We start from the raw sequence: 142,399 nt of genomic DNA on the forward strand, positions 1-142,399 counted from the left end.
TTTGCATGTTCCACCTGGGCGTGTAGTGGTTTTCTCCTGGTGTTCTGTTCAAAGGCATTCAACGAATGGTTGCAGGTTCGGTCTCTCCTCTGCCCATATCTTGGAGTGTCCTTGAGCAAGACTCAACTGAATTGATTAACGTGACAACTATTGTAAAGCACGTTGGATGGCTGCTAAATCAGTGGAAAAATGCTATCAAAGTGAAATCCATTCACCATTCCAGGTTGATTGTGTAAACGTGAGAGTGTTTATCTCTCTGTTTGGCCGATGACAGGCCGTCACACAGACCCCAGACAGCAATAAGGTATGAAATGAAGAGGCCTACCTGTCTCATCCGCCCTGCTGGGGAGGTGGAGCTTCAGCGCTTGTGATGAATGATGATGAATTATGACTGGCAAGTTTGAAGTGAGAAGAAACTGTGATGTTCCTGATGTGCAAATCCGTCATTCGACTCTATAATAGGTACAGAAATCCAATCGCCCAACGCCTTCGCCCATTGTCAGCTGGGGTTTACTGCAGCGCCCTGAAACAGAAAGAGACAGAGAACATTAATGTTAAAGGACACTGCTGCTTAAGATTGGCTGTGATAATAATGTATTTGAAGTGGCAAAGCCTATTTCACGCTATATATATTCATTTACAACTATAGTTAAGTCCATTGTCGTGTAAACGGACACCAAAAAACAACGTAAGTTTTGCGTTTTCACTTGAAAACTGACTGGAAAATTATTGACAAACCACTTTATGCACAACAGGATCTTGATTATTCCATTAAAAATGAATCCATTTTATGAACTTGTAAAAGTCTGTGCAAAAAGAAAAACATGAATGAAAGCACGACAGTGGCATATATTCTGGATCTTATTCATTTCACTATTAAATACAGTCTTTGAGCCACGACTGACATAAAGTCTGTTCTCAAAGATTTCATGTCTTTCTTTCTCTTTTATAGTCTGTAGACTCAGAGTTGCTTCGAGGCATCAGGACAGCAGCACTGCAACTGTTCGATTGAAAATGACCACATAACAAAACAAAAAAAAGCCCTGCTCCCTTGTCTGCAGTGAGCTGTGGCAGATCCCCATTACACCAGAGCCACTCCAGTTCACCACAGCAGCGGCGTGGGGCCCCCGGGGGCCGCTGCACTTCAGATGAAACTTCACACTGATGTCCCAGCAGGCTGATTCAGACGTGGCTGTCAGCGAGAGATCCCACGTCCTGCTGAGCCTCATTTCTGAGACGAGGGGGGAAAAAATGTGGGATTCATTTGGCCCTCAGGAGAAGCCGCCCCCCCCCCCCCCCCCCCACGGTGCAGAAAGTACGTGGGAGTAGGTACGGGGGACGCTGAGGAAGAAGACAGCTACGATTGAAAAAAAAAAAAAAAATAGAAGCACAATGGAGAGAATTCTGCCAAGTTTCTACTGTTGTGTGGTAATTAAACGCCAACACGCAGGACCAGGGGAAAGTTCTTCCCTCCCACTGTGCTGATCTCGGTCACCGCTGCAACATTCGCCTCTTTGTTTTCCACCAGGATCACTGGTTCACATAATTACACAATGAAATCACATCACAGAAATGCTTTCAACTGCTGCTTTTCTGATCATCAAACTCAAAAATGGACCGGCGCTTCAATTACTCAAGCAAACCACGAAAACTACAGACGAAATTAGCATTAGAACTACGAGTGCTTATTTATTCTGGATGTAATCGCCTCATCTTCATACTAAACAAGTGTTTTTCTTATAGCAAAAGCAACTTAAACAAGATTTGTTTCCTGTTTTGTGGAATGTTCTGTATCAAACTTAAAAAACACCTAAGTTGAAAATAGTCTACAGGTGGTTTTAGTTCGCAGTTGTCTTTATAAAATTTAACAAACAGTTTTAATACATCAAGAACCTTTATATGAATAAATACCAATGGAATTTGTGCAGCTATTCTTCTTTTCGTAATGCTGAGAGGTGTTTATCTACTGCTGCGGAAAGTGGTTAATAGTGGCAATTCAAGCCTTGATTTTTATTCTGCTTTTAAGGTAAAAGAGTTCAATCATCAGGAATTTAACAGCATCATGGTGAAGTTCAGCAATATTTCCTTCATTAATGGAATCCTTTTGGTTACTGAAGTCAAGAAAAATGTTTTAAAGAGTCTAAATAGTAATTAAAATTAATTAATTCACATTAATAGTATTATTGTTGCTGATGTGTTGTATTGTAAATTCTGTTTTCCCACTATCTGCCAACTCACTTTAAAGCAACACTAAGGAACTTTCAGTTTCCGTTGATTTTGGCGGCGCCAGTGGACAAAAGCGGTAGTGTTTTGCCTGAACAAATACTACAGTTCCCATGAGGACTAGTGCGTGGCGTCATAAAATGCTGCTCCGGTTGGCGCGCTGTAGGACTGAACTCGCCTGCATTTGTTTCCAGTGGCTGTGTGAAGGACGGATAGCGACGAGGTAATAGATCTAATGGTGGCTAAACGATGTTATATCATAATGTGACGCATGCCGTGTGCAGGGTTCCTACCACCCTCCTCACAGTTTCTTAGTCCAAGTGAAAGCAATACTGACGCCCTCAGCCCGTGACAGAGGGGTCATTCAACTCGTTGTAAGTCGATGTATCATCACAAAAGATATTAAAATGTTTTATTAAGGTTGAAAAGTTCCTTCGTGTCGCTTTAAGAACAGATACAAGCTCACATTTTTCTACCATACAAACAATTTAATTCTCATAGCTTTAAACATTCATGGTTTCAACATTCAATAAGTTCAGCTACTTCATGGAAATCACTTGAACATCAGGTTTGTCAAAACAAGAGGATCCTAAGACAAATAAATGCACCATTACACTTTTTTCCTGGACTATTCATTTTAAAATGTACTTATTTGCTGCTATGTTACCTATAAGAAAGCTTACAGTTAAAATAATTAGATATCTTCTCTTTCACATTTGAAGTAACAGTGTCTACATTTTTCCAGTTAAAAAAATCACCATAATTCAGTAAAGTAAGAAAATAAAGAATCAAATCATTTCAATGCATTTTGGAAAATGTCAACATGTGAAGATTAACACTGAGCTGAACGTCAAAATGGAGAAATATGACTTTTAAGATCAATCCTCATTACCTACATTTGACCCGGATATCCTGAAGTCACAAACATTTCTACAGCAGTTTTGATTCATTTCTCTTTCCGTCTCGAGGATAAAGATGTTTCAAAGAGTTTTAAGACTTGTTTGAGCGGATCAGCAGCTTGGATACACTGATACAGGTCATTATGTGCACTGATCAGAAAGCACAATGCTTAATCGACTTCTACAGATATATGTTTATTTTCTAATACCACTCCAGCATGACCAGAAATATTTCAAGTTAAAACTGGTCTCTAAGAGCGATCTGAAGGTCATTTAAATCCATTTTTCAAGCAGAAAAACATGAATTTCCACCATTTGAAAACCCACTTTAACATCAGTTCCCTGCAGGCTGATCGTCTCGCTCAGTGCTCCTCACAGTCTGGACTTCATCACACTTTCCTCTGGATCCATCATCGTAATGTGAGAATCTGTAAACTCGCACACAGTTGCTTGCATTCGGATTTTGGTTGTAAACCGAGAAATTCAAGCGTAATCTCCACCAGATGGCACTGTTGTCCACAGCTGCTCCCGCCTCAGTTTGGAAGCTTCAATCTGAAGCGACTTGAAAATGCTGTGTAAATTTGTGTAAATTTTGCATAGATGTGACCGGCGGGGCTCGGCGGACAGCTGCGGTGTGATTTTTCACTATAGCAACACAAACAGAGGCTGAACCCAAACAGATCAGAGCGGGCCTTCGCTCAGGAGGATCCCCGTCATTAGAGCCGCGCGGGGTCACATTCCTGCACACCTTCCCTGGTGGATTCATGTCTGCATTGTTATGCTTGGCATGCTCCACCTCGTGCAGCTTCCTGACCGCTCCGCACGCCTCGTATTCTTAGTCTGTTTGTTTTCTGGTCTCCAGGAAGGAGAACTTTCTTGTGGGTTGTCTTCATCGCGCCCTGCAGGAACGGATCCGACACCCTTGTTGTGATCCACATTAGGAGTAATTTACTCGCCGGACACCTGAAACCTGAATGCAGGACTGTCGAATGAATGTAAAAAAAAATAAAAAATCTGATGGCGAAGACAAGCGCAAGGAACAGGATGAGCTTAATGGAAGACAGAGCTGCGGTTGGCTGCAGGTTTGCCGACCATCAGACTGTGGGAGCTGGCTTCAGTCTCTCTCTCAGCAGTGGTGCTACCTAAACACACCCAGCCAATGTTTGTGGCTCTGCTCAGCATTAAAATAATTGGGCTCAGGCAGGAGACATGACAGGCGCTACGCTGACCAGGACCCAGCCATCTGGCTGCACCGCATTAGAGCAGATCCACAGACAGGGGAAAGCACAGATGTGCATATTTATTCTGGAAGCGTGAGGCGATTAGGAATAGATGATGATGAAAAGTGAAGGGGAGCGATCTCAGACCATCAAGGTTTGTTCTTTTAGGCGTCTATCAGAGATGCAACAGGATAGAAAAAGAGGGAAAGAACGTTTTTAAATACAATGAGGTTAAAAAGAATAAATGAAATTAACTTCTACACATATCTTAGTTTCTATTTCATAACATTTTTATATTACAGGATCAGTTTGATCCTCTCTGTTCACACCACCTCTACAGTGAAGATAGTACTTCTGAACTCAATCTGAGTGACGTTTTGATTTCAGGATGTCTTCATGCCACAGCAGCATCTCTGCTGGTCTGAATCAGACTGAAAGGCTCCCCCTGCAGTCCGTCTACCAGCTCACACAGAAACACTCCTGTCTGACCACTTCATTGTCCTGCAGGTACATTCTAATGTTTCCCTTGGATTTGGTTTGGTAGACTCCTCAAATGGTACAATGTGCTGTATAAAGTAAGTAAAATGGTTTCTTTTAAGGAAATCATGTGCCAGGGGGATCCATGAAGAAAACTGATTAAGTTACAGATAAGAGAGAGTTACTACTTTCAGAATGCAGACAAAAAGTCCTCCATCATGTAAAACAACGACTGCAGAGCAGATGCAGAATGTCTGCAATGTTATAAGATTAAAGTGTACTTTAGTGCAATATGTTGAGTGTTAATGGCTTTTTAAAGTCTGCTTGTGTCTGATTCAGAGTGCAGTAGGGAATGAGTTCTACTCCATGAGGTTTAATGTCCATCAGGCAGGAACAAGCCCCACACCTATCACTACATACTACAAATACTCTGATGACACTGCAATCTTGGCTCTCCTCAATAAACACCATCACTGCCTATCGCAGCTCAGTCACCCACTTCACACAATGCATGTACAATCATCTTTACATTAACTCTGATAAAACAAAGGAAATGGTCTTTAATCCCCCTACTCCCAGCCTGAACCATATCTCCATCAACGGCAAGGTGAACACATTTAAATATCTTGGAATCACCCTGGACAATAACTTCACCTTGGAGCACCACATCATGGACATTCATAAACGTTCACAACAAAGAGTTCCTGTTCTCTGTACACTCAGTGCTCTCCATGCTGCTCCTCATCTTCTGCTGCTGCTGTATAAGAGGATCATTCAGTCCATTCTGCTGTATTGTTCTTCCTGTGTTTACACGATGCTGTCAGTCTCCAATAGAAACAAACTCCTTAAAATCACTCACACAGCATCTAAAATACTCTGCTCTCCCACACCAAACATTTCAGAACTGAATGACAGAGCAACAGCCTGGCTGGCCAAATCAATAGTTTCAGACACAGATCACCCTCTTCATAACTTCTTCCAGCTCCTCCCCTCCGGGTGCAGATATCGAACTCTTAAATGTAGACGGGCCGTTTTAACAAGAGTTTTGTTCCATCTGCTATTGCTGTACTGAACAAGGTACCTCGCTGACTTACTTGTCAGTCTATGTTAAATGCTGTTTGTTGTTCTTTGTTATATATTCTCTGTTTTTTTAAATTGCCTTACTGTCTTACTTGTGGTGTATCTGATGGTGTCCATAACATCTTGAACTGCCATGAAAGGCTGTGGAAACAAATTTCCCTTCACGGGATAATAAAGATCTATCTATCTATCAATCAATCAATCAATCAAACTCCTGTGAAGCTTGCATTACTCTCCAAAGTCTCTGCTGCTGAGTTTCAGTGAACAAGGTTGAGACTATATTCACTTTTAAGTTATAAAAAAAAAAAAAAACAAAAAAGAAAAGTTTGTACTGATAAGTGGTACCTTATTTGTCCAGGAGACAGCAGCACAGATGAGGACACTGAGAAATCTTTAGAACGTCCACACGCACACGGTTTTTTCTTATCAAAACTTCCCTTTTTTCCCATTTGATCGTAAAGGGTCAATCTTGGAGATACAATGATTAACTTCAGCATTTGTACCCTCCTCTGTTTATCAGTTAACAAGATAACAGTTTTGTTTTCATGGGAAATCAGCAAATTCAGATGAAATGTAAAAGTTTACAAATACCTGCTGGTGTGGAGGCGGTGGATGTGTGAAGAACGATCTGTGAGGTGATTATTGTGCATGACTGGCTTAATTGGTTGATTGATTGATTGAAGTCTTCACATTGAAGAATATAGCTGCTGAGATATTATGTTGTGTTATTGTGTTAACTTCAGGACAATATTTGAATCCAGGTTGTAGGAAAACCATCTTGTGCAAAACGACAACAGTCAAATAGGTTTAATAGACTACTGGAAGGAATTAAGTTACCTGAGTTTTGTTTTTTTTTCTTCTTTTTGTATTTATTTAGCCCTTATTTTAATGTTTCTTTTGAGATTCTTCATACTAAACGAAGTCTCATGCATTAATCCCTGCTTGATTGGCATCAAAAAAAGATTTATTTTTAATAATTTTAATGAATGATGATTACAAAATTGACTAATTCTCATTATTCACTTCTCTTGTCACCCTTTTCCACTTAAATCTTCATTAGAAAACACATTTGTGATGTACAAACATAAAAACAAAACAACAACTGATGCCACTTGGGCTATGCCTTCATGCCTCAAAGACAGATTTTTCCATTGTTCATTATTCATAATCCACTTTTGTTATTTTCAGAAAATTTCCTGGATTTTTTTTTTTCCTCAGTTGTAATTCTAGAGTATGAGTGTGTGCATTACCTTTTCCCATCAGGAAAATTTCAGTTTGTTTTCAATAATCCGGTAACACTTTCTAGGGAGCCCTTTCTGCATTCGGGTTCAGTTATATCCATGTCCACCAGGGGGAGCCGCACGCTAACATGTACATTATCTACACACCTGAGCTTCAGTCACTGGAGGAAATTAAAAGTGCTGGAGCCCAACTCTTCTGAAACAATCTCCCCCTAAAAAAAACAAAACAAAAAAAACATAATTAGATATAATTTGTGGAATATGCCTGTATGTCACCTAAAATAATAACTTTCATGCCACTTTTATATAAGTGATGCTTTTTAAAGCTATAAAACTGTATCTACCAAATCCTCTCAGTCCAGATCAGGTTTAATGTTCCCAAAACAGAATAGATTTACTCAGTACTTTGTACTTTATACCATGTCAATGTTCATCGTTTTTATTTCAAGATTTATATTCTTTCTTCTTGTGTTGCTGCCTTTCAAAAATTGCTTTCATTTTTGTGTGATGCAATGTACTTTAAAGTGTCATTTATGTAGGAAGAGCTTGATTATGACAAAAAAATAACATAAAACCAGCCAGAATGAGGGAAGACGTACAGATAGTAGAGAAATCCATACATATGTCGCACAGATGCCTAAACTTGAAAGCAAAATGTTTTAAATTCGAGCGCAGATCTTAATGACGGCAGTTTTCACTGCATGTGCATGAAATGTACGTAAAAGGAGGCATGAGCCATCAACTGTTCAATATTTGCATTTGATGACAAGTTAATGAAAAACACAACATTGTGGAGACCCTGTGTTCAACTCAAAAACAAAAGATAATAATCCAAGAAAAAAAAAAAAGGCATGTTGACTTATGGCTTTAATCAGAGGTTGGATCAAGATGATGAATGATTATAATAACAACCATAAAGCCACCTCAAGTTCAATAAAGGGGCAAAACTACCTGCACATCTTCACATCTTCTTCCAATATTAATAATGCTACTCAATACGGCTGATCAAACTTACAGCTTAAACTAATATTTGAGTTTTGGCTTGAAGAGCCACCGTCTATAAACCAGCTGTAAATTCAATGGTTGACCTTTTGTTTTGCTTTTCCCACCCCCACCCGCTGGTACCGCGAAGCCCTCATCACATGTCACTGTGCGTTAGGGTCTCCGCAGAAGTCCCTGAAATCTAAGTATATGTTTGGAAGGAGTTGATTCCAGGAGTGAGGAGGTGAGGACGGAGCGGCTCGGGCCTCGGGGGTCTCTCTATCATCGGCCGGCTGCTCAGACGCAGGAAACTGGAGAAGAAGTGCGAGAGGAGCGCGCCAAGCGGCCACGTCTCAGGAATGCTCCGGCATCAACACTTTTTAACGCTCTTTGATGTGCAAGGCTGCTTTTTTTTCTTTCCTCTTGTGTGACACACCTGAGCCTACAGGAGGCTGTATCTAAAGACTCGGATCGAAGGTTTGACCTCTGATGCACGTCTGATTCTCCAAGTAATGATTTAACACTTAACATGATGGCGACACAACATTTAGAGTTACTCCTTCACCTTAAACATGCAAGAACATGGAAACAACACAAAAAATGTCACCCAGCCACACATATACTTGATGTTTTGACACAATAAATGATTATTTTAATGAAACATTGGTTTTAGCTGCTGTTCAGTCATGTTAATTGCCCCTCTGGGACAAATAAAGTCCAAACCGCTACACCACTGAGCAGCAAATACAAATCATTTCCATTAATGCTGGAAAAAACAGTCTGAATTCTTCCATAAATTTGGACTGATCATCACAATATTTATAAAGAAATCTGCACAAAATACATGAAGAAGCAGCTCAATGTAAACCAGGGATGAAATACCTTTTTTGGACAGTTATTTAGGAACTAATTTCAGTTCTGCTGCATCTTCTGTGCTTCTTTCTAATGGACTTTTGGAACAATTTTCATAGTTTTACTTGTTTTGTGCAAGATTAAACTGGGTCAATAGTAGAGGGATATTAAAATTCAAATGTGCAGAACATTACTGATGGAAGTAACACATGGTTCGGAGTCGGTTACAGGATGGAAAAATGACTTCAATATGAAATGATTCATTCGATTTTAATTTGTAGATTCAATGATGAATAAATTAATGGATTAATAAGTGTTCAAATAAAGCGACAAAACTGACTTTAGCCATAAAATCACTAAAACAGAAATACTTAAACAAAAAGCAAAAGATTACTGAAGTATCGCAGCTTTTTGAGATTTTAAATGTAAAGTGCATTAAAAACTAAATGTACTATTATTATTATACTATCAGGAATTATAACAATAAAATCCAACAAAGTCCAAAAACATGAATTTATGGTTATTTAGACACTCTAAACTGCAAATATGAGTGAATGTCAGCCTGTTGGACTGAAGCAGGATGAAGATGGATCGATGGAAGAGTTCGTTGTAATATCGCCCCCTTGTGGTTGATGTAAAAGTGACAAGAGAAAAAGAAAGCCACAGAGCCACACAGTTAACTGTTAGTTCAAATAAGAACAAGGACAGCGGAATATGGAAAAGAAAATATCTTTATTCTGTTGAGTTCATTCTTTAAGCGGCGTACATAAAGTATAAAACATACAGTCTTGCTCTATATTCCCGTTTCACACGTCTTCCAGCGGTGGGGCTGCAGTGGTTTTGACGCCCTGTGTCCTTCTGGCACGCTCACTTCAGTTCAACTTTCCACAGTCATACATCAGCGAGATGTGGAGTGTTGAAGCCGGTCTGTGATGACCGCAGCAGTAATCACTCTCACGACGGTCAGAGATGAAGAGACGAGAACCAGCATTAAACTGCTTCGGCTAATAGGAGTGTGTGTGAGGCCAAAACTGAGGCCATCCGATTGGCCGGCGACTCAGAGCGTCGACGACGTCCAGGAGCTATTAAGAAGCCATCAGACAACATGTTCACACACACACAGACAGAGACACACACACCGGCTGTCTCATTCATACACACACACTTTCAATCTGTCTTCTACACACTTAATTTATCTTTAATCTGCCTCTCACACACTTCATCTCCATTCTTTATCACACACAACCTTCACTTTCACTTAGAAGATGTTTTTAACTCATTTTAGCGACATTTTCCAGTGAAACCAACCAACTTTCGTTGCGTCTTTTGTGTTGTTCAGTCTTTGAAACGTTGTTCCTGAAATGTATGTTTCTGACCTTTCTTTCCGTCTCCGGCTCCGTTTCCACGTTCACCCGTTTCTCTTTCAGAAGAGTTTCACGTTCAGACGGCGGCGTTTCGAAAACGACTCGCAAACGCCAGCAACCATGAAAACGCTGCAGTTTGCATGTCACGCCACTAGGGGGTGTCAGACACACCGTACGCACACAGAGAGGAGCTCAGCAGAACAGCTTCACACTCTTTCAAACTGTCTTTCTTCTCAGTGTTAGCCTACTCAGTATGTGCTGGGTGGAAGAGATGTGCAACTTCTTCACCATCATCTGGATCACATTCAGAAAAAACTTTCCTATATCCATCAGATACTGTGGAATCTTATTTTGTTGTGCTTGAAAGACAGTTTAAAGGAGCCTAAGTGTTTATATCTTACCGTCCTCTACAACCACCAGCGGCCTGGCAGGCCGTCGACAGCGTCTATCTACCGACTGCCATCTTTTTCAAAATGTTGCCGCCTGAATGTGAAAGTTCTCGGGAATAAAACTGGAAAAACAATGCGCTTTCCAGTCGATGGTTGTGTAAACATGGCCCAGTTCTGCGTGTTGGCCTGGTGCGAGAATGGAGAGCATCCAGGAAGCACCATGTACTCAACGTGATGATGTGAGAGTAAACTAAAACTCAATCTCAAGCTAAATCTTCCCTCTTTTGTCAGCGAGCGTCAGCCCCAGCTTTCTGCAGCCTTCGGTTAAATAAAGCAGTTACAGACGACAGACGGATTGACAAACCCAATCTGTTTCAGATTAAAACTCATTCAAGATGTATAAAACACTGCGGATAAGCAGCCACTCCTGCAGCCCTCCACGGACTGCGATGTCAAAGAGATTTAGGAGGAGGAAAAGGGAAGAGGCTGCGCCGTCCCCGCGGCGTTGGTGAGTGACGGTGTGGGAACCTGGTGACGCTGCCGGTTCTCCTCACGCCTGCAGAAGCTGTCCCACCAGCGCCGGGCTCCTCTCCCGGATCAAGGCCGACGCGATCTCGGCGACCTTCAACACCGACCTCTCCCAGAGATCGCCATCCTGTGGGAGAGACACACGCAAACACACTCGGTGAGATCATTTGTTCGTGAAATTACGCAGAGGCACGACAGCAAAACGCAGCTTTTGTGAGCGAAAACTCAAGAGTTTTTGTTCACTTTCATGTCTCCTCTCACGACTTCATGCCAAAGCTGCTCTCCCGGCGTCGTCAGCCAGTTCAAACACAGTCAAATCATCCCCATGCTGTTCCACTTGGAATAATGGAGAGTAGAAACCAGGATGGTGGGTTAGGAGGGAGTTACAACATCCACCAACGCCACTGACAAATTCCAGTGTTTTGAATTTACATTCACACATCCCACAAAGAGGAGCGGAGGAAGAGAAAAAAAAAACCCCAGCTTGAGTCAGCTGGAAGCTGAGATAAACACGGCACGAGATGAATGCTAATCCAGAATCACCACGTTTAACTGGATTGCAAGAATCACACGTTCCGGAGGAATTTCCCAACTTCCTTGTTATTTTTTTTTATGGATTCTTTAATCAACGGATGGAAGGCAATTTTCTGAGCGAGGAGAAGAGAAATGGCGCAGGATTAGAGCATGCTAACTCCTCTTTTTTTCCACATTGAAAAGTTAATTTGGAGTCCTCCGAAGCACGTGAACCAATAAAGCCCGCTTGGAGATTGATCGTGCGTGACGCTGGACAGATGGAGAGAAGAGGCCGCTCCATCAGCGTGTCTGAGCCACTGTTGTGGTCGTTTTGGATTTCGTGATTCCTCTCCTCTGTATCTCTTTATTCTTCTCTCTCTCTCTCTCTCTCAGCAGACTCTCCACACAATTCACTTTTAATGGTTTTCACTCCCCTGACTTCATTCCTCGGGCTGCAGAGACTCCCCACTTTGATTTAGCTTCTCGCCGAGGCCTAAAAGTGACCTGTTTTCCATCTTTTTTTTTTTTCCCCGGCTTGGTTCCTCGCAGATTTATGTGTCATGCTCTACCTGCACTTCTTCATAAATGAACGGTGGACTTTAATAAGGCTTTTGATGTAGCAGCGAGCATGAAAGGAAGAAAATATGAAACAAGACGCAGTGCGCGCCACTGAACACGACATAGAGGAGCAAAAGAGGAACGTCTGGGATAAATTTGACTTCATGCAATGAAACTCACTGATTTGAATTAAAAGATTTTTTTTTTCTTCTTCTTTCTGTCTGGTGCCGCAGACATACTGTAACTCATTTATTGACTTTTTCTGCATTGAGAAAACATCAAAACCAAAAATAAAAACTATTTGTGAGATTTATTTTTGCGGACAGAAAACTATCCTGACATTTAAAAGCAGCTCTTCCTTCAAGCCTTAATTATGCTTACTTCATGGATGTACATGACGACGTGTCTTTCGGACATTATCATTTCTTTTAGAAAGTTTATCATCCAAAACATCCATGAAACAGATTCAAAATTGATCAAATAAAAAAATCACTATACTGCAGCTCTCTAATGCAGCAAACTAAACGTCATACGAAGAAAACCGGGAAATATAAACCGGTTCAAGCTGTGATCGGGACTCTTCAAAACCAGGAGCAACGTGTTGGAAGACACAAAAACTACGTCCATCATGTGAATTTCATGTGAAAGCACTTCACTTCTGCATACTCTGTTTTTAAAATGACCCCTGAGGTGGAACTTTTTGAAAACACACCCATTCCCGTGTAAACGGACACTGTTTTTAAAACTCTGCCGTATAAATGTAAAATCTTTCTGAAATGCAAAATTGATCCATTTTCCCTTGAATCGTCATGTAAACGAAGCCTCAGTGGCATTTTTTTTTCCTCTGAGAAGTGGAGTCTTTTCAGTTCCTTCCAAATTCAGAGCAACTTGCCAGCACACTGTATTAGTAATATTGCTTAAATGTAAAAGTTTCTTACTTGAGACCGAGGTCATTAAAAAACACTGAATTACAATTTTATTAAAACACTGTTTAACATTTCATTTCCTCCTTTTCGTTGGTTTTGAGAAAGAATTCGATAAAATGAAACTTACAGAAACGTCAGAATTCAGAATTGTGTTTGACAACAGATTTGCTTGGACCTGAAAACCCATCTAACATTTTCCACTCCTGGCCTGCAAACAATTTTAGCCGCCGGTTCTGGAAAGGCTGGTTTTCTTAGCGAAGAATTAAATAATATGAAGAGGGTTTTACGGAGATTTGAATCTTCTAAAATCCACCAAGTTAAAAACAAAGAATAAATCCCCAAAAAATGACAAAATATTGATGATTTGTGATCCAGAACATTCTTTTTAGCACTTCTCTGGTTCTGGCTTCCAAATGCAGCCTGTTGTCAACAGTGGAATACATCTGGAGCTGAAGAACTCGGCGGCGGCTGTCCTTTCTTGACCTGGTGGCCCGACTCCACGGGACGGCTCGAAGCCCTCCCAGCTCGAGCGGCGATCGGACTGCAGGGCGACGAGGTGTAAGAGCGACGAGCGTGGAATCGGGCCTGACCGTGGTGAATGGGAGCGAGCGCGCCGAGATCCGGAGCTCCTGGAGCACTCGCTCCTAATCAGAACCAGCACAGGGAGAATCGGATGACACTGATTTTCCACACCAACGGACTGAAGGAGGAACCGAGGCTCTGGGGCACAGATCAGCCACTGCAGCCTCACTGATTGTAGCAAACGAGGGGGAATATTAAAAAAAGAGAGAGAGAGAGAGAGAGAGAGAGAGAGAGAGATGGAACTCAAATTTGATAGCTTTGAATGTGTTCCAGGGGCATTCAGATTATTCTTTTTCGGGATGCCTTAAAATAAACAGTTGATTCAACCTTTCCAGAATCAAGTAAGAAAATGGAAATAAAAACAGGTATAGTTTTTGAGTTTCATCTTCGGCGCGTTTCCTCAGTCGCCGTTCTGCGGCTCATTCCGGTACATCTGCAAGCATTCTGACGGCGCAGAGTCGACACGCACATCCTCGGGAACGTGCGTCAGTCCGTTGGTGATCGCTCAGGAAAACTCGGAGCGGGAAAACGTTCTGGTCGATCTGATTGCATCTTTTGGTTGTTTATCAGATGAAAGCATTCCGTTTTATTGTTATCTTAAAGCAATTACCAGCTCACACGGAAAGTATCTGAGACGTTACATGTGTTTGGAGGAGCAAGGAGGCCGCCGGGGTGATTAAGGCAACGTGCACGAGCATCGACTGATTGCCACCCACGAGGATTCGCAGGGATTGTGGGAAAGTCACAAAATCTTTGCGTCTCGGGCATATTAAAGACAGCTACAGCCATCAAGCCACAGCTAATGGCCCGATAATATATCAGTTTTCCTAAAGCCAGAGCATAAAAAAGAAAAAAGCTACCCTGCATGCAGAAAATGCGAAAAAGAATCAGTCAAGATCACCAAGGAGGATCAAAGTTTCAGGCCTGTGTAAGCTCCAGCGTCAAATTATTTCCACCCCGATATGCAGCCTTTGAAATATGAATCATGCTTCATAAAACAGCGTTATTGAATCAAGTCGTCGCTCGCATGGTGGAACACAAACACGAGCTTCAGGTCTTCACTGGCTCGTGTCACGACTGCCGCTCAGGCTTCAAATGTGGTGGAGAAGAGAGCGGGAGGAGAGGGTCGAGTTACTCCCCGACAACAAGCTGCGAGGCCTCGCAGATATCTGCACGTTGAACCGCGGTCAGGCGGAAATCAATACGACTCCAGAGACGTGCAAACCGACTGAGGAGGAGCCGCCGTTGACTCCGGTGAGCAGACGACGCTCGACGGACGAGCTCTGGTACCCGTCCCGACCCGGGCTGGGTGAGAAAAGCACCTGTCTTCAGTGTCTTTAACCAGTTTGCCGCCTCAGCATCCATGGAAGGGATTACATGTCGGGACGCGCACGCCTCAACTGTGCGTTCACCCAGACGCAACCAAAGAAGTGGAGCGTGATCCAGGAGGATTTGCATGTCTCCAGGTCTTCATCATCCTCCAGCGTCAACAGAGACGGTTTTCCGCTGTCTCGGTCCCAGCGTCTCTTCCACATGAGTACGAATATGGAGAAACCAGTCGGCTCGAGGCGGAATGTTTCTCACTGCGGCGGCAATTAGACAAGCACGGCGCGGCGTTCGGAAAGACACGAGAGAGAAAAAAAAAACCTGAAGTGAAGACACCAGCGAACCTTTGATGGAGGGAGTTAGTCTGATTGATGGTCCCATTTCAGTTAATGGCCGCCGCTCACCTGTTTACAATGTGGAGTTACTCTTCAAATGTTCCAGAGACACGAAATTTCGTGCGGGCCGAGAGCCTAAGTGCAGTCCAGAGGAGGGTATTTCATTTTATTTTAAAAGCACGGTCTTTTATGAGATTCACTTCACTATTATTAGACGTGAGGGAGCCTCACTTTCCACTTCATGATGATTAACTGCCACAAATCCTCACTTATAGGATCCCGGCGCCAAAAGTATCATCATTTATTCACATTAGTGGAAGGACTATCATCACCAGCGTACGCCATTGTAAATGGGATTGTGACACATTTACATTTTGAAAGGCAGCACTTGTTTCCACTGGCAGCAGGGTCTGCTCCATCCATTACTGACGCATCCAATCCCTTGGTGGCCTCCATGGCATTCATGTAGACAGATTTTATATTTAAAAATGTAGACTGTCAGCAAACAATATATGAACCGGTATCGAGGGGAAAATACCACTGGATACGAATCACAGATGGAGCTGTGGAGGCTTTTAGGGGTGTAACTTCGATTTTTTTTTTTTCTTTTTCTTTTTTTACTTTGTAAAACAAAACCCCGATTCCACTCCAGGAGAGAAAATCACATCATAAAACTAGAAATGCACTCGGAGAGCGCAGAGCCTGGCCGAGGCCAACTGTCCCCTCTCAACAGCGAGCGCTCCAGTTTAAAACGACTGATGATTTCACTGCAACGCATGATAAGTTAATACGGGAGGTAATAAGGTGATTCTCGTGATTTGTAACTGTCCAGATGCAGATCTTTACAGCATTCTGGGAGTTTAGCTGAAGCATTGTGAGAAGCTGCAGCTGTTTGTTGCTTACAGTTGTTTGTGCATCATCAAACATCAGCAGGATCTGCATGTGCATCTTCCAACATGACAGTGATAACTTCTGACCGCGCCAGAGGATATGAATATAACACAAGAATTTTCATGCTCTTCTTGACTTTACACAAGTAAGCTGCGCACATGTGCACAAAAAGTCGTATTTTTGTTTTGCTTTGTTTTATTTGGGCAATTGCATTTTATTTACACCGCTCTTTTGTAAGCAAAATCAACTGACCAAAGTTGTGTTCAATACGAGATGAAAACATCAATAACATCTTTTAAAAAAAAAAAAAAAGCCATATTTAGTTTTTTCCAAAACTGCACTAATGGGATTTATTACAGGAAGGAATTGCAGGAACAGCCAAAAAATGCAAATCATGGGAGGATAAAACCTTTTATTATACTGCTGCCTAAAAGTCAATCATGTAATAATTTGCTACACAGTAATTTTCTGGGACTCTTTAGATCTTTTTTTTAAGTCAACGCTATAATCAAATCTGCTGCAATATGGCTACATTTAAAGTGATGCGTGTCTCATGCCTTCAGTTGTGTTAGAATAATTTGCAATCAAATCGAACACATCTGGAATATTCATTGATTTTGTGTGAATTGCTAAGACAACATGATGAGTGTTTTCCACCCAAAACACACTTTTAAGTCAGACGAGCGTGAATGAATATTTCATTTATTGATTTTTTTTTTTAATCTAATGTATTAGACTGTCTTGGGGTTAATCAAGGTGAAAAATAATCTATTTTGGATCTATTTTGTGAGTTGGATCTGCTCTGAAATGCGACGGCTTCGGTCCACGTTACACCCTCCTGCCAAGCTTAATAAAAATCGAACTGATAGCCGTTCTCCTGGAACGCTGCGCACAAAATGACAAACAAACCACAGTGAAAACATCATCTCCATGGCGAAGGTAATTCAGTAACGGCATTGTTTTAATGCATAAACACTGCTTTGCGTAATCCTGTGACTGACTGGCCAGTAAGTTAAAGCAAAGTCTCCTCGATCATTCCCATGTGCATAAAAGCACAAACACATGCAGCCGCCTTGTTATTCCAGAGCTGCGACCACAAGTTTATGGAATGGAACTTCAATCATTAGCGTCTATTTTTGCTTACTGTTTAAAGGCTGGATGGTGACAAGTCGTGAGGCGACAGGTCTTTGAAACGCTGAGCGGAGGAGAATGGGGAAGAACGGGGGGAGGAGGGTGGAGCGGACCACACAAAAAGCGATCCTCCAGCTCTGTGTTTTTTTTTTTTGTTTTTTTTTTTATAAATGCCACTGATGCAGGCGACCTTTCCATGTGAGAGGAGCGCACAGCGGCACCTCCGCCACACAAGAAGGGCCGGCTTTGAAGCCCAAAGGTTTCAGGTAATTAGGACCTTTAAGCTGTGGCAATTTGCACGCTGCTGTCACTCTCCTGAGCCGCGAGGACGACGACGGCTGCTGCTGCTGCTGACGGTTCCCACTCTGTTCCCTTCATGAAACGCCAGGCACCGGGTCCGAATAGAAAAACAGCTTATGGAAAGGCCTGGCAGGCGACTGGAGCCAAGAGCACTGGAAAGAGTTGTCAGAGTCACACCAGCTACCATAACTAAAGAGGCCAAGAACATTTAGAAAGTTTTTATCACCTCTTTTCATCATCCTAACATTTTACCATCCCTGTATTTTTCCCTGTGACATGCCGGAGCTGCTGCACTAATGGCTGTAGCATCCACTTGAGGGCAGTATCTTTACTAGCACTCGAGCCAGCCGGTGTTCTCAGAGCTCAAACTACCACCTAATGTGAGCTCCCCTTCGCATTAACCTCACTTCTGCTCCTTAATATATGAAGTTTCCCTGAAAAATTCTCCCCGAATGACCTGCGCTCCGAATCCCAGAGAGACAATACTGCAAAAACCATCCAGCGCTTCGGTCTGAGAGAGGATAGTGTTTCGGGGCTTCTGACAGCTCGTCCCTGAGTGGGTATTGTGGTCCTCCTGCCCTCCCGTCCCCCTCCCCTCCCCACCGTGCATCACTGCAGACAGGCAGTAGCCCGGGGCTAAAGTGACAGCAGAGGAGAGGACAGCGGGTTCAATTACTGGTCAGTCCAAAAAGTCTGATTAAAGCTCTGAATTTTACACCACTGCGGCCTTGAAGAGCGCCGGTGACAATCAAGTGGTGGACTGCAACCTAAAAAAAAAAGCAGGCAGGCTTTCAGAGGGTCGCGACCTCGTTCCGGGAAGAAAGCACAACGTTAATATTAAAATCAGTGGAGCGTCTTCTGTTCAAACTGTTTTACAAGAGATGGAAAGTCAGTTGAGTGCGTTTGTTTTCATACGCTGATTAAACCGATAAAAACACAGTGAACCATCCAGAACATGACAATATTCTGAGAAAGTCTTGTGAAGGATGAACTCATTGGAAATGAAGTGACATTTACACCTACGTCTGAGCAAAGGTCCATTTAATTTCATATCTGAGCTGAGCAAATACAGCTGAAGTGACTGAAATGAAGAATTTTGCATCCAGTCAAGTATATGAGTAAATTTTTTTTCCAGACCCTTCCCATTTACTGATCAGTTCATCACTGAACTTTAGTTTTGTGTTTGCGTATGGTCACTCAACCTATTATTGAGGACTGATTTGAGACATTGAAGGCCCAGTGAAAGTAAGATATTAAAATAAATCCACATATCTATCTTTAACTCCTTCACATGAGTTATCCTTTCATTTAATCGAAGTTAGAAAAGCCATGTTTCCTCACTGCAGATGTCTCTTTGTGGCCATGTAGTAGCAGAGAGGGTTTGTCTGGGAACCTCAGTTTCCTGCCACACTGGAAAAACATGCAGTTGAGGTTAATTTGGAGACTATAAATTGCTCATAGGTGAGATTGTGGGTGTGTGTGACTGTCTGTAGATCTGTGTTTGGTCTGTGATGGACAGGCGAACGAGTCAGGTTCCTGTCATCGACCGTGGTCAGTTTGAAGAGGTTCAGGATGTATGGTAGATACTTTAAAAGGTGCTGTATATGTAACTTTTAACAGAGCAATATTCCAGATGTCTTTGTCAGAATTTGTTTGCATATGTACCAAAGTAAGCAAGTTTTTCACCCTTCACCACCTCATTCGGTCCTGCTATATATGTTTTTTCCCACAAGATGGCATACGACTACATAACAGTTAACATAACCCTAAAGCTGGGTTACGCAATAGTTTATCAGGTTTATGTCATTTATTCAATCTGGACTATGGCAACTACTAATCAAAAACAATATCCAAAGCTGATTTCCATGAGAAGACCGATGTGACTAAACACCAGACAAGTCCCTGGTGGGCAATTTCTCTGCTGACAAAAAGAAAAATTTGGAATTGAGATTAAATGACTCGTCTGAAGAAAATAAAAATGTATGCTTGTAAAAGCAATTTGGAGTCTTTCATCACAAGCTTTTAAAAATGTTTTGTTGTTTAGTTGGGTTTTTTTTTTTTCTGAGCCGAGCAGAATGAGAGCTTAAACCAGGGGTGTCAAACATAAGGCCTGTGGGCCAAAATTGGCCAGCAAGAGGCTGCAATCCCATCCGCCACACTACCAAGCAAATTGTAAAAATAGCAAAGGAACCATTGACTTTTCGGCTCATTTCTTAAGAATCGTAGACAAAACACAACACTGAGACCTGAGTTGAGATGTCACTGATGCTGCTGTGAACGCTAACAAGCTCACTGCAAAACACAATCCAGCCACGCTGTCAGGATGAGGGTTGTTTTCACATTTCATTCCATTTTGCAGCAGAAAGTATTAAAATTGGCTTTATGTTGAGACTAGTCATGTTTTTGGACTAATTGCAAAACATTTCACGAAAAATACTTTTTTTTTTAAAAAAAACCCTCAATATTACAACAAAGAAAATCCTTAAAGTCTACATTTAAATGTTATTGTGGTACTACTTTTTTCTATGTCCTACTTCAAGATGACACTGGGCTGTGTGTGGTCCCTCAACTAAAATGACATTGACACCCCTGACCTAAAGCCAAGTCTGAGCGAGTTGAATCTGAGGTACTGCTGCAAGGAGAAAGGACAGCACGGTGCTGAAGAACCATGACAGTAAAGTGACACCTTGTACACGGATAAAACACAAACTGATTAACATTTCTTGTGGTGACAGGTGAGGGGGCAGACGTTTCAACATTGAGCCAAGTGGCTGAGCACATCCATACTCACCACCACCCAATGTGAGCTTCAATAAGTGGGACAGTGAACTGAGAAAACCTCAAGACTAATGAATGGAAAACATTGGTGACCTCCTAAAAACGAACAGCTCAATAATGACGAGGAAGTGCATAAAACTCCAGCCAGTGATTTTTGAGACATTAAAAACCACAGAGAGGACATTTAACCATCTGACACTTCAATCCAAACAGTTTTAATATTAACAGCTGCGCGTCGGGTCATGGCAACTTCAAGGCACAAATCAGATTCACACAGACACTTATGAAAGCCTGAGTCCGCAAATATGACTGCGACATTAATACTATTTTTGTACGTCCTACAGATGAGACATCTCTTTGGACTGTGTCTTTATTGAACATTACAAAGGTATTCAGGATTGTTGCCTGGATGTCTGTAAGTTCAGATGCCCGTGTCGTTCCCACTCTGCCTCACTTCTTCTGAAAGGGACTTTAATGAAGGAAAAAGAATAAGTCTCTTCTTCATCCCACTTTTGTGCGACTTCCTCAGAATTTCCAAAAGTTGCTCACAGACTTGAGAGAAAGAAAAAAAAAAAAGAAACCTTTTGTATTGATAACTGCTTTTCAGACCCTATTCAGAGAACACAACTCTTTCACGGTACATTGGTAAAGCTCTCTCAACACGGGTTTCCAAAATATCCTGTGTAGGGGCGTCCATCAGGCAAACAAAGCAGTTTGTTAGTCAAGTCTAATGTACGACTTCTTTCTTCAGACAAGGCGAGCCCTGCTCGGGACGGGACTCTGAGGGGGTCTGTACTTCCAGTGGATGCCTTCAGTGAAAACTTTTTCCAACAAGCTCTGGTGAGAGATGACTTTGTTTGAATTCGACTCAGCGAAAGACATAGCTCAAAACAGCAGGCGGAACAATGGCTCCTCAGATGAGGAGGTATGAAAGCATGACGGCATGGGTGGGATTTATGGACTGGGACATACCAATTCCTACGTGCGGTTGGGAGAGACCCACAAGCACACCGACTCTCTGCAGATGCCTCATTTACTTATCACACTGTATCACTTACAGAAACCCGGGGGTGCCAAACCCATGAAATACTGTGGGGCATTTAAGGTCAGCTGCAGGTGCAGGAATAGCTTACAAAACAGCACATTCCTTACTATCTGGGCTCTTGAGCTGCACGCATGCTGGCTAATGCTTGGTGCTCTCACTTCCATCCAATACAGGCAGAGATTGTAATCTCAGCAGCCTGAAAACCAAACATACAAACAGAAGTGCAAGAGTGTTTTTGTAATGCTGTCAAAAAGCCGGTCTGCTGCAGACTCAACAGTCGTCCATGTGGCCTGACAGATGAAGTGAAACAACAAGCCTCTACATCGAAATATGAAGGATGATCATCTTTTCTTGTTGCTGTAAGATTTGAGTTCTTCAAGCCTACTACTAAAATTGGATTATTTTTTTTTTACTAAAACTTACATTTCCAACAACACAGAGAATTTAGTTTAAATAGTAGTCATGATACAATCAGCTCTTTTTACTAAATTACAGGGCTGTCAGCATTTCATCTGGTGCAGAATATATTTCTAAAGAAGCTGTCTGTTGTAATCACTGCAGAGACAGAAAAATTTAGCTTTACTGTCAGTAAATATCAAACTTACAATTTTGATGTACTTTATATTGACAAAATTGAGTCACTTTCACTTTCGCTGGATTTTCATCCATTTTATGATGCCAACTTTATTGAAACCATTCAAATAGTGTCAAGAGTAGGCATGTAAGTAATGATTTCAATTTAGACTCTGGTTACACCACATCTCAAGTAAAAATGCATCGTTTCTACAGTTTCATTTCAGAAAAGTTTCATGCTTATATGGAAAATACATACGTTGACATGACAATTGCAGAAACACTGAAAACAATGTAACTAGTGGGTGCAGAGTTGCAAAGTTTTCAAAAAGTTGGATTTTCAGTCAAAGCGTTCTCAAAAAGTTCCACCTTGAAGACCTGAAAAAGTTGAGTTTTCATTGGCTCCCTGCCTCAAAACACGACAAAACTTTTGCTTTTTCACTTGAAAACATCTATCCACCTTCCACTGCTTATCTGAGACCGGGTCGCGGTGGAAGCAGTCTAAGCAGAGATGCCCAGACATCCTGTCCCCAGACACTTCCTCCAGCTCTTCCGGGAGAATCCCAAGGCATTTCCAGGCCAGCCGAGAGACATAGTCTCTCCAGTGTGTCCTGGGCCTTCTCCGGGGTGTCCTCCTGGTGGAACATGCCCGGAACACCTCCCCAGGGAGGCGTCCAGGAGGCATCCCAAACAGATGCCCGAGCCACCTCAGCTGGCCCCTCTCGATGTGGAGGAGTAGCGGCTCTACTCCGAGCTCCTCCCTGGTGACTGAGCTCCTCACCCTATCTCTAAGGGAGCGCCCAGCCACTCTACGGAGGAAACTCATTTCAGCTGCTTTTATCCAGGATCTTGTCCTTTCGGTCATGACCCAAAGTTCATGACCATAGATGAGGGTGGGAACGTAGATTGACCGGTAAATCAAGAGCTTCGCCTTTTGGCTCAGCTCCCTCTGCACAACGTACCGATACGACCACATCACTGCAGACGCTGCACTGATCCGCCTGTCAATCTCACGCTCCATCCGTCCCCCACTCGCGAACATGACCCCAAGATACATAAACTCCTCCACTTGAGCCAGATTTGGAGGTGCTGAACCTCATCCCTGTTGTTTCACACTCGGCTGCGAACCGCCCCAGTGCATGATGGTCCAGGTTCGATGGAGCCAACAGGACATCATCTGCAAAAAGCAAAGATGAAATCCCGTGGTCCTCAAACCGGACCACCTCCGGTCACCGGCTGAACCTAGAAATTCTATCTATAAAGATTATGAACAGAACCGGTGACAAAGGGCAGCCCTGCTGGAGTCCAACAGGCACCTGGAACAGGTCCGACTCACTGCCGGCAATGTGGACCAGACTCCTACTCTGGTCATACAGAGACCGGACGGCCCTTAACAAGGAGCCCCGAACTCCGTATTCCCGAAGCACCTCCCACAAGACACCCCCCACACTTAAAAACATTGCCATAGAAATGTGACCTGAGACATGTGAAGCTTGTTCATGTAAGAACTGCTTCACAAGGTTTGTGGTAATATGTACCGTCTGAATGGTTATACTTCTCAGGGCAAAATACCAGAACTTTTGCCCAATACCACCATAGGAAGTGAAGTAATTGAAACGGCTGAACAGAACCGAGGGCCGAGGTATGACATGAATTGGAACAAAACAAACAAACACTGCTAAGCATTATTGGCTCATGGCAAGACAAAGCAGGTTTTCATTTAGCTTTTTTCTCTGTGCAGACGCAGATTACATCCAGGTGCTCTTGCATATTCTAACAGACAAAAACATGTTTGGTAAATTGGTGACTCATCTGTTAATGTGTGTGTGAGATGGGTGCGATGGTTTGTCTGACTGTCCAAACCCCTGTAATAAACTGGTGATGTGTCCAGGATGTGGCCTGCCTTTCAACCGATCAACAATGTGCCAGAGTTCAGCCAACTCAAACCTTATTCTGGATAAAACGGGTACAGGGGACTGATGGATTCATGGACCAGCTCACGATGGGTAAAAGCAGGGGTTTTCAGTTTGGTGGCCCAATTTCATCTTGATGGGCAGGACAGGTAAAATACTGCCATAATAACCTTTAACCTTTTCTTTAATGTTGTGGGGTGTATATGTGATGAAAATCTCTGTATTTAAACAAAACCAAAGAAAAATCACCGCATGAATTCGAAGGTTTCAATTGTCATGAAACCTTCTGGTGCAAAATACAGTGAAATGCCCAAAATGCCCAAGCCACTTTGAGACTAGTTTGCTGGCAACAAACTAGCTATTTTTCATTCACTCACATACCAGCTAAGCCCCCAGTGTTGTGTTGTTTCTGCTACTTTCAAGAAATTTGTTTAAAAAGCAATGTTTCTTCGAAATTTTTGGAATTTGTTAGGTGGTTTGGCGAGCTATATTGGAGCCTCTAGTGGGCCAGTTTTGGCCCACAGGCCTTATGCTTAACACCCCTGGGCTAAGGCAATATCAGCTAAATATTTGTTAGTTTGCCAAACTAATCACAGTTTGTTCACATTTGAAATCAAAGTTATAGTAACAGAGGAAGATGACATCGGTGGCTTCAACACTCACATAGTCGTAAGTGGACAAACTCAAATTTGAAAATTCATCTTTGCTCAGATGTGAACATGTGGATACAACATGGAAATTACGATTTAAGAAATAAATATTTGAAAAATCTGCCAGTGGAGAATCCAAATTGGTTATTTATCAAAGACAGGCCTTCAAGAGCAGAGAACTTACCAGCCTTAACTCGGCTTTTGCCAGGATTTGTATGGTATCTGCTGGTACTTACCCTGGTCTTAACTCACCGAATACTATTACGCAGCTATTTTCCACCCAACCCAACAAGATAAGCATGCGTACCGAGAGGCCCTTGTAAATAAAAGCACAAGCAGAACAGGAAGGTGATTGGCACAATGACAAACTTTGATGATGACTTGTTAATAGAAACCATAATCCCTGTTGAGCCATGCTCCCCTGCAACACAAAACGAAGGAAACTCAAACCAGAACTACTGTGGGTGGTCAGATATAGCTCGAAACCAAGTGGCAAAACAAACAGACATGTATGTTCTGCCCTTACTCTGTGTGATTGACTGTTTACCAACTAGCTGTGAACTGGCTTACATTAGTCTTCAGTGAGAAATAAGTGTTTCAAACACAAACTGTCTCTTGGAATGCCATTTTCTCAATTGTCTCCCGGAGTCGCATGAAGCCAAACAGAATGCTTGTGGGTCTTTTTAATCTAAGAAATCAAAGCTGAGTAAACACTGCTTTGGTATGTCTAATTCGTACAGCCAAACTCCGGCGGTCAAGTTTCACACATACCGACACACATCTGGAGCCCTCTCGGTATGGAAGATCAAGCTTGATATCCTGCACATGTCAAGGCAGCAAGAGTCCCTCCCAAGGCTCTGACCCTAACACTCTACAAATACATCACTAAGGAGGGGAGTGATCCCTGCGCTTCTGTCTGCATGGAGATGTCAGCATTCCACTCCGGGAGCCAAGTGCTTCAATCCACTTTTCCAGCGGGATCTTAAATAATGCTTAAAGACATCATTGTCAGAATAAAGAGGAGTATTTAGGCTAACGACAGGGGAAAACTTTGTATGAAGGGGCAGGGTGGATGTTGAACTTTTACTCCGATGTTTGGTGCATTTGACCCACAGAAAGTGCCAAATCCGCCTCAGATGCATCATTTTCCAAACCAAAAGCCACGTCATTTGTAATCTGTGCTGTTTGCTGCAGTGTTTTGATGAACTCATCTCGTGTTTGTTCGTTTGAGTGTTTTTGGCCTGGTAAAAATGTTTCCAGTTTTTACTCAATAAGAAAAGAATAACCAAAGAAACGCTGACACGCAACTGGTTTTATAATGAAGACAGCACCTCCATTTCTGCAGTTCATCTGAGTAAAACCCATGAATTTGCCAAGAGAAGCAGAAAGGAGTCACCCCTGATCCCTCTTGACCCTGCCAGGATGTAAATACACGAGTGTCACAGCAAGAGCTTCAGATGCTTGTGTAGGGTTTCAACAGCCTGCCTTGTAGTATCTAAACAGGATTAGTCACGTATATCGCCTGACATTAAGAGAGAATGTTTTCAGAAATAATTATCCCTTGGCGCCTGCTTTCGGGACCAGGAATAATAAAGTTCTCCTTGACACATAAGGCAAAGCTTTTCAACAAGTCCTGATGAGTAAACCCAAGGCAAGGTTTGGGCATGGCAGCTCTCAGGATGCATTAGGCATCCCTCCTAATAATCTCAGATTTCACTACAAAATTCATATAAACTGTGCAGAAAGGACGATGAAAGAGCATGTCTTTAATTTAGTTTATCCAAAAACTTAACATTTTAGCATCCATTCACCCTCAACATGGTTTTTTTGCTACCTTCAAGATGTTTGAAAACCAGGTGGTCTGTAGTGATTCTGCCTAACATTGGTAGGAAGAAACAATAGATGATTGCTAATATACTAACAGGTAAAACACACTGGGGTTGAGACCATCACACAGCAAGTTAGTTGACAAACTCCAGCAATAGTAATCCTATTTTGCGACATGATATCTGGACGTGGGTTAGTTTCCTCAGTTTTTTTTTCTTTTTTTTCTCTCATTTGGACCAAATGATGTGAATGAACCGCACGCTCAACAAGCTTTTTTCACGAAATAAGTATCATAACAACCACAGCAATATTGTGTGGTGAACTAAATTCAGCATCAATATTGTAGGCTTATAGTTGTCAGAGGAGAACTCACCTACACCTTAAAGGAACATTTAAAGGAGTCAAAACAGCAGCAGGAATTTTGGCCTTCCACACACAGCGCCAACAAAGAGGGACTGATGCAGTGATACAGCACTTCTGAAGCCTGTCATAGCAGGAGTTTGATCCCTTTACAATGTTTGGGTCTGCGTTGTGCTTAGATTTCGATCAAACCGCACTAGAGTAAATTTAGAAGCACACCAAGACAGCTACTTACAAACATTCTTACAACACTCATTCAATTCACACCGAGGTTTGGATAAGGGTGGTCAGGAATGACATTGAAACTAAAGAAATGGCATTACTATTGGTTTTAAATGAGTCAAACCTGATGCCATTGTTGGTGATATTGTTTGAAGAAATCAAATTTGTCCTTGGAAGGGGTTTTAAGGCCCAAAGTTATATTTATGTTAGGGTATGTTTATGAGTTCTGAACCGGCCCAAGTCATTCAAAAACACAGTTTTATTTTTTCTGCACCTCAATAAAGAGGGAGATCTATGGAGGTAATCAAAGAGAGTTACAGGGACCTTCTGAGAATGAAGTTATGGCACATGGCTGACACAGAGGATCGACTTTCCATCACAGCTTTTTGAGCAACTCTACTGTTGCTTCTGGCCTCTTGTGTGAATTCCCCTCATCCCTATGAACCACCTCTCATTTATTCAGCGGAGGACAACTTAACCGACGGATTTATCTTGAGAGAAGCCGGGAGTGTGCTCAAACCACAGCTATGACAGCCTCTCCCCATCTCCCTTGACCTCGGCGAGGGTCCGACTCCACGGGTGTCACAGCAAGATCTTCACCGGGTCGTGTACAGTTTCACCTGTCTGCCTTTCAGACCTACATCTGAACAGCAAAAGGAGAAGAGAATAGGCCTATAGAGTCCTCTCCTTTTCCTCCTCCCTCCCCTCCCCCTTTCTTTTCTTTCCCTCTCTTTTCTTCCCGGCCGGCTAATCTCTTCTCAGGTTTAGGATTCCCAGTCCGGGCTCTTTGAGGAGGAGGAAATATGGGGTTGGGTAAACATCAGGGCTCTCACTGCAGGGATTACAACACCCATATATCACTGTGACAACTCTCTTTTCAGCGGATGACAAGTCGCCAGGACCCTGTGTGAGAGGGGATCCAATGACACTTCCTATCGCCACTACAGATACTGATAGCGTATACCGTCACCGTTTTCACAACATCATGTCAGTTTACGGGGATCCAGTGTCAGAATATCCTCAGCCAACATCCTTGGATTGGTCTGAGGTTTTTCACACTTTGTCGCACCTGATGTTTGGCTTGTAGGCATCTTCAGAGAGGTAACAACACAAACGGAAAATGACTCTGAGGAAGCGCTTTGATCTTTACTTCTTTTCAGAGAGGCTGCTCCTCGTTGGCCGCGACTCCATTTCACTCTCTCTGCTTTAACGAAGTGCATGCTCCTGGGTGCAATGCGCCTCAGCGGCTGGGTGTTTCTCAGAAAAATGTGCAGCCGCCGCCATGCTTCATTTAGAAAAACCTACATTTTAGCCAGACAGACACCACTAAAGGGCAATGAGGTGGATCATTTTCCCAATTACTTTGAGATGAACATAGTTCCATGTGTTCATGCCTTTAAACTATTAAAAGATTCAAGTTAAATTATGCCACTGGCTCTTCATGTGTAAAGGAATGGGTGCGTCCCACAATTCCTCACAGTGAGACATAATCTAAAGAGACCTCTTCAAGGGTCTCCCCAGTTGTCTCTTCCACTGGTGTGCCGCTGATAACATCCAGTCATGTCAGAGCAGAAGATGAAATCATTCAGGGTGGAGCAGAAGGCAGCAATAATTTATGAAGCACTATCTTAAACAACGATCTGTGTGAAAATTTGGAAAATACATGTAATGTTGATGTCATGACATGCCCATTTTTAAAATCAATGGAAACTATAAGGCATCAAAAGTTTGGTCCTGTTTTCTTCTCCTGCAGTTTATACATTGTGTAAACAGTTTCCACATAAGAAATGAAGCCAGAATATGAAGCTTGTATACTGGCAACAGATGAGGGTCAATAGTTCTTTGAAATTCACAGCTGAATCCTGCAAAGCAAACTTCTCTGACTTAACAAATATTGTTTTTCAGGTTCCCATGACGGGCTGGCAAAAATCTATTGATACCAAGTTACCTCTGAACAAATTTCTCATAATATTTACTCAGTTTAGGTTTTTAACCTCACACTTTTAGTGTGTGTTTTTTCCTTTTTTTTTTTTTTGAATAAATGCTGTTGAAGCACCAACAGACTGACCAGTTTAATAGCTGTCTAAATGTATTATCTGGTGCACTGCAGCTTGGATTTTAAACACTTCAACAAGACAATAAGTTTGACAGGTGTGATGGACTTCAATACTCACGAACAAAGAATTCTGTGCATCAGTACATACACCACCTTCCGTAAAGAAATAGAATCAACAAAGAATCAAAAAATTGTTCCAGTAGCATTTACAGTATATTCAGGAAAAAAAAGATCTGGATGGAGGTCGATCCATATTCTTATTCTTCCAGGTAGGAGCCATTTCAAAGCAAACTGAATCAGGGTGAACTGGGCTTCATCCCATCCATATGTCCTGGAAGATACTCTGATCATCATCCAAGGTGACTATAAACTGATGAAACAAGAAGCAGAAAGTCTTCCAAGTCATGACAAACTCCAGTTGATCTAAGTCAACTTGAATGAAAGTGTAAGTGGACGAGCAATAACATACAAGAAGAAGATGGATGGATGGATGGACGGATGGATGGATGGATGGATGGATGGATGGATGGATGGATGGATCATGAAGTCATCCACCACTGTCTTACTGTGTCTAATGCTTTCCCTAATCCCAATATGAAACAGCCACATTTTATACCCCTTACATGATTCATGTCACACACATGTAATTAAGATATTGCGGTTGTGGTCACCTTCACATACTACACTAAAGTAAATATACATTTCAAAATCTTTGCCAACTTTAGGTGGACTTCGATTCAGCACATGAACCTTGTTGTGCAGTTTCTGACCTCATGTTGGTTTTCTTCCAGATTAAAGTCCTTTGTACTTTAATCTTTCTTTTCTTTCCCACTGAACTGCAGCTTCCTTTTGCTTTGCAATCTGCATTGCTGAGCAGGTGCCAATGAGCTTGTTCATCCTGAACGCACACTGTAGTGTGTTTTTATCATGTAAGAAATCTCCAAGAAGTGAAAAAGTAATCACTAAAAAGTCAAAACATCTGCGGGAATTCATCCACTGCACACACTGATGGCGAGTCTGTGTTTGGCCTGTTTAAAGACTTTGATCTGTGCTGTATTAATACTTCAATCAGAGTTGATTAAAACAACACCAAGGTTTGTTTGGAGGTGAACTGAGACCTGCTTTTGAAACAGTCCCGGTCCACTTGCTTGGTGCACATCAGAGTTCGGACGGCAAACTTGACACGTGTGAACACGTCTTGAAACAGGCCGAGCAGCGTGCTGCAGGTCCGGGAAACATCAGGCTCTTCGAAAGAGCATTAAACATTAAAAAAAAAATTCATGATGAACAAGCTATAGTATTCAATTGCAGAACATTGTAACATGATGGAAGTATTGTGTATTTTTTTCCATTATGACTACGGACAGAATTATTTTCCTAAACCTGGCAAAAGGTTCCAATTATTTCACCTTGAAAGATTTACGCAACATCAATGGGGAGATTAGAGGGTTCTAGTGAAAATAAAGCTTGTAACATCGTGTAGTTGTTTTTAGATTTTAGTTGGATTATAGCTTAAATAAACAGCCCACGCTGTGGTATTCAGCTGTCTCACCTTTCGAGCTGGCGTTCGACATTGTTGAACTTTCAGAGCTTGAGGTACGGTATGTTTTCCCATTTAACTGAAACAAGTCCCACTTGGCTCGGCTTTCACGTTTAATGCACAAACATGAACGTCTCATAGAAATGTTGCTGAGAATTTTTTTGGGCTGCTCACAGTCACAATATGGTCATGATGGTCAAGGCTGAAGTGACGAATACCAGTACATTTAATATGTAGTGGTTCAATCTAGGGCTGCGTCTTTATTCATAGGTTTTTCTCTCACAGGTCAAATGATGTATGTGGTCAGTTGATGACTCCAAAATAATTCCCAGTAATTAGCTGGGAGCTGGTTCCAGGTCCCAAACACAAGTGAGAAAAAAAACACCATAGCATAGAAGATGAATGGATGAGCTTAAATCAGAGCATTAAAATTAAAGTATTTAAAGCTTTATCACTGTCAATATCATCAATACTGGACAGTCAAATGAATAAACACCCAAAATGCTACGAAGGGTTTGCATTTTCACTGAGAAAGGTTGTTGACCTAACAGATCACTAATCAATCACTGGCCCGACAGGCGATCAGACACGTTCATACCCCAAGACACTGCTCTCAGTATAGAGTTACAAAATGCAAACTCCACAGATAAAAGATCTCCAGAGTCTTCTCACTTCAACACTCCAGCACCTTTTGTTCCCACTTTACCAAACACATGACGCTCTGCACGGCAGCATATCAAACATTTTCAGTCCGCATTGGCGCCTTCTGCAAACACATTCTGAAACCTCCAAAGAGGAAGCATTCACCTTTTCTTTTTTTTTAAGCAGAGAACAGAAAATATAATCCAGACTGTTGTTGTCATGGGTGGAAAAACCATCTATGATGCAGCCAAAGTGAAAAAAAAAAAAAAAGAACTCAGTTCTGTGGATAACAAAGTCAGTTTAACGGCAAAGACGTACAACCTGGGTCTGGTCTTTAGGCAAAATATCTATCAATGTTAACATGGCTTTTTTTTTTAACTAAACTTTGATTCATTAAAAAAAAATTGGACTTTATCAAAGTGTACACTGCTTTCAGATGTATTAAAGAAAGGAAACGGGTTTGTAAAAAATGAATGACTTTATAAAATGAGGCTGACGGAGGAAGTGCTGGCAAGAAACTCAACTAGTATGAATGAAGCCATCTGGGGAGAATGAACTTCATTAAAAGAAAAAGCAAACAGTGATTGATACGATGCTGTGTACTGCTGTTCCACTATCTCATAACAATAAGCGTTTTCGATCACTCCTCGTGCTCCTTCCCCTTTTCTCCCGCTCTCCCAGAGGAGTTCAACAGGATGACTAATTAACTGCATTATTCTCCATATTTCTGAGGGAAACCACGACGTCCAACATCCGATAGCAGAATCAAACTCACATGTGGGACGGCGGTGCGTTGCATGCCTCTCCGTCCAGAAAACAAAACATCCCGTCTGAATTAGACGGAGCTGTGACGTCAAGCGCCGACACGCCGCGCCGTCTCGCCGACCGCAGAAGACACAGGCGGATCTCCTTCAGCTCATTATTCACATTTCATTTCACGGGGCTAAACAAACCTGACCTGCACAAGCATCCCCTCGCCCGGGGCGCGCAGGCTTCTCCCACTGATTTGTGAAGTGATGCCGCTGCCAAGAGCCCCCATTTGTCACACTGCTGGAGTCACAGCTCAGCATTAATCACAGCAGATGTCACACTTAAGGCCGACGGCAGAGTCAATGTTCAGCATTTCTCTGAGGTTCCTCCTCTGCATCGGGCCTCAGAGAGCGTGATTTGATTCGACGGCTTCGGTAGCATGAATCCTGACATTACTCCTCACTTTATTTAATCCTGTAATTACACAGCAGGCAGCCGTGGATCCCAGGTCGTCTACAGCTACGTTAAAGACTCCAGGACACACTGGGCAGGTCGATCAGAAGGAACCAAGGATAACAACAATGATCAGGTTTACTCGGTCTGCAACCTCTACAACCATAAAAACAATTCTTTCCTCCTTTTTCACAAACTAAAAATTGTCTGGATCTCCCACACACATTTGGCCTTCACAGTAAAGACAAGACAGGTAAAACACTTTTAATACACCTTTTCTATTAGACGCTAAAGGAATTTCTGATGCATTTGTAAAATGAAACAATAGGAAACAAGGTAAACTGGCATTTATAAAGACTGAATAGAGTGCTAACAAATAAATAACAAATAAATAGAGGATGATATTGAGGTAATAATATACATATGATACAACACCTCAGAAAATTGATCTCTTTTGGTCTGGCAGCTGACTTTTTAAGCAATCTCCAGATGCTTGCTGCAGAAATGTCTATTATCCACAATTCACACTATTTTATTACATTTTTAAAGTCTCGATAGTGGCCGCCTGTTTTTTTTTACATTTGAACTTCAGATTTTATTCAGGCAAGGCAAAATTATTTCTGTTGCACCATTCAGACACATGACAATTCACAGTGCTTTACAAAAGAATAGGAAATATTAAAAACTATTTCAACAAAAAAGAATGGCAATGTTAACCTCTACTGGGCCACCACTGCGCCAGTGGGAATCTGCAAACTGTCTCAAAGTGTTGGTGTCGCTTTGATCAACATCTGATTTTCTGCTGTGTTTCCATTTTGTGCTAAGAGCAGCAGTCAGAAGAGTCCATTCAAAAGATTTTCCAATCTGAATTCATTCAAGCCTGTTGTAAGTGAACTGTTTACTAAACCCCAGGAAGACAAGTTGTCACCATTGTGGAAACAATAAAACGTGTAATCTCATGAAAGGCTGCACGCGGCCTCCCTGTGGTGCAGGTCGTGCCCTCCTGCACGGGCTGCTCAGTACCTTAAGCACCTTTTCATCCGTTTCATTCCTCTGGCAGCAACATCAAACTGCACAACACATGTGGTGGAAGTTTAGAAGTTGACATTCTGTCTTCTTTATCGCACAAGCGTGTCCAAATTTACTCCCAAATGCCAACAAACCGGTGGGTGTGCACAACCTAACACATGAAGATGGGTGATAAAAGACAGCAACCTTGCCTGAAGCAACTGAAAAAAAAAGGCCTGACAAGACAGTGGAACAAGACATTTCCCATTCTGTTTGGCTTGGCATTCCTTGAATTTACATTCCTCAGCAGCTCAGAGTTTAGCTGTGGAAGAAATAAAAGAAAAAAAAAATACTATAAGAAGACAAGACAAAGCTCTTACCTTTGACTGATGGAGCTGGATGCCATATAGAAGAATATTTTGGAGCTTAGCCTTTGAAGCCAGGTCCATGATTGCCGCTGGTTGTGCCACCCTCTGACTGATGGATAGCTCCTCTGAGCAGCTTAAATGCACCTATGAAAATAAAATCCACCTTGTGAATCAGACAGCAATTGCCAATAGCAAGGATCCGTTACACAAGTAGGCAATTACAGCCGGATTCTGCAAATGCAATTAAGGTATACTGTACAACGAGATGATCAAACATGTTGGTTGTTTCTTTAAGGTTTAGGAAAGACGAGAAAAGCCTGACTCGGCTATGCTGAAGCTGAACAGAGATTGGTTGATGCACAGCCTTGTCTAAGGATTTAATGACTTTATAATTGTCTTATAAATCTTTAAGGTCTTTGGGATTCCATCTCGTTAATTAGATCAGGCCGATCCAGATGCACAGCTTGTGGTTACCGTGTCATCGTGTTGTAGTGGAGACCACCTAGTCCGAGACCGGGTCAAAGAGCAAGACCAGCGTATCCCAAGAAAAAGACAAGACCAAAATCCTAAGTGAGATATCATGTATGCCTTATATATCGTCTGCAACCATTAAAACCATACTAAAGTGATAGTTTCACTCTTCACTTATTTCTGTTCATCATGGTTTCCTTCTGAAAACTCATGCTGGGAAAGGCGTCCCTCAACCCCCAAATTCTGAGTATAAGTACACCCCTGTGGTCCCCCAGAGAAGACCCATCTCACACTTTGAAAACAACTGTTCTGCTTATATCGCAAGATTTAACCGATTTCCAGAAGTGCAGCACTGACAGGGGCTCAAATTGAGATTTATTTATCACAATTATTTTGTCATATATCCTTCAAAACTGTGGCAGTGAGACGTAATAGTCAGGAAAACCAGCCCAGCGCTTGTCAAGACATCTGGTGTAAATGCACAATTACTGCATTTCACACAAGTATCAATCAAGTGTTTGCTGTCGTCAGCTGAGGTTCAACTTGAAGACGGATTATTCAGCACATTAGCAGGTGTTAAACCACTTTGAATACTTCAGCACAAGCTTTTCTCAGCCAAACTGCATGAGAATGAACAACAATGTAAAGACTGAATCCACGGGGATATTTGTTTGAAGAAATATGAAATGGGCTGGAAAACTGTCAGTATGTCAAATGAATAATTGCATCTCTAATTTATGAACCATGCAATGTGACTTTCCAATTATTTATACAAGCAGAAAGGTATTTTTGCAGACTGCGGGTTGAAAACTGTGAAAATACCAGGACTGTTGCATGTGTAGAATCTCAAGAAGTTCCAAATGTACCAGATTTCAAAGAAGACAGAAGAGAACAATGAGCATGAACTGCAACTAAACCATTTAACAGCAATGTGAAACAGTTCCGTGTGCTTGGCTTACTGTTCATACTGGTTATGCAACATGAAACACATTTTTTGAGGCAATAGCATATTTTCAATAATAACTGGATTATAATTTACAATATTTCTCTTTAATCCTGGAAGCCACGATTTTACCTTTTTCCAAAGAAAATTTGTAATGTAATTGGACTTTTTATAAAAAGCTTCAAAAGGTTCACATTATGTAAAGAAACAGTTGTTCTTTCAACACTTAACTGCCTCCATATTCTCAGGAGGTGATGTTGTTAATCAATCCATCCAGTAGGGGGCAGTGCACAGTTTCATGAGGTACAATATTTCAAATATCAATGAAACTGTTATAATAACTACTCATGTCCCCAGTATTAAGTTGGTCTTGGGGGATAAACTATTGCTTTATCGTTTCAACTTTGCTACTGAAGACGTTTATTAACTGTTCACACAGGTAATCTGAAGCTTCTTTGTCCCGATGTTCAGGTGCAGCAATGTCATAGACATAACTATAGCCCCTCAACATTAAAATTATCTTTCTTTAACAGAATCAGGATCGCCGTTTCTGTTTTCTTTTTCGTTCCTTTTGCTGGTCACACATGAGATTCCCTGCCCCTACAGGTCACCAGTGGTATTCTGCACATGCAGAACAGAGAGGCCTCTGCCCTTATCCATGTCTGTATTTAATGCTGAGAATATTTGTCCCTTAAGGGTCTCAAGGCTGATATATACCTCTGCATTTATAGAAAGCATTGGGCAGTCCATGGCCTCTAAGCAGTCCCTTCGCCCCTGGAAGTCCTGTGTCGATGTCGTGTTATGTGCTATGATATAGTTCACCACCATAGCGCAAGGTAAGGAGTGATACTGCGCAAAACTCGTGTAATACGTTTTTGGAAGGGCGCATTAGACGCAGACACAGAGACTCTCCATGGTCTGTGGCTATGCAAAGTCTGTGCATATCCTTTTCATAGGCACTATAAATTAGGCTTCAGGCTCGCTAGAGTGTTCCAATCAGAACTTGGAATTCCCAGTTGTTACTAGAACAGAAATAAAGCTTGGATTTCAACATCCGCACAGTGCTTTCTAATTCATGCTAGGAATAAATTGGAAATGTACAGCTTTCAGCTGTAACATGATAATCGTTACACTATTTAATGTAACTACAAATGCAGCATCGGTTAAACGAAGAATCAAATGGCACCATGATTCGGAGCAGTGCTTCCCAATTTTAGGAGAGGCTGTGGACCCCCGTTAAGGCATCTGAACTTTCCGAATGCTAAAAGGAATGGGCAGCTTCACAGGTCTGCTTTAGATTATAAGAAAGTGTCATATTCTGTTTTCATTTGATATGTGCACATCCAATTTTGACAAGCGCAGAGCAGGCGAAACCTCGGACCGCCTCCGTGCTCTCTGGCTCACCCCGAAGCGGGTCCAGGACCCCACGCTGGGAACCACCGACTGAAGCAGCGGTGTTGCGGTGACTGTCACTGACACTTCACGCCTCATTTAAAAATACCGAGAAGTTGTAAACTGTTGGATGGAAAAAAAAAAAATAATGTAGATTTCAAGATGAGTGATCTTAACCAGACAGTCACGTGGAAAAAAAGGCATCACTGAGGTGGAACCTCTCATGAGGAACCACCTCGACTCCGGCCTCACTGCAGACACCAATTTGGCACCATTTTACTTGTGGCTTGGTGGAGACACTCTCCCAAACCTGGCTCATTTCAAGAGTAGTCACGACATCTGGCATAAACATGCAATTAGAACATTTTCAGTTGAAAATCAATCAAGTATTTGCTGCCATTGGTAAAAGTTCAACTAAAGGACGGATTCTTCAGCACATCAGCAGGTTTTAAGTCTCAGAATAGTCCATAAGAATGAAAAGCTACATAAATTCACTTCAAAACCTGGCATAACAGAGATGATAGTTCTTTTCTTTGATATAAAAAAGTCTAGAAACAGTTTTTCCCGCTTTGCCACCTTTTATATGTGGCTTATATGACAACATTTTCAAGTGAAAATGTAAACGTTTCATTGCATTTTGGATGTTCGTTTACTCAACAACTGTTCAAAAACACTGTCCTCGTCCTCGTCTTACTGGAACTTGGCAGTTTTATAGGTGAGAATCACCATTATTAGAAATCCAACTTGGTCACCTGTCCATGCGAATGGCCGTGTTCATTACATAAAAAAACTGACGGCACCAACTGGCATGGCATGCTTATAATATCGTTTCTACCATTTCTGTGTAAACAGACATTTTGAAACAAAAGCGCAAAAATGATGTGATTTCACTTGAAATGTTACCATTTAAATGGGGCCAAAATCACAAACTCTATGATTACCTATTACATTTAGTTAAAAGAATACTGGAAGCAGCGAGGCAGTGGCAATTATTTACTTATTTAACTGAAAAAAAAATCTTTAACAGAATTCAATCATATGTAGGTGAAACGTTCTAATGTGTGACAAAAGTTGGTAAAGTCAACAAAGCTGGATCTCTCAAATACCTTCCCCAAGGTTAAAACACCTAAGAGCGTATTTAAAAAGCAACCTTCATCATCCGGTCTTGTTGTTCACCCTCGAGGCTTCCACAGCCACAACATCACCTCCTACACTTCACGGATCATCGCCATGTGATCCTGTTTGGGATGCGCGGCAGAACGCATGTTCAAACAGAGACACGGGCGACAGGCGCTGTGCTGCTCAACCAAACCAAATTCGTCAAGGGCTGCTTCACATTTCTCGTAGTCACAACTTCCCAGATTGAGTTCACGCACATTTAAACGCGGGCGTGAAATCATGTTAGACACGGATGGGAAATCCAGCTCAGTCAGATCTACTGATACGACGTCACTGTCGTTTCCTGATAGGACGCTTTGCTTCATCAACTGATTCACTAACAAAAAGTTTCTGCCAATTTTTTTTTTCCTCATGTGTGGTCCGAATACTCTTCCAGAATAGAACAGAATAAAGGGGGCCTTTGACAAATGTTTAAATGTTTCTCAGGTCAGGTTTGATGGTTTAGTTTTGGTTCCACTGTCTGTGGACTCTCGGGTCACTCTCACTGCAGCAGTAGCACCGGTGTTTGAAGCGGTGAGCGAGGTAGAGCTGCTGGGTTCTCCGCGGAGGTGTAGGGTTTCCAAACAGCTACAGAGCTCCTCCAGGGACCCGGCGTGGACTACAGGTGACGTTTTTACAGGCAGAAAAAGGGAGAACAGGGCTGGCTCACAGCGCAGTACATGTAGCTTGATGAAACTCAATCTGCGCTGCACCAGATGTCTGTATTTGTGAAGAAAAGTTCAGTCAGAGTGTGGGAAATGATACCGAGTCGCTGTTTGTGTGCTGGCCGTCCTGCCCGTTCTCTCTTCTTCACCTCTGTTTCACACTTTCCACTGCTTCGGATGGTTGGTCCAGGTATTTAAACTACTCTTACTATAAATCAGAACGTCTTCCACAAACGTTGCAGTCCACAGAGACTCCTGCAAACCAGAAAGAACTCAGAGCTGGTCCTTAGAGTAACCCTACCTCCTCTGTCACAACAACCACACACCTTACAGCTGTCAGATATCCCTCATACACATCCTGTGCCACTCTGCTCTGCCTTCTCCAAATCCACTCTGCAGCTCCTTCTGGCCTTCTCTGTACTCCTGCATCTGCAGGATGGGATCCGTCTTGTAACAATACAAAAAAAAAAAAAAGGGAAAAAATAAAAATAAAAACCAGACCTGGTCTCTTTATTGAGACCAGTGTTTATTTGTCAGAACATCCATCCAGTAAAAGAAATCAGCTTTTAATAGGTTCCAAGTTTTAATTTAAAGTGTTGTGGTTCTTATTTGCATCCTTTCAAGGTAAGATCAACAGAATCCAGGACGGCCCGGAAGACAGCCATATTTTTGTTGGTTTGTCAACCTTCTGACAAACTGGGGAAAAAAAAACAGTCATAAAAGCACTGAACCAAAAGAACTGAGAAACACAAACTGACAGTGAGCTGGACACTCACCGCTGTGTCTTTAAAGTGAACAACAGAAAAATGAGGAGGGGATTTGGGCAGATGCTTTTAGTTCTGCTGTGACAGAGACAACTTGACTTGAGCCTGAGCTGTGTGTGGACTCACAGGTTTATCGTCAGACAGGCAGAACGTGGCGGCACTTTAATGAAGCAATGCTCCGTGACATTTGCACTTATTAAAACAGAGCTGTTGGATTTCTGCTGAGGTGAAACACACACGTCACAGGGCAGGTTTTCCAGGTCCCGTTGACCTCATTACTGAACTGTGTGTTGGAACTGCTGCAAGGTCTGAATTAGAGAAGGTAAGAGGTTGAATTTGGCTTTTATAGATTCAAGAACTTGTGTTTTCAGTCTGTAACTACACGCCACAGCTGCTGAGCTGCTCCCAGAACTGCCAACATCTACGGGCTCCTCTCTCTTCACTGCTTCACACATCTGTTTTTCACATGACAACAAGAAGAACACACCGAGCCGCAGCGGAGAATGGAAACAGGCAGAGGTCTGGAGAACGTGGGCGAGAGGCGAATTTGGGAAATCTCAGGTTGCATTTTCAGGAACGGAGATGGATCAAAGCTCTAAAGATCACCGTGAGTCAGGCTTCACCAAAATATGTACATAAGTATTTAATGAAGTGGAATGATGTGTATTTACAGCAATTCAAGCCACTTTCATTCCACCAGAACAGATAATTTTCTAAAAAAAAAAAAAAAAAAACTATTATCATAAAATAAGTTTTATGATCATAGTTTTGGATAGTTTATAATTTTGGAATCCAGCAGGGCTGCCCTTTGTCACCGGCTCTGTTCATAATTTTTATGGACAGAATTTTCTAGGTGCAGCCAGGGGCTGGAGGGGTCCGGTTAGGTACCACAGGATTTCATCTCTGCTTTTTGCAGATGATGTTGTCCTGCTGATTTCATTGAACCTGGACCCACAGCATGCACGGGGGGGGGGGGGGGGGGGGGGGGGGGGGGGGGGGGTTGCAGCCGAGTGTAAAACGATGGGGATGAGGATCAGCACCTCCAAATCTGAGGTCATGGTCCTTGATCAGAAGAAAGTGGCCTGTCCTCTCCAGGTCGGCGGAGAGAACTTGGGCCAGATGGAGGAGTTCAAGTATCATGGGGGGTTTTGTTCACAAGTGGAGGACAGATGGAGCATGAGGTTGGCAGGTAGATCGGTGCAGCGGCTGATGTGATGCAGGGTGAAAAGCTCACGATTTACTGTTAAATCTTCACTCCTACTCTCACCTATGGTTATGAGCTTTGGGTCATGACCAAAACGACAAGATGCCGGACACAAGCGGCTGAGATGAGCTTCCTCCATTGGGTGGCTGGGCGCTCCCTGAGAGATAGGGTGAGGAGCTCAGTCACCAGGGAGGAGCTCGGAGTAGAGCCACTACTACTCCGCATCGAGAGGAGCCAGCTGAGGTGGCTCGGGCACCTGGTTAGGATGCCTCCTGGACGCCTCCCTGGGGAGGTGTTCCGGGCATGTTCCACCGGGAGGAGGCCCCAGAGAAGACCCAGGACACACTGAAGAGAGCTGGCCCAGGAACGCCTTGGGATCCTCCTGGAAGAGCTGGAGGAAGTGTCTGGAGACAGGGAAGTCTGAGCATCCCTGCTTAGACTGCTGCCCCCGCGACCCGGTCCCAAATAGTAGTTGAAAATGGATGGATGGATAGATGATTGACGAACAAATGAATGACAATCATATTGATATATGTACTGTATGTCCAAGAAATGCCTGAGACCAATCTCGAGTTTCACAAGCAAACACATTTATCTATTTAGTCATTTGTTTTATTTTTCTGTGGCATCAGTCTCTGGGTATTTTCTCCTCCTCAGCTTATTGTTATTCAGAATTATTGATGCGTCTGTGGTGTAAAGATTCACATGCTCCCACTGCAGTGTTGTGAATGTTTAATATGTTTTGTAAAGACATGAAAAACTCTGTGTGGTGTGAGATGTTATGCACATCTTTGGTGATTTCAACCTGGATCGGCTGTTAATGCCCGAAAATGCATTGCTTGTTTTGTTGGAAAAGATTTCCTGGAAACTCAATCTCCCTCAACTTGTATGAGTTAGACTTCAAATGCCAACAAATAAATTTAAGCTGTTGTCAAAACTTTCAACTTTACAGCTGAAAGTGCATCTAAAGCAGCAGATTCAAAATATTATTTCTTTGCACATTTCTTTTCAAATGAAGTTTATGAATAAAAATAAACATTTTTTACTTCTCGCTCATGCTTGAACATTTTAAACTGGAAGATAGATATGAAATACAAAACGAATGTGATTTCCCCACTATGACTTACAATTAACAGTTGAACTTACCAAAATAACAACCAGCGGGTGCAGGAGAGCTCGATTCTCCGCCTGTAAAGCCAAAAGCAGGGTCTCCACTTCAGACAGGTCATCACGGCTCACCTGAAGACCAACATAACCAAACAGATCAGGCCCGAGCCGCAGCTGCATGTTTACACTGAAGTGTTACCGTCATTCCAGAGAGAAAAAAAGAGGGGGTTTAAAACAGACACTTACAGAAACCTGGATGAAGTTCCACGCTCCGAACAGATACCTGACGTGGTCTCCCTGCAGATCTGGGATGACATCCAGCTCCTGTGAGAGTGACAGATACCTTTGATGTGAATCCGCAGCTGATAATATTCTGCCTGAGTGATGCCGTTTTCGGCAGCGCCGCGGTCCCGATGCATTCGAGGCCGAGTGACTGATTGACTCCAGCGCTGAAAGGTCAAAAGCCTTCTGGTTTCTGTTTCAGTCACTTCTTCAATCATTTAGTGTGAGAGTACACCCACCTGCATCCCTGCTATGAATCACTCTATGATTAGAGAAAAGGAAAAAAAAAGAGGCTTTTTTTTCATGAGTGAGTGGCTTATTTCCATCAACTATACTCAGAATCTCATTAGAACAAATGAGAGAGAATAAATACACACAAAAAAAAAAGAGCGAGAGAAACAATTTCTGTTCCCCTTTATACATTTGAACTGGCAGAAAAATCCTGCCATGTGCAAAAGAGAGGAACAGCAATCGCACATGAGCCAAGTTAAATTTCATTACGCTGCAAATTGAGTCGGAGGCCGATGTGCAGCCAAGAATTGTAGGAGCATTTTTTTTTGCTCAAAGAAACGGGACATTTAGGTTCTGATCTTTCCATTTAGTTCGGCCTTGGCATACAAGAGACATGAGGCAACCCAATAGCACCCCGTGTCCACAGCTCTCATTTCACATTTCCCATCTCGGTTGGTGGACGTCTAATTGCAGCCTGGTACTACAATATCACACATGCAGGAAATAAACACGGATGTAAACATCCAGTGTCTGTGTTTGGCAATGAAATGCAGTTGTTCTACCCATTAAAATAACAGGGTAATTTGAAATGTGAAATGCTTATGGAAAACACATGCGGGAGAGTTAATTAATCTTGAAAGATAACTGCCCATGGCATCAAGGAGGGAAAAATCATTTTGCTCCAATGCGATTCGCCGAGTTTGAAAAGTTTAGACGTGATCTAAACCAGGTTGGCCATGAAATCCCAGAGTGCCCGTGTTTATTTAAGTTTAGTCAAGGTCTCGAAAGTGAGGGAACCACAGAGCCTCCTCGACCGAGCGACTGCGGACAGAGGAGAGGCATTTCCCAGATCGGCACAGCAGGTTTGAATGTGTCGAAAAAAAAAACAAAATTTAATTCTGGTAACAATATTTTTTTCTTTTTTTAATAAAGCTAATATGGAAAAACAGAGTAAATAGATCTTCTTCTTCTGCACATGCATAAATAAATGGAATAATAACAACAATAGCGGCCTCCAGAGTGTCATGACTCCCATTCTATATTCTCCTGGGAGTTGGTAGTTTTGTAGTTGAGATTCGGCTAGAATAGCAATCTAACTTGGTTGTCCATCCATGAGAATGTCTGTGTACTCGCCATTGTTTATGTTTAGAGTGTATTGTTCTCTACATGCATGTGTTTGTGGTTTCATTACAAAAACAACCAACAGCACCTACCAGTGGCCAAACATGCTAACGACATCATTCTAAATGTCTTTTCCATTTTAGTGGAAACATGTTTCCACAAAATGTTTCTGAAATGCAAAAACACTTAAAGGGATACTTCAACATTTTGGCAAATTGGCCCATTCCTTAGTCATTTCGAACAGCATACTTACTTCTTTTGTGAGGGCGAGCTATTGTTTATTCAGAGGTGAGTCGGGGAAGGTTTTCGGGACGGACACAATGGAAGTGAATGGTATTTTTGTTCCCCCTCGTCAAACTCATCAAATATAAAATCCAACAACCAAAAAAAAAACCTCTGGGTGGACATGTTATAATTCCCACATTCACTACGCTGTGGACGCGTTACAACATTGAAGCAAATACTGGGAACTGCTTTTTCTTTTGAAATCACTCCGCCCAGACGCCATATTTAGTAAGTAGTTCCGTCTTAGCAATCTTCGCATAAACAACTCAATCTCGTAATTTTGCATTAATATTTCACAGCGTAGTGAATATGCGGATTATAACGTGTCCACCAAAGTGTTTTGGGGTTGTTGGATTTTGTATTTGATGAGTTTGATGAGGGGAAGCAAAAATACCATTCACTTCCATTGTGTCCGTCCCGAAAATCTTCTCATCTCTGAATAAACAATAGCTCGCCCTCACAAAAAAAGTAAGTATGTTGTTCGAAATGACTAAGGAATTGCACTAAATGGGCCAATTTGCCAAAATGTTGAAGTATCCCTTTAAAATGATGTTGTGTAAATGGGCCCAAAGAGAAGCTACGGACGTCCTCATATATTTCTGATTTGACAAAACATCACAGTGAGGGTGAACACTAAGAAGGAACTTCAAATTAAATGCAAAGGACATCCAGGTCAGACAAAACCCCCCATTCAAAGAAAACTCATCCACTAGTATGAAGAGACATTTAGTTTGTAAATTGCTATCTAAGCTCATTATTCATCACTATCAGTGGCTGAAAGCCAAAACAAAGTTCATTTTTTTCTGTTTAAGTGAAAAATCCTCGTGTTGGCTGAGAACGGTTATTAAAAACCTTCACTTTGTTGATGTACGTGTCTGTGGATCGCCTTTGATGTGAAGTTCATTCAAAAAATCCCATCATGCATCAAAGATAAAAGGATTAGTGGTGTGGGAGAGCACGCAGAGGAGGTGATTTGACTCTAATATTCTGCACTTTGTGTCCATAAAGCACGCCTGTGTTTGTTCTGAACTCAGTGAAGCAAAAAGATAAATATTTGATGCCTCCCAATTACGCAAGAACACATCTGGGGAAAAGAGCAAAGTGTGGCAGTATGCAGCAGCAAAACTGCTCAGTTTGAAGGAATTTGCATGAAAATAAAGTTTTCAGCTTCATCCTCAATGTTGCACACAAAGATTCCTCTGCAAAAACTAAACAACTGGTGGGTTTTTTTTGGGGGGTTTTTTTGGTTGTTTGACGTGTTTTATATTATTTGAGAGAAAAAAAATGCATGCTGGGAAAGATCGCAACGTAAAGTTTGCGTCAGCGCTCACAGCTGTGACCTGTGCTCCCGGAGGAGAACTAACAAGGTGTCTCTGAGAAAGAGCTTGGGTTCAGTTTGAGACTGTGCCACGCAGTCCTCCTGCAGGAAGGTGTTTCCAGGATTTGACACGACACATTCATTTCTGGATCAGTTTTGGATCGGCTTCCCCTTTCTCTCTGTAAGCCCGGATTGAAAGTGGATCAAATGCATCATTCAGGTAACATCCCACCGAAAGAATACCTGATCCTATTCTTATTCAGTGCGTCTTTGTGGGCGGCCGCTGCCAAATCCTCCACCTGCACACACGCTCACATGCACGCTTTATCCCTGTATTAGATTCAAGGAATGGCAGCGGGACAAAGCTTCATCTTCCGCCTTCTCCACTCGCCTTTCATCTCCCTCATTTTCCTCCCCGCCTCGCAAACTACCCCCGAAAGGATGTATCTGGTTCCGAACGCGCGCGCCGGAAAAAACACGGCCTCCGCCGGCCACCTGAGCGCATACGGGAACGGCTCCAACCGGCCGCTCCAAAGAGGCCGACGGCGACCCCAATCCGTCTCTGGGGCCCGGTCCAGGGCCAGACAGCAAGATCCGCTCGCTTTGACGCCGGCTGACGAAGGACTTGGAGCCACTTTAAAGGAGGACGAACTGTTTGGATTACTGTGGAACATGGAAACATGAAAAGTGGCGTGCCCTGCAGCAGCCCTCCTGCAGCCCTCCACTGTCAGCAGCTACAACGGGAGAATATACATACGTCAGTCCGATCTGGGAAATGTGTTTCCAGGCACAAAACCATGTGTGGGCGATTTGTTCGCCTCGACTCCGGCAGTGTTGAATAATCGGTTCGATAAAACATCCATCACAAAAATCCTCAAGCTGATAATGGTTATTAAGCATATGTTAGAAAGGTGTTGATTTGACTCTATTTTCCACTGTTGACCGAAAAATACATTTGATTAACAGTGATTATCCTACAAAATAATAAACAAACTGCAGGAAATGAAACAGTATTACAACTTACAGACTGACAAAATAATCTGCCTAATTCATTAAGCAATATTACTAAAATATGGACAACCTTTATACAGAGAAAAGTATTTACAGAGCTCTCATCATTTAAAAAAAAATGAAATAAACTCAAAAAAGGTCACATAAAATTTAAACTAAATCAATTTAGTGAGGACCAAATAAGAAAAAAATTGCATTTAAGTGAATCAATGTAGTCTTGAGTAAAGAAGAAAAGTAATTCAGGTCTTTATAAAGTCAACTGAAGTCTAAAATAAATGTAAAATGTGACGTGACATGATTCATAAACTGAATAAAGCAAAGAAGTTCAGAAAAACGTAACGTTATCACTGGAACAGATAGTCTGCCATGAGTGAAAAGTTTATGTTCAGCAAAGTCGGTATTAAATCAATGAAATCAAAATTAAGTTCAGTAGAAAAGATAAAACATTCAGTAAACTTGAGAAGACCTTTAAGGTATTTTGAAATGAATGAAAAGTATCAAGTATTCTAGAATAATTAAAAGAAATACAACATCTGCAGGCCTCTAATCATGACTGATTTTAACTGGTTGTTTTAGATCATTTTGTAATGAAGCCTTCATAACTTGTCAATATCTGTTGAGAACTCATTTTAATCAACTTCAACGATAAAAAAAAAAAAATCCGGACAAATTTAGAAAGAAGAGTGGCATCTAACTTGTTGTTTGAGTTCATTGCTACGTGGCTAACTGCAGCGAAGACGAACATTTCACATGTGGCAGCTTTATGGCGGAGCGTGGCGTCAGGTTCAATCTCTCCGTCTGTCACTCTCCCCCGTTTCGCATGTGGACGCTGTTTTCCTCCGTCTGCGAGGAACAATCCTACAGATCAAACGGAGGATGTTTGCAACATGTGCCGGAGGCAACGAGGGAATCAGACGTGTCCGAAGGATGATTAGTATTGAAAGGAAGGCATATGAAGGGCGGAGGAAGTAGAGAGCTTGTCAAGTCTGACTGAGGCGAGGTGGGAGGAGGAGGAGGAGGAGGAGGAGGAGGAGGAGGAAGAGGAGGAGGCAAGAACTCAACGCCATGCACTCAATTAATCAAGTAAACTTTCACAGTTCAGGAAATTTGACTGCCATCTGCTCTCCTGCATGCAGGGGAGTGAGAGGTGGAGGTCGGGGATGGATGGATGGAGGGAGGGAGAAAATTATGAGGAGGAGGAGGAGGAGGAGGAAGGCTTCAGAGTGTGGACGTCCCAGACAAACTCCATTAAGAGGTCTGGCTGCAGATGGCGAATCTCACCAGCGGGCCACCCAAGTGGAGCTCGCCCGGAGTTTTCAGGGGAATTTTCAGTCCAGCGGGAGAGAGAGAGAGAGACAGTGACGAGGGAGACGGAGGAAACGTTTAATGAGAAACTTCTGAGATTCCTCTCGGAATGCGGCCATCAGCAACATAAGGATTTTAATTAGCCGTGATTAATTAACAAGAATTCATTTGTCCAGTTACAGTCCGACGGGTCTTTCTGTTTGGAGAGTACATGTTCTGCCTGTGCATGGGGGTGAATCAGTGCCAATCTGTTTTGATTACAGGTGGAATGGGTTTGAGAGCTCATTTCAACACGTACCATTTCCAGAGCCGCGGCAGCTTTTTGGAGAGCTTCGGCCAGAGCTACAGCTTGTGTCAGTCCGCCGGTGAGGACGCAGGCCGATCGCGACAGAGTCTCTGAGGGAGATAAAAACATCACGTCGGGTGATGGAGGCACTGGCCTGGACAGCATGAGGATATAAGAGCTAAAGGAGGCATTAATACTTATCTTAAAACACATCTTTTTAGCCAGAGTTTCATGAAAAAAAGCTATATTCATTTCTTTTGTTGGGCCTGACCCACTGAGTGTGATGATGCACAGAAACACACAAATCAATCCGATCACTTCATGGAAATGAAACAAGTCATCAAAAAGAGTGTAACCCCGCTAAGAAAAGCAAACCCAGGCTTGTAAGAAAGAGCGTGTTGTGTATTGACATGAGAACAATGCAGAAAAGAGTCTATTGTTGAAATTACTTTTCTCTTTTTATAATAAACATTAGTACAGACCAAAGAATCACACAACAAACATGAAGACTATCTTAATACAATAATTCAGTATGGCATAATATGATTACACAATGTTGCTGTCGGGGCTTCAGCCACCATTTTTCTCGAGTCGCAGTTGGAGTGAATTCATCTGGGATGATTACGCTGTGGGAGCACATTTGTCCAAACTGGCTGGAGAACCTGAAAATGATCTCATTTGGTCTGAGTCGAGCTAGAATATTTCCATCATTTAACTGTCTTTTCTGCGTGTTGATGATGATTTTGAAAGTATTTTATAATCTGACGGGAAAATCTTGATTTCAAAAGTAATATGTCAGACAGTTGTAATTTAATCTGCAGAGTTAAATTATGTAAGAGATTGAAAATAGAGCTGAAACAGCGCTCATAAAGTCATTCAGAGTGTTTTTCTTCGAGAGCCTCATGGCGGGGAAGGGTTTAACACTCATGCTGAAGCAAGAGTTGAGGTCATCGGTTCAATTCTGTGGTGAATTCTTTGGCATGTTCTGACTGTGCGTGCATGAGTTTTCTCCCATAAACCAAAAGCTTGTTGAACTTTATTTAACACCGGAGTGTACATGTTGCACATGGAGGGCATTCACAGTCTGGGTGTCGTCCTCGACAGCACGGGCTCCTTCACATCACACCTTAATAAGAGAAACCGGCCATAATTCTTCCATCTCTGCATCATCAGCTGTCAATACCGGGGTTTTTAGAAACATGCATATAGGAGAAGTTTCCTGGATATTTCACTGTATTTTACACCAGGACGTATGATTAAAATCGCCTTTATGTTGAGTTTGAAGTCATTTTCTACAGTAAATGTTTTGGTTTTGCAAACACATAGACATTAGTTATCAAGACAAGGCCTCATCTACCAATGTAAACAACAAACAATTACACACAATAAATCAGAAATCAGAAATCATTTACAGCTAGTCAGGTTTGAAGCCAAGGTTGATATCTGGCTCATTAACAGGGAAGTGTTGTTACACTGAGACGGTGTTGCTGATAAAACACTACAGTCTCACAACATGACCTTCTTTTGCTTGGTGGGGGGTGATTAACACTTTCACCTCACAGTGAAGGGGGTCAAGATTCAAGTCTGCTCTTGGGCAGGTGGAGCTTCATGTTCTCCCTGTGCATGCATGAGTTTCACTCTTCACACTGAACTGAACTCCTGGAAACGGACACACCATCCCCGAACGCTCAGGTCCTGCTGTTAATTCATCCTGACCATCGTTCCTCCATGAAACTGAGCTGTCAGCTGCTCTGGAACACACTTTCTGAGAACATCCAGACTCCAACGTCTCTGCTCGTCTTTCCCGTCCTTCATTAGAACTCATCCTCAGATTTTATTGCACTTTAATGAATCCTGGGTGTGTTTGGTCTTACCTTGACCTCTCCAGGATGTACCCTGGCTTCACCCACATTGGGATTGGCTCCAGCACCCCGAGATCCTGAGGTGGAATTAAAGATTTCGCCTTCTTTCCGTCTCTGTTTTAGTCCTGTTATATTTCATGAGCTGTTTCAATGTCAGGTGACGTCAAGAGCCTTAAAGGACACCGACAATTTAAATGCTCTAAAACTGTCTCTAAAAACAACTCTTTTAAGTTAAATTTAGATTCTATGGCTCATGTGATCATAACCACCCAAAATTCAGATATGTATTGATTCACAGTTTGCACACCACAAACAACTCCAGCATTCACTGAAAAACATCTGTGAACATATTGCCTTATTGCACGATTCTTGCACTTTAGTGTCAATATGTTTATTTGCAGCTCTTCAATTCCATTGTTCTTTGATTAATAAGAATAAAGGTACAGAATATGGATATTTTGGTTTCCAAAGCTCTCTGTGAGCGGAGGCTCAGCCTCCAACATTGTGAAATACCCTGAATTTGACACATCAATTGCAAAAATTAAAGTTTATCTAAAAAATAAATAAATAAATAATAATAATATTACCAGACAATCAGTTCATCACACAGTGCTGTCAGATGATATCAAACTTCCTGATTCTAGACGGATGCTCTCAAAAACACAGAAACACTTGTGTCTATCGTTCTACAGTGAGATACAGAGACACCGTTTCTCAAAGTGACAGATCTGAGAACTTTCTGGCACATTTTTTCTGACAATCAAACAATGAATTCATTCACTTCTGACGTGGGGGAAATCACCACTGAGCACCTGATGTCTTCATCAAACAGACACTTGTTGGTCCAGGTGCCGGCGGGGTGAAATCTCGGGCTGTGTTTATTTCCACCTCTCTGATTGTGATAGGCTCCCCTGTCCTGACTTGCTCTCCGTAGTGTTCAGACTCTTCAAACCCGTGCTATTCATACCAGGCTGAACAAAGCTACAAAGAGTTTTCCCTCTCAGAACAGTGATGGGCTACACTCATCCATTCACTTCTAAACTCCGGACCACACAAAGAGACAAAACTCTCTTGTGTGGCACATTTCTGACCATTAAACCGGTCTGAGTCACTCACAGGGAACGGCCATTCGCTTAAACACGTCTGCATACATACGTTATAATGTGAGACCATTAAAAAGTCATCCGTCTTCTCTTATGTACTGAACATACAGGAAGTTTGGTGAAGACAATACAATATAAGGTAACTCACCTTTGACAATGGACTCCGCAGCAGCCAAATCCCGTTTGTAGGTCACCTGGAGGAAGAAATATTCGAAATTCACATGATTACCAGACTCCAGTAAAATAAAACTGCTTTACTTTTTGGCAGATCCAAGCAAGTGGTGTCACCTTGAGGAGATCTGATTTGTTTATATTATATATATTATGTTTATATTATATATATATTACTCAACTGTCTTGTGAGATTCACAAACCAGCATTTGTTCAGACTAGAGTGACATTTAAAAGTCTGTTAAATTCACCCACAAAACAAATGTCCCATTTTGTTACCTTTATGTAAAATACACACACGAATCTTGAGGCTTTACATGAGAAGGCTTAAATCACCAAATTCACTAAAGTTCACCCTCATAGAACAACTAATATCTGTATTCACAGCAATTTATTCACCAGTCACTCACATTAGTCTGTTTTTTCTCTAAACGAAATCTGCTTACAGGTTGGAGCATCATGTTTCCAAAAAGTAATGTTATAATGGAGTGACTACAGGAGGATTCTGAGCTCAAACTCCTGGCATTTGATCACCAGTCTACAGCGGCTGCTTTGACACCATCAAGTCACTGCTCACTTTGTCAGCAGCCGCTCAGAGGTCACAGAGGTGCTTCAGTACAGCACAAATTTCAGTCTTTCTTTCACATCGGCACAACCGTACTGCACTCGGATCAAAAACCCAATAATGACATCCGAATGTGGGTGATCAGCCTGACGGGTGATATGGGTTTTAAAGTCGTGTGTTAGTGTTAGAAAGCCAACCAGCTCGTCTGAAAACACGACTTTAACCACCACACCGCTTTTGCAGAAGGCGTCAAACTAATCAAAAAACCAGGAAGGACGTGTAGGACAGAGTTCCGGAGTATGTTGGAGGGAATTGAGCTGATGTGCGACAGAACGATGGTGGCAGGAGTCAAGAGGAAGGTTTAGGAAGCAGAGGGACCGGGCTGGGTGTTTGTTGTCGAGACAGAAGCACCATCTAAAACACAGGAGGCAGACCGAGAGACGGAAAGATGGCGATGCTGAGATGTGTAAACAGGAATGAGGGACAAAAACGAATAGAGGGACTTCTTGAGAAGTAAAGGCAGAGAGGCCAGGCTGAGATAGATGGATTCTGTTGGACGAAGGATGAAGCTGTGAGATCGACAAATTATACAATTGAATCCAGTGCAAACTTGAGAAGATGAAATAGAAATTATCTTCAGAAAATCTGGAACTGATTACTTGTGCAACATAATTACATCTACGATTCAACCCCCCCACAAAAAAAGAAAAAAAAAATGTGATCATGGATGTTATATTTAATGTATTCCTGCTTCATCCGCTGCAGGCAGTTCTCAGACGATTTGAAGCATCTTCTAGGTGCCCAGATGACAAATCAGCGATGAGAAAATACAGCTGCTGAAGCCAAAATGTCATCAGACCTGTCATCCCGAACCCCAATCAGTCCCCTGGCGCGCTCACCTTCCACAGCGTTGGCGGCCCCTCGATGAGTTTGGCGTTGGTGCCACAGTACTGCAAAGCCAGATGGAGGCACTCGGTGCCAAACTCGAAGTCTGACTCGGTGCACTGGAGAGGAGACACGACAGACAAAGCAGGTGTCCGTCACCATTAGTGGTCTGCTGGGGCCCATCCAACGCAGCGACAGATCTCCTGGAAGCTTCAGTCTCAGAGGAAAGGTTTTACTGCATGTGCTCTCCGCTCTGACATTTTCAGAGCTTTATGATCGTCGCGCATCAAATTCATCACATCTAGTAAAAAAAACAGCTCATAGTCCTGAAATGCTTTGAAAAGTCTTAAAGACAGTCAATGGAAAGACATTTAGCGTTCATGCTGCAGCCATGACGTGAATTTACGTCGTGTTTTATCATGGTGAAACAAAGTCTAAATTGCAAGTGTCGGGATCCTGCAATAGATATTAAACTTTTGAGAATATGCTCCTGACAACAACAACGTCTCTGTGTATTCATCTCCAACTACTACTAAACATTCATGTTGTAGTTTGCCCCAGAGGTAAAATAAGAACTCATTCAGGTTTGTAATTATTTGTTTGCTGGAAGGCATTTTTCACCTAAGGGAAAAGAAACTAATATGAACCCTGTTTTAATGCATTTCCTACTAAAATTCAGCACAGAAATACAACATTTTCTCCTGTTTTTAATACGTCACATTTCTAAAATAATAGATTCCATTCAGGGAAGAGCTGTATGTCTGAATAGTTTATGATCTCAGGCCTAAGTGAAAAACTTTTAGCAAGACTGTGCATCTTTAAAGCACTTACTTAAAAAAAAAAAGGAATATACAAGCTACACATTTTACACTCCAGTAATTCCATTGTAATTATTCAAAGCATTAAGTGTTTGAAGGAGGGTCCATGGTGGAAAAGCTTCATCCTCTGAGGAATGTCAAGAATGCATGTACTCAGTAAACGTCTCTACAATCTGCAATCAGGATTCTGAGATTGCCGTGTTCCTTCACTGAATCGTGGAAATATGCTCATTAGTGCCTCTAATGTGTCTTTATTAACCGAAAGGAGGAAATGGGAGTCACTCCGATCTTTATGCGGACCACCTGAAAACCCGGCACCAGTCAGATTCACAGCAGTGGTGAGAACTGGAATGTGGCTCTCAGCCGTTCCGTCTGTCCGCTCTCTCCTCAGATCATCTGGCTCTGTGTAATAAAACTTCGACTTTTTGCAGACACTTCAAAAATCTTTCTCCTTATCGTGAGCGCTTTATGTTTTTCCTGTTCATACTGAGACCAGTGACAGTGTTGACTTAGTGTGTGGCTCGTAACGTGAAGCTGCCGTCACCACATTTTTCAGCGGACGCTGTTTTCTTTGGCGATACACTGTTGGCCCTTTAGCGTTTTTATCTTCTTCACTTAAGATATAGAAGGTGCGGTCTTGGTGTCACAGGGTACTGCAGACGTTTTCCCACATTATTCTGCAAAAAAATATGTTTTTTGGATTGGTCTTTGGTTTCTATCTGTTATCTCCTGAGGGGACAAGCTTTTCTTTAAAATTGTTACTGGATAGGAGAGGAACTGTTAAGCTCCCTTTACAATTCATCTGTTTCAAATGTTAATAAGACCACCACCCTTTTTCAAAGAAAAACAGATAAATAAAGACATTCCTTAAAACTTAGGGCAATAAAGTGTTATGATCGTGGTTCTAGAGTCTGAAGTCATATTTTTTATACTAGATAAAACATGGGCCAAAAGCGGCCTGAAAGAGGCTACAATCTCGCCCAGTCCGGCCCACTCAAGATGAAAATGATCTAAAATGTGTTTAATAACCCCTGAGATAAAACAATAATGTCATGGCAGTGCTGAACAAAGTTTTCAAGTAAATGCTTCAATTGACACTGTGAAACGGGAGAAGTGCTGTTTAAAAGTACATTGTTAGTTGGAATTATTGGTAAACCCAGTAGCATTAAACCTGCTGTATATGTTGCAGTGATTTTAGAACAAAAAAGCACAATATAATATTTGTGAATTCATTGTAGTACAGAAAACAAACTCAAAATGTGTTGCCTGGCATGCTAACGACATGGCTTTTGTGGAATTTCTGCTGTTTCTGTAGAAAATCACATCATTTTCATTTCATTTTCAACATTTTCTCGAACAGAAAAGGCAAAAACCATACGTTTGTACCTGAAACACTGTTGGACCTTTATTCCAACATTTGTCAACATCTCCACCTCCAACATTCTGATTATTATGACTAATAAGTTATTGTTATAGCACTGAGATCAATAGCAAAACTACGTAACAGTGTTTTGATGAGGCTGTGGAAATGTGGGTGGGACAGATAAACAGATGTGATGAATCGATGCCGTTCGATGCGAGTTCAGTCTCCTACGTCAAGTTGTCATCGGCCGAGGATGAAAGAAACGGCGAGGCGGATTCTTGTGTTGAAATCAAAGTGCGGAGAGCAAAAAAGGAGATCCAGTCACCACAGCCGAAACACTCCTGACCTCTGCGTGTCAGCTCCTGCTGGGAAAGTGCTGCTCCTCCAGATCACATGGAGCGTTTGGATTGAGGCGATGAACCAACTCTTGTCTGGACTACAAAGATGAACTCAGGCTACCTGAGATTATACCTGGGTAATATTTTATTGAGGTATAAAGGAGAGGGGTCTTTTATTCTGGAGGCCAGGGTATTGAAGAAAGAAATTACAGGAGAAATGTGCTCAGGGTCTTGAGGTAATTTAACCTTTAGCATTTTCTCCTGGTACAAAAGCCCTCGCCGGGGACTGGATAAAGTGTCCTCCCTTTTGTCTTTTCAGCCCTAAGTTCTTCTACCCTCAATGCATGTCAGGCTACAAACGTGTAGCTCTCAGAGATTTTTCATGAGCATGTCCTACAGTCCTAACATGACAGACACCTTACACTTTCCCTTCTTTTCAACATCTGAAAAGGAGGAGAGGGGGACACACTCTTAATCGGCCGCCTGCTTCTCCGGCGACCTCCCCGGTCTGTCTTTAAGCAACTTGACCGCTCTTGAAAAACGAGCCCATTTTCTCAGAGAGCCAAAGCTAACAGGACTCTCGAAGCGGTCTGAAGATACGAGCCAAGAGCGAGAATAACGGGAGAAAACCGGCGCACTCCGACGACAAATAAATAAACCGAAGCTCTGCAAGTGTTCCGCCACGTTTTAGAAATCAAGACGCCGCTTTCCCAGACACACGCGCACATTTGCGGCTTACGTCAGAGGAAAATTCTTTCCATTTTTCAGGTGCGCGTATTAAACTGCTCTCGACTGCTGAGGCTATTAATCCGAATCCACCTAAATGTGCCATGTAATTTCAGAACTCCTCTGCTGTTTTTCCAACTGAGCTTTTGTTCCCTCCTGTTCCACAGACTAATCATCCTGAGTGTGGCAGAATATATTAACATGTCATTTCTTTCCCAGACGCCGCGGAGGCCAGGGGGGGAAGGTAATGGCAGCCGTGCCACAGCCCTGCAGGTACTGGCACATCAGCAGAGCAGTCACAGCCTGTGAAAAACCTCCTATGATGGAGGAGACTCATAAAGTCCTTTGTCATCTGAGTCCTATAATTTTAAGAGCATAAATCTCTACTATCATTTTATAAATTGCCAGAGAGTCATATAAGAGGTATTTGGCGCCGGGAGAGAGCAGCGCACACCTGCAGGTCTTGATGTGACCATTTTAAGACGCAAGGAGGAATTCTTAAACTCTGGTTGAGAGTCACCCAGAGGAGCGATCCATCGTCCGTCCGTACGAACGTCCAGGCGCTCACCACTGTGTGGCCCGATTACAAAAACAATCCTGTGTGAACGAGAAAGGTTTCTGAAACGAATATGCAAAAACCATGCGTTTTTCCTAGAATCGTTGTGTAAACGGGCCCTAAAGGTGAGTCAAAGCGCAGGCCCTACCCTCTCATAGGCCTGGCGGATGACTTCGTAGGTGAATCCCTGCGGCATCTCGCTGGCTCTGAACTTGGCTCGCTCCAGGGAGTGGTCCAGGTAGCCCTCCGATGTGGTGGCGATCACCGTGGAGACAAGGGGTCGGATCGCTCCAGCTGCCTGCGCACAAAAAAAAAACAAAAAGAGCAAAATTTCATTTTGGAATATGAATCATGTTTAGGGAAAAAAAAAATCAGAGAGAGATAAGACAAAAGATGCATAAATATTGGAGTTCGTCTCAAAGCAACTTTAAACAGATCAAAATGTGACACATAAATATACAACCGCTTCAGTTTGCTCCCAGTTTGATTTACAGGAAGAGGCCTGCAGTTTTCATGTCCTTGGTGTTTTCAGCCAAGTTCGACTGTGACAGCGGAAAACTCCTTCTTATAGCCAATTTATGGGTTTCTGATCCAGGGATTTGCAAAAGCCCATATGAATCCATGCAAGGTCAATTTCCTCATCTGCACAAATCCACACGGACCGACATCGGACTCGGTTCAGAATGTTTGTGTGCACACAACAGCTTCAGGTCATGTAAAGGGTCTGCGCAGCAAACAGACGAAAACAGTTACTCTGGGTGTTTATTTAGTGCAGCATGATGTATGTGTTGGCCTCCTTAACCCATAATCCTGTGCGAGCTGTTGCGCACACACACACAATTCTCTTTTATTGAACTTTTTGATTTGGTATAAGCCAAAAACAGTAAAGTAAGCAGCTGCTGTCACAAGACGCCGCACATGTCGCCTTCCACCTGTGGCTCACGTCTGCATAAAGCCAAATACAGGATGCGTCGAAGTTCATGCAAGAAAACCGCGTCCAAGCAGTCCAAAGCAATTCTGGGGTAAGATCAGGGTTTATGAGATCAGCTAACACTCTGCAGTGTCCAGAAGCACCGACACACTGAGGGTTTTTCCTTTTATGGACAGTCAACATACATCACTAGTACAAAAAAAACAAAAATTCTGCAACAAAACTATATTTTTACAATCCAATGTTCGCAGTAAATACATCAAATTTCTACATAAAGTTAGCTGGAGATGTTTTTGCTATCGCCCCGTTCGACAACTTGCACTTTGAATCCTCACATAGGATAAAATGGTCCAATTTTTAGAGAAAGATTGTTGTATTTTTGGTTTGGAACGATGTTCATGGTGATAAATCAGTTAACCTCGAGTTTTTTTTTTTAAGTCTTGATAACTGTTCAGCCAAACTAGTAAATTTCAGCAAATCCATCATACGATGAGTGGGCAGCTGAGCATTCGCTGTAACAATAAATCCATCTTGACCGGCACAGCTGGAGCGAGCACTGCCAGTACTTCCTCTGCTGGAAATGTAAAACAATCAACAATTTTGAGATAATATTTTCATCTTACTGCCGCACGACTGGGGAGAGCTTCCAGGAGCCGGCGGCCCGCGATCGTGTGTGGGCGAAGCGAAATGAAAGAAAAGCAAACACGTGTACTGCGAGTTCGAATCTAAATAAATCGGTTGCTTTTCATTGAAGACAGGTTTTCGGTCATGAGCGCGGACCCTGGCAAGATAATGCAGACCAGGCCGCCTGCTGTGGACTCCCATCGCAGAGCGTGCACACACCGTCCCAGAAACACAACAGAAATGTCGGGAATGTGTCGTTGGGCTGATTCAACAACCTGTGTGACCCGCAGCAAAGGGTTCTCTCAGCACATCAACCTGAACCATAAATCAATATGAAACCGATCGGAGGGTTCCTTCATTGAAGCAACCTCGGGTTGAGCTCAAATGTTTCCCGTCTCTCACTGCCGACATAAACACCACGTTCAGGAGCGATGGAGCCGTCAGTCTCATAAGAGTTCGGAAAAAGATCGATGTTGTTCGCAGAGATTTAAAGGTGCTGTCACAGAACTTGTTAGTTTTCTTTGGTATGAAAAAACTTTGCTGTATGTCAGAGTTTAGTTTGTTTACGTTTGTGCCGCACTGTGAGAAATCAACCACAGGACGCTGAAAAGTTCCCACCAGGTGAGCCACTGGAGTCCAGCTGCTATAATACTCCTCGGATTTGTTTATCCTGAGCTCCAACTGACCTTCTCTAGTTTTCAAAAGCACACAAACGACCGAAACACAAGCCACAGCAGAGATTTGATTTAACTATGCTGGGCGTTCCAAATGTGGTTTTCTAGGTTGGTTCCTCAATTTGTTGGGGGATTAGGGTTGTTCCCCGACAGGCTTGTCTCCTGGAAATAGACAGTTCCTGCTCTCTGAAGCGACCACGCTTTTCCATGTAGTGACATTTGCTTGAGGTCTGAACACTAAACAATAGAAGGTCTGCAAAGTGAACACTTTTAGTGAGTGATGGCCAGATTTCCATTTGTTTGTACTGCTCAGTGTCACAATCACAGCATGGCAAGTGAAATCACTTTGGTTTATGGTTTCAGGTAATGTTAAAAAGACACAAAAAAATATCTAGATTTAAGAAACTAGTAACTTCTAAGAAAAGTATTGACTTTACACATTAAATAAGTAATTTGTGGACTACTTTTAATGAACATCCTAAATGAGATCTGTCCAGCTGCATCAGTGAAGTGTGTCTGTGACATTAGATGAGCTGTCTGCAAACTCTCATGATGAATTTAGTAATAATGTTCAGGTAAAAAACATTAGTAAGAGGAGGATACTTGGATGTTTGTAGTTCTTGGAATCAATTAATTCATGAAAACATATATACTGTTCCCATTTAAATGCAGTTTGAAAAATTGTGCTGCGTAAACGCTAAATTTTTCTGAAACAAAAACACAAAAACGATGCATTTTGACTTGAAACGTCATGAAAGTGGGGCCCAAGAGGCTAAAAGCTATGAACAGCTTCATCAAAACACACAATTTTATAAATAAATGTGCTGTAAGTGTGATGGAGATTAATTAAAATGATACAATAACAACAGTAGCTGTTTATATGTATATAAGGACTTCCCACGTATTCCAAAATGAAAGTTTCCAAAAAGCGCCACAAATTTCTTGTGGATCTCAGTTAGTAATCAGTAGTCAGTCCAATGTTAAACTTCCCAGCTGCCTCTCGGGGGGAGATTTGGGTGGGCTAGGGGAGCACAGTGTGATTCCAGCTTCCTCATTCAAAAGTTTCCATCACAAATACTGCAGATACACGATAATAAGTTCCTTACAGACAGAAGTCTCTCACACTGCTGTCATGAGATTTGGTTTAGTTTGGGACAATTTCAGAGCTTCTCCTCCACAAAATTATTTCTATCAGTCAGTCAGAGCAAAGAGAGACAGCGGCTCTGCAACAGTTTATTTTCATCTATGACAAAAGCTGCAATGATTAGATCTGCGCCAAAGGCAAAGACCATCGATGGGTTAAAAGCAAAAAGATGTGAAAAATGGAGGATTATATTACCGAGTAAATGACTGCTCCAGTAAAAGATTCAGATTTAGGACGATGCACTGTAATCCAGAGGGAGTAAGAGTGAAACCGATCTAAAACATTTTAAAATCAGGCAATGCGCCAGATGGACAGAAGAGAAACAGGTAGCCGTGTTTCTCCAGTACACTTCTAAAGATGGACAAAAGAAAATTTGGCTTCACTTGAGATTATTTAATGGAAAATGGCTTCAGAGACAACCATTTAAAAGTTTTATGGACTAAACTCTAACTTGAGATGTTAACTGATGGATGGTGAGAATGATGAATAGGCGAAACTGCAGCCAGAGCATGTTCACTGTTTTTGTTCACAAAAACGTTTGAATGATTAGCAAAATAAAAATATTGATAAATAGTATGACTCGGTTGTTTTAAATTCCTCCTCATGTAAATTATCCGATCTAAACATAAAAACTGTGGAGGAAAAGCTGCAGATGGAACTTGTTAGATGGACTGAGTTTGAAAAAATTCGCTCTCCCTCCAAATATGCAGCTTTTTAAATTAAATTAGCTTTTTATTGTACTGACCCCTTGTTCTTTGGCAGCAATTGCTATCTTGTGCAGAAAGTCCTCCTCCACAAAAGGCCTCACTGCATCATGTATGATGACCACCTTCGGCCTGCCAGCTGACGACCTCTCCTCCACCTCCTCCTCTTCACCCAGAGCCAGCACGCCGTTGCATATCGACCTGTGACGCGTCGAGCCGCCTGGCACCACTCGAACCTTCCTGTGCTGGAAGCGCTGCACGATGTCCATCATCAGGTCCATGTTTTCTTTGGCAACAGCAACCACGATGGTCTGAATCCACGACACCCTGTAAGAACACGGAGGAGCTCACTGAGGGAAGGATTCTGGAATTTTACTCAAGGTGATCTCCAAGTAAGACCCTTTGAAAAATGTTTTAGTTTTCTCAAATTTTTCATTTGAGAAAAGGACAGCACAAGAATTCACAATTCTTCCTCACAATTCTAAACAGCAACAGACAAATTCAGCTATGTGCTCCTGACCTTTTCGATACAGCTGGTTTATTTTAATAGAATTATTTCTATGAAGATATGAGGCAATATTCCAAAAAAAATAACTTAAGTGTTTTTAAAGTTTGTGGAGGCAAAACAGAAGTTTAAAACAGAAACAGATTACATTTTCAGTGCATGCTGCATGTTCAGCGACTCCAGGCACCGTTTTCGTGTGTAGACAACTAACATGCAACAAAAGATTTCTGTTTTCAATTGAAAACATTTTAGTGTGAACAGGACTTTAGTTGAAGCTTTTGTCTTATTGGACGATGGAGCTCCTCATTCATAGAACTTGTTTTCTCCAACTTTCTCCTTATGACGGAAAATATTAGATGAAAAACCTTGATATGGCGGATTTTGCATATGTCAGCCACACCCTGTTATTTTTTTGTTTTTGGTGGGGGGGGGTCTGAAAATAATTAATTTGGCCAAGTAAATCAGCACACACAGGTCCAAATACAAAATAGAAAGTAACCTGTGACAAAAAATTTAACTGAATTCAAATTTTAATGTTTTCTTGACAGTGTTTTTCATGTAATCAGAGGTCAAAAACAATGTAGGTTCTTCATAAAGACTCAATTTTCAGGAATTAGGTTGGCATTATATTGAAGCTTTTACTGTACTTCATATTAACGGAGAAGTTTGGCGCTGAGCTCCCTGGATGTGCGCTGGGGGGGTCACACCACAGCTTTCTGCCCAGGGCCCCTGAAGAGAGTGAATGCGGCCCTGGAGGGACTGATGCTGCTTCTCCAGTTTGCAAAACACAAACTCCATCTAATTTCACTTTTTTAAAACTCTTCCTACCTCTCAAAAGCCTGGATAGTGTAGCTTATGAGCGGCCTGCCCAGAAACGAACAGAATTGTTTCGGTGTCTGCAGCCCGGTTCTCTCTCCGGTGCCGCCGGCAGGAAGAACCACAGACACCGGGAAGTCCACGCAGCGCTCCCCGGGAAGCTGGGCGCTCACGTCGGCCTCGCGGCTTGGGAAAGTCCCAGGCTGAGCGGGCCTGTCCGGTTCGCGCTCGTCACAGGGCATGTTGATGGGACTGAGCTCCATCAGTTCAACGGGGAGTCAGAGCGGGGCTCCGCCGAGGCTAGAGATCCATTCCCGATAAATGGGCGGGGAGCACCGCGACAACGTGCACGGAGCCAGGTCTGGAGCAAACTGTGAAGGTACAGCCACAGTAGAGTACATCCGGTGAATCCTTTCAAAATTAAAGCACTCAAAGTGATCCTGCTTTAAAAAAAAATCAATGCAACTTCATTGCGTGAGCAATAAATCTAGCGCTGTCAGTTTAAATCGCGTTGATTGCAATTATTCGTGATGAATTCATGGAGAGCTGTCAAAAATTAACTATTTTAAAGTTGGGATTAATCGCAATGAAGAATCTAATCCTCATAAATCAGTCCCAATGTCAGGAAAAAGACTATTATCCTCTAGTTCTTTTCTTTGACCCAATTGGCAGACCTCAATGGATTAATCTTGATTAAAACTGACAGCACTAAATAAATCATCAACAAAACTACATTTTCTGATTTATTTTATTCATGCCAATAAATTATTTTTTTTTTATCTGCTATAAATGCGCATGTTGATTTTTACAAATTTGAATAAATGTATTCTAGTCTTTTTTTTTTACAGTCAATCTTTTGTAAACTGTTTATCCCACGAAATGTACTGTTTACTATAAATGTACTGGCATTAATGTATTCAGTATCCATCTTTAAGTCAAGCTGTGCATGCTGTGATCGGAGTGACTTTGTATCAGGGGTATCGAACATAAGGCACTTGGGCCAAAATCATCTTGTAATTCAGTCCGCCAAACCACCAAGCAAATGGTGCTCATCAAGTGGTTTTATTTTGTGTTTTTTTATTTTATTGCTTTATTTGTCCAAGTACTTTTAAGGCTATGTGTCAAACCGATGTTATTTTTTTGTGCTGGTTCTTCTTGCCCTCCTGAAATCAATATTGTGTGGTTTTGAACTGTTTGAAACATTTGGGACTGAACACAGAATTTAGGCTACAGTTTATGCTTTGAAAAAACACTGATTCCTAACATTTTTCAAACATTTAACAACTAAAGAGCCCATAAAACAACTGTCAAATCTAAGTGGCGAATATCTTTTAACGTTCACAATTCTTCCTGCCTTTAGAAAGTGGAAGTGAATCAGCTTTCAGTGCTTCAAATAACTCACAACTAGGCTTATATTTTGACAGTAGCAGTTAATATTGTAGGAAAGAAGGGTTTGGTGGTGTGAAGTGTCATTTATGGAACTCAAATGAGGATTTCAAGTCATTTTAAGCTCAAAAATGGTGAAATGACAGGGAGTTTGACAGGCACCAATCAATATTTGCATTCTTAGATTGAAAATAAAGATGTTGATTTAAATGTCTCAAGTGGAAATAGGGAAAAGAGGAAAATAAAGCAACTCTTATGGTGTAAATGTACGGCATTGAAATGTTTAAGGTCGTATTTGAAACTCATAGTATAACATTGTCAAAGTCATATTTTGTGGATTAAAAATTCTTTCCAAATTGTGAGAAATGATAATCACTAAAGTAATTTCTTTCAAGTGATTTAATGTTGCATAGTTTGTTTCTCTTCTCTTTTTTTGTTGATGTGGTAAACTGCATGACTTCCTGTAATGCTGGCATACAATCCAACAACTTGATGAAAGTGTAGCAGCTGCTAGGAGGCATGGATGCAAAATCTCTGGTTCATGCTACAAATAGTTGCATGAAATAATACCTCGCTAGAAATGTTTAGTTTTCTCTGTAAAAGTGCCTAGAAATGGTTTGCTGTACTTGGCGCTATATAAACAAAGCTGAACTGAATTGAAAATGTTAACATAAAATCGATGCTCATTGTTATACATTGCGCAATATTTATGAATATTAAATGGATTTCGGTAAGCAGAATGTTCACTGCACCAAAGGCACTTTTCTTCTTGCAGAATATAAATCTCTGGTTATATTTTCACAAAACACTTTAAAATTGAGCACTGGCATGATTACAATCCCTCCTGTAGATGCAACATTGTAAAGTCAACACACATGATAAAAAGTGATATTTATTTCATACAATGTTTATACAAGATCGATTGATGACAAGGCTTTACATGCTGACACCCCCTCAGGAGATCAGTGGCCACAGAAAATATATTACAATATAAATCTTACATAGTAAAATTTTATACACATGGCCATACTTCACAAAAGCAAGTGAGAATTTGATATATGTACAAGTATTTACAGGGTTTTCTTGAAGATTTTTTGGTTTAGGTGACTGGTCTGCGTTGCCTCATTAGCTACAGATCTCCTTCTGCATATACCGTGGAGTGTAATAGGGCATGTCGATGGGTTCATTTCTTCTGGTGTGTGGCTCCAGAAAACTCATGACGTCTGTCACATCTATGTCCCGTTCACAGTAACCGCTCAAGAAAAGTTCCCAGCATGCCCTTTGGAGTTCTCCTTAAATATGAGGAACCAGCTCCCAGTTGCACAGAGATAATCCACAACATGCAGCCAGAAGAAAAAAACCCCCTGAAGCTTCGGGGTCAGTCTGCTTCTCCACTTCCTTTCAGGGCTCCGTCTCGTGCCAGTTCTCGCTCAGCCGGTTCTTCCCCAGCCTCCTCTTGCTCTTGGATTTATGCTTGTGCAGGAGCTGTGGGGGGGACACCACTGGCTCCTCGAACTTGATGCCCGACTCGTTGTGCTGCCTGGTGTATCTCTTGCACTTGCAGGAGGTGACCACGGTGATCTTGTAGGTTCTCGTGCTGCCGTCCTGGCACTGCAGCTGGATGCGCTGGGTGCGGGTCTTGTCGTTGACACACCTCCAGTCCTGGTTGCTGCTCCGGCGGCCCCAGAACTTCCTGCCGTGGACTCCACCGATCCAGTTCTCCAGCATCTGAGCCGGGAGGCACTCGCCCGCGCACACCAGCTCCTTGATGGGGTTGATGCTGGTGCAGTGGCCATCGGAGATGTACTTAGTGGACCTCAGCTCTCTGCAGCCAATCTGACTTCGATCTGGGAGAAAAGATACGTCCATTTGTGAGAAACTGTAGCAGTGAAAATCAGCATGCACAATACAAAATTATTTGGCCAACAACAGATTAACTCATGCTATTGCTGCAACAAGTCATAATTTGGATAACACAGTGTTCTGTACTTATAAACAGGAACAGTTTTTTTGTCAGAAAAATAATAAAAGTTTCTGAGTGAGTTATCTTTTATGTATAACAAAGAAAACTGATAACTGATGAGTTAACTCCATACAGGAAAGACAGTGAAGTACTGAGAAACTTGAATAGAAATATACCCTGTAAAATAAATTCAAATGAATCTAGATAATCAATAAAATAAATAACACTGTATGATATGTCTGAAAACTCAAAGGTGTTGTAACATTTTTCATCATTAAATGGTTTCTAACGGCATGTTTGTAAAATATTCCTCTCATCCTTTACACTTCTGAGGTATACTGTGGCATACATTTAAAATCATAAATATAAAATGTAAGGCAAATTAACCCAAAATAGAACTTCATTGGACATGTTGTGCATATGTTTTGCAAATCGGAGCTTGGATTCTGTGGCTGCCATTACCATTAGTTTGGAATAGTTGTGGATTATCTTAACTATGATGACTGGCAGGGTAAAGTGCTTAAAAAATGTGTGGCTGCAGAGTGTCCGCAAAAATGTGCAATTATCAAGTACGTCTCCCCTTTTTTCCAGAATAACTTCAATGTCTCACATCTCTTTAATATTTATCTGTTTTTTTTTTTAATTAAGAAGCTTACAAATAAGTGACATACTGTTCATTTTACTTGTGACTGGACGGTTGTACGGGAGAAGACAGGAACCACCACAATGAGAAATATATTACAGCAAAGCACAATTTCACTGCTTTCTGGTAATTCTGAATTGTATAGCTATCGTTAATGGTCAAGGAGTTATGGTTACAAGAAGTATTCATGCTCAGTCTTTTGAGGATTCGAATCTGAGGGGTTATGGCACATTTACAAGTGTTCTCAGGAGAAATGTTTATTTAAAATTGCAGATTAAAATGATCTGGAATGTTAATTTAAGCATCCAATCTTTAAGCAATTCCTGGTAATTGAGACGAGCTGCGACTAAAGTGGTCATGAGTTGCCCTGCAGCCTCAGGTAAGTCGCAGGAACACAAAACCTTGTTTATCTTTCCGCTTCAAAAAACTGTGCGGTTCCAACATTGTGAAAAGAAAAACTCTCTCTTCTTGTGTTCGTACAGCAGGGTATTAGCAGACAGATTATTTTTGTATTCGGCTGCAGGCTACAGATGCTCCTCTTTCCTGCATCGCTGTAACCCAAGCTGGGCTCCATTCACACGGGTCGATAAACCTCAGTCACAAAGCCTTCCCCCCTCCTGGTGACAGTGTTTTTTTTGATGGAGGAACAAAAACCTCTATCTCCTCCTCTCACGGTCCCTCTCCCTCCTTCCCCCTCCTTTTGCTCCTGGAGGTGCTCAGAGTCACGATGGTGCACGAAAACACCTCCGTTCAGCTGCCTGTCGGAGCCTCTCATCCCGGCCTGGACCACAGCCAGCCAGGTGTGTGTTACACTGAGAGCTCCCTGTGGTGATGAGCTCAGGCAGAGTTTAGGCTCCGACATTCTGCAGATTTCCTCCTTTTTGACACCCCTAATGTTACCCTGAAGCTTCCCAGGGTTGTGTTTGAGGCTGAGAGATTCACACACTCCAAGGGATTGTGTTATAATGCTTTATAATTAACAGGCAGTGAGGTGGGCTTCCCCTGGAAAGAACAAGGCAGCTTTAAGAAAATTATGAGGGACAAAAAGGATGCCTTTTCATAGTATGATAGCTGTGTTTTCGCTTTTTACAGAAATTCATGATGAAAGGTAAGGAGAGAGAAGCTTTGTAACTGTTTCAATAAATACACATTTAAAGAATGGATATTTTGTCCATGTAATGATAATTTATGATAAATGATAAGTTATAGTGATAAGACCTACACTCCAGTGCAGAACTATTAGTGTAAACTGAGCATATCTCAGTTGAAGACTATAAAGACTTCTCACTACAGCTGCAGAAGAGTTCGACTTTTATTGTCTATGTATTCAAACAGCTGCCAATATCTTGTGTTGTGAATAAAATTTACTGTTTGGGTGAGACCAGTGTGTGCTGTGCTGCACAAAGGGTTCAAGCTGTATGAGTGGAGGCTCATCCTCAGAGACCCCAGCTTTACGATCTTATCACAATCATCCACTTGGGTAAAAACAGCAGAAAATTTATCATTTTTTCAGATGTAAAAGACATTAAAGAGTTGACTCTGATCTTTATCAACAGATTTGCCCTCCCAATATGAAAATAATATGTTAATATGAAAGTGAATCAAGTAAACAAGGAGAACCTCCATAGTTAAAAAGTTATAAACAAACCAGATATCAATATTGCTTTATGTAATATAGATGAAAGGGCACTTCAGAGTGGAAAAAAAACACTAAAGTTTGACTTTTTCCTACAAATAAACCTGATCCGCACGAGACTGCTCGTGCAGAGCATCCTCCGCGTCCTCTCCACTCACCGCTCCGCTCGTGCGCCGCGCCGCTCGCCCCCCTGCCGCCGGTCCGCGCGCGGTTCAGGGACACGTTGCTCTGAACCTCCGGCACCGGGACGCTGGTGTGAGAGAACAGGAGCTCCGTGGCGTCGTTCTTGAAAGTCTGGCAACTCCTCAAGAGGATGCAGAGCAGAAAGAGGGAATGGCACGACTCGTGCGTAATGAGGTGCATGGTCGGTTCCGGGTGCGGGTGCGGGAGACGCGTCGCAAGGAGGACTGATGATGCTGAGGGATCTTCGCATGAGAGCGGTGGTTTTATACAAGCAGGCCGCCTGTGCTCTGGCAGCCACTCAGGTGCGCCTCGGTTTGGAAACTGTAATTGGTGGCCCCGACATGACCACGCCCAGGGCTTTTATTTTGGAGGATGGATGACGAGGATGCTGTGGAGGGAGGATGAGCCCAGTCTTCATTCCCCATGCACCTTCCCCCCTAAAAAGTTCCACACTGCACACACTCATCCAGTCCAGGCTCTGTGGGGCTGAGGAGTTTGCATGTTCTCCCTGTCTGCTTTCCTCAGATAATCTGGATTCATTCCACAAAACCTGAATTTGAGGGTAATTGGTGGCTCCAATTGGCCTGAGTGAATATGAGATGTGGAATGTATGTAGAATAACAAATCAAAGGTTCCGAATAAAATATAAATTATTCCTGAATAAGGATTGTATTCCTGTATAGAAAAAAGAAAAACAAACACTGAAAGAGAATACTTTTGGAAAATGATAGAAGAAACATCCATCATGCACTCCTGCATTACACGGATCACAGAAATGATTACACACAGTGATGATGCCACATGTCTCCATTTAAAGCACACACCCCTGCTTTACCTGGGCCTCAGTTTGTCGCTTTCAGTGTCTCCCATGTTGCGACTTGCCTCTTGTGGTTGCAGAGTGAAAGCTGACGCTGCCTCAGTGTAACTTGCCGTCTGTCTTTGCAGACCCCTCAGTCCCTGTCAGCTCCACCTGTAATGAGCCCAGTGCTCAGACTAACTGGAGTCTGTGTGTGTCCGCAGCTCAAAACGGGGGCAGGTAGAATGACTTCTGTGGCGAACATCTGTCTCTCTGATATGAAAGCAGGCGTCGAGCAGAGACACGAATTAGTGCTGTTGTGAATAAAAGCTGGAACACAAGATCACTCACCTGTTTGCTTTTAGTACCACACACACTTTTCTTTTCCTGGCTGTGGATGAGGAGCCTGATGCCATCCTTCTTCTGAGTGACAGGTTATCATTTACATTAATATTCATCAGCGATGGGAAGAATATAACTTATAGGTTTACAGTAAAAGGCACAGTTTCAAAAATATGTATATTAAGATTAATTTGTTCTCTTTCCATCTTCTTGCTTATTGTTGCTTATCTTATTGTTGTTGTTTAAACACACTCAAATTCATCACTTTCTGCAGCTTCATCATAAGACAATATTTTCAATAAAGTAAAGAATGTGATATATTTCTGTTTTATTTGGTGTTCAGAATCACCCCAAACACAGGGGCGGGCTGTTCACCAGGGGCAAAAGGTGCTTTATTGTGAAGACGATGTTGGAAAAACACAAAGTTTGGAGACAAAACTAAATAAATTAGTGATCAGTTCAGTGTAGGGGAAGGAACCAATTGATCCAAAAAGATTTAAAAAAAAAAAAAACCTAGAGGGGAAATAAAGAAAAAAGATTTTTCATCCTGACAAAATCATATTACTTCAAAGTAGGAAGATGCAGGCGGAATGACTTTACAGAGTGAGCGAGAAAACAAGAAGAAGCAGATGTATGGGGAGAAATTTCAGTAAAACAAAGAAAACAATATGAAAATGGGTGAGTACAATAAGAATTATATATAGTAAAAGAAAATAATGGTAAAAATAAAACAGAATGAAAATAAAATCAAATTAAAAGTCAGTTCTCTTTGTTTTTGACTTTCTAACAGTTTGATAATCTGAACCACCTCTAGGATCTCAAGCATGAACCAAGTCAGCATCACTTCACTCAGGACAAACTGAAGTGCACCTCTAGTCCCTCCATCCAGACATATGATTGAAGGAGAAGGTCTGAATATTTACCCAGGGAGAACATGCAAACTCCACAAAGAGAGACACAGGCCGTGAGCAGGTTTGAACTATCATCCTGCACCCTTTTGTTTCATGTTTCCAATCAGAGAAGTTGAAGAAGTCTGACTCTCTGGTGACAGAACTTGGCGTGAGTGTGGACTCACTCACTTATACACTATTTATCCACCTTCTATACAGATTTCTTTAATAGGGTCATGAGATGCTGGAGTCAATCAGCTGACTATGGATGAAGGAAGGAAGTTAACCCTGACCACAATGATTGGTGGCTGGACTCATTTGGTGGATCGCCAAACTGACTGAAGTTTGGCAGCTTCTTGATCCAGGCAAATTCAGAGCTGCAAGTCTCCAGTCTGAAACAAACTCTTTGAGCTATAAACCAGAGCTCAGCCCTCAGAAACCCTCACCTGCACCAGTCCTTCATGTAATCTCAAGTAACGTAAAAAAAAAAAAAAAAAAAATTGCATATTAGACCGAGAGGAAGCACCGCCACCACTCGGCCGAAATTTCCCTGGGGTCATTTGTGGTATTGCAATGACAGAATTCCCAGCAGCCCAAAAACCATTCTCTCCAGTCGGACCTCTATGACAGAAACAGGCATCTGTAAATTCACTGCATACCTTCGGCTGCAAAGTTCATCAGCTTTTTGCTAAGTTATGAATTTTTCATTCCACAGAGATTTAATATTCATCCAGACAGGTGCAGAGAAATTGATTTTCTCACATTGTAAAGTTTGAGGGCTGATTGGGAACACAGAGGTCATGTCAACTGGGACGACGCTAATGAGCATCTGCACAGGACCACACACCACCGGAGAAACTTTACACCAGAGGCCTACGTTGACGTGCGTCACCGCTCTCATCCCCTGTGGCCGTCCGTCTCAGTGGTGTGGCTGTTCAGCAGCAGACTGTAGCGCAGCTTAGTGTCGTGTAAGATAGAAGGGTTAGAAGACTGGTCTCCAGAAGGCTCCAGCACAGGTGTGAAGAAGTTGTCACGACCCAGCGACCTGGGAGTCTTCATCATCTTCCTGTGATGTTCTCCTGACTTATTTGCAACTATTTTTGCTGACGATCAACTTGACGTGAAGCTGAAACAGATAAAGTGTTCCAGAAGATAGATGGACTGCAGAGCTCACAGATCTAATGATCTGACTGACAGTTTGCGAAGGAAACACTGTCTGAGAGCTACTTGATATCCCAGTGACCTGCCTTAAAATACGTGTATATCAAAATGAGCTTTTATAGTCAATTCTGCTGTACGTACAGGAGACACTGTGAAAACAACAAAGTACCTTTATAAGTCACTTATTTAGTAAAAACTTGCATTCAGTTTAATCTCAGAAAAATCCAGCTGTTCTGTGAAGGCCTCAGACATTCATTCAAGTACATTTTTTAACAAACAATTATAAAGACCAACACAGCATGACAGGTCAGAGATAAAGTTGTGAAGAAGGATTAAGTTATATTTATAAAAGAGAAATTAAAGTCATCCGCCTAAACCAGGGGTTGGTAACTTGATCTGACCTCGACTGAATGAAGTTTTAAGTGGTTGAAGGGAAGAATAAAACATGAGACCAGTCCATCACAGGGACATTAAAACTCCGCTCCGTCATATGTTTTCCCCCTACTATCTTGACTATAAAGCACACAAGTTTGGTAACTGTGGGAAGAGAAACGATCCTGCAGAACCCACTATAGCACTCTGAGCACAAACTGACTTAGAGGGCAAAGCAATTAATCCTGCGTACCCTGCTCAGTTACTTTTAGCCAATGTGTGTGAAGAACAAATGGCAGGAAGCATCTGACGTGCAGTTAGTGTGAGATAATTCCATCACCTCTTCCACCCAGCTTCTCCCTCGTGTCTGTTCTAACACTGGTCTGGATTTAGCTTCGTTCCAATAATGTCACGGCGCCTCCTGATTATAAGCATGTTGTTGAAGATGTTCATTTTCGATCCCAGAGAGAGGACTTTGAGAATGAATGACTCTGGTGGCTGTTTGGCTGCTGCAGCCTGGTTATTATCACCCGGGGAGACAGAAAGGAAAAGAGAAGTAAATATCATGATGGACATTCTGACAGTTGATGCTGAAGTTGATGAGAGTGAAGCATGCAGAAAAGGTCACACGTGATTGTCCACAGTGCACACTCTCTCACACACACACCCCAACCTTATAAAGATATTTATCTGAATAACAAAGCCTGGTTGTTGCCTCCCGAAGTAAAACTGGGAGCTGGTTCCACTTGACAGGATCCTGATAGCCCAAAGCTCTGCCTCACATTCTACTTTTAGCAAACTCAGGAACCTCCAGTAAGCAGCACTCTGAGAACCACGTGTTGTGCTGGATAATTCGGGACTTTTTTATATGGTATTTTAGATGTAGCAGGAGGCTGCTCTGAACAAAAACATTAAAGGGACACTTCAGTTATTGCTCCCACTTTCCATGAGAAAATCATTTTTAGATTGTGTTGTCCTCTTCTGCCCTCTGGTGGTGACAACAAGCTGCTGCAACTTAGAAAAGCTGCACTTCAGGCTTCGCCAACCCAGTCTCATGAATCGTGAGCAGGAGCACGCTTCACGCTGTTTTTTCGTGTCCCACGCCTCTCTTTTGAAACTAATACATTTCAGTGAGTCACCTGGCCACGCCCACCGCGAGATTAAACGATGCATATACTATTGTTTCTTTTATTCAGACACTCAGATTTACTAATATTGCCCTGTCCACACTAAAGGTAGATGTGTGCACGTGAACCCACACTGCTAAACAGTAACATTCAGGAAACATCGCGATCGTATCCATTCCTGTAAAAGACAAGAAAAAAAATCCATCCACTTTCTGTAAGATCGAAATACATATTGGCAACCTACGAGGTGACATTCTGCTAAAATGTGTTCAACATTGAGTAAAGCGACATATTAAGAGAGCTTGACTGAAGATTCCCCCACCCCCCACCCCAGTGTCTCTGCACGTTCTACACCCGCTGTCGTTGGAGGCAGGTTGCACACACACACTCACACACACCATGAAATATACTTTTGAAAATATTAGAAAAATAAAACGAGATAACTGCAGCAGCTCCACACAGCTGCTTCACCAGGATTGGCATTTCAGCACAGTCACACGCCCCAACGCCACATCCGACATTCCTCACTAGGGTTGCAAAATTCCGGGAATTTTCAAAGTTGGAAACTTTCCATGGGAATTAACGGGAATATATGGGAACTAACGGGAATATATGGGAATAAACTGAAATAAATAAGAAATTTACAAAATTGAAGGTTGGCTCTTAACAGGGAACTTAAATATAGTTGGGGGGAATATATTGTAGCATAGTCTTGGCTAAAACAACCAGATTTAATGCAAGTACACTCCACTGTGCATTCCTCTATCACATGCACAGGTGATTTCTTGAAGCCTGGAGGCCACACTTTTGAGTTTGAGCTCAAAAGCTGCTTTGAGGCACAAGACTATTGAAGTCACACATTTGAGCCCGCGGACTATATAAAGTCAAGTAAGTTTTGATAATATCATGATGTAAATATATTTACCCAAGCCCTGTTAAACTTGAAAATATTAAATAAAAATGTATTACGGTAATACAGTTGCAGCAGCTAACTAGCTGGTAAGTTAGGTGCTAAATGAAAGCTGCTTTTCATTTCATTGACCGGCTAATTATGGTGGTAGCTACCTCAAATTTGATGCCGTTTCTTCTGCAGATTGGGTGGGGGAGGGGGTGAGTGTTTACTCAACATTCATGTTTTGGTTGTTCATTAAAATAATTGTTCATACAAGAATAAAAACTAAAGTTCTAATGAAATAAATTGATTGAAATGTAATGTTTTTGTATTATTTTGCATGGCTTATTATTCTTATGGAGTGAAATGAATGCCAAAACCTCACCAACACAAAAAATGTGTTTTATTCACAGCCAATGATTCACAAACAAACTCAGTGTGTTTTGCAAAAGCAAAATGTCATTCACAACTAATGCAATTAAGTTTGTTCATCAAAAAAACGCTCCACAAATTAAAAAAAAAAAAATTAGAAAAAAAAAAAAAAAAAAAAAAATATATATATATATATATATATATATATATATATATATATATATATATATATATATATATATATGCACTTACATTAAAATATCCTTCAAGTGCAAAATAAAATCTTTCAAGATTTTTTTTTTTCATAGTACAAAAAACAATTCTGCAGGTAGGAGAAACAACTGGCTCTCGTGGCTTTTGGCAGTAATTTTGCACCTTCCTGATTCACATCCACAGGACTTAGGATTTATTCACAACTGCCAGTGCACGTTTTGAGAAATGGCAGAAATGTCAAGATAGCAGGTTCGTGGCTCTGGAATGCAATCAGACCTGCGTTTGCTGCGTCATGCAAGGACCTCTCAGAAAAGGCGGAAAATGTTTCAGCGCCAGTAAGACAGCCAGGAGCTCAAAGCAGTTCATGTGCATCCCGTGCACCTGCGCGCTTCAAGGGGTCTGAATACTTTCTGTACCCACTGCATGAGACACAGAGTGTGATTATTGATCGGCGTAGATGACCTCATACAATCAGATCCGAAATACAATCCGCTCTGAGTATATGACACATTTACTATCCGCTTCACCTTACAATCCCATTATACGGGGCCCATGTAAACGTGGCCAAGACGTAGCGTTCCTCGACCGAGGTGTTAGCTCGCACTGCGAACAGTATGCTCGCCCGTTAGCAACAAAAGCGTCTGAGAGGTGCTTCTAGGAGCGAGAAGAGGTGAAAGACTGAGGAGATGACGGCAACGTTGGGATATTATAACAGGGGGAAGTCCCTGCCCTGGAGAGTTGACGTCACGTCCGTCTGCCAGTCTGGACTGGCGTAGTATAATACTGCTTCTGGGGAACAGCGCAGGAGGCGAGTCGCATAGTGAGATACCGAAACAAATGTTGAAAGAGAATGGCAGCTAGCAGGCAAAATGAAACACATAACTCAGAAGTGGCTCTTACACAATTAATGGAAAGTTGTAGAAATTCTCAAGTACAAAACTCTTTAAAGTGCTGCTCGTGCTTTCTGTCACTCAGACTCACTCTCTGTTTTCATTGGTCATTTCCTCTCTTTTCTTTTTCCTCAAACAACAGAGGCTCATTCACTTCACTTCACTTCCAACGGAAAACAAAGATAATTTCTTCCACTTTATCAGACTATTTACTCTTCAACATCTCTGTGAGCATCTTATGGAACCATCTTAAAGAAATAACAATAAATGTGATAGGCCTCAGCTTCTGTCTTCTCGTCATGTCGAGAAAGAAGCAGCCTGGAGCCAAAATCCCTCTTGGAAAATCAGCGGTCCTCCGACCCTCATGGGAAATGAAAGGTGGTTGGGTTAACTGCTTATTGACGAGGTGCATGACAGGAGTGAAGTGAGCGTGATCAGGAAGCAACCACATGCAGCAAATGAGCAGTGAGGTGAGGGCGACCGGAGGCGGACAAAAGGTGTGCACAACTCCTGGAACAAAGCCACTGGGGAGGGGTCACCGAGGCTGCACGGTTTGGAAAGAGTTCCCAGCAGAAAGAAAACAAAGTCTCCACCGTTCCACAGAGTTTATTGTCATGTCAGGCAAACCACACTCACACCGAATGTTTACCATTTGCTTTGTGCCTTGACGGACCGGATTGGAGTGTCTTGGTCTCTTTCAAGTCGATTCTGACCTGCAGACCTTATGGTTGACAGCCATGCCTTCAAACAGTCTCCAAAAGTCTGCAGTCTGGCGTTTTGGATCCATGAAAGAGGATCGCACGGTTCCTGACAGTGCAGAAGTGGACACGGTCAGAGAGGAGCAGAGGAATCAGAGCTTGGAGAGGTTTGTAAAGAAGATGAGGGTCAAGCCAGTAGTTGGAAGTGATGTGAAAATTTTTATTCGCTGTCTGCACAGTAGAGGAAGAAGCTTGTATTCAGAAAGGTAGCAGGTTTGAAGCAAGAGCAAAAATGACATTTTGCCGGGAACATTAAAAACCACTTGTTGTCTCCACAATAATCAACACTATACTGGAAATAGTAACATTATTGTTTTAAAATATCAGTGTTTATTTGAAAATGTGAGAAACATTTTTTTTCTTCTACTGAGAAATTTGTAGGAACGAGTAGAGTCCAGGATGACTCCCAGGTCACAGACTTCAAGACCCACAAACTTTGAGCTCTGTTTTATCACGCCTGTCAGTTTTCTGTTTGTTATGATTTTTGAGCAGATCAGCAGTTGCCTGGCAACAGCTGTGAGTGTGAGCAGGGCTCAACAGACAATGGAGGCAGACGAGGTGGACAACTTCAACTCAAACTCAGAGTGTGTGTGTGTGTGTGTGTGTGTGTGTGAGAGACTTTAATGATATGCTCCTCCTCTCTTTATTTCATTCAGCACATCAGAGAGTACCTGCTGAAACATGGAACGAGGAGGGACATTGATGTGGACCAACTCATTCTTGCCTCAAAGTACGCCGGACCCGAACACAAGCCTGTCAAGCTGTTTTTCACAGATCAGATTGAAGTCCAGCAGAGAAGTTAAAGTTTTTGTGGTGTTGTTTGAGCAGAAATCTCACCAGGGTGCCCGATTTCTCAAGATTTCACTTTCTGCGGAAGCTGCAGCTGAACAACAACCAGGTACCTGTGCTGCAGGATGTTTTGTTTCAGGGTGAAAACTGATGGTGGAAGGTGAAACAATTGTATTTTTTTGTTGTTTTTCAGATCCGAGAGCTCAGCTGTCAGTCCATCAACTGCTGCATAACTGAACTTCACCTTGAAAACAACAACATCAAGACCATCTCAGGTTCGTAGTTTATTCCTGCTCTGAATATTAGATTATTTTGAAATAAATGCATGTATTCATAACCATTCTTTTCAACAAAATGCACAAAAAACAGGATTTTTCTATTTAATTTGTCTGTTTGAACTTTTCTACATCCCTCCTATCTGTCTGATATTCTTGTATTCTGGTCTCCTCCACAGGCGCCCTCAGTCATCTCACCTGCCTTCGACTTCTTTTCCTCCACAACAACCAGATCAGAGGTCTGGAGAAGACGATGCACGAGCTCAGGAGGATGCAGCAACTCCAGCATGCCAGTGAGTGACTGACCCCGACATGCTCTGAAAATACTCACATTAGTTAAAGCCTCACCTCTGTTTAGTTTTCATGTTGTGATTTTAAATGACCAATTTCATAGTTTTGATTGATTGATTGATTGATTGATTTTATTTGTTTCATTCTTTTTTAAAAGAAAGAAATGAAAAGGAACAGAAAGAAGTGAGACTTATGATGTCTGCCCCTATCAACATAAAATAAATGACAATTTGTCAAGATTTGTTAACATATCACAAAAAAAAAATGCAAAATTCAATACAACCATTTCACTAAATCAAAATACAAATACGACCATTTCACAAATAATTGCAGATCAAATACAACCATTTCCCAAGTGTAAATACAAAAAAACAAACAAAAAAAAACCTTAATGAAATATTTTCAAAAGAAACAATCATTCTAAGTTTGACCATTCTTTAAAACAGAGTCGTACCCTCCCAATAACTGTGCTTTTAAACATTTCTTGAAGATGTGAATGGACTGAGACCTCTTAATTTCACTGTCAAGTTTATTCCATAAATTGATTCCTTTTGTTGTGATGCATCTTTCTTTCAATTTGGTTCTTGATTCCGGTCGTTTGAAAATTTCAGTGCCTCTTAATCTATATTGACTGTCTCGCTTTGCAAATCTATTCTGTAAATTAAATGGTAATTTTTTCCAGTGAGCTTTATACATTGTTTTAAGAAGGTTGAGTTCTACCATTTCTTTAATTTTTAAGGATTTCAATTTTATAAATATTGGGTTAGTGTGGTCTCTGTAACCACTTCCATTCACCACACGAATCGCTCGTTTCTGTAAAAGGAAGAGTGGTTCAATGTAGGTCTTACAAGCATTTCCCCAGACTTCAACGCAGTAGGTCAGATATGGTATAATCAATGAATTGTACAACAGAAACAAAGAATTATTGTGAAGTGACTCTTTCAATTTGTACAGAACAACAATGGTTTGAGAAATCTTAGTTTTAACGTACTCTATATGGGATTTCCATGTTAGTTGTTCATCCAGCAATACACCTAAAAACTTAATTTCATTTGTTCTCTCGATCTCTATACCTTCCACTGTCAGTGTTGTGTCAACGTCTGTCCTTCTGTAACTGAAAATCATATATTTGGTCTTACTGATGTTCAAAGATAGTTTGTTAGCGTTGAACCATTTTATAACATTCTGAAACTCTTTTTCTACAATTTCTAATACTTCATTTATATTGTCTCCAGCATAATACAAAGTAGTATCATCCGCAAACAAGATGCATTTCAATAAGCTGGAAGCAGTGTCAATGTCATTGATATAAAGAAGAAAGAGTACTGGTCCAAGGACGGATCCTTGAGGAACCCCACAAGTTACGTTTCCATTTTTAGATTTTATATCGTTGATTTGAACAAATTGTTTTCTGTCTTTTAAATAGCTTTTGACCCATTCGTGAGCAACACCTCTTTTTCATTTTTTCATATTCATTTTTTTCTAACTTCTCCTATTTTGTATTATATATTAATTCTTGAAGCCTTTAAAATGTGTTTTAATGCCACAATTTAATCAACATTTTTTACATATTAAAATTTCCTATAATTTACCTTTGAATTGATTTAATTTGTTTTGTTTCCTTTCATTAGATAAATATACTGTATGCCATTAATAATTTTTAACTTTTGCCATCTTCGTTCAACTGTTTCAGCCATGTACCAGTTTCCCTTCTGAGATTTGTTCAGTCTTAATTGCTCTGGATATTTGTGTGCATCCCCGTGCACTCATATCATGTTTAGATGAGCAGATGTTCGATTTTATTTTTCCTTTTTAATGTTTTTGTTCGTCAATTATGAATAAATCTGAGTTTAATTCCACTGCAATTCTGTTGCTCAGTAGAATTTAAAGCAACCGGCAGGAACAGACGCATTACTGTCTTTTCTCTCTTTAAATGCAGCTTTTTTTCTCAATCCCATCTCTCATGAAGTGGGTTATCGCCACTGCGTCATCCACTTCCTGCCGTCAGTCCAGGTCTTAGACGAGAAAGGTAGACACACCTTTTTTTTTTTTTTTAACTCATATGCATTTATTGTGATTTCCTGTTAGTTTTCACTGTGTGTTGTTTCCAGAAGTGACGCCGGCTGAAAGGAGGAAATCCTTCCAGATTTACAGTCCCGACCGTCACCGTGTCCTTCAGTCAGTGGCCTTTGGCAGACGAGAAACTTAACACAAAGACACACACGAGGACGTTTGTGGATTTGGAAATTCATTACAAAGTGGAAAATAATCTTTGTCTCCTTAATGATGTGCTACTGTGCTTCAGATATTTTCAAATTAGTTTTTTTCCCACCTCCAACCCTGTGAGAATATCCACGGTTCAAATCCAGACTTGGGTCGAGTTTGCATGTTCTCCTTGTGCATGCCTAGATTTTCTCCCACAACACTTGAATATAACTTGTTGTCACTTACACTGAGCTGGGATTGGCTTCAGGAAGTCAGCCAAACTAGAATAAAGCAGTATTTCATATTATATTTCAAGTATGTATTAATTATGTATTAAACAGAAGCTGGAAGGTGTATTACAATGAAGAGATAATCAGTTCTGCACTTCACCTGTAAGTATGTGGGATAAATTAGGCAGAAAGTGAAGATTTTCTCCTGAACGTTGAAGCAGAAATCACAGGAAAGTGTGAGGATTTGAGTGAGCTTTCACAGCAAACAAGCTGAAATGACTGGACGAAGCAGTGACAGCAACTCCAAACCTTCAGCGACGGTGGGCTCCTCCTAGTCTGTGGTGGTGAGCATCAATAAAAAGAATGGTCAAATGGAGAAAAAAATCAGCGCTGTCATCTTGATGCTACACACACAACACATCCTGCTTTTAGAGTCAGTGTTGAAGTGGTCTTAATGTTATGGCTGATCAGAGGAAGAGCAATCCATTTAGAGAGCAGAGAGGAAACTATGAAAGTAAGACACCAGCTGACCACAGTGATCCTTGACACAGCCGCTAGCAGACAACAAAATGACCAAAATTAGTGACGAAGAGGGAAAACAGATGCTCTGAAACACAAAACGAGGAGCAAACTGAGCACTGACACGCAACAGGCCAAAGAGAAGCACGTAATGTGACACAAAGTGGCCAAAAGCATGCAAAGCAACTAAAAGGAGACGCACAATGAGCTGCATGAAACAGGATGACACACACTAAGAGAAAAGAAATGACCACAAAGACACAGAACGAGGACAGCAACGACTGAAACAGTTAAATCGGCATGATTGTTATTGTTTCCGGGCTAAAATGAGAAATGAAAGGACCAGAAAGAAGTGAAGGAACCGGACGAGACAGTTAGCATGAAAAACTAAACAGAAATAATATATTATATATAATAATATATAATATAACAATAATATATAATATATAACAGAAATGAATAGATGTTCCAGAGCAATTTCCCAGGGTAAGCAGGTTCACTGAGAAGAGAAAGTTCACGTGGACCGAGCTGCAGGGAACGGTATCAGTGAATCATTCGTTTATTCCATATCCGATTTAGAGTCCAAACTCGGAAAACGGATAACGACCTGTTATTTAATTACTCATTTTCAAATTAAATATTGAGAAACAAATAATGGCCTATTTTTCGCTGTTTTGATTTTGTTCTGAAGTTAAAAATACAATATGAGAGGGGATTGGGGGATTTTTGTTATACTTGTTTTTTGTTTTTATTATTTTCGATTTGTTGTGACCTGGAGGTTGTGGACTTATTTCTTTCTCAAGAAGGTCAGTCAGTCTCTACTGATTGATTTGAGCAGTGTCCACACGACAGCGTTACATTTTAAGATTTGTCAAGGACGGCGGACGTGTACATGCTTTTCAAAGAGGCAAGGCGTGTTACACGTAGGACGGAAGATAACTGCGGTCAAGCCCACCCTCACTTCACAAAGTCAAGCCACCCACTTCATTCTGCAGTGCTCGCAAATGCTGTGCATTACAGGAACAGTGTTTCTAAAATGACTTCACAATAAAAGTTGGGTAAAATTGAATGAACTCTCACCTTCATCAAGTTAGTTTATTAAATAAATTGTGCTGCTATGTTTTTGCAGGAGCATTAATTTCCCGATTCGGTTGCCATGACTAAACTGTTGTAATGAAAAGCATAATGGGAGTTTGGGGTGATGTGGATATTCCTATGTTTGACAGTGTTACTAGTTACTGTGTTTTATTGTTCTCTTTTGATTTTGACAGCAAAAAATAGCCCATTATTTGTTTTCGATTTTTAATAACAGGTCGTTATCCATTTTCCGATCCTGGAGTCTAAATCGGATATGGAATGAACGAATGACACACTGATATAACGGGATCGAACATGTTGAGCTTCATTATCAGAGCAACATGCAACATCCTGCCAGGTCCGACCAGACGAAATCTCCAGCTGGGAAAAGATCCAGCCTCAATCAAGCACATCTCAGCAGGATGCAAGGCCAGGCTGACTCAGGGCAGACAGGACCGGCGGCAGAGAGAAGGCTCATTTTAAGCTACAAGATGTGAACAGAGAAATTGGTCTTTATTTAATGTAATTAAGACATATCGAAAGTCTTCAGGACATGACTGCACATGATAACTCCACTCGTCCATTCAAGCTGCACATTAAATGATTTTTTTTTCCCTTGACAAGGCGACATTGTGCTGTATCTAAGAAAAAACTTTCACAAGGGATGCTGGATTTTATGGCGAAAACTCCTGAGCATTAACACGTCTCACAATACATTAAAAATAAACGGTTCACGTCACTCATCTTTAAAAAATATACATATTTGGTCAACATTGTGCAGCCGAGCTACGCACTCCCCAGCTACCGCGTGGTTATCAGTACAAACAATAAAAAGAAAACGGACGTCCTGAAAACACATCGAGTAGATTGCAAACACACGACACAATCTCTTCGGTCTGTCCCTCCGCACAGTTTGCTACAGTTTAAGGCAGAATTTCGTTCCATCGTGGATGAGAACCGTTAGCTCTTCGCATGGTCGCCACAAAGCCTGCGAGGAAACGCGGCAGCCTGCTCACCAGTGACATTCAGGTGCGACGACGTCTCAAACAACTTATGGAAACAGAGAAACTAAAAGCAAAACAGATGTCTGCTGTGGAACACATATCCTTTGGATGGCCGTCTCCCCTGCTGCGTTCAGGGACTCTGGGTATTAATAAATATGTTATTGGAGTCTCGGGTCCTTGTTTTGCTTTCAGTCTGGTGTGTGAACGTACGCTGGAGGAAGAGGCTGACAGAGGTTGCTCAGTTGTCAGCAGCTGGGATGGAGGATGGGCTCGAAGCCTCTGCTGCAGAGTCTGAGGAGGCGACCTCTCCACTGGTGCCCATAGAGAGCTCCTGCAGGGAGTCCGCAGCCTGCTGGACGGCTTCACTCTCCTCTGAAACACAAGCAAATCACAACAGGGAAGAGTCAGTCGCCAGCATGGAACGTTGCCCCTGAGCCCCGCTTCCAACCTGCCAGACACTGATGAATAGCAGCCACGCCGTGAGCGGCGTGAGCAATCCACCTGTCAAGCAGTCTGGAAGTACAGTCCGACCTCGACTATCTGGATCTGCGTCGTGCATTGCGTGATAACCAGCTGTGGTCAGGTGAGCTCAGACCTGGTTCCTGATTTCAGCCTGGAGGTGTCACACCTTTTTCACATCACAGACCAGTTTTAATGAACATAAATTTTAGTTAAGAACAAGAAAAGAAGCACTGACAGAAGGGAAGCGCTTTTCAAAATAGAATTCAGTGAGCACAAACGGTTATCATGTGATGCACGACACAGATCTGGAGGCAGGACTGTGTATCATATCTTAGATTTCTTATGTTTCTTTATTAAAAACAGACTATAAAGTGGTCTCCAAACAAAACATATGGATATTATTATTAAAAGTATATATATATATTTCCACTGATTTTTATTAGAATGTGATAAAGACTACCCTTTCAAAAAATCTTCATGTTTCTCCTCAGTTTCAGTTCAGTTAAACATAAAAAACCCTAAATGTTCATGTGGATTTCATTTCTAGTGTCAGTTATTTCCTCCACCTCTTTGAGTTGGACTTCTGAAATGTGATACAGTTTCAAGCCGTGTTTTAAGTGTTTCATGATGTCCCTTTAAAAAAAAACAAAAAAAACAAAAGAAATAAAATTGCACCTTTGCTCTGCTGCATCCTCAGCTTGGCTGTTTCTGCTTCCTGCTTCTCTCTCTGCTCCTGCAGCGTCTTACACACTTTCTTGTGAGTGAACCAGTGCATTTTCTGGCAGGCCTGGTTGCAGTAAATCACCTGGACAAACACAAACAAGTGTACACTAGACAAATATTCCTTTAAATGATCTACTCTGACGGATGTAAAAGGGATCAATCATTTCAGGTTAAACAGGAAACCACCTCAGCTTGGACACTCACCATTTTACAGATGGAGCATCTTTTCTCGGCTCCCTTTTCTCCACACGAGGTGCAGAACTCGGCGTCCATGAAGCCCACCTGTCCCGTGATGGCCTGAGTCAGCACCGACAAAGCTGTGGGGTCATTTCCCTGACGGGAAGTTAGGAAAACAAGATGAAGTCTTTCAAACTGTAGCGTTTTCAGAGTCCAGTTTGAAAATGGTGCCGACTATAATCTAACATTCTAAATCGACTCGTGAGATGACACAGACGGATGAAAAACACAAGATTTCTAATCAGTTTTCAGGTGTCATGTAAGATTACAGGATTGCCTTCATACTAAGGACTTGTAGATGAGCAAAACTCTTCAAAGGTGTTGAAATTAGATGTAGATACTCACAATGTCCACAGGAGCGATACTTCGCACCAGCTGCTGCAGCAGCGTGGCGTCGCAGTACGGGAACTTGCGGATGCACTCCCGGATGAACTTCTCCTGATACACGGGGAAACCGTCGCTGTCTCGACCTTTCAGCAAACTAAGACAAACACACATTTAACGATCATATATTAGCTGAAAGAAGCATTTAGGGATTAAAAAAACAAGACTCCACTGAGGTTTCCTTGAATAAATCAAACGTTGTGAGATGTTCACCTCTTTATGAGGCCGTCCAGCTTGTCCTCGCGGTCCTTGAGGAATGAGGAACATTTTCCCAACAAGCAGCTGATGTAGTGCATCTTCATGGCCAGCACCTCGTTCATATCCTGCTGCTTGATGCACTTCTCACAGATGAGCTCCATCACCCGCCGGCATTTATCCAGAGCCGCCGCCTCGGCCAGTAAAGGGTTGTCCTTCACCAGCATGACCATCTGGAAAACACAGGAGATATGCCTCATGTTTAATTTAATTCATTTGCTTAAGTTTTATTTTAAATTAGCCAATTACACCAAATCTACTTATATGTGCTGTGGCCTGAACTGAAGAGAACAGATGAGGAGAGGAAATTAGACATCTGAAGATGGCTGGATGACTCTTGGAGGCCTACACATTAACTGAGCTTTAAGTATCTTCCTCCCTGAAGCTCACATGTTCCACCCAGTGATGCTTTACCTTGACAGGGTTCAGGTTTGTGCTCATGATGATTTTGTGCAGGGGTCCGGCCAGTTTGGGAGGCAGCTTCGGCTCCTTCTCCAAACCCTGGGGTTTAGTGTAATAATCCAGTCGGGCTCGGGAGAAGAAGTTGTTGATCACTGTGACACAATCGTGTTGCCCTGAAGAAGAGAGGAGGTGAGTTAGTTTTAGGTTATTTCACTTCAACACTTCATCTTCCTCTGTTATGTCATTTCACTAGATGCATGAAAAAGTAGAGTGGACCTGATTGAGAGCGAGTGTAACTTTCACCATGAAATGAACAGAATTCTGCAGGAAAATGCTGAAGACAAACCATCTCATTGTAACCAAAAACCATGCGCTGTCCAAGTGACATCATGCTCCGTGCAAACATACCAACAAAGGCAGCCATCTGTGCTGCAGTCCTCCCAACAGAGTTAACCAAGTCTGTTTCGGCCCCTGCATCCAACATCATCCATGTGATGTCAGTCTTCCCTGCAGGCACAGACACAAACGGAGTCACAAAACTTCTAATGTCTCCTTTATAACCACACTAATATGCAGAGAGCGTTTCATGGTTTACAGTAGTAACACACCTGACAGGCCGGCAAACATCAGCGCCGTGTATCCGTGCTCGTGCTCATTACAGTTCACGTCGGCCCCGTGCTGCAGCAGCAGCTTGCACATGTCTGCTTTTCCTTTGTAAGCGGCGTGCATGAGAGGAGTCATCCCATACTGCGGATGACAGAAAAACATTGACGCACATGTTGCACAACTCACTGCAACAATGAGCTAAGGCGTCCGTCACAAACACATGATCTGGACAGGTGGACACGAAAGAGTGACAGGAAGAAGAAAAGAAGTTGAAGGACCTCTTTCAGATCACTTCAGAGTGGAGATTCATGGCTCATGTCTGGTACAGATGCCACTAATTGAAAGGAAGACACTCATCATTTGCTTTTTTTTTTTTTAATTTTAACATACAATTTTATTTCAGTATCAACATCAGCTTGTGTTTCACTGCTTGAATGTAATTGTAAATGAATCCAGTTTTTCTCCAATCCATTTTAATAATCACCCTTCATATATTGCATTTTTATAATTTTGCTTATTTTTCCTTTTTCTAGCTTAATACTGTGTCACTACAGCAACTTGAATTGTATCAAACTGTATCAAAAGAGCTATTCAAATGAATTATGGCTGATTAATGACTGAAAGTCACTCAAAGACAGATCACTCTGTTCTCGAGAAATAGTATTTCAACAAAGATATGCCAAACTTCTGTCATCAACACGATACAACGTAAATTATAGATATTGAACCATCTTACAAAATTTTTCCACAAGATTTACAAAGAAAAGATGAGCACCACTTCTGAATGAATACCAAATGCTATGTGACTATGTATTACGTGGATAAATGTTACCAGATGAAAATAAAAACAACATATTAGTTATGATTCATTCATTCGATGTTTTTCCGTGTGAGGGTGTGTAGAGTAACAACAAGCTAAATATTAAGATTTGGAGCATTTCTTAGTAAATTTGACAGATAAAATTAAATGGTTTGCCTCCAAAATAAAATGTGAGCTTCCTTCATTCTTACTGAATTGTTTTTATTCAGCCTTTCATTTAAATCAAAAAATGTTGAGCAAGAGAAAAACAGCCTTATCAATAAAGTTTTCTAGCTGTTTAAGAGAATAGAAGTCAGTGAGTTAGGATTTACCTCATCCAAACAGTTGACTCTCACATCCTTGCAGCCAAGCAGCCTGGAGGCCTCCTGCACATTTCCTGGGAGCACAAAAGTGAATTTCACTGTAGAGCAGCTGCAACATGAAGCTTTATCAGCAGCTCGTGGTACACTGGTCTCTGCACAATGACAGTTTTTTATATCAATGTGTGTCACACTTCACACAGAGAAATCTGATTTTCTGAGAGCTGAGCTACATAAAGAGGGAGTGTTCATACCAGTAAATATAACCACGTTTTTCATGAGCATTAACTCAATGTTAGCTTTTACCAACAAACACGCCTTCTGTCAAATACCATTGTTCAGAGAAAGAAGATACATTTAACTGACAAGTCAGAAGATACATCTTAACACACATGTTAGCAACAAGCTAACAACTGCATGCGTTTCTCCGGGATTAGCATTAGCCGAAGAGGCTTACCTGCAGTAATAACCTCGAACAACTCCTTCTCACTTGACGACAAGTCTCCCCTCTTAGGTGCAGACATGTTGATGAACAACTAATGCAAATGAAGTTATGAAGACGCAGATAACCGACCAAGTTGTAGGTTAAAGCTTCGCTTTCCGTGATGCTGTCAGCCTCCTGCTGCTCGGGCATGAAGGTTAGCTTGGATAGCTGTCACACGGAATGTGCCATTAGGAATTGTTTCTAGGGGTGTCACCCGACATTCGAGAAATAAAAATAGTGTTTTAAACACAGCAGTCCAGAATATTTCCAAAATCTAACAAATCCGATAAATATTAGAAAAAAAAACATAGTAACAAAATAAACTTAAAATGTAACTGTTTCCTCTCAAATACTATAGCAAATAGTACAGCAACAGATGATTCTCCCCCTTGATCGATTAAAGTCATCTATTCCATGAGGTCCAGAAAGTTCATTCAGAAAAAAAGTCACCTGATTCAGACTACATGAGACAAATATTACTATTAATAGCAATCCCCTTCAAACCCCAGTTAGTAATAGTTAATGATAACAGATTTTACTGTCGAATACAGAAAATTTGTGGAGAATGTGGGTATTTCTCCCCAATTTTGTCCAAGTTGATATATTTATATTGTGTACTGATATACTGTGTACAGCTTGTCAATGCTTTATATTGAGGTACAAAAGGAGAAGCGCCTGTAATTCCATAATATGAGACAAAACGCTATTAAACTGATTGTTTTGGTTCTTTTCCACTGCTCCCGCAGTTCCCTGTCTGTCCAGCAGGTGTCAGTATAAAGCTGAATGTTGTTTGCGATCCTTCAAGAGACGGTGAGAGAAGAAGCAGCTTCGGCTGTTGTGTTGTTGTTGTGTGTCTCAGAGGAAGCATTTCATCTCCTGCAGCAACAATGACTTCAGTTCAGGCTTTGAGACAATTTATCAACGAGAGGCTAAATGCTGCTGCTGTGGAAATCTTCACTGTATTTGAACAAACAATCGTTCGGTACGAGGAGAAGATTGAAAGTCAGCACAGAATGCTGGATATCAGCTTGGAGCCTCAAACCAGTTTACACAGAACAGGTAATGGGAAAGTCTGAATGAACACATGAATCTGACTCGTGAAGGATCTCCGTCGTAATGGCTGTATTTTGTTCATCCACCTCTTCCTTCCATTCACTATTTTGAACGTGTTTTGCATCTATTGCACTATAGGTTGTCTACATTGTGATAAAATCTCTCACAGCAACAGGTTTAATGAGGCAAACTATCTTAGTGGTTGGATCACATGGGTTTTATCTGCAGTTAGTTTGATGTGCAGTGTCTGTTACCTCTTAAGTGGCTCTGTTGTGTTTGTATTGTGAGAGATGAGAAAAAGCTGGTTCAGATTCAGAGTTGGTTCTTTGTCTTTTATTCAGGTTAGGTCATCTCGGAGTTGTGGGCTTTTTTACAAGCACGATGGAGACGTCAACATCACAAAAATCCTCATACAGACACTCTGAAATCTTATAGAAAGCCTGACTACAAGAGTTAAAGCCATCTTAGCTCCAAACGGTAGCTCCACATCATATAAAATCTGAAAAGTCACTCATGTACAAATGCTTATGAAGGCAGGCAAGTGAACATTTTTGGCCATGTCGTGTAAGTGAATCTGCCACCTATCAAAACATGATCCAAACATGTAACTGCTGATCAGCTAATGGTAGGCTTCAAGCAAAACTGGAACGATTATTTATTTATGAAATTTGGCTGAGAGTTTTCAATTTCACTGCCTAAGTGACAGTTCTTTTTTTAAAGTAGAGCTGTAAAAGTAACCCGAATTAACCTTTTATCTTGTACTTTTTTGTTCCTCCAGATCCCCCACAGCATCATGGTTGTAGAGAAGAGCAGCCGTTTAAACAGAAAACAATCTACTGTCTAGAGCAGGAAGAACCAGAACCTCCACAGATCAGAGAGGAAGAAGCAGAATCAGGAGTTCTACAGTTTGGAGAGGAGCAAGAGGAACCAGATCTTTTACAGATCAAAGAGGAACCAGAAGACTCAGGTCTTATACAGTTTAAAGAGGACTGGGACGAACCACAGACTCCACAAATCAAGGAGGAACAAGAAGAACCAGGAGTTATACAATTTAAAGAGGACTGGGAGTATCCAAAAATGACACAGATCAAAGAGGAACCAGAAGAAACAGAACTTTCAGAGTTTCAAGAAGACCAGGAGGAACCAGAACCTTTACAGATCAACGAAAACAGGGGACTTGGTGTCAGCCAGGAGGGAGAGCGGTTTATACTGAGGTTTGAAAGTGACACTGTAAGGGTAACTTGTACTGAGGAGCAAAATTACCAGAGTGAACCAGAAGAAGGACCAGACACCGAGCAGCTCCTCTCTCATGACTCTGTCCACCATCTGAAAAAGTATATCGACTCGGAATCAGCTGTAAAGGCAAACATGAAAAAGACAAGCATATTTCCCAGTGACCATGTGGACAGTGAAACGCTTCTTTTAGAGGAAACACGAGATGAAAATGTTCTTAAAAAACCTAATTTATGTCAGAACCTAAGAACTGTGACTGACAAAAAGAAAATAAGTTGTGAAATCTGTAGGAAAAATTACAGTCGACAGGACGCTTTGTTGCGCCACATGAGAAGTCACACAGGTGAGAAACCGTACACTTGTGAAACATGTGGGAAAAGTTTCAGTGTGCACAGTATTTTGTTGGTCCATATAAGAACTCACACGGGTGAGAAGCCGTATTCTTGTAAATCATGTGGCAAAACTTTCAATGACCATGGTAATTTGTTGCGCCACTTGAGAACTCACACAGGTGAGAAGCCGTATTCTTGTGAAACATGTGGGAAAAGTTTCAGCGTGCACAGTCATTTGTTGGTCCACATGAGAATTCACACAGGTGAGAAGCCGTACTCTTGTGAAACATGCGGGAAAGGTTTTGTTGTCCACAGTCATTTGATGGTCCACATGAGAATTCACACAGGTGAGAAACCGTATTCTTGTAAAACATGTGGGAAAAGTTTCAGTGTGCACAGTAATTTGCTGCGCCACATGAAAACTCACAGGTGTGAGGCCTCACACTAGTGAAGCTTACAGTTGTAGTGTCAGTCAACATGGTTCAATGCCTCGCCACATGAGGATTCACAAAGAAATGAAATCCTGAAAGACTGTATGAGATCTCCTTCAGGAAGTCAAGCTTGAACCCAGAATCACAAAGTATCATGTAGTTTTGAAGGAAGCATTACTGAGTGAAACACTGTTAAGCAGAGTCCCAATATGCTGTACATTTTATAATGTGTGGGGTTTTTTTTACGTTTTCATGCTTGTTATTTAATTGTAACTTGGTGTTGTCACTATCTTGTCCTGTGGTCCATGGGAAAAGACCCTGTAATGTCAATGGGGCTCACCTGGTTAAATAAATGTTCATTTGGAAAAAAGTTCCCTTGGGGAGATTTTATGTGGCGTTTGATGAGCTTGGCTGTAGACTGGAAGGACCTGCAGAGGGTCATGAACACAACCCACAAAATTATCGGCTGCCCTCTGCCCTGCTTGGAGAACATTTTTTCCAGCTTCAGATGCCTGAGGACCACTGCCATCCTGAAAGAGCCCTCCCACCCTGCTCATCAGCTGATTTCACAGATAACTTTCAGGAAGCATCCCGATCATTAATGTTTGTTGTGTTTTCCCTGTCAATTTCCATTCTTCAGTTTGATATTTTTTCTGATGTGCAAAGATACAATATCTCAATTATGCAATGCAAATGGAGATATAAACGCCATTTCTTTTTGTTAATTTCCATTCTTCTATGCTTACATCAGTCACTTCACTTATCCCTGTACATTAATATTACATATCTGACTTCATTCTGCTGTACCGATATTTTAACTTCTATTCAACTTATTCTGTGTTCTTTTCTGTGTGGAGTGATGTTCCAAGAATCACAAGGGGGCCTGAAGCTCCCCTAAAATAGGGAACCTTCAGGGGGACTCAGTTTCTAACTGGAATGCTGATTTGTTGGCAGTCTCAGAATTATTCCTGGCATCTTTCTGGATAATTTGCAGCTGATCATAAATCTAGCATATAAAAAAAATTTAAAAAAATGTAAGTGCCACAGATGATGATTAAGTTGCTAATGTTAAAATAAATAGGGCAGGCCATTCATGACAGCCCCAACTATGAAGAAAGATGCTTGCAATAACCTGCAGTTCCCCCTCTTGTCCAGCAGGTGGCAGTGTAAAGCTGGACGCTGTTTGTGATCCTCCAGCAGAAGAAGGAGAGAAGAAGCAGCTTCGGCTCCTGTGTTGTTTCATCTTTTAGAGAAAACATTTCACCTCATGCTGCAAGAATGGCTTCAGTTCAGGCTTTGAGAGAGTTTATCAGCGAGAGGCTGAATGCTGCTGCTGTGGAAATCTTCACCGTGTTTGAACAGACTATCGTTCGGTACGAGGAGAAGATTGAAAGTCAGCACAGATTGCTTCAAATCAACTGGAATCCTCAAATCAAGTTACACAGAGCAGGTACAGGGGAAATGTGAATGAACACATGAATCTGACTCGTACAGGATCTCCACCGTTGAAGCTGTTTTCTTCATCCTCCGCAGACAGAAACGGGATTTGTGTCTTTGATAGGAAACTTGCATTTAGCTTAGACTTTGACTTTTTTGTGCAATTCTAAGTTTTGATCAACACCCAGTTTCATTTGAGGTCGGAAACGCTGGAAAAACGTCGAGACTCAATTAATTTCCAATGATTCAAACACGGTTGAAATAATAATTGGATATTCATAAACAATCAATCAAACAAACAAGGCGACATATGTATTTCCTGACTGTTTTAAGTGTCAGAGAGTCCTCTGCAGAGAAAACATTTCATGTGATTCTGGTACTTTTCCACAGAGCAGGCCTGAACTACCAGCCTGTGAACCTTCTGTCTTAACAGCCTTTTCTTATGACACTTGTACTTATTTCCAGGAGTGTCTCAGACTGTAGGGAGCAGCAACAGGCTTAATGAAGCAAATTATCTCAATGGGTTGAGAACATCGTTTTTACTGTTTCTGCAGTACAGATTTGAAATTGAATTATTGATGTTGTGAAAGTTTTTTTTTTTTTTTTTAGTTTTTAATATATATATTTTTTAAGTTTTCACAATATCAGCTCGTTCGCCACAAACATGTATAAAAGTTTCTCCAAGTATGGGAAGATATATTTCTTTCTTGACTGGAGTCTTAGTTGTTACAGCTAAAATAAATTAATATGTCACCTATAGAAAGTTAATCCAAGAGCTGTTCACGTACCTTCTCTACATTGTTTATGAAATTTGAATGAAAGTTTTCAATTTCACTGCTTTAGTCTCAGTTTGTTTGTTTTTTAAGATGTACCTGCTGAAGTAATCTAACTCATCCTTTACCTTGTACCTTCTTTGTCCCTCCAGAGCTTCCACAGCAAAATGCCTGCAGGAAGGAGCAGCGCTTTCAGCAGGAAACAAACTACACTCTGGAGAGGGAAGAACCAGAACCTCCACAGATCAGAGAGGAACAAGAAGAACCAGGAGTTCTACAGTTTACAGCGGATCAAGAGGAACCAGAATCTTTACAGATCAAAGAGGAACCAGAAGAGCCAGGACTCCTACAGTTTAGAGAGGAACAGGAGGAATTGAATCTTTCACAGATTGAAGAACTCAGTGACAACCAGGAGGGAGAGTGGCTCATGTGGAAGTTTGAAAGTGATAAATTTAGTGTGCCTACTGTTACGGAGCAAAGTGACATTACTGAGCCAGTTGAAGCACCGAACACTGAGCAGTTCCTGTCACACCACTCTGATTTCCATCTGAAAAAACATATAGACTCAGAATCAACTGTGAATGCAGAGCTGGAAGAAAGCAGCACATTTCATAGTGACCATATGGAAAACATTCCTGTGTCAGAGAAACAGGCTGAAGGTGATTCGTTTCCCTGTGAGGAAACATGTGGTGAAAATGTTGGCAAAAAACAAGAAAACTTATGTCAGAATTTGAGAAGACCTCATCACAACATCAATACTTCCTCAGGAGAGCACAGAGTCAACGAGCACAGTGAGTTTCAGTGTGTTCACGGAGAAAGAATAAGAGAAAAATGAGAAATTACAGTAGTGACCGGTTACTGTGTGTCTATTGTGAAAAAAGATTTAAAATCTTTAAATCTTTCCTACAATACAGGCAATGTTATTGATCAAACTTTTGCCTGCTTACTGTTGAAGAGCTACATGTTGCTGAATATGTGCTGATAGAGTAATGTTCTAAATTCCATCAAGATTTACCTTTCTCCTGTTGTTACAGACACGGCAACGCGCAATATGAAGAAATGCCGGGCCTGCCACGAGAAAATCCATGTGGCCTATAAGAAATGTCCGAAGTGCAAGGCTGCGCAGCCGCACAAAGAAAGACTCCTGAAAGCAAGAAAAAGATTTGAAGAAAAAGAAATCGAATGGAAAGACAAAGTCAAGATGAATCACAATGCTACACACGTGCTGGACTCCTGCTTCTTAATGGTAAAAAGAAAAGCACTCCATACCATATGTTTCAAATGCATTGGAGGATTATGATGTTCTTTTTTGATTTTAATCATTCTGCATTGTTAAACCCAGACTTGCCTTTACCTCTTCAGCTGGACCGAATTGCTGCTCTTGGTCACTTTCCTATTTTGCTCCTGGGAAAGAAAAAGAAGACGACATACACTACTGATATCATCACGAGCTTAAAGATGAAGCTGGATGACGGCTTGCAGGCGAGCATAAAAAGCATGTATGCACGAGTGTTACAGCGTGAGTGTTTCACTGATTGATGAGTTATTTGAAGGATACAGAGAAATGCCATGAATATATTTTTTTAATTGATATGCTGCTTGAATATTTCTTAAATGGACTCAATTTTGCTTGCTTGCACAGTTCTAATTGTCTGTGCTTGTTCTTCACAGTGCATTTCAGCAGGTTTCCTCAGCCAACGGCAGGCAACAGCAGAGAGGAGGGCAGGACTGATCACGGTAAAATATGAACATATTTTTCCATTTTAAACTGGTAATCTAATCTACAGTATGAAGTAATCATAATTTTCAATAAGCTGGTGACTGACACTTTTATTCATTTATTGGAAACAAATGTTGAGATTTCTGACTGACCAGTCAGCACTTGGAAAATCAGTTACTTCTGCCATGCTGTCCTCAGTGCAGTGATCCTTCACAGACCACGTCACATTGTCAGGTGTTTGCTTCCATTTCAGCTTTCGTTTTCTTTGAACCTCCATTTGAATCTGTGTTGGATCTGAATCCTGTGCCTCCAAATGGTCCAGATGTCTTTGAAGCAGTAGATGAGGGGACTGGCAACACGGAGGGACTGGCAGATCACGGTACTTACTCATTTTGACAGTAGTCCAAAGGTTGCAGTATTGGAGTAGTTTGACTTGCAATACTATTTTAAAATGTGACTGGTCAAGTTAAATTTCCTGTTGTGTCTCTGATTATGTGCAGAATCTATCATTCGGGATTGTGAAATGGTTGAAGAGACAGATCCAGAAAGAACAGTTGTTAAAGAAGCTGGAAATGGTATGTATGATATATACATAAAGATTTCCCAATATTTTAAAGGAATTGTTGCATAATTGTATATTTTTAAAAATTGTATAATAATTGTATATTTGACCGACAGGAGATAAAAGCATGTACTTGCACCTCTGTACTGGCCTGAGAGAGAAACGGGCGGACTCTGGCTATATTCTTAAGATGATAAAAAGCAATCTTCAATATATTTTCAACATGAGGGATAAAATTCAGCTCAGAGTCAAAAATCACGACCAGGTTCTTTACAGATTGTGCTGGTTTAAAATATTGTAGTTCTGGTAAAAGTCTCTCTCTCTTGCCTTTGGGACCAATAACTAAAACCTCAGTCTTGTCCTGGTTGAGCTGTAGGAAATTCACTACCATCCATGAATTGATGTCTGAAATACAGTTAACAGGGTTTCTATAGGCCCTGAGTCATCAGGAGACACGGCGATGTACAGCTGAGTATCATCAGCGTAACAATGGAAACTGATACCGTGTCTCCTGACGACGTCCCCAAGAGGAAGCATGTAGAGATCCAAAAGAATGGAACCCAGAATTGAGCCTTGGGGAACCCCACACCTAATTGCATGGGCTCCTGAGAACATGTATCCATACTTACATAAAAACATCGATCTGTGAGACAAGAACTGAACCAGTTAAGAGCAGTTCCAGAGAGGCCCACCAGGTGTCTCAGCCTATTTACAGTGTTCCTCCATTGGTTTGGCTCATTTCTTGAAACTGAAATTACATTTTCAAAACAACATGGACAAATCTCCAAACTACCCTGTAACTGCTCACAACAGAATGGTATTTCTCATTCATATCATCACATTGGAAATGTCTTAGTACACATCTCAATGTCTCAGAAAATCTTTGCAAATGAATAAGCACAGTAAGGATAGGTTTAGTACAATTCCCAAGTGAATAGGTCATGTTGATCTAAAGTGATTGATTCTCAGTCTAATGGTTGTTCTCTCCACAACATATCTGCATAATTTCATTGTATCAGTCACCACCTGCAAAATCAGCTTTTCAACTGTCAAAATTAGTCAAAAACACACTTCAACACCATGAAGACCAGACATGGATGTGTTTGCATGAAGGTGAGGAGGACAGTCAGGAGGGTGAAGAGGGAGACCAGTTACGAAGTGAGCTTTGAAACTCCAGCTTCATTTACAGTACATTGGGCTACATACAATTTTCCTTTTTGTTTTTGTTTTTTGTTTGTTTGTTTTTTTGTTTTTTTGTTTTTATTTTACAGTACATTGAACTCCGATGGATGGAAGTTGCTCTGTGTGTGAATAAAAATTAAAACAGTTTCCTTGGAGGTATGAGAGCAGTGTGCGAATCAGAACTTGAAGGTTCTTCTTACTGTAAAATGCTTTTTGTCTTCATTTTTTTATACACAATATTTTCTGTTAGCTAAAAAACCCAAAGAAAAAAATAAAAACTATCATCGTAACCATTATGAATGAAGGACTGGGCTCAGACAGAAAGGTAGATGAGGAATATTTCAATGATCCTCTGCCCTTAATGATAAAACACCTAAACATTTTGACTGTCGGTGCTCACACAATGCCAAAAGGACAAAGCACTTTGAGGGCATTGACCATTTGTTTGAGAAAGAAATTTAGTTTTTCCACGAGTGAACTGTTTCGGAAGAGATCTGCTCTCTGACAGGTGAACCGTGGTGTGTTGCTGAACCGTCCAGGTTGTTTTTGACAAGAGAACCAAGAGAACTGAGAACGTCCAGTCTGTTTTGAGAAATGAGCCGAAGCTGTTGAGAAAGATCTTTACACTTTGGAGGCTCTGACTATTTATATGGGAAACAAAATGTAGCTTTGAAACATGTGTGAATAGTTTTGGGAGAGAGATGAGCTTTTGCAAGTGAACTATGGTGTTGAGCTGAACTGTAAGACCATTTTGCCACATGATCTTTGAGCTTTGAAAATGGAATTTCAGTTTGAAGAAATAAGCCAAACCAATGGAGAAAAACTGTAATAAACTGATGATCTGGCACTCAGGTCCAGCAGAAAAAACACTGAGTTTTTTATTATCTAAATTCCACCTGATGTCATTTAAAATGTTTAAAAGGGCGTCTTGGTATTGTGGTTCACTCTCAAACCAGATTGACGTCTTTCTAAGATATCGTTTCGAAATAAAACTAGTCATTGACATGGTTAAAACCAGATTTTTGACAATTTACGTAAAAGCGGTAAGTTGGATGCAGGTCTGTAATAACGGGGTCGAACCTGCTCTTCTTCAGAAGGGGCTTCACCACCGCTGTTTTCAAGGCAGTGGTAAAGACACCTGTCTGGAGAGAGCTATTCATGATATACTGTCCCTCAGAGAATCCGAAAAATGATTTTATAAGTGTTGTGGGACTGGGATCTAACAGGCAGGTTGTTCTCAAACCAAGAGCCCTTGCATCAAGCAGGTCAAAACTCTCCAGCGTTTCCTCAGGCATGGACAATGGTTCAGCTGTGTTCAGTGATAAAACCAGTTGGGGTAAACGAACGGTTGTCATTACTGTGGGCCATGGAGTGGTGAGTGGGCGGGGCTTACAGGCAGACAGTCACCTGGAGAGGATTAAACTCATTGTTGAATGTTACTCATTAAAACCGAGCTGCCCAGTGTGCTTGGATGAAGTCCGTGATGTTGGTTAAAAAGCAGGGCGGTTCCTGAAAGGGTTACAATTGTATCAGTGGCTGGTTACTTTGCATTAATGGTGAAAAACAGTTAAATATTGAAATTTTCCCTTCAACACAGGCTGTGTTATTGAACTTTCTCCTGTTGTTACAGACACGGCAACACGCAATATGAAGAAATGCCGGGCCTGCCACGAGAAAATCCATGTGGCCTGTAAGAAATGTCCGAAGTGCAAGGCTGCACAGCCGCACAAAGAAAGACTCCTGAAAGCAAGAAAAAGATTTGAAGCAAAAGAAATCGAATGGAAAGACAAAGTCAAGATGAATTGCAATGCTACACAGGTGTTGGACTCCTGCTTCATCATGGTAAAAAGAAAAGCACACCATATATGTTTTAAATGCACTGGAGGAGTAGATTATGATCTTTATGATTTTAATTATTCTGCATTGTTAAACCCAGACTTGCCTTTACCTCTTCAGCTGGACCGAATTGCTGCTCTTGGTCACTTTCCTGTTTTGGTCCTGGCCAAGAAAAGGAAGACAAAATACATTCCGTATGTCTTCACGAGCTTGAAGATGAAGCTGGATGACGGCTTGCAGGCCAGCATAAAAAGCATGTATGCACGAGTGTTACAGCGTGAGTGTTTCACTGATTGATGAGTTATTTGAAGGATACAGAGAAATTCCATTAATATATTTTTTTAATTGATATGCTGCTTGAATATTTCTTAAATGGAATCAATTTTGCTTGCTTGCACAGTTCTAATTGTCTGTGCTTGTTCTTCACAGTGCATTTCAGCAGGTTTCCTCAGCCAACCCAGCCTCCTCAGCCAACGGCAGGCAAAAGCAGAGAGGAGGGCAGGACTGATCACGGTAAAATATGAACACATTTTTAAATTCTAAACTGGCAAATTATTCTACAAAATGAAGTAATCGTTATATTTAACTGGCGACTGACTTAATGTTTATCCACAAACATGAATTCCTCACAGACGGAAATGTTCAGGTGTTTACACTGATTTCAGCTTTCATTTTCTTTGAAGGTCCAACTGAAGAAAGATTGGTGGTGCTGGATCTGTGTCCTGTGCCTCCAAATGCTCCAGATGTGTTTGATGAGGGGACTGGCGACGCAGAGGGACTGGCAGATCATGGTACTTACTCATTTTGACAGTAGTCTAACGGTTACAGTATCTGTCCAGAGCAGGGTAGGGTTCTGCCATCACAACGGCTCCGGAAAGGAAAGGAAAGGAACTCGTGGCTGCAGGTGCAGAGGAATCCACGGCAGATCCAGGAACTGGGCTCAGGTCTTCACCAGCTGCACATTCTTTATCCTGCGACAGGGTCATGAAACGTCTGGAGAGGGAAGGTGGAGGCGAAATAGCTGTGATGTAGGAGTATCTACTACTTCTACCTAGCTTTAGCTAAATGACCTACCAGCAGTATGAGTTATCTAGTTTGAGAAGGACAGTGTCCTCTGCCCAGGCTGCCACAAGGCACCGTGTCTCTTCAGGTCTCGAGGCAGGACGTCCATGTTTTTTTCCACGGTTTCTCTGGAAAGTTGAAAAGACTGTATAACTCTGACCAGCGCGTTCTCTCCAATGACAACTCACTGCACACTGATGGCAGTGTATGCATTATATATGACATTATTTCCTGCCACTGTTCCTGAACTCATTAGCACAACATGAAGGTTAACATTACAAATCTTCAGGAAGTGGCTTCATTGAAAGCACTTTGGTGCCTGTTCACACTTGTCTTTAGGACTCAACGTGTGATCAGAAAACCTAAAAGACACATTAATGTCCGGAGAAAAAAAGATCCCTCTGACAGTAAATTGACAGATTGGGGCCTATTGTAAAGTCAAAGAAAATATGCTGTTAAAGACAAATGAATGCCACACGATGAATCTACCAGAATTTGGCCATTTAGCAAAACAAAAACCGAATGCTGAAGTTCACTGGAGTGATAACGTCTTGAATGTTACTGTTGTACATGTAGGAATTTTATAGCTCTCCATGCGTAGTTTGTTTTTATGTCATATGTGTGGTAGCTGACGCCATAAAGAAAACTCAAAGCCAACGATAACCTGAGGAATGCGTTGTATTACAGGTGCTTCTGCCGCGGCGTCCCTGGAGAACATGGTAAATGTCAAATCATTTCCTGGACTAATTCAGTGGTGAGAGGAAAGACTTGGTCAGACGTCAACACTGGTGATCTAAAGTAAAAGCAGGGTGTTGCACAGACGGATTATAGACTGCAGGGTGTTATATAAGGCCTCCTAATAGTTTTCTCATCTCAATTTTATGATATGCAGCAGCTGACTTTTACAAGTTTGTTTTGTAATAAATGCATTCTTCCCTATGTATATAAAAGGCCCAGAAAGTTGTATTACACTAGACTAGAGCAAGGACACCTTCAAGCCATGCAATGAAATTAATTTCACATATTGCATAAAAGTGTGAATGCAAAGACAGAACCGTAGGATGGAGGCAAGCCTTTGTCACTTCAGTTGTAACGAGGAACTTGTAGCATGGCAGCACAGGGTTGTTTCTCCACCCACCTTCAGTTTTGATCATCTGACAATGTCAAAATGTTGCTGGTATATTTTTTTTGCATAATTGTGTTATTTCCATATTGTTCAAGTGCTTTGATAAATTTTCTTCTGATACCCATCTGCGATGCTCAGCTGTTATAAGAACTCTTTAATAATTACATGACTATACCAGAGTATGAACAGTATATTGAATTTTTCTTAACTGCCTTATTTTCATCTCTTTCAAAGCAGTGGTATTAAGTGGCAGAATTCTCAGGAATCCCTGTCCTGCCTTGGGAGCTCAGCAGGTGAGGTAAATACACATAATAATGGAAATAAGCACCACAAAAGTATTAAATGTCTGTCAAGTCAGTTGAGTTTTTCTGCTGCTCCGGACTTGAACGGAGCGTTCTGTAATGATCTTACGGTTTCTTTTTAGTGAATTTTTTACTTGGACTTTATCAACATCTTAAATGAGGATTACTTTTCGTTTAAATCTACTAACAAACACAAACATTGCAATTTAATGGGAAAGAGAACACATTAAACTTAAAGCCCACATTCAAAGCTGGAATGTCCCAGGCGCTCCTGAATGCAACAAACATTTCTCCTTTCGGCCAGAGGAGATATTTATTCAACCAAGTTCTGCAGTTCTTACCAGCTATGAATGCAGGTCGAAGAGTCCTTTTGCACAGGTTAATTCCAGAGAAGAATATTTAAATAGATAATATCTACAAATATGTGTCACATTTTTGAAACACCAATAGTCTACCGTAATTTGGTTACTCTCAGAGCTGTTGCACAAAGCAAGTTCAACATAGCCAGGCTTACTATCGGCTTCAGACTGTGTGTGAGTCACAGAAAGGGGCCTTTAAGCACTAAAAGATCCTGTCTGGTACCACTGCTTCAGTCAACAGGATGTTATGATATAGAGCTGTGAGAATCATGAAAAAGGATGACGGTCAAAGTATTATTAAGCATCGTTTGAGGTACCAGAATGCATTTGGAAAACTGTAAATGCTGCTGTTTATTTCTAACTGGAGGCTGCACATGAAAGCTATTAAACTTATGTATTGGCACATTATATACACTTTGTTACGAGGAGGTGTGATAATTAATTAAATCACTTTTTGTTCAAATTAAAATTACATTTCTGGAATTTATGTAAATATTCTGATTAACAACAACACTTTTTGCATTAAATCAAGATTTAACAGAAACATATCTACTGTATGTGATGTCTGCATCATAAATCCACTTTGGGTTTCTTCAACAGTGAAATGTTTATAATGTGACAAACTGATTGCTTGTTTTAATTCAGCAGGTTTAGTTACATACAGCTCATCAGGTTTGCAGAAAAAGCATCAGTTCCAGATCCTCAGCTGAGAATCTTTGTTGAAAATCTTCAGGAAACCCTTTTGCAATTTACTGGTCAGGAATATTAATCGGACAAAAACAGCATCATCTCAAACTGTAAACAAACTGTCCTGAAATATTACCACAACAGATGCATTCACCAAAAACACTCTTATAATATGTAAGTTCTTTTCACACGTGGTTCTAAAGGGAAGCTTGCTGTGCTTGTGCACCATGACCAGCACCTGGAGACAAGATGAAATCATTACTTGTTTCATTAACGCCGCTGCAATAATATTTACCTCGACATCCCTTCATACTGTCAGACATTACACAATACAGGTGCATCTACGTTGAACCACTCTGTTTCTGCCAGGATATAGAAGGACTGAAAACATGGATACAAACCAGGATATTGATCAATACTTTTATACACAGGAAGCTTTTGGTGGATCCCACTGCGCTACAGGAGGAGGAGGAGGAGAATGAAGAGGTCCTTGAGTGTCTCTGAGCGTGACTGAAATGTTCTGTGCCGGTTTGTTGTTCTGTTCTTTGTGCCTGGTTCTGTTAAATTAAAATGCCACTGATCACAATCCTATTTTTGTCTTTCTTTTAGAGCTTTGTGTTCAGTAATTAAGTAAGGCCATGAACTATGCAAAGAGCATCCTCACAGCATCAGAGATGGAAAGCTGAGTATGTCCAGGCATACTGGTCAAGTAAAATAATAGCAATAACTGGTTATTATAATGAGTGACTTTTAGTTTGTTTTACAAGCAATTTTCTTCTCATGAATTATTTTATTTTCATGCCATTTTATATTAACGCAGGTTCACTTGGAAAGCACTTCCCATTCAAGTGGTTATTATGAAGGCACAGGTCACTTACATCAAACGCACTTATATTCAGACACTACATCTCCTTTTCTCAGGATTGATTTTTTTTTCTCCAACAGTTTCTGTACAGATTATGAACATTATATGAACACAACTTGCAGACACTTCAAACCTATGAATGAACTGAAAAGATCAAAACTGTTTTCCAACAGCTCCACTTGTAACATTTACATCACACTTGTTTCAATTTTTCCTTTTTTTCTTTCCCCAAGACACACAATTGTTTGACATGAGCTAAATTAGCTCTGATAACAGGACGCAAAATCAGTCGGTCAGTCCAGAAAACATCTTGGCACTCGAACACGTCTTCCACAGCTTTTTCTTCTCACAGGACTGCCTGTGGACACAGTGAGTCGGTCAGGTGCTCAGACTCACAGTCTTCTGCTTTATTCTTCAAATCAGTCACACTACTGCCAGTAAACTGGTCAGATTCAACATTAAGGTAGTTTTATCCATATTGGTCAAAACTGTTCCAACGTGTTATATGTGCTGCAAACAGGCAAACCAAATTTAATGAGGACGTCAGAGACACTTAAAAACTTCTTCAAATTTTCATTAAAGAACTACTTTGTGGATAATCTTTACATTCTGTGTCAATTTCTAATTTTGATGCCAATTGATTGGTTATGATTTTCAAAGTTATTCCTGACAGCTGATCATAAATTCCAGGTGTTATCTGTCATATAAAATACTTGATAACATTTCTGTCCCACAGATGATGACAGTTGCTTGTTGGAAAATAAACAAAGCAGCCCATTGATGGCAGCACCTACTGAGTGAACATGCTTGGAATAACCTGCAGTTCGCCCTCTTGTCCAGCAGGTGTCAGGGTGAAGCTGGACACGTTGTTTGCGATCCTCCAGCAGAAGGAGGAGAGAAGAAGCAGCTTCGGATGCTGCTGTGTTGTTTCATCTTTCAGAGAAAACATTTCACCTCATGCTGCAAGAATGACTTCAGTTTCAGCTTTGAGAGAGTTTATCAGCGAGAGGCTGAATGCTGCTGCTGTGGAAATCTTCACCGTGTTTGAACAGACTATCGTTCGGTACGAGGAGAAGATTGAGAGTCAGCACAGATTGCTGCAAATCAACTGGAATCCTCAAATCAAGTTACACAGAGCAGGTACTGGGAAGATGTGAATGAACACATGAATCTGACTCGTACAGGATCTCCGCCGTTAGAGCTGTTTTCTTCATCCTTTGCAGACAGAAACCGGATTTGTGTCTCTGTTGGGGAAACTTGCATCAAGCTCAGACTTTGAATTTTGTGTGCATTTTCAGGTTTTGATAAACACAGTTTTATTTTAGGTCGGAAACGCTGGAAAAAAGGCGAGACTCACCTCAGTCTAGATGTTTAAATAATGTATAATTATTCAAACACGGTTAAAATAATAATTGGATATTCATAAACAAACAAACATGGTAACATCTGTATTTCCTGACTGTTTTGAGAGTCAGAACCAGAGTCCTCTGCAGAGAAAACATGTCATGTGATTCTGTAACTCTGAAATAAATGTCCTGAAAATGAAGCCTGCTGACCTTCATTCCAAATCTGACTGACTGAACTCTATTTACCACTGAGAAACTCTATATTTTTCCACAGACCAGGCCTGAGCTACCAGTCTGTGAACTCTCTGACCTTCATACTGGTCTGACAGCCTTTTCTTATGGCACTTTACTTATTTACAGGAGTTTGTTAAGACTGTGGGGAGCAGCAACAGTCTTTTTTTAATCAGTGCATTATCAGAACTCTGGCCTTCATTCACTACAAGTATAACAGAATTGTAATAACTGGGGATTTTAACTTACACGTTGATAATCCCTCAGAGCCAATGTCCAGAGAATTATAAAGCTTTTGAGCTGTTTAGATTTTAACCAACTCAGCCGAAGTGGCTGCAGGTTCTATAGAGATTTTACAGAGCAGCCCTGCTGTGATTTTACCTGCACCCTGTGATTTTATCGTTGATGATTTTAACAGTTGACTGAAGTCCAGCCTGGACTCAGTAGCTCCACTTTTAATAAAACAATCAAAAGACAACCCGAACCCCCATGGAGAAACAAAAAAGATCAAATCAACAAATGGAAAAGAAACTGCAGGAGTGCTGAAAGGAGGTGGACGAAATTGAAGCTGACTGTGCGCCTTAATGTCAACAACTCAGAATTTACAATAATGTAGTAAAACAGGCACAAACTTTCAATTTCTCTCAACTGGTCTCAGCTCATTAAAACAACCCCCGGTTCCTCTTCTCCACCATCAATATTTTATCGGCCTTGCTCCTTCTTATTTAGCTTATCTGTGTTTACCATATCGACCATTGTGGGCCCTGAGGTCCTCTGGCAGCGGCCTACTACTGTGTGTCCCAAAAGCCAGAATCAAGACCCACAGTGACGCGACCTTTCGCCACTACGGCCCCCGCCTGTGGAACAGCCTGCTGGAGAACCTCAGGACCGCAGATACTGTCGATATTTTTAAAGGAAGGCTAAAAACACACCTTTTTAATCAGGCTTTTAACAGACCTTTTACATTTCTGTACTATCATTATTTCTTACCGGGGCGGCCTGGTCCCGGCGGGACCCAGTTTATTTTAAGCTGTAACTGTTGAAGTAATGTAACTCATCTTTTAACTTGTACTTTCTCTGTCCCTCCAGAGCTTCCTCAGCACAATGACTGCAGGGAGGATCAGCGCTTTCAGCACGAAACAAACTACTGTGGGGAGAGGGAAGAACCAGAACCTCCACAGATCAGAGGGGAACAAGAAGAACCAGGAGTTCTACAGTTTACAGCAGATCAAGGGGAACGAGAACCTTTACAGATCAAAGAGGAACCAGAAGAACCAGGACTCCTACAGTTTAAAGAGGAACAGGAGGAATTGAATCTTTCACAGATTGAGGAACTCAGTGACAGCCAGGAGGGAGAGTGGCTCAGGTGGAAGTTTGAGAGTGATAAATTTCGGGTACCGACTGTAACGGAGCAAAGTTACCTCAGTGAGCCAGTAGAAGTACGGGACACTGAGCAGTTTCTCTCCCATCGCTCTGACTTCCATCTGAAAAAACTCAGAATTGACTCAGAATCATCTGTAAAGGCAGAGCTGGAAAAAATCAGCACATTTCATAGCGGTCGTGTGGAGAACTTTCCCGTGTCAGAGAAACAGGCTGAATTTCACTGTGAGGAAACATGTGGTGAAAAACTGAACTTCTGTCAGAATGTGAGAATTGTCACTGACGAGAAGAAATTCAGTTGTGAAGTCTGTGGTAAGAATTTCAACCAAAAGGCGGCTCTGCTGGTCCACATGAGAATTCACACAGGTGAGAAACCATTCTCCTGTGAAATGTGTGGCAAAAGTTTCAACCAAAAGAACGCCATGTTGGTCCACAAGAGAACTCACACAGGCGAGAGGCCGTACACCTGTAAAGCCTGCGGGAAAGGCTTCCGTGCGCAGTGCTATTTGTCGGTCCACATGAGGATTCACACAGGCGAGAAGCCGTATGCTTGTGAAGTTTGCAGCAGATGTTTCAATCAGCGCACCAACTTGATGAATCACATGAGAACTCACACCGGCGAGAAGCCTTACTCCTGTGAAACGTGCGGGAAACGCTTCACCGTCCAGGGAAACCTGCTGGTCCACATGAGAACTCACACGCGCGAGAAGCCGTACATGTGTGAAACCTGCGGGAAGTGGTTCAGCAGTCGCAGTCACTTCTCGCACCACGTGAGAACTCACACGGGCTGGAAGCTGCATGGCTGTGAAATCTGCTGCAAGAATTTCAATCAGCAGAGTGATCTGAGGAATCACATGAGAATCCACACCAATGAAAAGCTGTAATCTGGTGAAACATGAAATTCAGGGCTTGGAGGCCACGCGTTTGTGCTAAACGGTCCCATTTGCATCATGAACCTTAAATAGCTCATTTCATTTTTGTGTCTGACGCTACTGCTTTTTTGTGTTTTGAAAAATGTGTTGAAAATGTTGCATGAGCAGATGTGAACAAAAAGCTCGAAATAAAACGCTTTGAGTCCAGTAGGGTGTTTTTTTAATTTAACACGAATGGCAGCGACTGAGGGTTTTGCATCTTGTTTTTTTTCTCCTTTTTGTAGAAAGAACAAAGCACAAGATGCTGGTGCATCACCTGAGAATGAGAGAAGTGGGATGCATTGACTGACAAGGTTTGATTCATTATAAATAGGTTCTGTGTGATTTTACTGCAAAACTGCAAGAGTTTTTTCAATCAATAGAACTTTATTTGCAGAGCAGCTTTCAGTGAATAAAATGTAATGCATAAAAAGGAAACCCTCCCCTCATAATACAGTAAAACACAAACACACTCTCTCAGAGTTAAAATCATGTCAAAACCTCATAAACACACAAAACATGTTTTATCCACACACACTGACTCACAAATTCAGTGGTTTGCAAATACAAAACAACATTCACAAACTACTGCATTTTGATTTGCAAATCAGAAAACAAACCTATAATAAAGGCCTAAAATGAAATAAAACAGCACCACCTGCTGTTTTACAATTCAAATTACAGGACATTTCTGAGAGTTGACTGCTGCCCCTAAATGTTTTTTTCCATTGAAGAAATGTTTCTTTGTATCTGTAAAACAAGTATTTATATATATAAATGAAATAAATAAGGAGCCAAGGACATCAATGTTGGTGGTCTGAGCTGTTTAGAGGAAAGTGTTTATCGTGATGATAGATAGACGACCATCATTTCCTCAAAATTGCCTTTTCAAAGCTATTTTTAAGCTGTTAAACTGATTACGGTGAAACATTCCCCTCTGCTTCTTTAAGGGCTTGGGACCTTCTAACTGAACAAAAAGTAAGAGATCTTACTTTTTGATGGAGTTAGGCAGCATTAGAATGTTTTTGGTTTTATTTTTTGGCATTTTAAAATGTTTTTTCGCAGGTTCTTTAAGAATAAGGCACAAGGACTATTTTTTTCCCGTAGTTCTTGTCTGCAAATTGAAGTAGCCATTCTTCATAAGACACGTTGGCTGTTTGCTGGCAAAACCAATTTCCGTAGTACTGTCTGTGCGTCTCCCTGGTTTTCTCCTGGCCACACAGCCGGCAGAACACCTTCTGCTTTATCCGGATGTATTTCTTGCCCACTTGGCCTGCTTCCTCTCTCTCACGCCTCCTCTTTTGGTGGGACTTGACGGCCGGCTGCTGTCCAGAAGGCGGCGTCTCTTGTCCTGAGGGGAGGATCTGGGGCAGAGGGGGCGGCGGCGTCGCTTGTCCAGACGGGAGAAGAGGGGAGACGGTAGGCAGGGGTGGCTGGCAGGCGGCCTGGCCGCTGGTGTTGGTTGGTAGGCAGGAAACAAATGGGTGTTCCTGCGGAGGGATCGGCATGGCGGTCGGTTGAGACGTGCAAGGTGCGGGCGGCGGAGGTGGTATGCCTTGCTCCAAGGTCTGCCCCTCTTGTCTTTTGGCCTTTTTGTCGTACCTGAAATGAGTATATGAACGATAAGCAACATGCAGACCTCTCCACAGTTTTACTGCACTGCCAAAGTCTTCTCTGACAGGGAATGAGGATATATTATACATAAAATATTCTCAATAAAAAAAACTGCCTGAAAAGGTCTATAATTATGTAAAATATTCTGTGTATAATTAATTAAATTCAATTTTCTTTGACAGTTATTTTACTTATTGGGAACTGTAGCAGGAATGTAGTGATATATCACAGAAGAACTGTGAGAGACAGTTTAAAAGAGAGATAATTGTAATCCTCACCACTGGAGGAGGGCGGTGTGGTTTATTTCCACCAGCTGGATGCTGGTGCCCTGCATGGCCCTGGCACTGTTGAGCACTTTCTGCCTGATGCTGCTGTAGGCCTGGCAGACGAGTGTCCAGCGCTGGACGGGGGGGCTGTTCTGGCACACAGCTGATGGGCAGTCCTGGCACAGCTTTGAGATGAGGCGCTCCACGTACCGATTGCAACCCGGCTGTTGTGCCGGTCCAGCGTTCTCACCCTCCAAACACCTGCAGTACACAGAAAGAAAATCAAATCCTTATTAAACGCATAATTAACAATACAATTTAGTTTAAAAATGTGATTTTCAATTGCCAAAGTATTCCTCTACAAAGCACAATACTGACCCTTTGCTGCTTTCTACACCTGGTGCAACACTTGACTTGGAAGAATTTACTCTTCCTAGTAGCTCCTCAGTTTTGTGCTCAGGAGAAAACTCAGTCGGGCTCCTGTCATCCTGGTCCAGAAGATTCCAGAGCGATATTAAGGTCTCCGCCTGCTGGTCTGTGAGAGGGCCGGTCTGGTCCCGCAGAGAAAACAGGAACTCCGCCAGTGCTTCAACCTTCCCATACCCAGACACGCCGTCTCCATCCACTGCATCCTGTCAAAACGATTCAAATAAGGGCTGCAGCTCAATATTATTTCAGTAGTCGATTATTCTGGGGATTAATCGAGTAATCGGATACATTTCTTTTTTTTTAATTTCATTACTTGAACTTAAATTAATAGTAACATATGTCAGAGAATATGTCAGAAGTCAGTTAAATGAACAACCAATTCAATTCCTCTTAAAATAAACATTTTTATTGGCAGACTGAACATAACAGAACTGGTACCTGCTTCTTTAAAGAAAGAAAAAAGTGCATTTCAGTGTCACTGGCATATTCTGGATCTTAAAGATGACATAACTTAAGCATACTGCCACATTACACTCTGCTTGTTTTTTCTAAAGTGCAAAAATAAATAGTAACAGCAATTTCACATTACTTTTTTAGAAGGTGTAAATAAAAATTAAAAGACAAACTGAGGCACAGTAATGAACATTAAATGTCTTTCTCCACACTGGTCTGTCTGTGTGCCCGCTCAGCTCTTTAAAGGACAGAGAATAGCCAATAAGGCTGATTGTGATTAATCACAATGATCTGTACTCTCAAAATCCCATCTTATTGAATATTACATCATTAAAATACATTTCCTTTGACCAACCTGACTTGTAGCATGTTTTTGGATCCCGTCACCCATCTGTAACAATTATCTGAGTTAACCAAGCATGACACTCACATGCCAATTATTTATCTGTATTATTTTGACTCTGACATTTAACTAAGGTAAACAAACACACGGGGGGAAAAAGCATTTTTATAGCCTGCACACTTTAATGGGCCTATACACACACACACACTCACACTCACAAATCTTTATACATACACATACATATTATACAGTGCTTTACTTTATTTCATTTATCAAAGTAAATTTTAAGATTCAAGCCACTCTTAAAAACATGCAAAACTGAGCCTGATAACATTGTACTAATACATATGGAAAAAGCACCAGTTCTCCTTAAGGTTTGGCAGGTCAGATTGATATTTACAGTGTTGTGTCTTGGATATAATATACATTAAAAATGAAACTTAAGACATTGGAGTTGGTGGGCAGGGCAGAATTTATTTGCTCTGTTCTTCCAGGAAAGCAGGGAGGTAAAAGTTGAAAAAGAAACTGTCAACCTTTTCTTTAATTGTTTCTGTGACCTCCTCGTCTCTGGGAATCCTCTTAATGAACATGTCTTCCTGCGCATAGACCACAAAATCACACCAGTCAAGTCCAGAAATCAACATCTGGCCCTGGATCTGCCAATAGTAGGGATGGGATTTTCTTAGAGTTTCAGTGCCCTCACTGATCTTTATGTATGGGCAATCCACGTAGCTTGCTACATTTGGGCATTTAACCTCAACAAGTCCAAACATTGGCTCCCCCCGTGGATCAAACACAACACCACCAGGTGAACAGCCCATCCACGGTGCATCGGGATGGATAAGGAAACCACATGGATAGTGGTTAACTTCCATAAGTCTGCAGTACTCCTCCACTGCCACAGGTTCCTTGTCCAGCCCCCGCTTCATATCTTCAGTCTGATGAGAAGGTCCGAGAAGCCTTTTGGCTAGATTTTTGGCAGATGTCACTCCTCTGTAATGACAGATCTCTCTAAATTTGGTGGAAGTGACACGAGGTCGCCTTAGTTCATGCCACTCGTGGCAGGAACTCTGCCGTTTTGTAGAATTCTCAATGGTGTGTGCTTGATGGAGGGATGTTTGCAAAGTGCTCATGTACAATTTCTGATGCTCAGCGAAGACAAAAGAGGCCTCTGCTTGAGATGCTGGCAGCCTATAATTCGCAAGAGGCAGCTGAGGTGGACAAGGGGCGTGTGAGTGTGGAGAGGTTTTTGGCACTTTCTTTGCTGGCATGTGATAGGACAACACGCTTCCTTCTTGCACTTCCCCAAACAGAGAGTCAACCAGAGGTACATCATTAGATATTGCCATAGTTGTTATCAATGGAGCCGTATCACTGGGAAGATCATGGTAAACCTCATCGACCCGGAGTGCGGAAATCTCAGGGAGAGGCGAGGTGACTCCCCTGTACAAGTTGCTCCTATGAAGAAGAAACATTTGAATGAACAACAACTAACAACAGCTAAGAAAAAAAAAAGATTATGAATGTTACATAGCAGTAGTATTAATATTGTTAGCAGAAAAGGTCTTGATAGCATGATTACAAAATAACAACAGTAACCTGATGCCCTCCCCCACTCTTCTTTCCTTGGGTCTGGCTGAGCGAATCACCATGTCATTCACCGGACCGGGTTTGACACCCTGCAAAATAAGAAAAAGAAAACAAAAAGGAGAGGGGGAAAACAGTTTAACTGTCCAGAACCTGCTGGATATATTTTACTCATAAAACTTTTCAGAGACAGGAACGTGTCTCATTCATGAACAACCAGCCTGCATGGAACGTGCAGGATAACTTTTCCTTACACTTAAACTGGGGCTTCTTGCTCTTCCTCATAGCATTCAGCCCTAACAGATATTTCTCCTGTTTCAGGATCTTTATTTGACACTGACAGTGGAAATGACTGAAATTGTACAACAATGACATGCATGTGATCATCTTAAAAATACTTCCAATGTACATATCAAATATACTATAAAAGCTTTTGCAATGTAAAACATTTTAACTGAAACATATCTCTGACGTATGCTAGTTAATGCTAAAAACAACAGTTTTGGGTCTTACCTTCGTAATTGTGAATGTAGCTCGTAACGTAAAGTTGGAATCCCTTGCTTTTTTTACTCGATGCGGCTCATGTCGATGCTTGAATAAAACGTCTTACGTCGTTAATCGTTATTACAGGCAGATCCCGGAGCGAGCGAGCAAAGAACGCCATAGCGACTCTGCAGCTACACGAGTGACCGGAAGTAGTTACGCTGGCTGAGGATCTAGCCGAAGTACGTCAGCCTAGCCCGGGCATATACCCTATTACTCGAGTAACTCGAGGAATCGTTTCAGCCCTGGATTCAAAGTCACAACAACTCAACATCAACATCATGGAGTACGTCAGCAGGAGACAGATCCACGTGACTGATGAACTGAATTACCTCAGCTTGTGATGGGGGGGATGGGTTACTCTCGGCAGACTGTGATGCCGGACCGTCAGGAGGCGCCACACTTGTGTTTGATGGAGGAGATGGAGGTGCTGCCTCACCCGCCGTGCTGCGATCGTCTAACAGCTGGAGCTGCACCACAGGCTGCCCCATATATTCCAGAACTGAAAGGAGATTTATAGTAGAATCCATAACTGTATTTATCATTACAAATCACACTGATGTTAATAACTAATAACCATAAAAACAAAGCAAAAAAATATTACAATGACAAACTTAAAAGATGGAAATATACATCTTAAATGAATTTCACTGCATATGATATATGAAATAACATTCAGTTGAGCTGGTCAATATAATCTATCATTTCACACACTTCAGGGAAAATATAAAGATTGACATATTAAAAAAAAAAGAAGAAGCAGAATCAAATGGTTTGTGTAAGAGATGACGCTTCGAAAACAATGCTCAGAATTATTTTACCTTAGTAAATTTTCTGTATCTCTGCCTGTCTCATTAGAATTGGTTTCCCCATTTACAGCATATTTATCTCTATTTTGCAATTTTGACCAGTTTGGATCAAACATTTTGCAGCTTAAGCTGCAGTTTCCTGCTTTGTGATGTCTGCATGTCAACACTGCACTGTAATAAATAACTTGTATGTGATCCAACATACATCTGAGAAAAAAAAAAACATAAGGTCTTAAAAAAATAAACCAAAGAAATTTGTTTTATGTTGATGATCTTGTGCTAGATCTTGTGTGTTTTAGGCGTTGCAGCTGAATGTCGGTCAGAGTTGAGCTCCTGGTGGAAATAAACAATTCTTTCATTTCATGAACAATTTACTCCTTTCTTATTATGGGTTTTTTTCCTTTTTTTGCAACTCCACCACTTGTTTCCTCAGAAAGCTGCTTCTCTGACACAGGAATGTTGTACACACGGTCATTATGAATTATGCTTGTTTTTCTCAGCTCTGTCTTTACAGTTGACTCAGAGTCACGGGAGAAACTGCTCAGTCTTCGGTACCTCTTCTAGTTCACTCACAGAACTTTGCTCTTTAACAGGAGGCACCTAAAAAGAATCACCTTCAAACTTCAGCGTGAGCCGCTCCCCCTCCTGGCTGGTGTCGGGTTCCTCGTGCTCCTCCATCTGCAGAGGTTCTGGTTCCTCCTGCTCCTGTTTGAAATGTTGAAGTTCTACTTCCTCTGGTTCTTCTTTGATCTGTGAAGGGTCTGGTCCATCCCAACAGTCTGGTTCCGTTTTAAAGTCCACTGTCTCCCTACAGTCATGGTGCTGGGGGAGTTCTGGAGGGACAAAAAAAGTACAAGATGAAAAATTAGTTATGTTACTTCTCAAGCTCCAGCTTGAAAAAAAATGAAAACATATTCAAATTTCAAAAATAATGTACAGTCATCACATTTTTGCTTTAAGTGGACCTTTATTTGCTGAACAGTTGCATTGACTTTTTTTTTTTGTGGATCATCTTTTGACAGGTGGCATATTCACTCACATTACACCGCCAAAAATATTTGCTCGCCTGACTTCAAGTGCATATAAATTTATGACATTCCATTCTTAAACCGTCGGATTTAATATGATGCCGAGCCACCGCAGCTATATCAGTTTCAACTCTTTCTAGGAAGACTTTCCATAACATTTTGGAGTGTGTTTATGGGAATTTTTGACCACTCTTCCAGACGGGTATTTGTGACAATTACCGCTCTCCTGGAAACAACAAATCTAAAAACATGAATTCAATGATGTGGACATTTGACATCAGAGTATCTTCTCTGATATTGGCACAACATTCTGCTCACCGTTTGCCCAGCCTGCCACTGGAGATGGAGTGACAATGAGATGTTCTGCTTTTAAATGTTTCCAAGATATGCTTCTTTTCAAAAAACACCAATGTCCACAACTTTCTTGAGAACTAATTACTCGACCAACTGAAGCATCAATATTTTTCGTGCTGGCATATCGATACTCAGTAAGGATGACGACATATCCGTGTATCAGCTGTGGCTTGGCTGGGAGAGAGGTCCTCTCTCACCTTAACCCCCTGAAACCCAATTTGCTACCAATGGATGTTCTGAGCACCGTGCAAAGCAGCCATTGGTGTGTGAAGTACTTTGTGGCTGCTCAATAAGTGGAAAAGCACAATAAATGTTAAAGCCGTTTTAATAATCATTGATACATATCAAAAGTTTATTTTTTCCTCTCTCATTCACAGGTTGTGTGTGTCAATCAAGTGATGGATTTGTTTTTCTTTCTTTTTGTGTGCTATACCTTTTTCCTGAGGGCCAGGGTGAGGACAGCTGTCCTCAGAAACAGTGTTGGTAAAGAAGTAATCCATTACTTGCACTGGCAAATGTTGTGCATATGCAGCTGCCAGTTGCTTTTTTAATTCCAAATTCTCTGCAGTGAGACGGTTGATCTCATCCTGCATGCCAGTGATCAGGACGCCAGTGAGATCGGTCTGACACGCCTGACCAGTTTCCTCCTCTTCTGGCTGCCGCATGTATTTGTGGTCCTCCATTGGTTCACAGCCACCTGTCGCACAGTCACTTGATGACATAATCTGTAAAGCCACCAAACTCTCGGCAGCTTCTAAAACTTTCCTCCTCTTGCGGTTTCTGGGATGAACTGCACGGGCCGGGGCTCCTGGAGGTGGTGTTGGGACCTCGTTGTGGCCCAGATTCAATGATGGCAACCAGTCTGTTGTGTCTGGGGGAAACAGGTCTGATGGATGTCCTGGAGTGGAAGGATGGAAAGAAGACATTTTATAAAAAAAATTCTGTATCACAAAGCAGGTCATTACATTAACTACGATTTACACAGACTCTACCATATAGAGTATGAGCAATAACACTGGACATAATGTCTTGCAATCATGGTCACTTTGTCATACACTCATTCTGTTGCACTAAAACATACTGTACATATTTGTAAATATATCAAAGCCCCTGTTGCATTATAGATTTATGTTGTATTTAAAGTTTGGTATTTTCTTCTTTTAGATCTCTATTATTATTAAGATTTGCACTATTACTTATTCTTATTCTTTATTTTCCACATGTCCTCACTGTTTCTGCACACCCCTGTGTGTTCTTTGAGTGTCTGTAATGGTAAATTTCTCCATGGTGGGATAAATAAAGGCTCTTCTATTCTATACACATCCACACACGCTCACAGAATTACGCTAAACCTTGAAGACTAAGAAATACTTAATTCCAATCTATATCTGATCCATTGGAAGTTTATTGGTAATTTTGGGACACATTTACTTTAGGGGTCCCCCAAGTGTTGCTGCTGTCAAGTTGAACTGATTAGAAATGATTTCTAAAGCAGCACTAACCCTAAGTACTAGTCAATCCTAACTCTAGCACCAAAAACATATTCTAGAATTTTAGACTGTAGTCTAATATAAGTTCGGTTGCGACCACAGTGCAGAGCTCTGGGTTCCTACAAAGAGTCACTGACATTCGAGCCCAAAAGCTGCATAAAATGATCAAGTAAGAGCACTGATCTTACCCGATACAAAGTGCAGATCACAGACTCTCATGTACTTGATGCTTGATTCCTTTACGTCAGCTCTTGAAATCCTCGACAGCCAGCCATCCCGTCTTCTTTGTGACACTTCTCGAGTCTGCTCTCCTTGGCGCGTGACCACAGCCGGTATTCGAAAGAAAGAACGACCCGCGTCGCGGTCCGCCCGCATCGCACAACCAACAATAGCACAGAAGTTCACCATTGTCAGTCTGGACTACTGCAGGTAGTCCATAAAGGCGACGATGTGTACCGAGTCCGTTTGAAACCGCACTGCCACACCGGATTGTCCTCCAAGATGGCGATCGCATCGAAAGTCACGTGACTATTGTACTGTCCCACTGCGTAACGGGCCGGAAGTGAAGTGACGCCTCTCAGCAATGTGGCTGGGGTGGGTGTTGCTCCTAAACACGCGCAAAACAATCGCGAAGTGGAAATGACCCAAGCTTTCATGAAGTTCTCCTTTTTTTTAAGTCAGTATCCATACAATTATCCCCGAATAAATGTATTATCAGGTAGTTAGAGATGATTCTAGATGTTGTTCCCGCGTGTCCAGGACCTCAACCGATTCAAACCTGCATAACACAATGAGCCTAAAACATAAGCATCAGGGACACAAATCCAGATTATGTCTGCAGTGGATGAACAAAACAAAGCCACAATGGTGGCGAGCGACCCTCATGTGTTCATTCAGACATTTCCTGTACCTGCTCTGTGAAACTTGATTTGAGGATTCCGGTTGATTTCCAGCAATCTGTGCTGACTTTCAATCTTCTTCTCGTATTGAACGATAGTTTGTTCAAACACGGTGAAGATTTCCATAGCAGCAGCATTCAGCCTCTCGGTGATAAACTCCCTCAAAGCCTCAATTGAGCTCATTGTTTCTGCAGGAGGTGACATGATTCCTATGAAACACTACAGGGCAGAACAACACACGGAACGCGATCCGTACCGGACACTTCAGCGCATGCGCTAGCCTGGGCTGCATACGGCAACTTTACTTGGACAAACTTCATTCGGGCGTTCGTCTGTTTAAAGTGATATTATGAAAAGATAAATACATAAATAAAAACACATTTTATCTAACTGTTTGAGATCGATCAACATTAGACATGTTTTGCCGCGGGAGGCGTGTATCGCTGTCGGTCCCGGTGCTCCGCAGGTCAGAGACACCCAGACACCACCTGAGGCATGACACCCTGTGCTTCTGAGCTGGGCGGCTGTTCCAACCTTTGTGTGTGTCTGTTTGTGTGTGTGTGTTATAGGCCTATATTAAAGATTTTTAATATTTTAGAGAGGTGCGTCTTTCCTATTCTTCTGTTAAATTTCTATTATTATTCTACTATCATATTATTATTCTTATTAAGATTTGCACTATTACCTATTCTTATTCTTTATTTGCACATTGTCTTACTGTTTTGCACCCCCCTGTGTGTTCCATGATGGTATGATGGCTGTAATGGTATATTTCTCCATCGTGAGATAAATAGTCTATTCTATTCTATTCTCACACTGTAAAATTTATATTCAAAATAACACATCAAACAAAACTGCCATATAAATGGAAAAGACTAAGCAAGGCGATTTTATTTGTATAGCCATCTTTACAGTTTGTCTAAAATTGCTTTAAATAGCCTCACAACATCCTCTGTCCTTAAAGCATGGAATCCTCTGAGGAAAAACTTCCAAGAAAACACTTTTAACGGGGAAAATTGGAGGAACCTCAAGGTGAGCAACAGAGGAGAGATCCCTCACCCAAGACAGGCAGACATTGAATAGATGTGTACAGACAAGAAAAGAGCTACACAGGGGATGCAAAACATGGAAACTGCTGACAGGAGGTGATAGAGGGAGGGAAGGAGGGAGAACACACCAAATAAAGCATAGAAAACAATATTACCATCATCAGTCTCAGGGATGGAACACATTGTTATTTATTACAAAGTAGGCAGGCCTCCGTCAGTCGGTGTCGACTATGGATGATTATGCCCTAGTTGGATGCTGCTTTAGGACCACAGCTGGAACAGCTTCGGTTGTGACTGAGCGACAGGCTCAGGCCCTCTCCCTGAGTTACAAAGTAATTTCCTAATTATTTCAAAGATTTTCTTTGTAGTGATTCATTTAAAGACAAGTAATGCTTGTTATTGACAGTATTTTCATAGAAAATCATGGATTACACATCTGCTTTTTCTAAATTAACATTAACTTTGAAAATATGCTTTAAAAAGAATATAATCATAACAGGCTGCTGAATGGGGAGGTTTTAGGTCTACGTCACAACACACACTTAAGGTCAGCTATGGACCTGTGGTGAATGTAGCCTATCATGGAAATGGAGTCCTTGCCTCTGCACTCCTGCAAAGCATATTGTCCCAGTCTTCAAGGACCTGGTACCTGGCTCTCCCCCACTTGTTTACGACAAGACAAATGTGATCTTACAATAACACAGAGCTCAAATCCAAGTACAAATTCACAGCCAACAAAGTGCAATTTGTATGTATTATTATTTTGCACTGCTACACTGGTGTACCTAAAATGATCAAACCTGTTTCAGGTTGTGGGTCAGCTTCAGTCGTATGCGTGTACTTTCCCAGCTGTTCCAAAAACTGTAGGTTGAAACAACACCGACAACGCAGTTGATACCACACCTCGCTGTACAGTGCATCATCTGTCTGTATCAATTCGAACTATCCTGAACACTACACATAAGCTGCATGGGCTGACCGAGTTCCTAAATTACATAAATATGTTAAAGATGTATTTTTGAAATCATGAACCATTAATGAAGTCTTGCAAAACATCAAATACCAAAAATAAGTTATTCTTCAATACAATTGATAGTTACTACAGTTGTAGTAGATATACTCGTACATGTCTGGTGGCAGCCTCCTGAATGAATTAGGAAACAGGCATTTCCAATCTGAAGAGACAATACAAAATAAATTCAAAGCGAAGTAAACTGTAAAAAAGCCCAATAGACATTGAATGTGTAAAAAAGTATTTGTATGAACTTATGTTGCTCTCCATAAACTGCTTTAACCATAAGCTCCAAAGTCCTCCCTTGTGAGGCAAGTCTTTCCCTCCAGGAAAATCAGTTCTCGTGCTGGACGGCTGCGATCCAGCACATAATTCAGCTAAAACATGAACGTGTGACACTAATGATGACAAAACTAAAGTGATCATGCATGGGGTCCATGGGGCAGGCTAACTGACCATACATGAAAAATGATGATGGAATTTGACATATCAGCTAATTCTGGACAGAACCATAACCTTTGAACCACTATGGACCATGACAGGCGTTCTGGTTAGGGGTGGGCGATACTCCAAATTTTGGTATCGATCTGATACCAATAAAAACTGGGCCAGTATCACCGATACTGATCCTTTTTACTCGTTTTTTTTTTTTTAACATTTGATTTTACATACATAACAGGTAGCAGTTTCGCTGTCTGACGCTGTAAAGTAGCTCCTAATGGGTCCTGCTCCTCTTCCTCATCTTAACATTGTCCTTAATGAGCCAGTCTGTCTCTCTGATCAGCAGCAGGAGAAAGGGAGAGGCACATTGAGCCTGAGTGAGTTGAGAGAGAGAGAGAGAGAGGAGTGCTAGTACCAGGATAAGAAAACACAGGACGAAGATTTTAAAGAAATAAAATAACAATGTTTTATTAACTAACACAAGAATACTACTTCAACATTTCAATATAAAACTATTTCTTTTGCCTTTTTCACACACAAAAAATGTCAATAACCTAACAATATCAAAAATGTAACAATATCAGCAGTACAAGAAAAAGTACCAATAACCACAGGTGTTTATGAAAAATAAAGCCAATAGTTCAAATAAGGTGCAAAATACTGTTGGCTCTTTGCTCTTTTGTCAATGAGCTCGTGCCCTGAGGTCCCCTTTTTGGCCTTGGATATTGTGAGTAGTTATACTACAGTAAATAAATTTAAAAAACCTGAAAATGCATAGCCAATAGCATGATAAATAAAAAACTTTAAAAACACACATATGCTGCATCAAGACAACACAGCATCTGGTTCAGAGTCACATGCTTTAAACAACTCCAGTCATTAGTGCAAATATACTGTAAAATATAGTTGGCTGTCATTCACCACCACCTTTGATATCTATTATACCTATTTTTGAGTTCCATTAACACAATCAGGATTCATTTCAATTGACTAAATATATGAAATGAATTAAATTATAATAATATAAATCATAATAAAATAATTGTTAAAATTACATCTTCGAACACCAATTGCACCTTGAAAAGCAACAACAAATTATGCTGGAAATACCAAAATCTTAATTTAATTTCTATAAAACAGCTACCTGGATATTCTTGAGGCTTCTGTTGAAATGCCTCAGCCAGAGACCTCTGTCTCTGTGTCGGGGTCTGGTCGATTGGGGCTCTCCCTCCTCCTCCCTCCGTTTACGCTGCTTTTAGATGTTTGTGCAGATTGGTGGCGTTACCACAGAAGTGAATAACCTTCCTGCACACATTACATGGTGCAGTGTCTTTCTCTGAAGCTGTGAAATAAGTCCACACAGTGCTTCTGTCTCTCTCAACAAAAAAAAAAAATCAAACAAAAAAATCTATCTTAACGTGCCAGTATCGATCCGATACCAATACTAACTTTGATATCAATACTACTGATATTTGGATCGATCCGCCCACCCCTAGTACTGGTGCTCCATCAAGGTGGCACTGGCTGCATAGCTGTGGTCCACAAGGTTCTCGGTTTTAGGCTGTTGGTTTTCTGAAACAAGATAAAACACTTTCACAGTTATTAGAATAAAAACCACAAGATAACAGTGATAAGCCTGACCTTTGGGCTCATAGTATGACCTAAGCCGTGACACGGTGAATGTCTGGAGTTCCCACTCCTTCCGTTGACACTGCATTCAGGGTAAATTACCTTCATGTGTGGTCTGAAGCGTCGGTTCTAATTTTATCTTCTTGGGGTGCTGCTCAATGAGGACCTTGTCACCAGCTTCCAGGTGGCATGTTCGTGCACGCTTCCTTTTCCTCCCAGAGAACGCTTTCTTTTGTTGCTCCTGTGCCCTCTCAATGTTGCTACAGAACTAGAAGATCAGAACACATATATAGCATGCAATAGTGCATGATAAAGCCAGTAACTTTCACAAATGTACCAACCTTTTTATTTAGGGCTTTCACAGCCGTCAGCGTTCTCTCAGGGTCATCTTCTGGGTCACCGACTTCTTCTGGAAGTCTTGGGTGCCGGTGGAAAAAGCGGTAATGCGGACTGTAGCCTGTAGATCTCTATTTTGATAGAGTTATTGAAAGCATGATAAATTACCCTTTGAGAAACAGCAGCAGTTAGGGTTATGTTAGAAAACATCCATTGTGAAAATGAAATATTACATACAACACAAAAAGGTACCCCAAAAAAAATAGGTGGTTTCAAAGAATCCTAACCTGTTCAGCAGTGTTGATTCCATATACAATGGCCTGCAGATGGACATCCCAGTCATTGTGCTCCTCATTTACGTATTTTCTGAGGGCACGTTTAATGTTTTGATTTGTGCGTTCATCCTTGACAATAAAAGTACATAGTGAAATGAGAGATGAGTGTCTTGTAATACTCTGTTGTCCTGAAATGTTCAGTTTGCATACATAAGAAAAGATGTATGCCATGATGCACTTACTTGGCCATTTGTATGTGGGTGATAGGCACTGGAAACTGCTTGTTTGATATTTAGGGCCTCAAAGATTTTGGTGTTAAGCTGTCAGCAATTGAGGAAGATCAGTCAGTCTCACAAACCAGATAAGACACGACACCAAAAATTAAAAAGAAATATCATGAAATATATTCTAGAAGAAGGTGGAAAGTGGAATATACTGTCTATTTGTGTCCTCGAAATATATACCATATCCACAAATTCTCTGCCTTGGTCGGTAATAATTTTCCGAACCATTCCAAATAAGTACAGCTTATTCACAACTGCTGCTGCCACTTCAGCTGCAGACTTGGTTTGGAGAGCCTCTGCAACAACCCACGTTGAGTGAAGGTCGGTCATTGTTAAAATGTATTGATTTTTTTGGGTTGTCTCCTGCAGTGGGCCAATGAGGTCCATCCCCACCACTTCCCATGGTTCATTAACCTGTACAGAAATGAGAAATTAATACATTATTTCCCCAAATATTTTAATCCCAAATGTAAATATATGACAATACACAATACCTTTATGGGACGCAGTGCTGGAGATGCTGTCTTGATTTTGTCATTAAGCTGGCACTGACGACAACGTTTGACCTGAGAGAGATTCGCTGTTTAATTAATGTAGTATCATTTTGACAAAGTAGGACTGACAATGAAATAAGACAGTGAAAAATAATTTGGTGTCACAAGTTATCATAACATAGAAAACTGTGTGACAGTCATTCAGTCAAATTCTATGAAATATGCTTTACCCAATCTTTGACATCCTCGGATATTGTGGACCAGTAATAACCAGCAGTCACCCTGTCTCTGGTCCCACGGACACCGCTGTGGTTGCCTGTACCAGGATGACCGTGGCACTCCTGCAGCACAGCCTGCTTCTGCTCCTCCGACTGGACAACCAGTCTCATGTACTGCCTTCTTGGTCCAGTGTAGAATAACTGCCCATCTGTTTGGTGAATGGATTCAAACAATTTCACTGTATTAATGACACTTACATTTTTACCCATAACATTACCATTACCATAGTAACATTGATATTTAATCCAATTACCCAACTTGAACGCACAGAGCATAGAGTGAGAGAGAAGTTCAAGTGAACAAAAACTAAATCTGTCAATATTTCAGGAACACAAGAGTAATCGCTTTGAGCTAATCACTCACACTTCACTCTCATCTAGCCAGAAAGCTTGCCTGTGGCAAGATAACGTTAGAAACCCCGCCGTAAAGTAAATCTATGCCTTCGTATCTGTCATGATAGCAGAGATGCTACCTGTCTACACACACGCCACATAAATCACAAATGATGAGTAGCACAGCAGATTCTGTACCTTTTAAGATGAAGTTAGCCTCGATTCGAAGGAGTCTTTTCCGCTCATGTTTGCTGATGTCCACCGTTATTTTATTAAAAGTTTTAAACTGCCGGAGGGCTTCATAAAACAATGTTTTAGCAGCCATTTCTCTCAGAGTGTTGTAAAATATGTTTGCTTCTGCGCAAGCGCGGGGACGCTGACGCATGCGCAGACGCGTCTGGTACGGATCGTGTTCCGGGTACGGATCAGGTAGATACTGACAGCCATAGATTCACATAAAAAGGCCTTTCTATGTATATCTATGCTGATAGCCACAGACGTCATATACGTCTATATATATTGATGTCTAAGCTGACAGCAGCAACACAGCAGAGAGGCCAAACGGCTGCTTTTCTCTATTTCTGGAGAATCATAAACAAGCTTCAGGTTTATCCTGACACCTGCTGGACAAAAGAAGAAACTGCAGGTTATTACCAGCCCTTGGAGAACTGGATGGATGTGTGTCAGATGGGTCATTCCTTCGGAGCAGCTGCAGTGATTGAAGTTCTGTGCAAACTGCAAAGAGGTTAAATTCCAGTGTGTAGTGGCGCTGGATGCCTGGATGATCCCACCATGATGAGACCTTCCGATGGGTGAAGCAGCCCATCTTGATGAAACTGATGTTGAGGAGTGTGAATGTCCACTATGCCCCCCCCCCCAAAAAAAAAGAAAAAGTACAAAATAAAAGGATGATTACATTACTTGTACAGTTCCAGCTTCAAATGTCCAGTTTTATGAAGTTTTTTCCAAAATTTCACATAGATGTCAGAGGTTTAACAACATTGTATTCAAAATGTATTGCCCCCAAATTCTGGCATGTTCCTAAATTTCTTCTGAGAACAGGCCGGTTCTCTGTAATGAGCTGTGTCTGTACACTGCTGCTCCAGGCATGTGTCAGGCCGGTTTTACATCAATATGTAGCACATTCAACAATGAATTCAAACTTCTACCTGTTCTATGCAGGGGGTGAAACGTTTCCTCTGTCAGATGAAACAACACAGCATCTGAAACTGTTTCTTCTCTACCTTCTATTGGAGGATTCAAATTCATCCCGATACCTTTGTTGTCATTATGTCTCAGATAATTAGATTATAAGTGCAGGTTTCCTTTGTGCATCAGTACAAAAAGTGGACAAAGTGTCTACATAATATAAAGTATACATAAATACAAAGTGTGAAAATGAGCAGGAGGAACTGAAAGTTTGTTTGTACACAATGCTTTGTTACACCACATGAGAACTCACACAGAGGAGAAACCGTATTCTTGTGAAATGTGTTTGAAAAGTTTGTTTTGTCGCAAAAAGTGGGAAGACTTAAGTAAATTCGATTTCCATTTGTGTCAAACTTTGCAGGGGTTTTTTTTGTGTAATTTGAGAGCTGTGATGTAATGTTTTATGAGCAGATATGAACGCTGAAGAAGAATAAATAAAATGTTAATGTCTGTTCTTTATTGACCATGAATGAGTAATAATTTTACTTTTCTCTATTTATATGCCAGATTGAGGAAAAACAAAATCTTTTGCTTACATGTAACGCATGCCTGAAGAAAGACAAATGCTTTATCAATAAAACTGTGATCCACTGAAAACCAACTGACAGATTTCATCTGTTTTTGCCATTTGTGTGCTGTAGCTTAAAAGTTCTGGATAAAACACAAAAAGGATCAAATTATCAGTAAATATTTTTCTTTATTCTTATACATATTCACTTGAGTTCTATGACAGGCCAATGTAGCGACCATTCAGGTAAAATTCTTTCATAAATGACGTCAACACTATATTAGATTGCTATATTTTCAGATCGATACACATGTGAATTACAAAACAAAGTTTGTTGTAAAAAAGAATGTGACAGTTTACACAAAAAATTACATGCTGTTAGTATGGAGTGATGTTAAAAGGCCTGTCCCCGTTGCTTCTCCTCCTCCTCCTCTTCATATGCTCATGGTCACTTGGATAAACTATAAAGAAAGAGAGAAACAGGAGTGTGTTAGTGTTTAACATTCAATCAGTAATTCTGCAGTATTGACATGATTCAGCAGGACTTTTATCAAGAGGGAGAATTCATCAAAATAGGATCACTTCACTGACACATTGCACCAATGGGGGGGTTCCAGGTCTTCAAATAATCTATTCTCCAATTCATTTTCTTTTCTATTAAAATTACAAACATGAAAAATCAAAATATTTAGGATGAAATAATGACAGAAATTATGTCTGGTTCCGCAAAGAGAATCAAAATATGTTTTCTAATTCCAGTGGATGACAGATACGAGCCTACTTGTCTTGACCGGGACAAGAAATGCTTCTTTTTTTTGTGCGTTTGTTTTTTTCTTTTTCTGATAAGCAGAACTTATGAAATTGGCGTCTTGTGTTCAGATTAGATGCAATGTTTCTACAATGCCTGCTGTACTTTAAATGTAGTAAACCACTCCAGGAAAAAAAAAGCAGCATAATAATCTGTGGAAAAGGTCAGTCCACTTGAAAACACCCAAGCATATTCATATTTACTAAAACTGTCAGGATTTCCTCATAATTAATCATGGCTTGCCGACAAAGGGGAAGACAGCATGCCTGAAATGAAATTGTCAGCTTTCAGCTCAGTGTTTATCCTGCTATAAAACAACATTGATCTGGGGTTACTCACGTCGTCATACTGAAACAAGGCGCTGCCATTTTGAGCGGTGTCCCTCCGACGAAACTGATCTGAAAACACAAACACACATTACCTACAGTGTGCATGACGCATGACGAAAAGGTCAACATGGGGAGGAGGAAACTGGACAAACGAGTTGGATCTGTGATTTATATCCATAATGTTCTCCATGGGCTGCTTGATTGCATTCAACAAATCTATTGATGAAGCCAGAATAGATTTTACTGGACCGTCTCACCAGTCAGAGCGCGGAGTCTCACGCAGCAGGCCACAAACTCATCAAAGGGGATCCTGCCGCTCACACTGTAGCGCTTCATGATGCAGTTCATCGCCTGAGGGCTCAGATTGTAACCTGCAAGCACGATATCCACAACCGTTTGTAGTGAATACACAGTCTCTGAATGAGAGCACATCTAGCAGCACTTTAGCACAAAAAATAGAAGGGAAAGAGTACAAAGAGTACAGATTGAAATCTTTGTTACATTTCCACCTATATCATATCTGTTAATGAAATAATTTTTCTCCACAAATCTCAGACTGAAGGTTTAAGAGGGACAGGGAAATGCTCTGAATGACCTGTGAACACTGAGTACTGTGTGCAGTACAAACTGGCTTTGTTCCAACATGTAGTTGGCAATATTTCAAATGCATCTTAAAGCAACAGACGCTTCAATACAAAGTCACACACCCAGGCAAACTGGGCCTTCAGAAGTGTATTATTGCACTTTAATTGTAATGAGATGGAGGAGAAAATGCTGTTTCGAGTCTATTTTCAAATTTCAATCCACCACATCCAAGAAATGCTTTTCAATTCTTCACAAAAAACGAGGACATCGCACAGCTCGGGCGAGTGGTAGAGGTGGCCGTACCCAAGGAGCCGATGGCCTGCTGCAGCTCGTGGCCCTCCACCATCCCGCTGTGGTCGCGGTCGAAGGAGGCGAAGGTGTTCTTCCAGCCGTTCAGCGCCTGCCACAGGTCCTTGAACTCAGGGAAGCCCATGGTGCCAGACATGTCCCTCTGAGGCAGGGCAGTGAGTTAAGGAACCACACACACACACACACTCTATGGTCACATTAATGGCGCTGTTCTCCTCAGCATGATCAATTTAAGCTCTTTTTTGTTATTTACTGGAAATTCTCAGATCATTTAAAGATCTGTAACAATGAGCAGCATGCAAAGAACCCATTCTGCACTCTGAAAACAAACAGTCTCACATATAATTACAACTGTACTGTACAAACTTTACGGTAGTGTTCATTAAATTATCTTAATGCTGTCTGTGCATTAAAAATCAAAAGAAGTAAGACATGCAGAATGGAATTAAAATAAAGAATATGGAATATTTTTTTCTTAATTAAACCATTTTTTAGTCTGTGGAAAGAAACCAAAGTAGAAAACCCACGCATGAACAAGCAGAACATGCAGAGGCACGTTGATCTTCCCTGTGGAGGCTCCAGGTGAAGAAACAAACTGACATTCTCACTGTTTGGTGAGAGTGCTAAACACTAAAGCACCGTGCATTCCTCCTAAAGGAAGTTGAGTCTCGACAATTTAGAGATAAAGTAATCTTGTTGTGTGAGAGTTTTGCTGCTTTACAGCTGAAAGTGCCGCACCATATATATTGTGTAGTGGACGTATGAGTTTTCTGCAACCCAGGAAGAACAGTTTTCACTATGGCGGCAACCAGCGGTGGTCCGAAAACAATAAACTCCATGATCAGTGAAGGATACATCCAGCATGTTGATCATCAGTCTGCATGTGTCCATGCTGAAGGCTGGAGGAGAAAAAAACAAAACAAAACAAAAAAATATGAGGAAATCTAAAACGACAATATAAACATCAAACATTACTTAAAATTTCATCCTGGTGCAAATTGAACTGATCTAAAACATCCATCAAACTTAAACAGAGGAAACCACAGATAAAACCAGCCAACAGGAAAGTTCGGTATTTACACAACACTGTGCTTCCCGTCAAACAGCAACGCAGTCACGTTAACACACACACACACACACACACACACACACACACACACACACACACACACACACACACACACACACACACACACACACACACACACACACACACACACACACACACACACACACACACACACACACACACACACACACACACACACACACACACACACACACACACACACACACACACACACACACACACACCAGAAGCACTAAGCAGAAGTGAAATGACCCACCTGTATTTCTTACATTGTTCGTGTGAATTGGTCAACGTGTACAGTCGACATTTCAGTGACACGACATGCGACTTACGGCACTCACACAACGACAGGCAAATTTGGCTGTGAGATGAAATTTGTGGAACGCATAAAGGTTCCTGCTCTGGTGATGTTATGTTACGAATGTAGAAACATGCAGTGGTGATTTTCTTTTTCCCCCCAACTTTCTCAACACTTTTCAGCAGGACATACCGTGACTGCATGTGAATAAACAACTCTGGAAAAAAAAAGGATACCTTCATCTTCATCATGACTCTTAACCCCCCCACCCCCACCCCCACCACCACCAATGAAGTGATTTTCTCATTCATTGAAACACAGCATATAGCAGGAATTGAGCTTCTGGGTAAGCTATAATAACCAATAAATAATATATTAAACTTTTTCTTGGTCTCTTATTCATTTGTTCATTATATCTTTACCGTTTTCTTGTATACTTCGTAAATCTGAGCGGTACTACATGAATGAACTTGTCTCATAGGTTTATATTTCATATGAACTATCTGATCTCTTACGTTGGTACGATCCGGAGATGCCGGACTGTGTGAGGCAGCGCTGCAGCTCGTCAGGTGTAATCTGTCCATCCTGTTAGTGACGGAAACACAACAAGTCACAGAAGTACAACAACACAGTCACATAGCTACCCACTAGTGCACAAAGATGCAGAGGTCTGCCGATGCTGCAGTAACGACTCCCTCTGAACTTAGTAAAGTTGAAGGTATCTGAATGAAGGTATGAAGGTATCCATTTACCATTTTATTTGCGCCCAATATACGGTGTTGTGTTAATTCAATCGAAGGTTTGTGGCTTTCTCACCTGTCCAGCAACTGCAGAAAAATATCCATAGAGAGGATCTTGTTGCTGCTGAGAGTCAGAAAGAAAAATAAATGTGAGACAAAGGTGTTTTTTTCAGATGATACTCACATTTCACCAACAGCCCTGCTCTAACAGCTAGAATAACTTACGATGATTACCGGTACATATAATAAATTATAACACATGAAATTATATCAATAAAGACTATTGTGAATCTTTATTAAAGCAATTTCACTGAATGACTTTTGGACTGGTTGAAATATCTTCAGATAACTAGTTGGATTTGCTGAAATGTCAGAAATATTACTGTGATGCAAGAAAGAAATAATAAACTCGAACAAAACCTCATTATTTGTGAAGACTGAAGCTTTCAGTCTTCCGTTAACGAACACAGTGCAATGATTTTCCATCAAATGATTATTGATTTATTCATTAAAACCAACACGCAAACATCTCTCCCAGCTCTAAGTGATCATTTCCAATTATAGTGCACTTCACAAATGGAGAGCAACGTTTGGTGAAACGGATCTCTCTGTTTTTCCTCTCAAGCACATTTATATAAAATACCAGAAAATAAGTAAAACAATGACAGTGCTCATGATAAACTACACCCAGTGAGTCTAAACATTTTTTAACACATTACGGAAAAATGTGTTCAACCTTTGGCAGTTTTGGGCCATTTCTAACTGACATCAACGCCCGAGGTTTAATGTGTCGAGTGCATATTTTACTGAGGTTTCTGTAAATGATTGAAAGGTTTCAGTTAGGAAATGAGTCAAGGTAGCAACATATATGAGCAAATATACTTAGGTGGTCAACATCCCTGTTCAACTGAAAAGACTCAGAATGATTCATTTCTTCCCACATTTCTTTCCTCCCACAGTTCTAAAACATGCATGTGAGGTTCAACGGTGACCCTAAATTGACCTTTGAATATGAGTGTATGGTTCTCTGTCTGTGTTTGTCCAATGATGGACTGATGGTCTGTCCTCAACCATAGCTAGCAGGGATTGGAAGATGACTGGATTGGATTAATTGTATTTATTTAGAGTGTGTTCTAATGGTTTTTGTTTTTTTTTGGAACACATTTTTTCCACACCCTCAAATTAATAATTCACAGACAATAAAACACTCAGGCCTTCCTCAGTGTGCAAAAGCCAACCACATACAATACAGGTTCAAGTCCATAAAGATAAGAAATCATATCAGATGAGTTGAATCAGTGTCCTGATACCACACTGAACCAGGTCAACTCCTCCAGCTTGACATTATTTCAAGACTAAACTGCAGCTTAAAGTGAAATGGAACAGTTTTTACATCCCACCAACTGTCTGTTTAAGTTGCATTTGCTATTCTTTTTTTTAATGAAATACAATTATACAGGTGCATCTAAAAAAAAAAAAGAGAGAGATCACTGAAAGGTTAAATACAATTGTGGAAAGAACACTTAAGGGGTTCAGTGGGTGGATGTTAACAGATTTTATGACTAAACAAATGGAGATCACACAGATTCACACATTTGTGACAATTTGGTAGAAACTGAAGTGTGTTTCAGAGAATTTCACCAATCTTTTCATCTCGAAAAAGTGAATAAGTTTAATGACTTCAAGGAATATTGAATAATGACTGAAGTCTAAACATTTAGTATTTTCATTATCACACTGCCTTGGGTTTCATCTTCTAAAAAAATGCTTTTATGCATTTATCTGCCCTTGTTTGGATTATTTCTTCCAGTTTGATTTCTTGAAAAATGGAAATATTTTATGAGAATAAAATACTTATAACAAGAATTATTTTAATAAACTGTACAGATGATTAAACTTTTCAACAATCATACACCTTCGAACATGGGATGCAGCTACATTCAATCTGGTGTTTAGGATGAACTGGTTTTCCTGTTAACTGGTAGCCGGCTAAACTTTCGTGTCCGAATGTATGCTTGTAACAATAAAAAAATCAAACTCACAAACGATACAATACTCCACAACTTAACCCTAACTACCGTTAAACAGTATTTGCCATGACACTTAAGGATTTCTATCAGATATTTGACTCGCTGCTACGCAGCAGCGGTGAATGGTTGGTCACCAACTAACAAGGAAACCAGTTAATCCGAAACACCTGTTTCGGACCGTCCAACTTCCGGACTGTAAAGGACAGGATGCACTTTCCCAGGACGTAACTTAATATTTGTACGGATACTTAAGGGAACTGTAACGGGTTCTTACCATCCCTGGGAATCCACCGGGGCCTGCGCCGTATCCTGGATAAGCCATTTTATTCCGGTTTTACAATGAAATGAAGCGGGGAAAAAATTCCGATCAGTGCGATAGCGTCGCAGAGGGCGTGTCCGTCAGGGTGCAAAAGCCAAGAAAAGTTTTTAATCGTGCTGCAAATCAGCTTGAAGCGCCGAGGTGAACTCAGATGTCAATGATTATCAGATAAAGTGAAACTACCGACAGGAGCACACACAACCTGCAGACAGCAGATAATAATGTTCTGCGCAGAGAGCCAACCCACTGGAATCTGATTGGTCCTGAGCACCCACGTGACAGGAAACCTTCCTCTGGATGAAAACTATTAAAACCATAGATTTAAACACTTCCCAGTAGCAATTACCTCGATTTACTGTAATTATTTACTTTGATTTATTTTAATTCCAGAATATTGAAGTGAAATGAAGATTTAAAAAAAAGAATTTGAATAATGTATTGATCATTAACCTGTATTTTGATGTTTCAGTAACATATGGTGAATTATTTTTCTTTCTTTGTTTTCGAAGAGCTTATACATTTCTGGTCCATTTACAAGGAAGACGTGTAAGCTCCAAGGGCAGCAGGGACACTACCTCTACTTTCTTCTTTTTTTTTTTCGAGGGGTTTAGCAATTTCATTCATTTTTAGCTTTCTTTTTCTTTTTTTTTTGTTTTATGTTTTGGTATTCTGGTAGCTTTACCTTGTTTAACTGCTTGTTTATATTTTTATGTTTATATTTTTGAACATCATTGTTATGCAAATAAAATAGAAATGAAAGCAAAATGTATATATGCAACTAATTCTCTGAAAACTTCATGGAGCTGCTAGAGAGGCTGAAGAGCCACATGTGGCTCCATAGCTGCAGGTTACAGACCTTTGTCCTATATCACTTTATAGCTTTCTGGTATCAATATTAAATGACACTGGGTGAAGGCAGGACAAACCCTGGATTTGTTTCCATCAGACAGCAAACCCAGAGAGGACAGTCACGTACATCGAAGGCCCCACCCAGACTCGATACGCAGACTTTGACTCTCTGAGCCAGGAGTGCTAACAATAAAATCCAGGTCACCACTCTTCAAAAGTACTGCTGTTTTCATGTATAAATAAATAAGTCAAATGACTCTAAGCTCTCTCATCTTGCAGTTCAGCTGTAGAGGAGTGCAAAGCACGATCCTCAACACATACATTACATCAGTAGCAGAGACATACTATCCAATCAGCTCATTCGCTCAGGGACCCACACTGTGTCTCCATCTGTCCTTATATTTTGTCCAAACAAAATCCCCATCAGTTGATCCACGTTTAGTTTTCGAGAAAGAGTAGAACTAGCATCCAGAGCAGCAGATACTTTATCTTTACAGAATCATTTTCAAGGAGGATATTGAGGAGCAAGTTTGGGCTATAATGTACAATTCAAATCCTAGCTGTTGGGTTTGGTCCCCGAGACCTCCTTTGTGTCTTCTTTCTCATCATTCAAGAAGCCTTGATTCAGCTGTGCTGAGCCACCAAGAGGAGAATAAGGAGGAGGAACAAGTCTCTATGGTGTGCCACTACACTCCAGGTAAGATAAAAACTTACAATATACAAAAATGTCATACATTACAAAATATGGATATATGATGTGTATAGTGAAAATATAAAATACAACCATGTTGAATGTAATAGAAAAGATTTAAACAGGAATTCTGTTCATACCACAGCCTGCATACACAAAAAAATCAAACAACCCAAACCCTGTACTGTACAAATAGACTGGTTTTAGTTTGCACTGTAAAAGTCACATTGAAATTCAGAAAGATAGCCTAGTATATATGTAAGAAGTAAATATACTGTACATACAAAGAGAAAATAACTTTAAAAAAATAATGAAAAATGCTAGAGTACAGATAATAGTCAGTTACTGTTTAACTGATTTCAATATCAGAAAGAATAGTTTAACAAAAAGCCTGGATCACTTGATATCGGATTTTCACCAGATATTGATCTGGACGACGTGCTTCTCACTGATTTCTATTTGATACATTTTACCACAGAAGACTAACTACAAAAAAAAACAAAAAAAAAAACAACTCCGTTTTCAAACATTTCACTGTGATTATTCCTGAGAATGAGAATGTTTCTATGTGGGTGTGGGTGTGGGTTGCAGAAAACCCCAGTCCTCCTGCTGTGTGTGCATGACTGTTGATATGGTGCGTGTGTGTATTTTTCATCCAAACCCAGCAGGTCCGAGGAAACAGAAGGGTCGAACTACTGACGCAGTGCCAGCCTCCTGTGTTAGCCAGTCATGCGTGTAGATTATGAAGTGTAATGACGGGAAGCAGTATTTGTAAAATAGATACATTATAATTTAATAAACACTTAACATGTCTTTAAATTAATGTCAGCCACTATTTGGATCTGTAAGCTTTTTGTTTGTTTGTTTGTTTGTTTCATCTGCAGGCTGCGGTGACGTTACTGGTCACACTGCCGGAGCGCAGTGGTCTGTCTGTGAGCCTCCAGTCCACTCAGGGATCTCCAACGGATCAAGTCTCACGGTTCACCATCCAGGCACTTCTGCATCGCAGCAAGCCACAGCAATGATCGAAGCAGATTTGGAGAACTCACCACACCATTTCATTGGTGCTTATTGTGGAGATGCTCTGAAAATGGAAACCCAGGGATGCATTTGTGCTTATGAGCAGAGAGAACCAGAGAGATCGAGTCCCTGCTGGCCAGGGCATCCATATATTTACTATGGACGTGAGTGTTTATGATGTCTACACTGGAAGCTTTGGTTTGTAGTTTTTCTATAGTTGACATTTTTCATGTCGTTTTGAAATGGCGCTATTCACCACCCCACAAAATTAACAATCTGTACTGACTTTGGTCTCCAACAATATTAAAAAAGAGAAACAATATATATGGAAAGTTGTATACAAATGGCAGACAAGACCCTTATTTGTTGATTTGTTATAGTTGCTTTTATTTTGCAGCAAGAAGAAACATTGTGGTGGGCGTGGAGGTAGTGGAAGAGGTTGCCGTTGAGGAAGTGATGTAAGTGGCTGAACTATTATTAGAAACCAGCTGGCATTGCAGCATTGGTAATTTGTAATTCTAAACATGTACTTTATGACACTGCAGTGCGCTTATCTATGGACACACACATCCATAAATATTTTTTCCCCCTATTTCAGAACAGAAGACCTATTTGAAGATGAACTGATGGATCTTGAGACACTGCAAGACAGCCTGGTGCATCCCACATGAAATCCAAATGTCTCATCATCAAAGCCTTTTTTTGTATGTTTAACTTATGTTCAATGTTTTGTTCGTTGTTCCTTCAAAATCAGTCCATCTCTTTGATTCTGGAATATTTTGACTTCAACATGTTTTGACCTCAGGTTCCCGAAAGCCACACTGCTTCAATACTGAATGACGTTGAGAGGCGTCAGAAACTCTGGTCTGAATAACAACAGATGTTTTTCTGGTGGCTAATGTTGATTTTGACTGAAGCAGTGAGAGATGGCTGTAGTTCTGTGACAGCATAAAATAAAACCTTCTTGTGCAGCGTGGAAAACTCCGCATCTTTGGCTCTGTCTCGCAAAATTTCACACCAGTTTTTATAGTAACACATTATCTCCACGTTACATAAGATACAGTCATGGGTAAGTGGAGAGAGGGGCAGGTGCCACATTTCATGGAGAAAGATACAGCAAAAAGCTGTCAAACTGGAAACTAAGAAAGTTTGAAGTTTTGGAAAGAAGTTGATGAAATGACTATTGTATATCTACATGATGAATATATTGCACCCAGAAGTCACTACAGTAATGATATATTCCTAATAAACATAATTGCAGATTAAGTTAAAATGGTTGGAGGGTTTTGTAGGGAGTGCAACAAGGGGTTTACGTTTGTGGAAAAGTCATGCATTACAATATTGTTTACATAATAAGCAGTCCACTCTGGTTGGTGATGATGGAGTTTGTTATATGAGTGCTGACTTGTTTGCGAATTGTTTCTTGCTATTTCGTCAACACATACTGAATAGCCTACTAAAGACACTGTGGAATATTTTTCTCTCAGTTTTAATACATACACTTCAGAGAAAGATTAAAGAGGAGATTATTCTACAATGGGGAAGAAGTGAGGCTAAAAAAAATAACTCAGGACAGAAGAAATCTATCAAAGTATTTAAGAGAAAAGAATCTGATAAAGAAAATATAGGGTTAGGGTCAGTTCAATGTAGATCACACTCCATCCCAGCAGGTGGCGGTAGTTGCATCTGGAAAGCTGCTGAAAAGGAAGAAGCGGAACCACAGGACTTCACTTACCAGCATGCATTGCGGCCCACACGTCATCGCCGCGCCGGATAGATGTGTGCAGTGGGAAGGGATCACTGCACAACTTTGTGGGTAATTTTCTCATAAAATCTTAAAATGACGGATTCGCCTGAGCCACAGACCCCCCCGGAGCGCGCGGACCTGCTCCGGGAGCTGACGGAGGCCGCGGAGGAGTACAAGAAGCAGCTGAAGGAAATCTTTGAGACGCTGGGATGGTCTCCAGACCTGGACGGCGCCGAGCCGGTGGGTGGAACAGACGTGCTCGAAACATGGATGCTTTTCGGAGTTGCGTATTTAAATATGAATAAATCGCTCGTTTGAAATGAGTTTCATTCAGTTTAACCGTTTTGTGGTGCCACCTACCTGTTTGAAGACCAAAGGCTTGGTTTGTAACAGGTTCTGTCCAAGTCATATACATTTGTTTTGTTTGTTTGTTCTTCATTTATAAGGAATGCATGATGTAAATTCATGTATAATGGAAACTCTGTGCAAATAATAATGTTTTGAGGCCTAATTTAAAAAATGAGTTTCAGTGTTTTTCTGTTTGAATAGTAATACTAAAACTTCCATGATAATTGGAGTTTTCAACCTTCTGCACTTTAAACTGTTCTATCCTATTTTCTATACAGTTTCAAAGACATGAAAAAGTGACTTAGGTGCGCATCTGATTTTAGTCTATTTTTTTCTGTGTGTATTCTAAGGAACCGATGGAGCAGTGTCCCTTTGACCCCGACCACAGGGTTCCTGTGAGGACCATGGAGAAACACAAAGCCAAATGCAAGTTGAAGAAAATGGGCTACTCAGCTGAGGAGCAGGTAGCGGTCTGATGGCACTTGCTTCACCTGAGAACAAGAATGATGAGCAAAAACAGAACAATGAACTGTTTTTATTTCAGCGTGTGTCATTTTTTAAGAACAACACACACCCTGTTCTTACCCTTACCCCTGAGGAAAAAGTTATAGGACACTAAAGAGGCTGAATCACAGCTTTACCCCCCCCCCCCCCCCCCCCCCCCCCCCCCCCCATGCTGTCACATCCATTAACTCCAGTATTCAACAGTCTTCTGACTTGACTGACGCACACAACCAGTGTTTGGGGGAAAACATTTAAACTTGAATGTGTGTGTATATATATATATCAAATAAAGTTATCTTAAATGTGTTTACTACTGTGGAAAACTAGAACTGCCAAACTGCCTTTCATTGTTTTAAAGAGGTAACAATAAAGAACTTCATCCAAGTGATATAACCTTGTTTTTGATTTTTCAGGCAGAGATGTACGACCCGTCAGTGTGTTACGAGAACACCACTGTCAGAACATTTACAATGGGTGAGTTATTCATGACTGTGAGGAGTGGAAAAACAAAGTCCAGCTGATTTTGTTGCTGTAAAAAAATTCTTCCAGTTATTGTATCGAAGTTTCTGGATAAAGAATGCAAAATGTTCCACAGCTGTAACATTTCATTAAATATTAATTCAATATTGTAATGTATGATTTTTTTTTCCTGTCTAACCACCTTCTTTTCTGCTTTTGTACCGTTTTCTACACTGAGGACGTGTGCAAGTTGTTAGTTTCCCTGATTTTGCCAGGAAACGGAAGTAATTCTAAGTGTCACCCAACTAAAGCCAGTTCTGCCTTCTTGTCATTTTTTGTGCAGACAAATCGATCCAGCATCAGGTGATCCTGCAGGCGAGGTCTGCTGCGCCAATGATGAAGATGGAGGGAGTCTTCTGGCAGGGTATGGGCGTTCACCGAGTTTTAGCATTTCTCCTGAATTGAATATTTAACGATGTCTGTTGTGGCTCACGAACACCAGTAGATGTCACCAGAGGGTACTCACGAATTGAAGTATTTGCATTTTTAGAAGCCCACAGCCTTTAATCTCCAAAGCTTTTCATACAACATTTCGATTATTTAGGATTGTCACGTTAATTCATGTCTTTTTTTTTCTGATGTGCGTGTTGTGTGTTTTGTTCGCAGCGTCAGGGGTGAGTATTAGAAAGGAGACTGGCTCTAGAAAGTTCTGCTGCTGTGGTTCAGGCTTGCCTGATTACGTGCAGTATCCTTTAAAGTCATATCCTTTTAAGACTTGCTCAAGTGCACACACACACACAGACACACTCACACACTTTTCCCTTTACGTTTTGGGGGAAGTTCAGTTTGTACATAAAGCTCCAGAGTGGAAATTATCAATCTCAAGAGAAGATGTAGATGGTGTGGAACCAATCGAACAGCATCAACTGAAATAAAAATATTTAGCTTGTGAGTCTCTGGGTGTTTGTGCAGCATCAGAGTCCCTTCTCATCTGAAACAAAACCTTTTTGGATGTTTCAAAAAAAAAAAAAAAAAAAAAAAAAATATATATATATATATATATATACTGAAGAAATGATCTATTTCTCAGAAGTTCAGGCTCTGAGTGCAGCCTGAGAAAAGTGAAACCCAAAGATGTGTATATATACTCGTATGTCATTCTGTTCTACTCAACACTTTTTGTGAATGTGAATCCCTTCAGTCTGCACCATTTAACAATTTAATTGATGATAAAACTTGAAAATTACATTAAAATTCAAATTTGAAGAGAGGAGCTACTGTTCCATCTTAAAAGAAAGTATTTTTTTTGTTTTGTTTATTTTCAGGTTTAGAAAGTCAATGAGAAACTTAAGAAGACAGTAATATTAGCCTGACAATCCGTGGGGCTAATATGTGAGTGCTTTATACGTCATGAGTGTGTTAAACGTCTCTGGTCCTCCGTCAGGTCAGTACTCCGGCCAGCCCGTCGACGTCCCTCAGAACCACAAGCGAGCCGTATGCGACCTCACTGTCGCCGACCGATTGGCTCTTTACGATCACGTCGTTGGCGTTCTCAACCAGCAGAAGGAGGCGGCCTCTTCAGGCAACGAGGATCTCTATGTAGACTTAGTGTCCAAACTCCAGAAGGGTAAGAGTCGTGCAAAAGGACAAAAAGCACGATCACCTGCACCACAACCATGGTTTTTACAAACTAGAGGAAGAATTGTGTTAAAGTACAACTTTAATTTGTCTTTAAGACATTTGGTGGTGAAAATTGTGTGTTATTGTGTGCAGATGAGAAACAGAATGAACCAAAGACTCACCTGGAGCTGATGGCAGAGATGAGGGACTACAAGCGGCGACGCCAGTCCTACAGAGCCAAGAACGTTCACATTACCAAGAAATCCTACACCGAGGTTATTGGTTCGATAACTCTGCTGCGCTGAATCACAGGTATTCAGTGAAATCTCTTCTCAATAAAGTGCTCGTTGTGGTCCTGCAGGTGATCAGAGAGGTGATCAACGTCCATTCAGAGGAACTGGCCAGGCAGTGGAAAGAGGAAGCGGCTGACGAGGAGGCAGCGAGAGCCGAGCAGTCCTCCAGCAGGTGCGACGTCTCCTCTGACCATTATTTTCCTCTGTTGCTGTCGAATAAGTAATCTCATCGCATCACATGTCCGTTCAGAGCAATAGCTACAAAATGATGGTCTTTGGTTTCAGGCGTGGGACAAATGAAAGGCGATCGGTCTCCTCAGAGTCCCGCCACTCACACGGCAAACGCCACCGCAGCCGAGAACGAAGCCACGACAGAGACAGTAAGAAGAAGAAGAAAAGGAAGGAGAGGTGAGGGAGAAGAAATGAGAAGCCCATTTACATGACGTTTTCAAGAGAAAACTGAGAACTTCCGTTGTGTTTTGGGGGGTCTGTTTACATGACAGCGGTGCTTAGAACAACTGAAAACACAACTTTTTGAGAACAGCTCTCGAGGTGGAACTTCACAAAAATGCCTCAACGCCGTTGTGTAAACAGGGGAAAACTCAACTTTGAGAAACTTCACTGTTTTGGTCCAGATGTTTAAAGACTGAATCGTCCACACTGGCGAATTACTTTTCTGTCAGTGTTTTGAGAAAAAGGCTTGAAAAATGTATTTGTCTCTAAAAGTTAGCTTTTTGCCTCTTTTTGCAGGGATTCTCGCTCACCAGATGACCACCATCACGATCGCAAGAAAAAGAAGAAGAAGAAGAAAGAGGAGAAGGAGAAGTGAGGTCGCTGATCGTCCTGACCTGAACGGGCTGGATATGGCTGGTTTCACTGCATGTAGTTTACACACTGAGATGTTTTAATAAAAGTTCTGGAAAGCAACAGCTTGAAATAATGTGTCGTTTTGTGACTCACTCCAAAAGTTTTGAACTTATTTCAATGTGGTTGAAAATCATTTCGTTCAGTCAGCGGACTAGAAACCATTTTTTAAAATCCAAAGGCTGCTCGATATGCTGGATTTGATTGCAGTGAGTGACAGTTTTACTACAGGGTTCAAAATTTTGCTGCATAACTGTCTACACAAAGCGGTTGACAGAATAGTTTTGATCAAAAATACAACAGCTTGAAATGTGGAACACAGTTTAAAGCTGATGCTGAAGCTTTCTGGTTTTATTTACGCTAACATATCACTACACATCATTTTTCCTAAATGTGGTTATGTTGATGGATCTTAAAGGTAGAAAGTTTTCCTTACAAATCCGTGTGTCTCAGCCGTTGTCTGCTGGCGCTGGACTCTGGCTCCGGTATTTCTCACCCTGTTGAGAAGCAGATATTGAGGATGAGAAGGAAGAAAACGGCGTCCCGTTAGTGCCTGGGAACCTGACGGATCCTGCGGAGAGGAGGCAGAGAGAGCGGAGGGGAAACCATCAGAATGCTGTGAGGTGAAGAGCTCAGGGAAGCTTTCCTCATCTGTATCCTGACGGGAGCCGGAATAGGATCTGGTCTGGTCTGGTCTGGTCTGAGGGGACTCGCTGTGCAGCACCATGGGAGCCCCCAGAGACAAGGTAAGACCGGGTTCAGCCCTGTTCTTCCTGTCTGAGGTGGCAGGAGGAATCTCACCTGTGTAGACTTAAAGAAACCTGAACGGACTTTAGATAAGACCTGTGGAGTTTGGTTTGTAACATTGAATGTTGAAATCATTTGACTTTTTGATCGATGTTCATTTGCTCGGCTTGTTCTTGAAGGCCTTCCAGGAATATAAGTGCAGGTTTTTTTGTGTCTCAAACAGCAACGGAAAATATCTCCTCGAACGCGAGAAGCAGTCTTTTAATTTTTAGGGACATGCAGAGAGTGGCTGAATCACAGCCATGTTTGAAAGGTGAAGTTGTAATACATGTTCAGGATTAAAACAGCTATTAGTGTCACTGGAGAACCATTTAATACAGATGTCATTTCTAAGAGCCTTTGTGGTTACTGTGATTTTGAATGCTACTCCAGTTCATTTGTTTAAAGTGGGTTTGATGCTCCTTTATATCAACCTTATATTTTCAATCAAACATAAAAATCTGTAAAATATTTTGAAGCTCAACCTGCAGCACAGAGGTCCTGCAGACTGAAATGGTCCTCAGCATATTCTGCCTTTTTTACTGTATTTGCTGCTGCTCATCGGGTGGACTTAGATTTATTCTTACATGTGGTTTTTCTTTATTTTAGAAAGTGCTGTGCATTTAGCCTTGTCGAAGTGACATCAACTACTTAATTTAATGGTTCTTCTTTTCCTTCAGTAAAGAGTAAATCCTAGATTATCCAGAGATCCTGGAAGTGGTTTCTTCTCTCCAGCCTTCGCTGTACAGACGCCCTGTCCCGAACCGCCGTGCAGGTTATCGGCTCCTGACGTCCAAGCTCACAATGAAGCCTGAGGAATGTCACTGGAGGCTGAGAAGAGCTCAGCAGTTTTCATCCCGACAAAGAAACCTCTCACTGCTTGGTTCTCACTCAAACACCAGCAGAGCAACAGGTCGCTGAGTGCAGCCCTCACAGGCTGCAGGCTGAAGGACGAAACTGCTCTGATCCTCCTCACTGCCACGTTTTGACAAATAGAAAACTGAATTAACTTTACATTACTTACAACACTGTGACTCAGTCAACAAAGCATGACAGGTCCAGTTCATTTATGTATTTTTTATGTATAAGTTGGGCTTTAACTAATGAAGTTGGTGTGAAGTGTTTGATTGAGGTTTTTGTGGTTTCTGATTGGTTTTACAGACATTATACCCACGAAATTCTCTACCACAATGCCAAATTAATACCTAATTATGACAAATATCACGTATAGGAATTATGTAAAATAACTTAGAAAAAATGAAAAGCCTGTATTTCATCTTATAAAACAACACAAAACTTAAAAAGCCAAGTAATTTGGCACAGTCATCAGTGGTTCATGGTTAGTTTCTCTTAAGAGAAAGTCAAACTGTAGAAAAGATCATTTGAAGTTATTCAGCAGCTTTACTGTCCGTGCTGATGTGTCATGATGAGAGGGAACATCAGCACCGGCAGGATGAACCAGATGAAGCAACACAGAGGGAAATCTAAAAGCTGTTTGCTGATGCGAAATGCTTCACAAGGTCAGCAAACTCCAACCATGATGATTTGCACTTTATGAGTAACATGTACGTCTCCGAGCCTACAGCCAGTCACATTTACTGGAGGATTAGTTGTGCTTTAGCTTGGTTAAGACTAGTCAAGAGATCAGATTGCCAGTTTGTTCGCTGCGCAATTTGTCAACAAGAGAAATCACAGTAAATGAAGGTTTAATAGAGAAAATGTATTTCTTGACACCTCTGGAAATTGCAATCATTTGGTTACTATCTAATAGTTTGGACAATTTCTTTGATTTTTATCAGGTTATATAATAATTTGATCACTATTTATACACTGCTGATCACTTTTATACGAACCTGCAACATAATATGCACAGCACAATTATCTGTTCGAAAGTAGAGATCTTGTGTTTTGCAACAACTTTTTTGTTCTCAAAGTCATGCAATCAAAACAGTGGTGGTTTGTATGTTACCCATTCCTAACTAGATATTCTCATGAAGCAGAGAGGTAAATATTATCACAACCTTTCATTCATATATCCATGGCGTGTAAACAACAGACTTTTTCTGTTCACAGGACTGATCCAATGTTTCCAATGCAAATTCAACAACAACTAAAGAGCAGTAGTGGTATTGAAAGAGGATCAGAACTTCAAGCACACATCACACATGCATATCCTAACAGGGATTGTAATAACTGGATGTATCGGTAGTGAACACCATAAGGTCATGAGGTCAATGCTGCACGTGACTTTCATAAAGGCTTCATCCGTATTGAACCTGCTTTAACCGCAGGAGAGTTGCTGGGTGTCTTCATTCAGACTGTACTGCACTGTAGATGATATAGACTGAGCATCTTCTGCGTTGTGTTTGCTGTATCGCCCTGCAGCGGTCGCTCCTCTCGGCTCTGCTTGTGTTCATGGTGTGTGTCGTCTCCTCTCTGGGCCAGGATCCATATTCTGGATACCATTCAGGTCAGAGCTGCATCCTTCTGGGCTTTTCTTTTGTCTGATGGGTCTTTCTTTTGTCAATTTACTTAAGAAATAAACCACCCGATAATTCATAGCGAGAATCAAACAAGCAGCACATTAGTGTTATAAGTCAGCTTTCATTAAATAATGAACAAAGCTGAAAGAAGAGAGATTGACAGATTTAATCAATTACTTTGTGTGAAAAGTTACAGGAAAATATTTCAGAAATGGCACCTTCACAAATCAACAGTTTGGACAGTAACTAAACCAAAACAATGCAAATCTCAACCCATATGCTTCAGCGTAGGAAAATCTGCAGAACTTGATGAAATTAAATGATAATGACCTTACAATGAAAAGAAAAGTCGAAAACTTCAAGAAATTAGATTAGAAAATTTTCAATATTCACAAAAGCAATCAAGTAAGAAATGATATACGTGGAAATACAGATAAAATGGACTGAAATATATGAAATCAAACGATAACATGGAGCTGAATAGAAGTGTGTGAGAGTGCATTTTGAAAGAAGTCAAACAATTCTGCAGGTCATCAAAACACTGTGAAATGTACAGATTCAATATGATTTTGATTATTTAATCTGCAAACAACCGTTTGGAACAATTAAAGTGAAAGAAAGGTATTTCAGAGTATGTAGATTAGAAATTTCTCATATTATTGAAATGTCATGGTTTTATTCCCTTAGTCAACATATAGTTCTAGTTTTTGTTTTTTTCTTTTATTGACATCAATCTTGTCTAATCTGAGATTTAAAGCCAAGACACCTCCCACCCAAAGGGAGAATTTAAATTCTAAATGTATGAAGTTACACGTCTGTCCGTTTCTTCAGGCGAGGATCAGACCTACGAGGAGTCGTCAATACTCGACCACTATGGCAGCTTGGCCTCTCCTCACCCGGGTGAGTCCGGCTGGAAGTTCCACTCCGAGAGCCTCGCCGGCTCACAGCTTCAAGCTCAAAGCTTCTGCATGATGTTTCCTCAGATTACCCCCCCGAACCCACTCACAGCTACGATGACCTCCCGGTAGAGGAGGATGACTACGACCCCTACGGCGCCGCCCCCACGGGGGTCACCATGGTCACCGAGGAGTTATATCCGTACGCCACCACTGCTGAGTCCCACTACGCCAAGGAGGACAAGGAGGCCATGCAGGTGGGAGAGGCAGGACGGCAATCAAGGGAACTAAACTTCTTAAAATGTAAAAAAATGGTTGAAAATCAGCTTCTTGCATTGACTTTGTGAAGAGGTCAAAGTCATTTATTTTAATGAAAGTGTATTTCCTACATTGCTTTGTAATCCTCATTAGTTTAAATATTGATCGAATGAATTTGAAACTAATACATAATCCATTGCTGTCATTCCATTAATTCAAATTTAAATTAGTGACGTTACAGTGAGTTTCTTCTCTTTTTATTGTTTGTGCATTGATGTGGAGCGTTGCAGAGCTGCTGTCTCTCCGCCCTGAGCTATATGTCAGCTTCAGCCAAAAGTTAATAAAGTATTCCCCATTTTTTTGTCCAGGGATCTGTTACAACGCCATACTTCCAAAAGTATTTGCTCTCCTGCTTTGCCTTTACACACATGAACTTGAGTGACACCCTGAATCTTAAACTATAACTTGAAATGTTGAGACGCTTTACAAATCGCTGAGTTTCTGAACTGTGATCTTCAGTGACTCTTAATTCAGTATCATCAGATTTGCTTGTATTTCAGGTGCCG

General features: G+C 41.3%; 9 protein-coding genes across 16 annotated transcripts in view; 4 read left to right on the plus strand and 5 right to left on the minus strand.

Moving 5' to 3' along the window:
- Positions 1-7,331: 7,331 nt before the first annotated feature.
- Positions 7,332-61,691, minus strand: crppa (CDP-L-ribitol pyrophosphorylase A). 3 transcript variants are annotated; one of them, XM_030103283.1, is made up of 11 exons: positions 61,343-61,691; positions 60,051-60,336; positions 56,081-56,230; positions 52,146-52,250; positions 50,659-50,704; positions 47,558-47,655; positions 41,952-42,029; positions 41,745-41,837; positions 34,014-34,145; positions 11,255-11,381; positions 7,332-7,352 (listed from the first exon to the last, which is right to left on the minus strand). In XM_030103283.1, exons 1-10 carry the CDS (start codon positions 61,591-61,593, stop codon positions 11,277-11,279), a joined length of 1,344 nt encoding a protein of 447 aa, XP_029959143.1. In that variant the 5' UTR covers positions 61,594-61,691; the 3' UTR covers positions 7,332-7,352; positions 11,255-11,276. The 3 variants fall into 3 exon arrangements, with proteins under 3 accessions (XP_029959143.1, XP_029959142.1, XP_029959141.1); XM_030103282.1 differs by lacking the exon at positions 7,332-7,352 and adding an exon at positions 9,739-9,926; XM_030103281.1 differs by lacking the exon at positions 7,332-7,352 and having other exon boundaries at positions 9,739-11,381.
- Positions 61,692-63,601: 1,910 nt separating this feature from the next.
- sostdc1a (sclerostin domain containing 1a) lies at positions 63,602-67,361 on the minus strand. Its single transcript, XM_030103284.1, has 2 exons — positions 67,117-67,361; positions 63,602-64,563 (listed from the first exon to the last, which is right to left on the minus strand). The coding sequence occupies exons 1-2, from the start codon at positions 67,319-67,321 to the stop codon at positions 64,118-64,120; spliced, it is 651 nt and encodes a 216-aa protein (XP_029959144.1). The 5' UTR covers positions 67,322-67,361; the 3' UTR covers positions 63,602-64,117.
- A 13,449-nt stretch (positions 67,362-80,810) lies between these two features.
- ankmy2a (ankyrin repeat and MYND domain containing 2a) lies at positions 80,811-86,180 on the minus strand. The gene is made up of 10 exons (XM_030103653.1): positions 85,990-86,180; positions 85,545-85,609; positions 84,416-84,554; positions 84,216-84,314; positions 83,820-83,980; positions 83,364-83,578; positions 83,112-83,247; positions 82,734-82,862; positions 82,482-82,611; positions 80,811-81,716 (listed from the first exon to the last, which is right to left on the minus strand). The coding sequence occupies exons 1-10, from the start codon at positions 86,054-86,056 to the stop codon at positions 81,583-81,585; spliced, it is 1,275 nt and encodes a 424-aa protein (XP_029959513.1). The 5' UTR covers positions 86,057-86,180; the 3' UTR covers positions 80,811-81,582.
- Positions 86,181-86,858: 678 nt separating this feature from the next.
- On the plus strand, positions 86,859-104,817 carry LOC115396400 (uncharacterized). Its single transcript, XM_030102274.1, has 13 exons — positions 86,859-87,075; positions 87,848-89,081; positions 90,221-90,223; positions 90,316-90,515; positions 92,310-92,521; positions 92,638-92,794; positions 92,947-93,012; positions 93,249-93,374; positions 96,370-96,581; positions 96,696-96,852; positions 97,005-97,088; positions 97,259-97,366; positions 104,138-104,817. Exons 1-13 carry the CDS (start codon positions 86,904-86,906, stop codon positions 104,815-104,817), a joined length of 3,411 nt encoding a protein of 1,136 aa, XP_029958134.1. The 5' UTR covers positions 86,859-86,903.
- On the plus strand, positions 90,343-100,682 carry LOC115397479 (uncharacterized). Of its 3 annotated transcripts, none has more exons than XR_003932473.1 (14): positions 90,343-90,515; positions 91,428-92,066; positions 92,310-92,521; positions 92,638-92,794; positions 92,947-93,012; positions 93,249-93,374; positions 93,496-93,570; positions 96,370-96,581; positions 96,696-96,852; positions 97,005-97,088; positions 97,259-97,366; positions 98,325-98,356; positions 98,998-99,061; positions 100,543-100,682. XR_003932473.1 is itself a non-coding variant. In XM_030103831.1 (14 exons), the coding sequence occupies exons 1-13, from the start codon at positions 90,344-90,346 to the stop codon at positions 99,007-99,009; spliced, it is 2,052 nt and encodes a 683-aa protein (XP_029959691.1). In that variant the 5' UTR covers position 90,343; the 3' UTR covers positions 99,010-99,056; positions 100,543-100,682. The 3 variants fall into 3 exon arrangements, 2 of the variants coding, with proteins under 2 accessions (XP_029959691.1, XP_029959690.1); XM_030103831.1 differs by having other exon boundaries at positions 98,998-99,056; XM_030103830.1 differs by lacking the exons at positions 98,998-99,061; positions 100,543-100,682 and having other exon boundaries at positions 98,325-98,467.
- Positions 104,818-107,748: 2,931 nt separating the features above from the next.
- Positions 107,749-114,889, minus strand: LOC115396857 (uncharacterized). 4 transcript variants are annotated; one of them, XM_030102926.1, is made up of 7 exons: positions 113,949-114,239; positions 112,704-113,168; positions 111,503-111,721; positions 110,412-110,581; positions 109,549-109,628; positions 109,344-109,407; positions 108,944-109,249 (listed from the first exon to the last, which is right to left on the minus strand). In XM_030102926.1, the coding sequence occupies exons 1-7, from the start codon at positions 114,166-114,168 to the stop codon at positions 109,079-109,081; spliced, it is 1,389 nt and encodes a 462-aa protein (XP_029958786.1). In that variant the 5' UTR covers positions 114,169-114,239; the 3' UTR covers positions 108,944-109,078. The 4 variants fall into 4 exon arrangements, 3 of the variants coding, with proteins under 3 accessions (XP_029958784.1, XP_029958785.1, XP_029958786.1); XM_030102924.1 differs by having other exon boundaries at positions 107,749-109,407; XM_030102925.1 differs by lacking the exons at positions 112,704-113,168; positions 113,949-114,239 and adding an exon at positions 114,671-114,889 and having other exon boundaries at positions 107,749-109,407.
- Positions 114,890-122,676: 7,787 nt separating this feature from the next.
- LOC115397384 (sorcin-like) lies at positions 122,677-129,251 on the minus strand. Its single transcript, XM_030103658.1, has 8 exons — positions 128,971-129,251; positions 126,743-126,790; positions 126,442-126,511; positions 125,394-125,437; positions 124,533-124,680; positions 123,902-124,015; positions 123,655-123,713; positions 122,677-122,968 (listed from the first exon to the last, which is right to left on the minus strand). The coding sequence occupies exons 1-8, from the start codon at positions 129,016-129,018 to the stop codon at positions 122,942-122,944; spliced, it is 558 nt and encodes a 185-aa protein (XP_029959518.1). The 5' UTR covers positions 129,019-129,251; the 3' UTR covers positions 122,677-122,941.
- A 4,164-nt stretch (positions 129,252-133,415) lies between these two features.
- Positions 133,416-137,483, plus strand: snrnp48 (small nuclear ribonucleoprotein 48 (U11/U12)). Its single transcript, XM_030102625.1, has 9 exons — positions 133,416-133,562; positions 134,021-134,134; positions 134,588-134,648; positions 134,977-135,057; positions 136,078-136,260; positions 136,407-136,528; positions 136,615-136,718; positions 136,832-136,954; positions 137,297-137,483. The coding sequence occupies exons 1-9, from the start codon at positions 133,416-133,418 to the stop codon at positions 137,373-137,375; spliced, it is 1,014 nt and encodes a 337-aa protein (XP_029958485.1). The 3' UTR covers positions 137,376-137,483.
- A 652-nt stretch (positions 137,484-138,135) lies between these two features.
- The window catches only part of LOC115396401 (collagen alpha-1(I) chain), a 17,633-nt gene continuing 13,369 nt past the window's right edge, over positions 138,136-142,399 (plus strand). Inside the window, exons 1-5 of the mRNA XM_030102275.1 lie at positions 138,136-138,156; positions 140,582-140,666; positions 141,511-141,579; positions 141,663-141,832; positions 142,394-142,399. The exon at positions 142,394-142,399 is cut by the window's right edge and continues 126 nt beyond it. Of these exons, the coding sequence (XP_029958135.1) occupies positions 138,136-138,156; positions 140,582-140,666; positions 141,511-141,579; positions 141,663-141,832; positions 142,394-142,399 (351 nt within the window). The remainder of the gene's footprint in view (positions 138,157-140,581; positions 140,667-141,510; positions 141,580-141,662; positions 141,833-142,393) is intronic.

Source organism: Salarias fasciatus, chromosome 11 (assembly GCF_902148845.1).
Source record: "Salarias fasciatus chromosome 11, fSalaFa1.1, whole genome shotgun sequence".
NCBI classification, from domain to species: Eukaryota; Metazoa; Chordata; class Actinopteri; order Blenniiformes; family Blenniidae; genus Salarias; species Salarias fasciatus.

Coding starts and splice junctions, on each gene's coding strand:
- snrnp48 (XM_030102625.1), top strand. CDS start 133,416: ATGACGGATTCGCCTGAGCCACAGACCCCCCCGGAGCGCGCGGACCTG. Junction 136,261..136,406: donor AGTGTCCAAACTCCAGAAGG/GTAAGAGTCGTG, acceptor TATTGTGTGCAG/ATGAGAAACAGAATGAACCA. Junction 136,719..136,831: donor GCCGAGCAGTCCTCCAGCAG/GTGCGACGTCTC, acceptor CTTTGGTTTCAG/GCGTGGGACAAATGAAAGGC.
- LOC115397384 (XM_030103658.1), bottom strand. CDS start 129,018: ATGGCTTATCCAGGATACGGCGCAGGCCCCGGTGGATTCCCAGGGATG. Junction 126,791..128,970: donor CCGGTGGATTCCCAGGGATG/GTAAGAACCCGT, acceptor TCTGACTCTCAG/CAGCAACAAGATCCTCTCTA. Junction 123,714..123,901: donor GAGACTCCGCGCTCTGACTG/GTGAGACGGTCC, acceptor TTGTGTTTTCAG/ATCAGTTTCGTCGGAGGGAC.
- ankmy2a (XM_030103653.1), bottom strand. CDS start 86,056: ATGTCTGCACCTAAGAGGGGAGACTTGTCGTCAAGTGAGAAGGAGTTG. Junction 83,248..83,363: donor CTGGACGGCCTCATAAAGAG/GTGAACATCTCA, acceptor TGTTTGTCTTAG/TTTGCTGAAAGGTCGAGACA. Junction 82,612..82,733: donor GATGCTCCATCTGTAAAATG/GTGAGTGTCCAA, acceptor GTGTTTGTCCAG/GTGATTTACTGCAACCAGGC.
- LOC115397479 (XM_030103830.1), top strand. CDS start 90,344: ATGGCTTCAGTTCAGGCTTTGAGAGAGTTTATCAGCGAGAGGCTGAAT. Junction 93,571..96,369: donor TGTTAAAGAAGCTGGAAATG/GTATGTATGATA, acceptor CTGTTGTTACAG/ACACGGCAACACGCAATATG. Junction 97,367..98,324: donor AGAGGGACTGGCAGATCATG/GTACTTACTCAT, acceptor GTTGTATTACAG/GTGCTTCTGCCGCGGCGTCC.
- LOC115396400 (XM_030102274.1), top strand. CDS start 86,904: ATGACTTCAGTTCAGGCTTTGAGACAATTTATCAACGAGAGGCTAAAT. Junction 90,516..92,309: donor AATCAAGTTACACAGAGCAG/GTACAGGGGAAA, acceptor CTGTTGTTACAG/ACACGGCAACGCGCAATATG. Junction 93,375..96,369: donor GGAGGGACTGGCAGATCACG/GTACTTACTCAT, acceptor CTGTTGTTACAG/ACACGGCAACACGCAATATG.
- sostdc1a (XM_030103284.1), bottom strand. CDS start 67,321: ATGCACCTCATTACGCACGAGTCGTGCCATTCCCTCTTTCTGCTCTGC. Junction 64,564..67,116: donor CGCGGCGCACGAGCGGAGCG/GTGAGTGGAGAG, acceptor CTTTTCTCCCAG/ATCGAAGTCAGATTGGCTGC.
- LOC115396857 (XM_030102924.1), bottom strand. CDS start 114,168: ATGGTGAACTTCTGTGCTATTGTTGGTTGTGCGATGCGGGCGGACCGC. Junction 113,169..113,948: donor TGATCTGCACTTTGTATCGG/GTAAGATCAGTG, acceptor CTTCCACTCCAG/GACATCCATCAGACCTGTTT. Junction 109,408..109,548: donor AGAGTGGGGGAGGGCATCAG/GTTACTGTTGTT, acceptor TCTTCTTCATAG/GAGCAACTTGTACAGGGGAG.
- crppa (XM_030103283.1), bottom strand. CDS start 61,593: ATGGAGCTCAGTCCCATCAACATGCCCTGTGACGAGCGCGAACCGGAC. Junction 47,656..50,658: donor TGCGGAGTCCATTGTCAAAG/GTGAGTTACCTT, acceptor TATCTCCCTCAG/AGACTCTGTCGCGATCGGCC. Junction 41,838..41,951: donor GGAACTTCATCCAGGTTTCT/GTAAGTGTCTGT, acceptor GTTGGTCTTCAG/GTGAGCCGTGATGACCTGTC.